Source organism: Lontra canadensis, unplaced genomic scaffold (genome assembly GCF_010015895.1).
Source record: "Lontra canadensis isolate GAN:19392208 unplaced genomic scaffold, GSC_riverotter_1.0 scaffold10, whole genome shotgun sequence".
Lineage (NCBI taxonomy): Eukaryota > Metazoa > Chordata > Mammalia > Carnivora > Mustelidae > Lontra > Lontra canadensis.
This window is the reverse complement of record NW_022631004.1, coordinates 17,454,312-17,598,490: the sequence shown is the minus strand read 5'-3', so window position 1 is coordinate 17,598,490 and position 144,179 is coordinate 17,454,312. Positions and strand designations below refer to the sequence as shown.

General features: G+C 40.1%; 2 protein-coding genes across 4 annotated transcripts; both read right to left on the bottom strand.

Moving 5' to 3' along the window:
* Nucleotides 1-50,622: 50,622 nt before the first annotated feature.
* On the bottom strand, nucleotides 50,623-66,889 carry LOC116866641 (L-threonine 3-dehydrogenase, mitochondrial). Of its 2 annotated transcripts, XM_032855742.1 has the most exons (9): nucleotides 66,861-66,889; nucleotides 59,243-59,441; nucleotides 56,926-56,968; nucleotides 56,630-56,700; nucleotides 54,979-55,128; nucleotides 54,705-54,877; nucleotides 53,548-53,638; nucleotides 51,700-51,969; nucleotides 50,623-51,118 (listed from the first exon to the last, which is right to left on the bottom strand). In XM_032855742.1, the coding sequence occupies exons 2-9, from the start codon at nucleotides 59,424-59,426 to the stop codon at nucleotides 50,979-50,981; spliced, it is 1,122 nt and encodes a 373-aa protein (XP_032711633.1). In that variant the 5' UTR covers nucleotides 59,427-59,441; nucleotides 66,861-66,889; the 3' UTR covers nucleotides 50,623-50,978. The 2 variants fall into 2 exon arrangements, with proteins under 2 accessions (XP_032711633.1, XP_032711629.1); XM_032855738.1 differs by lacking the exon at nucleotides 66,861-66,889 and having other exon boundaries at nucleotides 59,243-59,493.
* Nucleotides 66,890-80,263: 13,374 nt separating this feature from the next.
* MTMR9 (myotubularin related protein 9) lies at nucleotides 80,264-133,536 on the bottom strand. Of its 2 annotated transcripts, XM_032855736.1 has the most exons (11): nucleotides 133,408-133,536; nucleotides 132,644-133,165; nucleotides 122,653-122,761; nucleotides 118,810-118,935; nucleotides 108,374-108,547; nucleotides 106,149-106,366; nucleotides 105,138-105,299; nucleotides 101,377-101,518; nucleotides 99,396-99,616; nucleotides 89,974-90,125; nucleotides 80,264-83,454 (listed from the first exon to the last, which is right to left on the bottom strand). In XM_032855736.1, the coding sequence occupies exons 2-11, from the start codon at nucleotides 132,823-132,825 to the stop codon at nucleotides 83,291-83,293; spliced, it is 1,650 nt and encodes a 549-aa protein (XP_032711627.1). In that variant the 5' UTR covers nucleotides 132,826-133,165; nucleotides 133,408-133,536; the 3' UTR covers nucleotides 80,264-83,290. The 2 variants fall into 2 exon arrangements, with proteins under 2 accessions (XP_032711627.1, XP_032711628.1); XM_032855737.1 differs by lacking the exons at nucleotides 122,653-122,761; nucleotides 133,408-133,536 and having other exon boundaries at nucleotides 132,644-132,751.
* Nucleotides 133,537-144,179: the final 10,643 nt, after the last annotated feature.

Here is a 144,179-nt window from a genome sequence, read left to right as displayed (position 1 = left end):
GCTGGACGTCCTCAATCACAGATGTGCAGAACTACCAGACCTTTGTGGATGGGAATGCTGGGAGCCCAGACCTTAGAGGAGAAGACAGTCTCCACTTCAAGGGGCAAAGCAGAAAGCCAGGGGCAGCCTCAGAGAGGGATGAGTCTCAGGAAAGAACGGAGAGGAAAGACACAGACTTGCCATGATGAAATGGGGCTCAGAATTAAATCTTCCAAAATATAAAAGGGGCCTTGTACCGACCCCAAGCTGCTGAGGTGTTATGCATCCCATGCGGTCAGGTCAGAGGGTTCTGGCGATCAGAACACGGTCTTTTCCTAGTGCTAATGAAGAAGCAGGTCCAGAAGCTGAAGTGGCTGGCCAAGGTCACCACCCAGTTGGTACAAAGCTAGAAATGCATCCTGATCCTGGCTCTTCCCAACACCCTGTCTTCCCTGTAGCCTTCCCACCTCCTATCACCTTGCTGGAACCTCGCAGAGATCTGAGATAACAAACCTGTGAAGTTCTTCTGGAAACAAAAGATTTTTTCATTTTTGTCATGGAGACGCGTGTGTGTCACAGAAACCCTAAAGTGCCCTCTGCTGGAAAAACCGAGGAATCAAGTTCCGTGTGGATTTTTTTTTTCCCCCAGAGTTTCGGCAACACCAGTCACTTACACCCTGATACTTGCTGATTTTCTCGGCGTGTGTGCTGTTATTACCGTTCATGTTTGCTAAAAAAATTCAAAGCTCAGATGCTCTTTCCACCACTCAAAACCCAAAATATCTAGTTAGAACACTCTGTCACCATGTAATCAATCTCCTAATATTTTTTAATATCTAGTTTGTGCCAAGCACTATGCCAATTCCAGGAAACAAACACTTTGGTTTCTTTCACTCTATCTAAAGTGAAACTGAGCCTGTGTGGCTCAGTTGGTTAAGCGTCTGTCTTTGGTGGTCATGATCCCAGGGTCCTGGATCGAGTCCTGCATGGGGCTCCCTGTTCATGGACATCTGCTTCTCCCTCTACATGCCTCTCCTCCCTGCTTGTGCTCTCTCTCCCTCTCTCTGATGAATAAGTAAAATCATTAAAAATAGATAAATTGAAACTCATGTTTTATCTCAGTTCCAGAATGCAGTCCTTCACAAAGAAAATAAGCTAGCCGCTAATCTGAAAACAATATGGGAAGTTTTTAAATCTATTTTTTCATTTGGTGCTTTCCTTCTCACTTTTCCAAGCTACAGTTCCTAATTATTGGGACCATTTTCCCAATTACAGGTGTGAAGGGAGAAAGCTTTCCATTTTTCTATCACTTGTTCTCTCAAAATGCATAACTACTCCAGGTTATCCCCCCTCACTGGCTTCACCCAGTTTCAAAGCTCTAGCAGTCTTCCTCGGCCTCCAGCTACAATCTGGCTTTCTCCCCCAGAGAGACAACTTTCTAAGACAGTGACTCAAGCAATTCATTTTGCCCCTTCCATCTTTCTGCTGTCCCCCCCCACTCCATCTTTCTTCCCATGAGTTAGAAGCAAAATGATTAATTCACAAGCCCTTTCCCTTCCCTATTGTGTGTTTCCTCATGACTAATTGTGCTCTGTTAGATGTGTCTCAATTCATTTTGGTTTTATGGTCTTGCTTGCTTTATTTTGTTTTTTTAACCTTTAGGAGAAGATGCCTCTCAGATTTGCACCCCTTGCTCCAGATGGCCACCTTCCTCTCCAACAAACAGCATATTTTCACCTTAATTGGCCCTGGCAGCCGACCAAGATCTAAATTAGCATCACAGCGAAGTCCACGTGACACATTACGAACAAAGTTCCTTAAAACAAAGTGTGGGGGAGGGGCTTTCTGGAACTTACTCTTGACCCAAGTTCAAGAAATGATGCAATTTATATCTATCTTCTTTTTTCTCAGAACCTGAATGCAAAAATGATTGAAAGGAAGGTTTAAACAACCCAAACCATCCAAACGACCCCTATAACATCAGGCGTCGGGTATGCGATTGTCTCTTTCTAGACCAGCCCAAATTCCAAATGGATGTTGGTCACCAAATGTTAAATTGTTAAGTGTGAACTTCCTGATTTTAAGCAACAAAACTGTACAGTAACTCTTAACATCAGAATATTTCTGACCCACTCTCTAGACCAGTGATTAATGTATATTAAAATGTGTGTGTGTGATTTTATCTTTGCCCCTTCGTGCATTTGACCCTCTTTTCCTGTGCTTATCCTGACTCCACAGTAAGGCTGAAGTTTCCTCTTTATACTCCTAGCACCTAACTCAGTACCCAGAAGGGTCAGGGCCCTGAATAAATGAATAGGCTCAGAATGATTTTCTGAGTCTCACCTACCTCAAGTGTTTGCAGAACGTGGCTATCTGGATCCTGAGAAAGAACAGCATTGTCCGATGGTTACTATTGAGCTAATCCAGAAGACGGCCGGACAGTCACTTCCCCTGGCCTGAGTCTCTGACCCCCTCTGCTGTTGCTCCTTCCAACTGTCCATGAATAAGGCAAATCAAGACGCCTTCTAGGCACAGCCAACATCAAAGCATCCTTGGTATGAAGACATCACACCTGGCTCTCAGAAAAAATCAGGTTTAGGAAACATTAGACAGGGGAGCCTCGGTGGCTCGGTCAGTTGGGTGTCTGCCCTCAGCTCAGATCATGATCTTAGGGTCCTGGGATCAAGGCCTGCATGGGAATCCCTGCTTAGCGGGAAGCCTGCTTCTCCCTCTCTTTCTGTGTGTGCCTGTGCTCTCTCTCTCCCAAATAAATAAAATCTGTTTTGAAAACAGAAAACATTATTTTAGCACACATTAGAGATAACTGATAAAAAGAAGTCTTGAGCATACTGTGTCCTAGAGGAGCCAGAAGTTGTGAGAAGTAAACCAAATGAGCCTGTGCAAATTTGTCCTTCCCTAGACCTATCCATTTGAAAAATCCCAAAATAATTGGAAAATTAAGAAACATACTATTGAACAGTCCATGAGTCAAAGACAAAATCAGAAAATACATTAAGTCAAAAAAAAAAAGAAACTATTTTAAGCCACGCAAAATGGATACATGATATATCAAAATTTATGCTATTCCAGTTAATACAATCATTAGAGGGGAATTTGCTTTAAACATTTTTATTGGAAAGAAATAAAATTCCTAAATACATTTTCTAATTGTCTACCTTAAGAACTTAGAAAAAAGAACAAATTAAATGTGTTACAAGCAGAAAGAAAACAATAAATATTACATAAATCAATTAAATAGAAATGGAAAAACAATAGAGAAAATCAATGATACTATAAGTAAGTTAATTGAAAAGATCAATAAAATTAATAAACCTCTAGCTAAACTGATCAAGTAAAGAGAAAGAGAGAGAATACACACAAATTATCAATATCAGGAGTGAAAGAGAACAGTACCATAGATTCCTATGGAAGTGATAATAAGGGGACATCATGAAAAATCTTCTACCTAAATTTGACAACTTAGATGAGTGGAAAAACTCCTTGACACAAGATTATTGAAACTAACTAAAATAAAAACAGAAAATCTAAGTAACCTTATAGCCACTACAGAAATTGAATTCTTATTATATTTATTTATTTATTTATTTATTTGACAGACAGAGATCACAATTAGGCAGAGAGGCAGGCAGACAGAGAGAAAGGGAAGCAAGCTCCCCGCTGAGCAGAGAGCCCCATGCAGGGCTTGATCCCAGGACTCTGGGATCATGACCTGAGCTGAAGGCAGAGGCTTAAACCCACTGAGCCACCCAGGTGCCCCCAGAAACTGAATTCTTAATTGAAAGTCATTCCACAAAGAAAATTCCAGGCCTAATTGGACTCATCAGTGAATGCTATCAAATGCTTAGAAAGAAAAAGAAGATCACCTATGGAAACTCTGTCAGAAAATAAAGGAGAGCACACTTTCCTACCTATTGTATGAGATCCTCATTATTCTGATATCAAAACCAGACAAAAACACTACAAAAAAGAAAGAAAAGTACAGATTAATATCTCTCATGAAAAAAAAAAATACTAACAAATTCAATATAGCAATACACAGAAAATGAGATTTATCCCAGCTATTTAAGGCTGGTTAAGATTCAAAAACCACAGTTCACCATAACAAGATAAATTTTGTTTTAAAAATTATCTTCATAGATGTAGGGAAAAAATTTGAAGAGCTTCTACTTTTGTGGATGTTAAAAACTTGTAGCAAATTAAGAATAGAAGACTTCTTCAAACAGATAAGGAATTATGAAAAGCCTAGGGATAACCTCATACTTAATGGCAAAAGACTAAATACTTTCATCCTTCCTTTGGGAAGAGGCAAAAAATGCTCGCTCTCATGACTTCTCTTCATCAGGAAATTGAGAATTCTAGCCTATGTAACCAGGCAAGAAAAAGGAATATAAAGCAGAAAGCAGGGAAAGTAGAAGGTAAAATTGTCTTTAGCACAGACTGTGCGGTCATGTATACAGGGAACCCTAACAACCTGCAAAAAACTACTAGAACTAATAAATGAAATTTACGGTGTTGCAACTTACAAAGTCGATGTACAAAAATCAATTGTATTTCTATACATTAGCAACCAGAACTTGCTCCTTTTAAAATAAGCATTCCAAAACATGAATAATTAGGGAGAAATTTAACAAAACATGGCTAAGACTTGTAACTGAGACATATAAAACACTGTTGAGAGAAACCAAAGAGGCCCAAAATAAATGGAGACATATGCCATTTTAATGGATTAGAAAGCTCAATCTCCCTAACTAATCTGTAGATGTGATGCAGCTCCAAACAAAATTCCACCAAGGCTTTCTAGTGGAAACCAACAAGCTGATTTTAAAATTTACATGGAAATACAAAGGACCCACAAATGCCAAAATAAACTTGGAAAGAAGGACAAAGTTAGAGGCCCTGACTATCTGCTTTCAAGACACTGTGGAGTGACACTAAGACGGTGTAGTATCAGTGTAAGGATAGACACAGAGATCCATGGACGGAAGACAGAGTGCAGAAATAGATCCCCATGTATATTACTAATTGATATTCAACAATTTGCCAAGGCAATTCAGTAGAGGAAATTATAACTTTTTCAATAAATTGTACTGGAACACCTGGACACTTATATTTTTCATATAGAAAGAAAATGAATGCTAGCCTTCACAACATACATAAAAATGAGATAAAAATAGCATTTTCACTCATAATCATAAAAAAAGTGGAAACAATCTAAAATGTCCCTTAGTAAATGAATGGATAAAAAAATTGTGGTCGGGACGCCTGGGTGGCTCAGTTGGTTAAGCGGCTGCCTTCGGCTCAGGTCATGATCCCAGCGTCCTGGGATCGAGTCCCACATTGGGCTCCTTGCTCGGCGGGGAGCCTGCTTCTCCCTCTGCCTCTGCCTGCCTCTCTGTCTGCCTGTGCTCGCTCACTCTCTCTCCCTCTGTCTCTGACAAATAAATAAATAAATAAATAAATAAATAAATAAAATCTTTAAAAAAAAAAAAATTTGTGGTGACCGCCTGCGTGGCTCAGATGGTTAAGCATCCGACTCTTGGTTTCAGCTTGGGTCACGATCTCAGAGTCATGAGACCAAGCCCTGCGGTCAGTCTCCCAGTTAGGCATGGAGCCTGCTTGGGATTCTCCTCTGCCCCACCCCACCCTCTGCTCAAGCATGCACACTTTTTCTTGCAAAAAAAAAAAAAAAAAAAAAGTGAGATACAATAGAATACCACTTAACAATCAAAGGAATCAACCACTGATATGGTAACATAGATAAATCTGAAAAATATGCTGAGCAAAAGAAGTGAAACACAAAAGAGTACATGCTGCATAATTCCATTTACAAAAGGCAAATTCAGTTTACAGTGACAGAAAGCAGATCAGTGGTTACCTGGGGCAGAGGCAAGGATTGACTTGGGTTGAGACACAGGGTACTTTGGGGGTAACAGGAATATCCAGTATGTTGGATGTGGTTGTGTGCACATATACCTTTGTCCAACCTCGTCAAAATGGGGTGTGGACACATGATAAATTATTCCTCAGTACATTATAACTCAATAAAGTTCATTGAAAAAAAACCCCTAAGCAGTCTGGGGGAAAAGGAGGTTTTAAAAACACTAATAAATAATATATGAAAAGGAAAACCACAACTTTATGCAGTCCTAGAGGCAGGTGCCAGAAGGAAGGAGGTGTAAGGCAGGTAAGAGTCTGTGAAATGCCTTTCCCCTCCCTTGGTCCCAGGTGTCACTGAGGCACAAGGGACAGGATCCTGTCTGAGATCACCTATAGGTTCTGCTGACTTTATTTCTGTAGCAGTTGCTGGCTGAGCCCACACACAGTTACAGTCACCATCACCGGGAACCTTCCACAGCCACATTGGATCTGAGGATCCACGGCCAGACGTCTTCCCATACGATTCCTTTCAGAGCCTCACAACCCCTCTTCACTACAGTGTCATCTCTGTTACTACAGCAAAGGAGACTGAGGCTCAGAGAACTGAGTGACTTTCCCAAGATCACAGAGGAAACGACAGACCTCCGATTCAAGTCCAAGCACCAAGGAACTTTGTTTTCTGCATTCTCTGATGCCCCTTACCCTTGTGTCCCTGGGAAAAGTAACTCAGTTGTAATTAGTTGGACTCACCAGGAGCAATAACGTATCAATCACAGAAGGTAACAGAGCTGAGAAGTACATCTGGGATACAACATTCACCTTCTTGCTCCTGCCATTCCACGTGTATTTCTGCAAGAAGGGACTGACTATAATTCTGCTTGCTGCGCTCAACTAGGTTTTACTTAGCAGTTCAGTTCAACAAATATTCTGCAGGTGGGGCACCATTAGCAGTGGAGCATTGGGCAAGGAATAAGACGTGGTCTTTGCCTTCCAGGAACTCACTAGTCAGTACTAGACCCTCCTGACCAGCTTAGGCCTGTCTTCTCCCGTGGTTCTAACGCCAACTTTTACTTCCTACTGAAATCCCATGAGCTCACTCCCAGTGACTCCCAGAATGGGGAACATAAGAGTCCGTGTCCAGATTTTCTGTTTTCCAAGAAGGACCATGGTGTTCTCCAAATCCAAATGGAGGCAGGATCTGACGAGTACAAGAGCAGTGGTGGCCACAAAGGAAAGAGTAATTTAAATTAGAGTGTGCAGAATCCAGAACAGAGAGCGGCTCTGTACGGAGCTGTAAGCCCCGAGCCCCACACCATCAAGCTACTTGAGAATTGCTGATGTTACATTTGGGGTGTTTGTCAACGTAATTGCCAAATCTGGTAGGTCAAGGAAACAGTCCCCAGGTCTCCTTATGTTTTCCCCTACAAATCTTGTTTTTTAAGATTTTATTTATTTATTTGTTTGTTTGTTTATTTGAGAGAGAGTGTGTGTGAGAGAGCATGAGAGGGAAGAGGGTCAGAGGGAGAAGTGGACTCCCACAGAGCTGGGAGCCCAATGCGGGATTTGATCCTGGAACTGCAGGATCATGACCTGGGCCAAAGGCAGTTGCTTAACCAACTGAGGCACCCGGGTGCCCATCCCTTACAAATTTTAAAACACTTCTTTTACTTATGATCACATATACCTCAAATCACAAACGTTTCTCTGGGCAAGGAGGTGGCGTAGAGAGAGACACATTTGTGATAAGCACCATTCCTTCTATTTCTTCCCAGGCTTTAGAAGGAAGGGGAAGGGAAGCAGAGGTTGTTATTCCTGTTCTCCAGGATGAGATGTTCAGACACCAAGAGGAGTAACATGAGGACAGAATGGATACCCCCTGGTTTTGTGGGTCTCAACCCTTTTTAACATTTTGACATATTCATCTTTCTTTCTATAATGCTACATTACGCACATTTATTTGAAAAATTAAAGTGAAAAATTTATTACATCATGACATGTAAAATAGGGATGCCTGAGTGGCTCAGTTGATTAAGCATCCGCCTTCAGCTCGGATCATGATCTTCGGGTCCTGGAATCAAGCACCGCATTGGGATCCTTGCTCAGTGGGGAGTCTGCTTCTCCCTCTGCCTGCTGCTCCTCCCTGCTTGTGAGCTCACTCTCACTCCGCACCCCCCGACAAATAAATAAAAAACTAATAAAGTCTTTTTTAAATTATTAATTTTTAATTATTTAGTTTTAAATTTTATTTTATTATTTATTTTATTATTAATTTTTAATTTTTAAAAATTTAAAAAATAATCAAAAATGAATAACTTTGGGTGCATTTTCTTTATGTGAGACACGTATGGAGCAGAAAGCATGACACAAACCTGATTTTTGGCTTCCTCAGACACACATGGTTCCTACACAAATGGCTCCTTGCTCATGACACGCAAAATAACCTCTGTCTTCTCACCATCAATTTCAGCATACACCAACCCATTGAATCTTTTCTCCCGCTGAGTCCACCCGGTCAACACTGGGGTGCCCCCTAGTGGCAGAGTTTTGTATAACTTTCAAACACCAAAACTTAATTTTTAAAAGTCACTCCGTATTTAATCATGTTCTTTCGCCTGGATGTAAGGTCCGTGAAAGACATAATCTTTATCTTCTTAGCCACCTCAAGTATCCTTCACAGTTAAAACAGCGTCTAGCGCACAGTAGGTGTCCTGTAAGTATTCGCTGAATGACTGAAAGAGTGAGTAAGCCCTCCCGCCCACACCTGGCTATCCAGTGAGCCTGCTCTGTCAGGCTCTTTTGTGTGTCTTTGCTGGTATCCATGTGTGGTGTGTGGCTGAAGCCCCTCTCCCAACTTATCAACTGAAACTCAGCCCCAGCTTCTCCTCAAAGAAATGAGCTTCCCGTGCAGCTGCAGCCTGAATATATTTAACAGAAAGAATGATCATGTAAATCCTATGCAAATCAAATCAGCAAATATATTCTACTTCATATCTAAATAAACTGAATTCTATGGATACTGCAAACCACAATGGCTTATCAAGACATATAAATTATTATGAAAATAAATCATCAAATCATTCTAGTAGTTTCCAAATCACAGATTCATTTTTAGAACTTTTTACAGTAATTTTTTTTTTTATAACTACCTGCCAGATGATACCCTTGCCTGAGCCATAATTCAACTCAGAGACTCACATGAAATTCTTTCAGGAACTTCTGCATTAGGTTGATATTTGGTGGTGGCTTTTTGTCTTAATCAGTCCATTTCTCTTAGCATCAACAATTTAGTTTTTGGTTCTGAGTCTTCTCTTGACTTTTCCTGAAACTACTGGAAATTTTACTAAAGAACTTCTTAGCCCTTTTCATACTGTTTGATATTCCTACTTATTCAATATTTTTATTATCAACTAGGCCATAAAAATGCTTAGTGAAAAGTCATATTCAAGAATTGTCTTAATTTTGGGACGCCTGGGTGGCTCAGTGAGTTAAAGCCTCCGCTCAGGTCATGATCCCAGGGTCCTGGGATCGAGCCCTGCATCAGGTTCTCTGCTCAGCGGGGATACTGCTTCCTCCTCTCTCTCTGCCTCCCTCTCTGCCTACTTGTGATCTCTGCCAAATAAATAAGTAAAATCTTAAAAAAAAAAAAAAAAGAACTGGCTTAATTTTATCAACTTAGATTCATCAGCAGTTCACAGAGCTTTGTGACCATCAGTCAGCCACACTGAAAAGACTTAAAATTCATTATGACTTTTGTCATCAAAAATGCATTTACACATAATTTATTTTAAGATTAATAACCTTTCTCTTATAATTGATATTTTCTTTTATTTTAAAATGACATATTTCTTCACAATTTCTTCATTTATTATGTCTTCTGCTTCCTTTCTTATTCTCTCCATTGAGAATGACAGGTTAGTGATTTTATCAGTCATCAAAATAAACTATCAGCTTTGATACTGGAAATATGTTTCTTATATAGCTAAATGAATTTTGAGGTTTGTTAGAATATTATTTACTTAAGCCAAATCACTGATTAAAAGAATTTTTTTCCATACATGTAACCACTCCTATTTCACAGTTTCTATGCAAATGATTATTTGTACTTTTTTTTTTTTTTTTTTTTGGAGAGGTGGGAGAGGGGCAGAGGGAGTCTAAAGCAGACTCCATATCCAGTGTGGTACCAATGCAGAACTTGATCTCACAACCCTGAGATCATGACCTCAGCCGAAATCAAGAGTCAGATGCTTAAACTGACTGAGTCCCCCAGGCACTCCAACTATTTGTCGTCTTAATGTGATATGCAACCTGCTTTGCAAAGCTTGCAATTCAGGTTATCACTGAAGGTTATTGAATATTTCAATTATCCTCTCTGCTTGTTAGGAAATCTAAACATATTATCTGTAGATCCCCACATTGGAAAAGTTTTCTGCTCTGTAAGAACTATGTAATTTTCACATTTGGATCTAGAGTCCTCAACTATTTAAGCCAAAGAGGCCTTTCCTTCCATAAATTGTCTGATCACCAAGCAATATTCAAAAACCTGGGGGCAGGCCACTTATACCCATTGGCCTTGCAATAGGCATGGTGATAATTGGGCAAATGCTAGGTACCCATGCCTAGATCAACAAGTCCTGGGCCTGGCTGTGCCCAGATTCATCCTCACCCTTGCCCTGCTCTGCTATATATTAAGGGGGCATCCTGTAGCCTGCAAGCCCCCATCCATTAGCCCAATGGGAGACACTGGTGGGGACAGAAAGGTGGGAGGAGAAGAGAAGCTGCAATATTTCTTTCCCTCCCTGTCTGCCTTGGCTCCATCTCCACCAGCATCTACATGCTGTCAGCAGTCCCAAGTCCTGTGGGGCTCAGGTCTGCCCGGAGACCCGTGCCCCTGGCACTGATGACCCTCATCACTTCTTCCCTCTATCTCTCAGCCTAGAGATGGAATGCCTTCCTGCTGCTCCTAGTCTTGCATTGTCCCTGTTTGGTTTTTGAGGCCCTCCCTCATCTAGATACCCAACTCTCTGCATTAAAATCTCTTTTACTACACACAGGTTTTCCTGGTGAATCTTTGGTTAATGTGGTGTGATTTCAGAGTCAAATAATAGCATCCCCTTTAATGCCTCTCATGACTTGAGTCTGTCCATTTGCCATTTCTTTCCAACTCTGCTTTCAACAACATCCTGTTTGTGGTTGGAAAATGCCCATGAAGGGAGCATTGACACCATGGAAACCTGCAAACACTATATACCAAGCCCACCCTGCCCACCCCCCACTCCACCAAGAGGTTGTTGACCATTTACCAGCATACCACTAGCGGAACTCTGGATGAGTAGGGTAATGGACACTTGGCCCTTTAACTAGAGACAGGACTTCCTTGTGGATCTCGGTTTTTAGCTTTCCTCACCTAGTCTTTAATGAGAACTGACCCAGTATGAAGACCTCTGTACTGCTCTAGGGAGCCATGGCTAACCACTTTCTCCGAGATGAGGCAGGAATTTGCCTCCAGCACAAAATTTTAGGAGGCAACCGAAAACCCAGTAACCAAGATGACTGGTATTCTAATGCAACATTCTCAAAATTCGCTCAAAATTAATGCCCCCAAACCCTTGAAAAACAAAATGTCAAATTTTTAAGTAAAAATAGGATTGGACAGGGGTTAGTTTGGGCTGAGGTGAATAAGGTGAGTAATACAAGTCCAGGTTGAATCCTGTGTGGGTTAGATTTTGGTAGTTTGTTCATACGGGTTTTTTTTTTTTACATTAATTTGGATTTTTAAGAATTATATTTAGCAATGATTTCTTGGCTATGACACCAAAAACACAGTCAACAAATGAAAAATAGATAAATTGGAGCTCATCAAAATTAAAAAATTCTGTGCATCCAAATACACTATCAATGAAATTAAAAATGCATGCAGAATGGGAGAAAATACTCATGAATTACATACCTGATAAAGAATTAATAGCCATAATATATAAAAAGTTCCTAAAACTCAACAACAAACAATCCAATTACAAAACAAAAAAAAAAGAGCAAAAGACTTGCATACACTTTTCTCCAAGGAAGCTATAAAAATGGCCAAATAAACTCATGAAAAGATACTCAGCATCACTAATCATTAGAGAAATGAGAATCAAAAATACAATGAGATACCACCTCACACCCATTGATTGGGTTGACTATTACTAATAAAGAAATTTAAAAAAAAACAAGTTTGGAGGGGTGGAGAAATTGGAAATCATGCATTGTTAATGGGTATGCAACATGGTGCAGCTGTGGGGAAAATACTATGGAGGTTCCTCAAAAAATTAGAAATAGGGACACCTGGGTGACTCAGTTGGTTAAGTGTTCAACACTTAATTTTGGCTCAGGTCTTGATCTCAGGGTCGTGAGTCAAGACCCACAGTGGGCTCTGCGCTGAGCATGAAGCCTGCTTAATAGTCTCTCTTATTCTCCCTCTGCCCCTCATTCCCCCACTCACACTCTCTCAAAAAAAAAAAAATTAAAAATAGAACTATTTGATTCCACTTCTGGGTCTATAGCCAAGAGAATTGAAAGCAGGGACTCAAACAGGTATTTGTACACCCATGTTCATAGGGTTCAGCATTATTCACAATAGCCAAAATGTGAAAGCAACCCAAGTATCCACTGATGGATATAGAAATACAAAAGAATAGTCTATATAATGCGTATTATTCAACCTTAAATAGGAAGGACATTCTGACACAAGTTATGCCATGGATGAACCTTGAGGACATTATACTAAGTTAAATAAACCAGTCACAAAAAAGACAAATACTGTTTGATTTCACTTATGTAAGTTTTCTAGAACAGCCAAATTCATAAAGACATAAATTAGAATGGTGGTTTTTAGGGACTATGGGGGATGAGGAAGTGTTGGCGTTGGTGTTCATGGGACAGGGTTTCAGTTTGGGAAGATGAAAATAGTCTGCAGAAGGGTGCTCGTGAAGAGACTGTCTTTTTTCCACTGTATATTTTTTCCTGCTTTGCTGAAGATTAGTTGACCATAGAGTTGTGGGTCCATAGCTGTTCCACTGGTCTATGTGTTTGTTTTTGTGCCGGTACCATGTTGTCTTGGTGATCATAGCTTTGTAGTAAAGCTTGAAATCAGGCAATGTGATGCCCCCAGTTTTCTTTTTCTTTTTCAACATTTCCTTAGCAATTTGGGGTCTCTTCTGGTTCCATACAAATTTTAGGATTGTTTCTTCCCGCTCTTTGAAAAATGCCAGTGGGATTTTGATCGGGATGGCATTGAAAGTATAGATTGCTCTAGGCAGTATAGACATTTTAACAGTGTTTTTTCTTCCAATCCATGAGCATGGAATGCTTTTCTAGCTATGCATAGAAGAATGAAACTTGACCATTCTCTCACACCATACACAAAGATAAACTCGAAATGGATAAAAGAGCTCAATGTGAGGCAGGAATCTACCAAAGTCCTAGAGGAGAACATAAGCAGCAACCTCTTTGACATTGGCCACAGCAAATTCTTTCAAGACATGTCTCCAAAGGCAAAGGAAACAAAAGCAAAAAGGAACTTCTGGGACTTCATCAGGATCAAAAGCTTCTGCACAGTAAAGGAAACAGTCAAAAAAAACAAAGAGGCAACCCACAGAATGGGAGAAGATATTCGTAAATGACACTATGACAAAAGGCTAATATCCAAGATCTATAAAGAACTCCTCAACTAAACACACACAAAACAGATAATCACTTCAAAAAATAGGCAGAAGACTCTTCTCCAAAGAAGACATAGTAATGGCTAACAGACACATGAAAAAATGTTCATCATCATTAGCCATCAGGGAGATTCAAATCAAAACCACACTGAGATACCACCTTACATCAGTTAGAATGGCCAAAATCAACAAGACAGTAACAAGTGTTGGAGAGGTTGTGGAGAAAGGGGAACCCTCTTACACTGTTAGTGGGAATGCAAGTTGGTGCAGCCATTTTGGAAAACAATGTGATTTCTTAAGAAATTAGAAATAGAGCTACCCTATGACCCTGCAATTGCACTACTGGATATTTACCCCCAAAGATACAGATGTAGTGAAAAGAAGGGCCATCTGTACCCCAATGTTCATAGCAGCAATGGTCACAGTTGCCAAACTGTGGAAAGAGCCAAGATGCCCTTCAGCAGATGAATGGATAAAGAAGATATGGTCCATATATACAGTGGTGTATTATACCTCCACCAGAAAGGATGAATAGTCAACTTTTGTATCAACATGGATGGGACTGGAGGAGATTATGCTGAGTGAAATAAGTCAAGCAGAGAAAGTCAATTATCATATGGTTTCACTTACTTGTGGAGCATAAGGAATAACACAGAGGACATTGGGAAATGGAGAGAAGTGAGTTGGGGGAAATCGGAGGGGGAGACAAACCACGACAGACTGTGAACACTGAGAAACAAACTGAGGGTTTTGGAGGGGTGGGGGTAAGGATTGGATGAGTCTGGTGGTGGGTATTGTGGAGGGCACCTATTGCATGGAGCACTGGGTGTGGTGCATAAACAATGAATCTTGGAACACTGAAAAAATAAAATAAAATAAGAAGAGTGCGGTGATGGCCGCACAACACTGTGAAATGTACTTAAAGCCACCAAATCGTGCATTTAAAATTAGTTAAAACAGTAAATTTGACATAATATCTATTTTACCACAATTTACCACAATTTCTTAAATACTGCCTTAAAATATTATTCATCTTGATTACTTGATTATTCATCTTTTCGGCTCCTCCTCAAATTTTCCAGTTGTGGACAGTACCTTATTTGCCTCACTCTAGTCCCAGGCCTGCCCTGGAACACTTGTCAGGCAAATGTAAACAATTTTCTGGTTGTCTTATTAGTAGGATGACGCTTCTCCCCCACATGAGCGTGGCCCATGGTTGCTGGTAACCTTCCGCTCCCGAATCTGGCAGCTGGGGGATGAGGACTTGGTTTGGGGTGGGGGTGGGGAGTGGAGTGTGACGGATGGAGGATTTGGAATGCTGAGGGATGGACCGGTTTCTGGGAAGTCTTTGAGGCAGGATATAAGATGTCAAGGAGAGAGTAGGTTTATGGGAATTGGCCCGTTACAGGTAGCTGCAGGAGGGACACCTGGCTGGTTCAGTGGTTAGGCATTTGCCTTCGGCTCAGGTCATGATCCCAGGCTCCTGGGATTGATTCCCACATCAGGCTCCCTGCTCAGAGGGGAACCTGCTTTTCCCTCTGCCTCTGTTTCCTGCTCTGCCTATGTGTGCACTCTCTCTCTCTCTCTTTCTCTCTCTGTCAAATAAATAAATAAAATCTTTTGGAGTGTGGCTTCCCTCTCTGTCAAATAAATTAACAAAATCTCTGGAGTGTGATCAGCCTAGGATCAGAGTCTCCCCACTCTTTCAACCTTGTGACACACCAGGAAGACGAGAAAACACACACCACATGCTGGAACCCAGGAGGCAGTGTGACAATTGAGACAGCGTACTGACCCCGAGGGTCCCAGAGGATCACCAAGTGTCCCCAAGGGCTCCCAAGGGCCAGGGGTATCTGCACATTTGTGTTGTATTCACAGCACCCCAGTTAAAAAGCCTTTTTTTATGTCTAAAAAAAAAAGGTGTGAGGGTGGTGGGTAAGAATTTAGTATTTGATTTTCTTGGATTTGCATTTTTCAAGCTCTGGAAAGATGGAATAAAGTTTACCTAGGGGGGTGTGTGAACTGGGCAGGTGGAGAGCCAGGGTGGTTATGACCTTGTCACAGTATCCTTTATAAGTTCTAATTCTATGTAAACAGGTCTCAGAAATTCTCAGCTGCTTATGGAAAAGCAGAACTATCCCAATTGGTTATGTAATGGTCCCAAGACCTCAGAATGCCAACTCTTTCTGTCAGGGGTTTACCTTGACCTGCCATTGACCACTGCCTTGTTTTATATCTTATCTCACTTGAAACCCAGAATGGGCCCTCAGGCCAACGCCGCAGAGCACTTTCCTCTGGAAAGAGTCCCATTCCCTTGAGAGCAGTGGGGTCAGGGGGCAACGTGCCAACTCAACTGGGAACCTTCCCTTTGGGGGTGGTTCCATCATTCTCCTTGACTTTCCATCATCTCCCCACTGGACAGTTCACAGACCTGCTTACCAAGTCCCCCTTTATCCACTAGGAAAATTCCAGGGTCTCCCACCTCAAGTTTTACTGAGGGTTGACAGCACCTGGCGCTGTCAGGGGGCAATGAGAAGGTGAGGACGGACACCCCCTGGGCGTGCTCCCTCTTCACTCCAAAGTAACTGCTATTTACCTCTCCCCTCATCCTTCCCTGCACAGGGGAGAGAACCCAAAGGTCTGAATCCTATTCCGCCCTGCCCACCCTCACTCCTTCTGGAACCTGGCCCTCCAGTCCTGCCCTACGCCTACCCCAACCCCAACCCCCACCTCCCACACAGGAGCCCTGCCCATTTAGCACCACCCTCTAGTCAGACCCACGCGGGTGGGTTGAATTCTGGCTGGGCTCCTTCCCAGCTGTGTGTGACCCCAGGAGGGCTATTAACGTACCCGAGCCTGGGATTTCCCCCCTCTAAAATCCTTATAAAGTATAACACCTATAGGTATAATCTCCAAGGGAGTCCACGTTCCATACTCATCTCTGGGTCCCTGCATGGCGCTGCTACTTGGTGCCTACACAGGACTTGTCTTTATAATTATTCAACTACATTTTTATTTTATGCACTTTTCTGTATGCATGTTGTATTGTACAGTTTCCTCAAAAAAGTAATTTAAAAAAAGGTAAACCTGTAGAGGCTGCTTTTAGGCCACAGCCTTGAGCAATAGAATGGAGAAAGGGCCCAGAGTCACCACCTGGCTGAATACAGACAAAACATTATCCCAAGTGTTTGGTTCTATAGGTGATAAGAAGCAGTATCACCTGCCCTTGCATCAGAATTCCCAGGGTACTCTTAAAGACACCCATTCCTCAGCCCCACTGTGAAGAAACTGCGAAGAAGGAACGTCCAGAAAATTCTCATCCATCAGGCACCTACTATGTGTCAAGTGCTTCCACCCATCAGCCTATTTCATTCTTCCCCCAGTCCCATGAGGTTGATGGCTTGATCGGCCTCATTCTGCAGGTGAGAAACTGAGGCTCAGAGAAGATAACATAGGCGGGAACAGTGGAGTCAGGATTTGGAACCATGACAGTGTGGCTCCGTGGGCCCTGCTCCTCCCCCTTCCCACTCCCCTGGAGACCACACTTTTCCAGACTCACTAATTTAATATCTGGTAGAGCAGTGTTTCTCAAAAACATGGGCATACACTTGAATCACCTGGGAATGTGCTAATTCTGACTTGGCAGGCGTGAGGTGAGGCCCGAGAGTCTACATTTCTAACAAGCTCTCAGCCAATCATGTTCTGTACACCCTGCTGTGAGCAGCAACACAAGAAAAGAGGCAGAAGTGCACATTCCTGGGACCCAGGTAATCCGTGGAGTTTCTTTTTAAGTGTTTCCAGCTAAGGTGCTATAGACTGAATGCGTCCCCCAAAATTCATCTGTTGAAAACCTAACCCATAATGTGACAGTGTGAGGAGATGGGGCTGCTGGGAGGCAATTAGGTTATGAGGGTGGATCCACAAGAATGCGATTAGAGCCCTTATAAGGAGACCCCAGAGAGCTCCCTCACCCCATCTGCCATGTGAGAGCAGAACAAGATGACCATTGATGAACCAGGAGGAGGGCTCTCACCAGACACAACTTGCCTTAATCTTGTCACCTTGATCTTGGACGTCCAGGCTCCAGAACTGTGAGAAATAAATGTCTGCCGCTGAAGCCGCCATTTGATGGTATTCTGTCATAGCAACCCAATCAGACTAAGACATAAGGGAAACTAGATGACACCCCCTCAGCCTAGGGTGCCCTCGCCACACTGCCTCCATTCTGCCGGCATCAATCCGACACAAAGCCTCTGCCTGCCCTACAAGAGGATGTGAAACCTTGGACACTTCCCTACAAATGTGAGAGGTGACAGGGGGCAAGCTCATCTCAGGCCACATGCCAACTTCTCCCTCAGCTCTGCTATGTCCCAGAAGGTCATGCTTGAGAGCCATGGTCCCCTGGGAGGTGTGGTCAAGACCCTGCTCCAGAAGTTTCTCTCTCAGGGATCCCCTGCCCCAACTAGGTCTCTGGTGTCTTGGGGAATAAATGCTCTTTGGCACATTACCACTTCCTCAAGGAATTTGCAAAAATGAGGGCCCTTTGCAAATCCTTGTTCTTATTGTTGTTGTTGTTGTTTTAAAGATTTTATTTATTTATTTATTTATTTATTTGCCAGAGATCACAAGTAGGCAGAGAGGCAGGCAGAGAGAGAGAGAGGAGCAGGCTCCCTGCTGAGCAGAGATCCCGATGTGGGGCTCGATCCCAGGATCCTGGGATCATGACCTGAGCCAAAGGCAGAGGCTTTAATCCACTGAGCCACCCAGGTGCCCCCTTATTGTTGTTTTTAATGCAAATTCTCTCCCTACTTGGCCGGAAAAAGGGACCAAACACAGTATTTACTTGTCACTCCCAGGCTTTCTCCAACTAATTGTCCTGATCCTAAGGATTCAGGCGGACTCTTCTTTGAAGCACCTCTTGGGGTGTGGCTTCCCAGCTCAGCCTAGCATCAGTGTCTTCCCACTCTTTCCACCCTGTAGCACACCAGGAAGACAGGAATACACACGCCACCTGCTGGAGCCCAGAAGGCAGTGCCGCGGCTGAGACAGTGTGCTGGCCCCGAGGGTCCTGGAGTGTCCCCACGGGTCCCAAGGGCCAAGGGTGTCCGTATCTCTGCAAGTTTGTGTTGCATTCACAGCGCCCCAGCTGAGAAGCCCTGGACAGAGATTCTCTCCCTCCTTTGAGGGCACTGGTTTCCCACACATTCCACAGATGCCATCTGTCCTTGTAAGTGGATACTGCTCACATTGTAAGGGCTTTAAGGTGATCTGCGGGTGGATCTGAGTTCCAAGCTCTGTCCTCAGAACACAAGCCTGCCCTGTGTCACCAAGAGAGTGACTTGCCCGCTCTTATACCCACGCCCCTCCCCCAAGCATCATGGCTTCTGACAGGGAATAGTGAGTAAGCTCTCTGTCCCTCTCTCTCTACACCCTCCCCAACCAGAATTGTTCGTCACTCTGTTTCCTCCCCTGGCCCCCGACCTGACATCCTGGAGAATGTTCTCTGCACCTGCTCTGAGATGCCACACAGCAATGGGCAAGAGTGTCTGCCTCTGAATCATGACAGAGCCTGCTTCTAAGACTGCCCCACACAGTACAGGGCCTGCCCAAGGCCCCAGGGTGAATCTGTTCATGGGCACATTTGCAGGCACAGTCATCCACAAAAACAGCAGACTGGCTCAGGGTTTGCGTTGCCTTCAGACCAGAAGTGGGGTCCTGCCGGTTGCCTGCTCCCTCCATCTAACCCTGGCAAGCTGAGTGCCATCCCTTGCACCTGCCCTCATCCAGTCTGAGTTAGTGTCCCCCATTCCAAAATGGTGGTTTGGCCTCATTTCCCAACCTCAACCAGCATAACCACTCCCCTCCCTCTTATGAACTTAGTTTCACAAGGAAGGAGAAGTCAGGGGCCTCTCTGTCCTCTTAAGTTCTGGAGCTATGATTTTGCTGTAAGTCACTCCCGCAATAACTGGCCCATCCAGCCTGATGTGCTTTCCGGGATACATAGTCGACATGCCTCCAGATGCCGTTCTAGTCACAGCTTGCTTCTTTCTTCTGGCAGTGTGAGGCAGGAGCCCTGGCCGGGAATCCTTGCGACTCTCCATAGCGTCCCCAGGGAACCTGCACCAGCCAAAGGCCCCTGCGACACCCGCCCCACAGAGCAATGCTTGGCTAATTGCTGTCCTTCCTGCACCTGCGGCCTGCCCCAGGTGCCCCCTTACTTGACAACAGATCCATAATCCAGGGACATGGGTCAACCGCAGGTTCCAAGTGCCTACCTGGGGGCCTGGACTGCCTCCCTGCTCAGGTGTCAGAAGCACAGGGCCGGCCAGCGTTCCCATGGGGGAGGAGAAACGTCCCTGGGCCAAGAGTCCAAGAGCAGTGGATCTTACTTGACACCAGATCCAGGAGAGCCCTGGGCAGGAAAGAGTTTCTGCCATTACATCTGCTGTAGGACCTGGTCGGAGAAAAAATGAAAGAAGCCAAAGGACCTGCCAAGATGAAGGCCAAGCACACCTGCAGCCTTAATCACACTGTGGTCTTCAAACACGGCCCCACCCCCATCCTAGGAGCTGCCAGCAGCTTCCCGGGCCCCTGCGGTGTTGACTCTGGCAATAAGGGAGGGTGCTATGAGCGCACAAGGTTTGAGGGTCAGGGCAAGGGCAGAGCTACCGATAAGCTAAGTGGGGTTTGGGAATGGCTCCAGGCAGAGGCACATGTGCCACCACTTTGCTTTTCCCCCGCCGAGAGCTGGAGCTATGAAGGACTGCCCAGCTCAGGCCTGAGACCCTGGGCAGAGGGTAGGACAAGGGGGCCAGCCGTGCCCCCAAACAAGAGCTATCTGAATTTTCTTCCAAATGTACTAGTAAGGATCCCCTAAAGCCATGGTTCTTCACCTTCTGGGGTAGAACCTTTGAGAAGCTGATCAAAACTAACACCTTCTGCCTGAAAAAATGTTGCATCTGCTGCATGGCTGAGTTTGGTGTCTGGTCCCTCTGCGACCCGGTTGATCCACAGGCAGGATCAGAGGATGGGAAAGCTACTTGGAGGGTGGGGCGAGAAGCGGGCGGAGGTCACTGAGAGCCTGGAGAAGGGGGAGCAGGACTAGGACAAGTGTTAACTAAGGTTAAACCCTGAGGTGAGAGGAAAGATGGTGTTAAAGATCTGAGTGAATTTAAAGATCTGGTTGGCTTTATTCAACTGTTCTTCAAGTGGGCAGCATCCCTTCTAACAAACAGAAAGGTACTCTGAGGAGTTCAAAATGGAAGCCTTGTGTAGGCAGAAAGGTGGAAGATAAGCAAGTTAAGGAGCAAACGGAAAGAAAAGATTGTTTTAGGCAGGTTGCCTTCCTATAGGGGGAAGGGCAGAGGGTCTTATCAAGCAGATGACCTCACTTGTGCTGGTCAGGAAATTCTGGACTGTTGGGTTTAAAATTCCACTCCTGGGAGAGGCTAAAACTGCAGTTAGGTAAGCTATGAAGTCTTTCTTCTTAACAATGGGAAGCACTCTCTCTCCGGGATGGCTGCTGGAATAAAGAAAGGATGCCATATCCTAATCTGGTGGGGTTAGGTGTTAGTGAAGCATCTTCAGCTGGTCCTGACTTGATCACCTGTCCAGGGAAGAATCCTGCAGGAGACCAAGAACACAATTCATGGAAGGCTTTGGGAATAACATGGAAGTACCTCCTTCCTTCCTTTTCTCTTCGGGTCTTAGTAAATAATTTAACACAATCATGTTGAATTCTTTGTGTGGCTTTCAGGTTGCCAGACAACTTTCAAACTTGGCCATTGTAATGGGCAAACCATAAGGTGACCCCCATAATCTGTGTCTCCAGGGAGGATCCCTCTCCCCTCTGATGTAAGCAAGACCTTGCCTCTAACTACAATAGAAAGCAACCAAAGGTGATGGGATGTCACTACCTTAATTAGGTTACATTATGTACTACTCCAGCTTGCTAGGGGAACTACTCTGGAGACTGTCATTGCTAGATGGATCATTTCATTCATGTTGGGAAAGCTTATAATGGCAAGACACTTCCAGAAGCCTCTACAAGCTGGGAGTAGTTTCTGGGAGCTGAGGGTGACCTTTGGCAATAGTGTGCAAAACCCAGGGAGGACCCTTGGTGATATAATCTCAAGGAAATCTGCCAGCGACCTAAGTGAGCTTAGAAGCAGATTCTTTCCCAGTCAGGCTTCCAGATGAGAACCCAGCCCTGGACAACCCTTTGCAGCTTTGTGTGACCCAAAGCAGAGAACTGCTTAGCATCCGTTAGGATTTTTTCCTGGACTCTTGACCCACAAAAACTATGGGATAATAACTATGCATTGTTTTAAGCCATTAGGTTTGTTATGCAGCAATAGATAACTAGCATTGCCATAGGCCAAGAAAGTAGCTTAATGGCTTCTTGTCCCTGGATGGTGGTCACTAGAAATGTCCATGCTGGTGGACAAAAGCAGAGAGGTTCCAGGACATGGATAAGTGGTCTCTCATTGTGTCTCATGTGTCCCTTTGTTGGCTTGGAGTTTAACATTTATCAAGTCTTGGACATTATGCTTTTATTCTATGAATCCATTCTATATCTAAGCCTTATCCCTGAACACTGCCACTGTGAACCACCATCAAGACTTCAAGAGCCTGGATTTGCTTCATCTGCAAAAGAACCTAAGATAGAGATAAGAGATGTGAGATTAAAACTGATGGTTGCAAAAGCACAGCTGGCAAAACCTGTCCAGACTTCAGTGAAGTCTGAGTTGTCTCGATTGAGTAACCCTACTCATTTGGAGAGTTTTGGATTACTTGTGTCAACCTGAATTCTGGTTACCAAAACTTTCTCTGATTTGGCTGGTTTCCACTTAACTTTTGATTCATGTCATTAATTGTTACATAATCCTAACGTTTGTGTAATACTGAATGATATATTTTTTTCTTTTCTACTCAACTAACATGTATCAGGTGCCAACTGTGATGCCAAGGACCATGAGCATTGACAGATGATGAAAGGTGGCCCATGTTGCTTATGTGACTTGCTCACTTACAAGGTCACAAGTGATCTGGCAGAGGCTGGAATCCAGCTTTCTGGCTGCAGAATGTTTGAGTCCTAAGGTGATCTGCAGGAATATCCCCAACCCCTCTCTTATAAGGCTGCCCCTAATCTCTCAAAGAACATCCCTTCTTGCTCCTATTCAATTCAGTCCTTCAACACCTACCATCACAGACTCAGAGACAAATATTGGGCTGAAAGGACCACCTAAGAAACCTCTGAAGTCTAAAGATCAAGGCTTTCAAGAGGCTCTGAAGATGGCAAATGTGTTCCTACACATACCCTGTCTGGCTTTCAGGGCTACATGTAGGGATGGAAGACCCCATCTTTGGATGTCCTCAAGCTCTGTTGATCAAGAGCAAATCTTCCATGACAAGTTCCTGAAAGCAAAGACCCTGTGACTGACTTGGTTTATACAAGAGCCAGCCGAGGAGAACTAGGTCTCTGTGCTCGGCATCAGGGGAGGGCAGGATGATGATATTTCGGCCTTTGTATCCAGCCCCTGGCCAGAGCTCCTTAAACCCTTATAATTTCCTAAGTGATAAGAGGTATAGGAGCATCTTTTTGGTTATAGTATTTGATTTTTTGTCCTTTGCTCCTGAGACAGCTCTAGACTGATAAAGATGAAAGGCACAACTTTTGTTTTTCATTACACACCCCTTTCAGCACCATCTGTGTTTATGTGCATGAGGTGACTTTTGGAAAACCGCTCAAGATGGGACTGGTGGCCAAGGGAACTAGTCTGTGTTCAGAGAGTTGGAACCTTCAGCCCCACCCCAACTTCTAAGAAGGAGACAGGGGCTGGAGCTTGAATTAATCACCAAGCGTCAATGATTTAATTGATCATGCCTGCATAATGAAGCTTTCATTAAAAGAACCCTACCTGGAGGAGGTCAGAGAGCTTCCTGGTTGGTGAGCACATGGAGGTCCCAGAGGGTGGTGTGGCTGGAGGGGGCATGGGAGCTCTGTCATCCTTCTGCATACTTCGCTCTGTGCATCTCTTCCATTTGGCTGTTCCTTGAGTTGTATCCTTTATAATAAAGCAGTAATAGTAAGTAAAACACTTTCCTGAGTTTTGTGAGCTATTCTAGCAAATTATTAAATCCAAAGATGAGGTTGGGGGAAACCTTTGAGGTCTGGACTTGCACTTGACTTTGGAAGTGAGGGCAGGACGGTGGGAGTCTGCCCTAAGTCTGGGTAGTATTAGAATTGAATTAAATCATAGGATGCCCAGCTGGTGTCCACAGAGAACTGCAGAAGCATTTGGTGTCAGAAGTGTTGAGAGTAGTGGGAACAAGATTTCCCCTTGTTGGAGATTGTTTCTTTGAGGCAGACATTCCTCCACCATCATGACCCCAGCCAGGCCCAGCTTGCTCTCCTAGAGCTCAGTCTCAGGGGATGACCATACATGATGGTGGCATGGGACCCTGGAAGTTTGTTTGGGGTTGAGCCCCTAGGACTAATTCTCCCTTCCCTGCTCCTGAGGCTCCTTTCCTCCATCTGCTCAAGCTGCTCACCCTGCCTGGTCCCTAGCTCCTCTGTGTCCATCCCCAGCTCCTCCGTGACCTCCTGATACTGATCCACACTCGGGAGCACTCTCTCTTCTCTTTCCTGCCCGAGTACAGTGCTGGCAAGGACAGCGTCCTTTTTGGAGCTGCTCTCCTTAAGCTGTTCGTCAGGCTATTGCCTGAGCCCTGATCCCTTCTGGATGGCTCCTAGAGTGCCTTTGCACAGGTCCCAAATTCTGCGGACAGATCTGTAGGACTTCTCCAGGAAACTCTCTCCTTTTCCTGAATGTCCTCCTGCCTGTGTTATCTGATCCTGGCCCTTTATCACCGGCCTACTCACTGCCTGCCCCAGGCTGTCCCCTGTGCAGACACTCTAACTAGACTGAGGGATGGGTATTCCTAAGACCACATATTCACCTTCATGTGGTCTTCCTCAGTTGGTCTGCAGCCCAGGCTCAGAGCCATGCCGGCTGCAATGGGACGTGGGAGCAGGTTTCGCCACCTCTCTTAAAGGATCCTGGTATCTTGACTCTGGCAGCTTAAGTACAAGCCAGCCATTCCCAAGCAGTGGAGAGATAGAATCAGCACATGGCCAAGGATGAAAGCGCTCAGGGAGGCAGTAACTGGATGGACTTGTTCCCAGCGGGCGGAGGGCTGTACAGATGAGAGGTTGGCAACCTGTCTCTGAGGTGGGGTGGGAAGATGTATATCCAGACTGAGGCGTCTGGCTTGGAGGGACTAGTCTCCTGGGCTCGGAATGCATCCTTTTCATCCCAGCCGTAGCAGCTTCCTTGAGAGGCAAGCGTTTTGAAATGCCATTTTTGGATCTTGCCTGAGAATTTTACTGCTTTCACTTGGGGGCTGGTGAATGCCCAGGCTTCAGAAGAATGATCCCTTACTTACAGGCATCTGCCCTGTTGTAGGTACCGTGTTTTTGCAACACTATTTCATTTCTTTCGCACAGCAACCCTCTCAAGCAAGTACGATTTTGCGCAGTTGTCGCCTAGCATGCTTGTTTTCCTGGCATCTAGTTCAGTAATGTGTAAATGTGTTTTGGGTGCAGTGAGAACACTCAGCTATCGGAGAGCTCACAGCTAAGAGGAGGCAGACGTGTGAACAATTACAACACGGTGTTCTTGGGAAGATGGGCGCATGGTAGTCTGGGTCCTCTGAGCATCTGACCTTGAGATGCGATTAGAGGTGTAAGAGATGTCTTTGGCGGAGTGTCTGTGAGGAAAACAGGGTCTCTTGCTTGGTGGTCTCAAGGAATGCCCAAGAGCTTTGCAAGTCACTGGTTCAGGGGGGAAAATACTCTTTCCTTGAAAAAACAAGAACCAAGCACAGTTGTATTTCTCCGTCACTACTTCTCCAGTATAGCCTCAACCGTAATATTAATTTTTATAACTTTATGTGCCTTCGATTTCACAGAGAAAACTGGCTGGCGGCAGGGGGGAAAATGGGTGAGGGAGAATTGTTCATCTTACACAAGCATCTGAGCAGAATGGCAAAGCTCACAACCCCACATAATGTACTTCTAGAGACGCATGTGTCCCTTTTACAACTTAAAGTAGCAAAAATGAACTCAGTCATTAACAAGACCCCAAGATACCACCTCCCTAATACCATAAAAATAAGAAACAACAGCATGTAAAGTTAAGATTATGTCAGTATCAATGCTTTGGTATTTTACAGTATTTAGACATTATCTAGATACCCAATGATTATCACTAAACTAATTCAACAATATCAGTCCACCTTGGATATGATCTATCAGCTACACAAAGTTAATTAAAGTTGGAAGAAAAAATTTTTCAGAATAATGACTAAATTTAGTTGAACACCAATTTATATAGTTAATAATCCTATGAGTTAAGTTACATTAAGTGTTAGCTTATGTAATAAGTAAGCCTGGCAGGACACCTGGGTAACTCAGCTGGTTAAAGTTTGCCTTCAGCTCAGGTCCTGATGGGGATCGAACCCTGCCTGGAGCCCCATGTGGGGCTCCCTGCTCAATGGGGAGTCTGCTTCTCTTTCTGCCTCTGCCCCTACCCAACTTGTGCTCTCTCTTTGACAAATAAATAAAATAAAATCTAATAAATAAATAAATAAATAAGCCTGTCTACATTTGGGAAGAAAAAGGTTGTCAGAATAATGACTGAATTTAGTCGAACTCTGATTTACATAGTTACTAATCCTAATGTTAAGTAACATTAAGTGTGAGCTTATTTAATAAGTAAGCCTGGGACACCTGGGTTGCTCAGATGGTTAAGCATCTGCCTTCAGCCCAGGTGATGATACCCAAGTCCTGGGAGTGAGTCCCATATTGGGCTCCTTGCTCAGCAGGGAGTCTGCTTCTCCCTCTGCCTGCTGCTCCCTCTGCTTCTGCTCACTTGCTCGATTGCGCTCTCTCTGACAAATAAATAAATAAATCTTAAAAAAAAAATAAGTAAGTCTGTCCACAATTGGGAAAGATAAGGCAAATAAAGTAAAATAAAATATATGCTTATGTGACATACTGATAAATAAGACAAGTAATAGACTATTTTTTAAAGATTTTTTTAAAAATTTATTTATTTGACACAGAGAGAAAGATCACAAGTAGGCAGAGAGGCAGGCAGAGACAGAGAAGGGGAAGCAGGCTCCCTGCTGAGCAGACAGCCCGATGCGGGCCTCGATCCCAGGACCCCAAGATCATGACCTGAGCCTAAGGCAGAGGCTTAACCCACTGAGACACTCAGGCACCCCTATTTTTTAAATAAAAATGATTGAACTAGTCTCATTTGCCAAACATGAATTTCAACAGGGATTATTAACATGGACAAGCATGGATTCTAAAATGCTTCCGAATTGGTATCAGATATTCAATTCCTTTATTTGCAACAACAACAGGCAGAGAGAGCTTGTCGTTTTTTTGTTTGCTCCCACAATTTCAGCTACAGGTCAAGAACAAATCGCAGAATCACACAGAAGTCCGAGTTACCCGGTACAATGTGTTAAGGAGCTGTTCATCCCAACGGCCACAGAAGTCTTCACTGATTTGAGCTAAAAAGAGACAAACAGAAAAACTAAAAGAGACAAACAAACCATATTATCTGTTGTCTCTTACTCACTAGAGAACGGACTCAAAAAACTCACAAAAAGAAAATTCCTCACCGCTGCTGCCTAGGGACATTGCTTACAGGCTATGTGGGAACCAGAAATCAAAACAAAACACAAAATCCATACAGAGGGAAGAAGAAAACTAAAGAAACAAAGAATCAGCAAAGTTAAAGTGCTATTGTTGCTCGGATTTCTTCTTGAAATTTGGAGAAGAGTTGCCCAGGCTTCCTTCAGAAGAGAGGTACCCTCCCCTGGCAACACAGTTTACCTTGTTCTGTCACAGGGATCCATTGGACATCTAGGTGGATGACCTCCAATACTACTAAAAGATTTTTTTGGGAAAAAGATTAAATTATGACTCTCACACAAATATAAAATAAACAAAGCTTGTGTTTAACTGATTAGTAAATGAGGGAACCAGTAAGGTGTTACAGTTGACTCAAAGAAGAATTACACACACACACACACACACACACACACACAAACACACCCCACTGTGCACACACAATGAAGAAGGCCAAAATGAATTTAATAGATGCACAACTCACTCCTTGATGATGGGAATCAATTGTAACTTCACCAAATAAAATCCATTTGCCTTTCTACAGACAAGAATCATCTGCATGGCTTTCAGTTAACATACAGGGTGCTCAATAATACTACAATCATGAAAGGCACAGATAACCCGAAAGAGTGTGCTGACAATCTTTTTGTTCATTTCAAATTCTTTTGCAAATTGTCCTGACGGTAACAAGAGATCTATTGTGGACAAGCCAAGTTTGAGATGCCCTTTAGATGTCCAGTTGGAGATGTTAAAATTCCCCTAGATGGAACAAGTCTTTCCACAGCACAAAAGCTAAGTATTTCCTTTTGAGGTAAATGCTTTCGACCAACATCCCCCTGGCCCCCACCTCCCCACAAGACTATATGCTCCTTCCTATAAATCATATGTTAACTTTTTTTAAAAAGCTATTATTTAGCATCTACCACAATTGACTGTAACTGCCTTTTGACTTGTTCTTGATTCTCCCCAGTAGACTCTCAGCCACTTAAAAGACAACCTATTTCTTTTTTAAGTGTAGGACCCCCACCACCCAAGAGAAACCTTTGCCAGGGAAACAAGATAGATAGGGTTGCAACCACACTGTTCTACGGTTCTGAGATCTACCTAAGTGTTTGATAAAGAACTTGATAATCCAGTATTGACATCATGGTCCCGTGTGTGATATGGTGGAAGTCAGAGAAACCGGTTGGAGTTGACAAGGGAGCAGAAGGCTAGTGGAGGACAAAGCACAAGCTGACAACCTTCAAACCCTGCCCCCACTTCTGGGTGGTGATGAGGGAGCAGGAGGCTGGCTGAGGACAAAGCAAAAGCTGGCACCTTGCACCCCCTCTCCATCCGCTCCCCTCGGTAGTATGTGTGACATTCCTCAGGCACCCCTGACTGCCATAAACAAGAAACAAATAGTTAACTTGCAGAAATCACAATCCTACAACACAGGAGTCTCCCTTGGTTTACAAATGTCCTAGAGATCTACAGACAAAGAAGTTACCTTAGCAATAGCACAATTTCCAGAGGCAAATAACTCAGTTCCTCAAGCCCTAATGTCACCCTCCCCTCCATAAACAAAACTGAAGGAGGCTGAGGTAGAAGGAAATGTAAATATAGTTAAATCTCTTCTGAACCTAAATCTCACTAACAAAGACGCTTAATAGCAGGATTGTGACATCCCACCAGGAATCTCCCAACTATCTTGATGTGAATGGCTGGCCAAAAGACAACATTGATCAAGCCGCAAGGCCTCCGGTATCCCCAACCTTGTAGGCCCTCGTTAGCATATGAAAGCTCCGTTGAAACCTCCCTTCCCCTCACCTTCCCCCAACCGCAAGGTACATAACCTGCCATCCCTCACAACCCGGGGCAGCAGCTCTTCCTGCCCACAGGTCCTGTCCCTGTGCTAAATTTAATGAACCACCGTTTTGCACCAAAGATGTCTCAAGAATTCTTACTTGGTCATCGGCTCCAGACCTCAGCCCACTGAACCTCACCTAGGTTCTAGAACTTCATCAGTGGGACCTGTGTGACATTCATCCGGGAAGCTCCCAACTGTCTTAAGGCCCCCAGTATCCTGTGAATCTTCAACATATGAGAATCCTTCTGAAACCTCTCTCTCCCTCACCTCCCCAACTCCCAAGTATATAATCAGTCACCCCTCACAACCCCGGTACAGCAGCTCTTTCTGCCCACAGACCCCGTCCCCTGTGCTTTAAAAAAAACACCTTCTTGGTGTGCCTGGGTGGCTCATTCGATTAAGCATCTGCCTTTGGCACAGGTCATGATCACAAGGCCCTGGGATTGAGCCTCACATGGGGCTCCCTGCTCAGTGGGGCGCCTGCTTCTCCCTCTCCCTCTGCTTGTGCTCTCTCTCTCTCTCTCTGTGCATATGTGTCAAACAAATAAATAACATCTTTAAAAATAAATAAACAAATAAATAAATAAGACACCTTCTTGCACCAAAAATGTCTCAATTTCTTCCTGGCTGTCAGTTCCAGACCAAACCCCACCAAACCTTGATGTAGGAAAGACGCTAGGGTTCGAAGCCAAGGATCAAGAAAGAATTCTTGAGATGTCTTTGGTGCAAAAAAGTGATTTTATTAAGACAAGGGGACAGGACCCGTGGGCATAAAGAGTTACTGTGGAGTCATGAGAGGTGGTGGTTATATACCTACAAGTTGGGAGGGATTTAGAGATCCCATAAGTCTCTAAGGAATTTTGGAAAACAAGGTCTTCAGGACCTTAAGGGGACTAAGCTGTTGTTGGGAAAGGTTATTTATTACTGTCTAGTAAAACCGTAGTCATAAGACCCTTCAGATGTGTATTGGTGGGCCATAGGCTTGGAGATGATTGCCAATGTGTATCTTGGGGGCAGTTAGGGATAAAGGAAATTTCCAGAGAAATTTTTATATGCTAAAGTAGACTTATAGAGTCCTGGGGGAAGTGGGGGCTCAGGCTAGGATTGCCTTTTGCCCTTAGCAAAGTGTTAACATCGAGGCAGCTGAGTCCCTGGAGATATGTTACTCTGCCTGTTTCAAGGACTTGTCAGTGGGCTCTAGTTAGTAAGGAAATTTAATAATTTTCTCTTTTGGCTTTGTTTCTCACATCAACCTCACCTATATTCCAAAACCACATAATCCAAGTGATCCAAGAATATAATGAACTGGAACCACTCCAGTCATGAATGGATTAATTAACTAACTAAATTAACTAATTCGTTATTTGGGAACTCAGTGAAACATTGACTGAGAGGACTAAGGTCACAGAAGAAGTAGGAATGGGCAATGCAAGAAAAGATGCCTCAGGAAAAGGAGAACCCCATAGAGGTTGTGAAGCAAAAGAACAGGAAATGTTTGGGGAACCACAAACTGGTCGGCGTTACTTGAGCTGAAGGCCAGGGAGCAGGTGGGAGGAAATCAGGCTGGCTAGTAGACAGGAGAGGAAGCCTGCAGGGGCCCATAGTCCTGCATGAGAAGTTAGATTTTACACTGCAGGCAGTAAGCAGTTACCTGAAGAATTCTAGTCAAGAATTCTTACACTTACTATAAAGGCCTATTCAGCCAGACCAGTCCCACCCCGGTTGAATCGCCATTTTGCTGCTCAAGGATGCACGTAAATTGACTTTGGGTCAAAATATCATCCTGCCCACCACCCACGCTATCGAGGGCCTTCTCCGGACTCCACCAGACCAGTGGATAACAAGTGCCCGAGTGACAGGATATCAGGCCCTCCTCCTCAACGAACCAAAAGCGACCTTCCAGCCTGACGGTGCTAAATCCAGCCACGTTGCTACCAGAGGTGCTGGCTGAGCACCCACGCAACTGGGGGAAGGTCTTAACCCAGGTTGCAGGAATAAGGCCAGACCTCAGAGACATTCCCCTTCTGGGTGCAGAGATGACTCTGTTCACGGATGGGAGTAGTTACATTGTCAATGGAAAGAGGTACGCAGGGGCTGCGATGGTTTCCCCTGAGCAGGATCTCTGGACGACAGCCCTGCCACATGGAAGCTCGACGGAAAAGCAGAGCAGATCGCACTCACTGAGGCGCTACAGAGGGCCAAGGGTAAGACCGCCAACATCTATACAGGCGGTAGGCTGGGTAGAGGCTTTTTCTACCAAACATGAGATGGCAGGAGTGGTAGCCAAAAGGCTACTAGAGGTTTGGGTTACCTCTTGCGATCGGGTCAGACAACGGCCCTGCGTTTGTGAGTTCAGTCTCACAGGCATTGGCCAAGGCCGCGGGCACTAATTGGAAACTACATTGTGCCTACCAGCCCCAGAGCTCTGGGCAAGGAGAGAGAATGAACCGGACTCTCAAAGAGACCTTGGCAGAGCTAATTCTGGAGGCTGGTGGTGGATGGGTGGATCTCCTTCCCTTCGCTCTCCTGAGGGCGCGGATGTACACCCTGCTTAAACAAGGCATTGCAGTCTGTCTTGGAAGGAGCCACATCCTCGCCAACCCAGACACTTGGTTTGGATGCGCTGCTGCCAAGTGGGAAACTTGGAGCCTCACTGGAAGGGACCGTTTGCTGTCATCCCGACCACCCCCCACGGGTGAAAGTAGAAGGCATCGGGGCCTGGATTCACGCGGGTCATGTCAAACGAGCCAAGGATGAGGACGCCCCCCAGAGGGGGATGCCGCTGCCGATGGACCCTGCAGATCATGGACTAAAGCTAAGACGAGGAAATGAGTTCATTGCGTTCATAGTTGCTTCTATTGTTAAAGTATAGGTGGGAAATATAGACAATAAGGGCTTGATAAACTATTTCTAAAAGGAGGGGCTCTGCGTAGCCCTCAGAGAGGAATGCTGTTTCTGGGTAAACCACTCTGGAATCATTAAAACAGTCTGGCAGCTGTTAAAAAAGGGACGTAGAACTGGCTGAAAAGTCAAAGATTTGACTAACCTCCAAAGAAAAGGGAGGAATGTAAGGGCCTATTCAGCCAGAGCGGCCCCAACCCAGTTGAACTGCCATTTTGCTGTAAAACTTAAATTGACCTTGCCCCCGCCCCCCGGAACTTATTTAAAAGCAAGTCCCGGAAAACCAGTCCCAGGTAACAAAGTCCAAATACAAGGGTGGGTCAGGCCAGGTGGAGGTATCCAATCAGTGGGGACGCATACTGTCTCCTAGCTACGAAGGAGTATGGGGCCCCGCCCTTTGGGAGCCTTTTGGCGCCAACCCTAACCAAGGTGTGATAGGCTAAATCGAATGTCTACTAGGGTAAATTGTAATTCAGTTGGTCACGTAGCATCACTGTGGAGTTTCCTGTGTGTGTTACAATCTCATTGGCCACCTGTATGTGGCCCGGCCCAACCACATGGCCTGTGCTCTATAAAAGTTAGTCTGGAAAGCAGGGAGGGGTCGCCCTCTCTTGTAAGAGATGCAGCCTCGAACGTTCAGTTAGATTCTTGATGCTTGGCACGAAATAAAGCTTTGCTTGACCTTTGCTTTTTATCAGTCTTGCTCCTTTAATCACGGACCCATTGTTGGGGCATAACACTTACCAGTACAGAGCTTTGATTAGCAGGAGTGGAGTGACTGAGGTGATGAGAGAAAAGGAGTCAAGCTGAAGACAAAGCGGAAGCTTTCTTTGCACTTTCTTTCATGCCACCCTTCGATCCATGGATTATTTTTAAGTATGTTGTTTGGTTTCAAAGTGTTCAGATATTTTCCCGCTCTCTTTCCATTACAGATTTCTACTTTGCCTCCATTGTGGTTGGAGAACACATTCTACATGATTTCAGTCCATTTGAATATGTTGAGGTTTGCTTTATGGCCCAGAGTCATGAGCCCACTATGAAGGTGCACACATGCGGAGGGTCTTTCTGATGTGGGAAACAAAGGCAGGAGAAAAATTGTTAAATTTGCTTACTACCTAGAGCCCACTGACAAGTCCTCAAAACACGCAGAGTGACATTCTTTTAGGGACTAAGCTGCCTCCATGTTAATACTTTGCTAAGGGCAAAAGGCGTTCCTAGCCTGACTGCCCTCCCCTACTCCCCCAACCAGGATCCTGTAAGTCTACTTTAACATGTAAAAATTCCTTTGGAAGCTTCCTTTATCTCTAAGCCCTGCAAGATACATGTTGGCAATCATCCCTGAGCATATGGCCCACCAAAATACATCTGAAGGGTCTCATGACTAAGGTTTTATTACATAGTAATAAATGACCTTTTCCAACAATAGCTAGCCCTTCAAGGTCCTGGAAACCTTGCTTCCAAAATTCCTTAGGGACTTATGTTATCCCTAACCCCCTCCCAACCTGAAAGTATATAATGGGCCACTCCTCATGACCCCAGCACAGCTCCTTCTGCCCATAGGTCCTGTCCCCATGCTTTAATAAAATCACTTTTTGCACCAAAGATATCTCGAGAATTCTTTCTGGGCCATCAGCTTTATTCACTCATAAAGCAAAGTTAAATCACAATTATAAAGCAGGTTCAGGATTCCAAGCTCAATGACCGTTCCCCATGTGATTACACTTGGCTTCTTACACAGCACACAGAGCAGGACAACACACAACACACAAGGTAGCAGAAGGGGGTAGGAAGTTAATGAACTAAAAGCAATGTCACTTTATGAGTGAATAAAGGGGACATTGTGGAAAAGATGTAGGAAAGACAATGTTAGGGTTTGAAGCTGATGGCCAAGAAAGAATTCTTGAGACATCTTCAGTGCCAAAAGGTGACTTTATTAAAGCGCAGGGACAGGACCTGTGGGCAGAAAGAGCTCCACTGAGGTCATGAGGAGTGGCCCATTATATACTTTTTTAAAAAAATTTTTATTTATTTATTTGGCAGACAGGGATCACAAGTAGGCAGAGAGGCAGGCGGGGGGGGGGGGGGAAGCAGGCTCCCTGCTGAGCAGAGACCCCCCAATGTGGGGCTCGATCCCAGGACCCTGGGATCATGACCTGAGCCAAAGGCAGAGGCTTTAACCCACTGAGCCACCCAGGCGCCCCCCATTATATATTTTTTAAAAAATGTTTTATTTATTTATTTGAGAGAGAGAGAACATGAGTGGAGGGAGGGGCAGAGGGAGAGAGAGAAGCAGACTACTCATTGGGCGTGGAGCCCTATGCAGGGCCCAATCCCAGGACTCTGAGATCATGACCTGAGCTGAAGTTAGAAGTTAACTGACTGAGTCACCCAGGTGAGCCTATACTTTCAAGTAGGGAGGGTGCTAGGGATAGCAGAAGTCTCTAAGGAATTTTAGGAGCACAGTTTTCAGGACCTTGAAGGAGCTAACTGTTGTTGGGAAAAGGTTACTGTCTAGTAATACCTGAGTCATGAGACCCTACAGATGTATATCAGTGGGTCTTATGCTTGGGGGATGATTGCCAACAGGTATCTGGGGGGTAGAGATAAAGGAAATTTCCAAAAGAATTTCTATATTTAAAGTAGACTTACAGGATTCTGGGGGTTGGGCTAAGATTGCCTTTTGCCCTTAGCATAGTATCAACATCAAGGCAGTTGTGTCCCTAGAGGAATGTCACTCTGCCTGTTTCAAGCTAACACCCCACAACCCACCCACCACCACACCACCCCCCGCCCACCCCCTGCACTCCTCCACCCCTTCATGGGATATATGTGACATCCCTCAAGGGTTCTAAGTAGTAAGGAAATTTAATACTTTTTCTTCTGCCTTTGCTTTCCACATCATTTGTTGAATCAAATTCACTCTTTTCCTACAACCATAAAATCTATGAGGTTCAGAATTTTCCTTTTATCCCATTATCTGAACTTTTCTAATAAGTTTACCTTTAGAGCTTTAATAGGAGAAAAACAAACTTTTTCACAGAAAACAATGTGACACATATTTAAAGGAAAAAGAAAATAGAACATTCTTTGTTTCAATGATTGGAAGAATACTGACTTGCTTTTTTAAAATTTCCTTTTTTGACATCACATTAATTTTAACAAATTTCAAACGCAAGCATATGACTTCACCTTCCTCAAATCTAGGCCCATTTGTGATTTCCTTCTTTCATTATGATCTATAATATTGTATAATACTACCCCAGTTCTAAACAATGGAAATCAATTTTGGCTTATTTTAGCTGAAAAGAACTTAACAGAAGAATTTCCCCCCCAACCCCTCCCACACAAACACAGCCCCAGGTGGTTTCATTGGTGAATTATTCTAATATTTAAGAAAAAAAAGAGCAAAAACATTATACAAACTGTTTCAGAGATAGGAGAATATCAAAAAGCCCTCAATTCCTCTTATGAGGCCAACATAATTTTGACAACAAAACCTAATGAGGACATACAAAGAAGGAAAATTACAGACTAATGTCTCTCATCAACATAGATGCAAATATCCTAAACAAAATATTAACAAATCAAATCCAGCAATGTAGAAAAAACTAATGTCTCTAGGAATGCAGATTGATTTAACTTCCAAAAATTAATCTACAGAATCTGCCACATCAACAGAATAAAGGAGAAAAATCATGTGATTATTTTAATAGATGCAGAAAAAGCATTTGATAAAATTCGTAGCAAGAACACTTACAGCAAACCAGAAATGAAAGGGATTTTCTCTAATCTAAGAAAGGGTATCTATAAAAAGCCTACAGTAAATATACTGAATGGTGATATCTTGAAAGCCTTCCCGCTGAGATGGGAACATGCAAATATGCTTATGGGTATCACTTCCATTCAACCTCGTGCTCAAAGTACTAAAATGCAAGATTAAAAAAATGAATAGTGATTAGAAAGGAAGAAACAAAATGGTCAAGATTCCCAGGTGATATGATTTTTTTAAGATGCAAAAAATCCAAAAGAATCTATAAACTCTAAAAATTAATAAGAAATTTAGACAGGAGGCACCTGGGTGGCTCAGTGGGTTAAAGCCTCTGTCTTCGGCTCAGGTCGTGATCGCAGGTTCCTGGGATGAAGCCCTCATCTGGACTCTCTGCTCAGCAGGGAGCCTGCTTCCTCCTCTCTCTCTGCCTGCTTCTCTGCCTACTTGTGATCTCTGTCAAATAAATAAATAAAATCTTAAAAAAAATTTAGATAGGCCAAAAGGTACAAAAGAAGACAAAAATATATTTTAGAGGCACTGTGTAAAGAGCATTGAAAAAAATGAAGTACCTAGGAATAAATCTAACAAGATATATGTAAGACTTCTCTGTGTGCAAGAAAAGCAGAAATTGAGAAAAACTGTAGAAAATGCAAAGAAGTTGAGAGATGGGCCCTGTTCATGGACTTAAAGACTCAATTGTGAAGATGTCAGCTCTCCCTGAAATGAATCTATAGATGCAATGTAGTTAGTCCTAATAAAAATCCCGGCAGAGATTTTGAGGAAACTAACCAGATGTTTTTTTAAAAATCTATATAAATTCAAAGGACCAAGAATAGTCAAGGCACTTTCAATTTATTTATTTATCATCATTATTATTATTTTCTTTAGTAATCTCTACATCCAAAGTGGGACTCAAACTCACAACCTTGAGATCAAGAGTCACATGCTCTTTGGACTGAGCCAGTCAGGCACCCCTGGCCAAAGCACTTTTGAAGAAGAAACATAAGGTGAGAGAGGCTTTGTCTATCAGATATTCTTTCTCAAGAATTTTTATAAAATTAAGTAATTCAGATAGTGTGGCATTAGTGTAAGAATAGACAAACAGGCTAATGAAATAAAATGCAGAGTCCAGGAACAGATCCATACATGGACAGCCAAGTGATCGATGGGCATAATGACACTATTGCATAGTGGAGAAAGAGAGGTCTTTCTGGAACGTGGTGTTGGATCAAGTGGATATCCGCACAGAACCTCTCATTGTACACACATTAATTCCAGGTAGACTGTAAGTCTAAATATGAAGGGTGAAACCCTAAAGCTTTTAATAGATAACAGAGATTATCTTCATGACCCTAAGGTAGGTAAAGAATTTCTCAAAGAGGACATGAGAGCCCTATCCACATAAGGCATGTTTGAGGAACAAGAATTCATCGAATTAAGAACCTCTGCTAATCAAGAGGTTTCATCAAGAGTAAAAAGTCAACTCACAGAGTAGGAAAAGACATTTTTAAAACACATGTCCAACAAAAGTCTTACATTCAGAATATCTAAATAGCTCCTGACAATTACAAGAAAGACAAAGACAAGTCAATAGGAAAAAAAGTGGGCAAATCCCTTGAACAGACATTTTACAAAAGAGGATCTCCCAAAAGGCCAAGACGCATATGAAAAGGTATGTGACTGCATCAGGGATATGAAAGTTGAAATCACAGTGCAACAGCCGTACATAACAACTGGAATGGTTAAAATGTAAAGAGAAGAAAACACCAAATACTGACAAAAATAAGGAGTGCTTGCAATTCTCCAACTCTGCTGACAGGAATGTGAGTTCACACAAACACTGTTGGTGTAGAGAACACTGATACCCCCCACCCCTAACATCTGAATTGGTTTTTCATATGCACTCCTGATGTCCCAGCAATTTCACACACAGACATAGAACCATATAAATGCATGCATGTGTATTTAAAAAACACATATAAAAATGTTCATCGCATTATTCATAAGGGTCCCAAATTGGAAAGACCCCAAATGTCCATCTAAAGGCAAACAGATTGTGGTATATTCTTATAATGCAGCAATAATAATTTTAAGAAGAACAGTATGTTGAGTGAAAGCAGCTGGACACAAGTTTGAACATATTGGATGATATCGTTGATGTGAGGCTGAAAAACAGACGAAACTAACCTATGATAAATCTTAGAACAGGGATTTACCTTTGTGGGTGGGGACAGAAAGGAACCTTCTGGGGCACTGGAAATATTCTATATCTTGATTTGGGTGGTGGTTCCATTGGATGTGTGTGTGTAAAAATGTATTAAGCTCTAAGAAACTTAGCAAGAGTTCTTTAAAATTAAAAGCTGTAAAAGCTCTATAAAGACAACGTCAAGGGAATGAGATAACAAGCCACAGGCTAGGAGAAAATACTTGCGAGGCATCTGGTGGCTCTGACTCTTGATTTCAGCTCAGGTCATGATCTCAGAGCCGTGATCCTGAGCCCCATGTGGGACTCTTCAATGAACATGGAGTCTGCTTGACATTCTCTCTCTCCCTCTGCCCTCCCCACTCCACTCACACATGCGCTATCTAAAAAGAAAAGAAAAGATTTGTAAAAGACATATCTGGAAGAAGATTGTTATCTAAAATACACAAAGGACACTTAAAACTCATTAAGAACATGAAAACTCCATTTAAAAATGGGCAAAAACCTCAACAGTCACCTTACTAAAGATCTACAGATGGCAAATAAGCATATGCAAAAGATGTTTAACATCATATGTCATTGGGGAATTGAAAAGCAATATGACAGTGCCACTGCCCACCTATTAGAATGGCCAAATTTCTAGACACTAGCAACACCAAATGATGCCAAGGGTATGGAGCTAGAGTACCCTCATTCATTGCTGGTGGGGACTCAGAGTAGTACAGCCATTTGGGAAGACAGTCTGGCAGTGTCTTACAAAACTAAACATATTCTTACCATGTGATCCAGCAATCTCATGCCTTGGTATTTACCCAAAGGCGTTGAAAACTTAACATCCACACAAAACCTCCCCAAGGTTGTTTATAGCACCTGTACTCATAATTTCCAAAGCTTAGAAGCAACTAAGATGTCCTTCAGTAGGTGATTGGATAAACTGTGGTATATCTAGACAACGGAATATTATTTACCACGAAAAACAAAGGCACTATCAAGCTGTGAAAAGACATGGAAGAAATGTAAGTGTGTATTCCTGAGTGGAAGAAGCCATCTGCAAAGGCTACACACTGTATGATTCTAACTCTATGATGTTTCAGGAAAGCCCAAACTATGGAGACAACAGAAAACCAGTGATATCTGGGCCCACCCAGGGATTAAAAAAAAAAAAAAAATCAGTGTTTGTTAGGAGGGTGGGACAATTCAGTGGAAAACAGGGTTTTTAGGACAGTGAAACTATCCTGTATGGTACCATGATGCTGTATGCTTGTCATTATACATCTGTACAAACCCATAGAATGTACAATGCCAGGAGTGAACCTGAGTGTAAACTATGGATTTTGGGTCTTTATGACGTGTCAGTGTAGTAGGTTCATTGATTGTCCCAAATGTCCCACTCTGGGAGTGGACAGAGTTGATAGTAGGATGTCCTGCATGTTGGGGGCTGGGGTGTCTTGGGGAACTCTACTTTCCACTCCACTTTGTTGTGAATCGGTTAGTGCTCTAAGTAATAAATTCTATTAAAGTGATTAAAACAATGTTATTAAGCTCTGTGAAAAAAATTAGCCAAGCTCCTTGGCCTGTAGAATTTGTGCATTCTTGTGCATATATATCTCAGTAGAAATTAGACAAAGAAATAAGCACCATAATGAGAACTTACCAGTCATTGGCCAGAAAAATTGAAATTGAAGACCCTTGGGGCACCTGGGTGGCTCAGACATTAAACATCTGCCTTCAGCTTAGATCATGGTCCCAGGGTCCTGAGATCAAGTCCCATATCAGGCTCCCTGCTAAGCAGGAAGCCTGCTTCTCCCTCTCCCACCCCCCACTGCTTGTGTTCTCTTTCTCACTATTTCTTTCTCTGTCAAATAAATAAATAAATAAATATCTTAAAATAAAAAAAGAAAGAAAGAAAAAACTTGAAGACCCTGCGAACACTTAATGTTAGCAAGGATGTGCAGAACCCGGGAACTGTTCTGGGCACTGTTAGGTAGGGTACACCAAAGGTGAGCTTACATTATGACCTAGCATATGCTACAGACCCTAGGCCTACACTCAATAGAAATTCAAACTTAACATTCACCAACAGACACATAAAAGAAAGTTCATGGCACCCCTATTCATAATAGCTCCAAACTGGAAATAACCCAAATGTCCGTGAGAATTAAAATAGTTTGGGGGGGGGGGATGAATTAAACCACTAGTAGTTTTTTGTTGTTGTTTTTTTTTAAAGATTTATTTATTTATTTATTTGACAGACAGATCACAAGTAGGCAGAGAGGCAGGCAGAGAAAGAGAGGAGGAAGCAGGCTCCCTGCGGAGCAGAGAGCCCGATGTGTGGCTCGATCCCAGGATTCTGGGATCATGACCCGAGCTGAAGGCAGAGGCTTTAACCCACTGAGCCACCCAGGCGCCCCAAACCACTAGTAGTTTTAATGGTCTGTTTTTCTCTCTCTTGTTTCTTCACTGTTGTTATTATTATTGCTATAACAATAAAGGATTCCTGAGAGCTTGTCCTCTCCTCTCCCTTGGGTGCCCCCTTGTGAGGACTCATCCAATCAAACCCTGTCCCTGGATTTTTGAAGGAAAAAAAAACAAGTGCAAAGCACCGCAGTGGGTGGGGCTCCAGCGCCAGGCAGCCTGAGGGGTGGTCCCTGGACAGGGCAGGCCTGCCAGGAAATGTCTCCTAGGAGAGTCCTTCCTCCCACCCCCAGACCCACTTTTGTGTCCGCAGCATAAGGATAATTCCTGTTGGGCTCAGAAAGGAGGAATGGAGGACCCACTCCACTAGGACTCAGGGACAACACCCGAACGGGGTCGGGGTTGTGGGTGGTGCTACAAATCACTATATTCCTCAAAAGTTTGTTATCTTTGGGGAAAATTGATTTTTTTTTTTAAATGCTGATTTTGTCATACGCTGCAATACTATACAGCAGTGAAACAAACGTTGTCTTACACGATGGCATGGAGAGATCTCATGTGTATCATGTTGAACAAAAGATGCCAGGCACCAAAAAAAGGACTCTATGGTTTTATTTATGTTATTCTAAAGGAACAAAACCTATCTATAAGTGTTAGAATCAAGGGTGCCGTTACCTTTGCGACTAGATTGGTAGTGACAACAAAGGTGTTTGAGAGGGGTTCTGAGGACTCACATATTTTATATTCTGATTCTAGGTAGTAGTTGCATAGATTTACGTATCTCTAAAAGTGCATTCATCGGTACACATAAGATGTGTATACCACATTATGTTATACTCCGGTAAGAAATGTTTAAGAATTTTGGGATCTAGTAAGATTACACATGCACTTACCCTCACTAGAGTCGATGGCAACATGTGGCACACAAAAGTGAATAAAATAAAGGGAAACAAGATTGTAAATATGCACACATCTTTTAAGTAGAAAGGGGGAAAATAACCAAATAATATTTTTAAATTTCTGTGGGAATAGGAGAGGTAGAAGTGATAGATTTTTTTAAATATATTTTATTTATGTATTTGACATGAGAGTGAGCACAAGTAAGGGGAAAAGCAGGCAGATGGAGAAACAGGCTTCCCACTGAGCAGGGATCCCAATGCAGGACTCGATCCCAATGCAGGACTCGATCACAGGACTTGGGGATCATGACCTGAGCTGAAGGCAGATGCTGGACTAACTGAGCCACCCAGGCATTCCGGGATAGACTTTTTAATTTTTATGTTGTTATGTTATGTTATGTGTTATGTTATGTTGTGTTGTGTTGTGTTATGTTATGTTATGTTATGTTATGTTATGTTATGTTATTTCTTGGGGGATAGATTTTTTTTTAAATTATGAAGTCATTCTGGGTTTCCTGATACTTGCTGTGAAAAATGATAGCAAAACTGAAGCATTTACTAAAGTGACTATTAAAACATAAAATAAAGAGCATTATTTTTTTGTGCAAAGGAGTCTTTCCAGGGAAATGCAAATTGTCTTTACTGAAGGGAAGTGTTGAAAAAAGTTTCTGTACAATTATATAAACTACCTCGTGACCAGAATTCAACATTAACAGGGGCAGTTTTTTAAGTCTTTTATTAGAACAGATTCTTTAAAATCATTCCTTTCTCCCCTTCAAACAGAATCCCATCTGTTTCGAGACTGACAAAACATGTCAGCACAGCAGCTCATTTCCAGAATTTAGTAAACATCGCAAAATTAGTTTTAAGCATATAGCAGACATTTAGAGTATCTTCTTTCCCTAAATGACTACAGAACTTCAGGAGAAAACTAGAAATTTTCAAACATTGCCATATAGATGCTCTACCTATTTCACTAAGTAGAAATGGTTACTTAGCAATTATATACTCCCCAGCCAAATAATTTTGCTTTAATATGAATGTCCGAAATAATTTTAAGAAAACTACTTTTAAAAAATTAGCTGTTTTGACACTAGTTTATTTAAAAGAAAAACAGGAATGGAAATACTGACTCATCGTCACTACAACCTACTGTCTCCCCAGTGAAGTGTCATGCTCAGCAACAAGTCTAGTGCCCACCTTACTCGTCAGCCCCCTCAGCAATGTAAAAGGCAGGAAGCTGGCCACCCTTGGGCTTCCCTCTTCATGTCTTCAGCCCTTGTGGCAGCCAGAGCAGGGCGGGGGCTGCCCTTGGATACCACGGGTACAAAGGCAACCATATCTATCCATCGTAGCTATCTGTGCTAAGACTCACATTTTTTAAAAAAATTAATTTTATTTAAATTCAATTAATATATAGTGTATTATTAGTTTCAGAGGCAGAGTTCAGTGATTCATCAGTTGTATACAACACCCAGTGCCCTCCTTAATGCCCATCACCCAGTTACCCCTTCCTCCCACTCTCCTCCCCTCCAGCAACCCTTAGTGTGTTTCCTATGATTAAAAGTCTCTCATGGTTTGTCTCCTTCTCTGATTTCTACTTGTTTTATTTTTCCCTCCCTCCCCCTATGCTCCTTTGTTTAGTGTATTAAATTCCACATATGAATGAAATCATATGGTACTTTTCTCTCTCTCTCTGATGAACTTAAGTTGCTTGGCATTAATATCCTCTAGTTCCATCCACATCGTCACAAATGGCAAGATTTTTCTTTTCTTTTCTCTTTTCTTTTTTTTTTTATAATTTTATTTTTTTATAAACATATATATATATATATTTTTTCCCCCAGGGGTACAGGTCTGTGAATCTCTCTTTTCTTTTTGATAGCTGAGACTCACATTTTCTTCCATGCTTTAACGTCTTTGAAATCAGGCTATATCCTTTTTTTTTTTTCTTAAAGATTTTATTTGTTTATTTGACAGAGAGAGAGAGAGCATGAGCAGGGGGAGTGGCAGGGCAGGAAGGAGAAGCAGGCTCCCCACTGAGCAGGGAGCCCGATATGGGACTTGATCCTGGGACCCTGGGATCATGACCTGAGCCAAAGGCAGACCCTTAATCGACTGAGCAACCCAGGTGCCCCAGGCTGTATCTTATAACTGCTGTTGAGTAAGTGGCAATTTTCATAGTGTTGGCATTGCTTCCACAGGAACCTTGGTGTCAGCTTCCAAGCTCTTGGGCGCCAGTTGTAGGTGGATATACTGAGCTACATCCCTGAACCAGGTTCACAAGGACGCTGACGTGATATGATTGTAAAGCTGATTTACAGCACCAATGATTTTCGGTGTTTCTGAATTCTTTTAAGAAATGCCCTCTTTTTGGCACCGAGGGTAACACTGTATAGAAAAAAAAAAAAAAAAAAGACATCCAAGTCAATAGTGATTCAGAAAAGTCAGACCCTGAGTCTTAAGTATACCAAATATGCATTTGACTATTTCTCATTTTAGGTACACATGAGTGATAAAAATCTATGTCTGGTAAAGTTGAAAGAAGCTTTCCAGTAAGATATAAAATATTAATTCCAAGTAATGGAAAAGCCTGATTAACTGGAAAAGCTTTTTCTTAATGGAACATAAAAATGGTGTTACAAAAAATGGCATAGTCTATGACATTTTAAAATTATGTTTTTAATGATGTGTTTTCTCAGTGCCTTGAGTGTGAAAAAATTGGGAAAGCACAATCTTTGAGGGAGGAGGGCTTACTCTGGCCAATTCTTACACACTAGAAATTATCTTTAAACTTTTCTTAATAATCTATGTATTTTAGATTCCTGAAGTCAAATGAGAATTACATTTAAATAAAGAATGGGTCAAAATAAACATTTTTAATTGTCTCTTGTTAATAAATTCCTTAAATCTTTTTTCCTTAAGGATTTCAAACAAATATATCAATAGAGACTATATTACACGTGCCTCAACATAGGGCAAGTTTTTCTTCTACCAAGATCTAGTATCTTTATCACATTAGTTCAAATATTTCAATAAGGGTAAGATTCTCCAGCAAAAAATGTTTATATTCCCAAAACCTTTTAAAAGATTAAATGTTTAAAGAAATGTAAACCATATCTTGGTAAATAGTATGTACCAAGAGAAGGGATGTTGATGGTAGAGCAGAATTTCTAATTAATTTCATAGATTAATTCAACTCTTTCTCAATAGCAATTTGACTACGTGAAATTAAGAGGCAAATAAAGTGGTTTATAGACTTTGGCCTAGTAATTATATTTCCAGGTTTCTTTTTTTTAAATTTTTTTTTCATATTTCCATGTTTCTAAGAAAAGCAATTAAAATGTGGAATTGTTACATAATTATGATATTCTATTCAATGGATTATGCAGCTGTTTTTAAATGGTAAATATTAAAACTATATTTAAGTTACCTGTAACACATATGAAAAAAAAAACAACAGTGAATGGAAATGTTAAAAAAAAACAAACAAACAGCTAGTATGTTAGGTGATAAAAACTGATAGTGATCCTTTTCCAAAACTTTTGGAAATGTTGTCTTAGCACTACTTTTACAATTGAAAAGAGAAAAAAATGCTTGACCATCTGATACTATACCATATAAGCATGAGGGAAACTGTAGATATGCATTATATTGTTAATATCACTTACTGATTGGGTTTAGAGGAGAAAACAACTTTTTTCATTACATATCTTATTTGAATTCTTAATTTTACCTACTTTTAAAGATTTTATTTATTTGTTGGAGAGAAGGCATGAGTGGAGAATGGGGAGCAGCAGAGGGAGAAGGAGAGACAGGTTCCCCAAGCCGGGAGCTTGATGTGGGGCTTGATCCCAGGACTCTGGGATCATGATGTAAGCCAAAGGCAGATGCTTTACCAATTGAGCCACCCAGGTACCATTGAATTGTTAGTTCTATTTTAAAAAAATTTTATTCATTCATCTGAGAGAAGAGAAAGAGAGCATGAGCAGCAGGGATGGGCAGGGGGAGAGGGAGAAGCAGAATCCCTACTGAGTAGAGAGCCAGACACAGGACTTGATCCTAGGGCCCCAAGATCATGACCTGAGCTGAAGGCAGACCCTTAACCAACTGAGCCACCCAGGCACCCTTGAATCCTTAATATTTTTAAGTGAAAAGATTTAAAAGATTTTTTGATGATTCATGCCCTTGCCATAAAATACAGTAGCAAATCGGCAAACCTGGCTAACAGGAGTTAAAAGATACTATGAGCATCCACTCCCTTCTATAGGAAATGTCCAAAACAATGCAATAATATTCGTTGACCAGAGCCTGTTTCATGATTTTCAGTGGTATTCCCGACGGCAACCACAACAGTAGTCTATGGAAATCTTTAAGATATAAGACATTTGAGCAAAGTCTTCCTTTATATTCTTCCTTTTCTCATTTAAAATCAAAACCTATTTTTAGAGTGAAACCCCCACTTTTGTCTTTGAAGCAACTATTTAGATCATTTCCAAATTAACCATAAAAAAAGAAAAACAAACACAAAAAACCTCTTCTCCCAATAGGAAAGCTTTTTATAGCTGACACTGAGTCATCTCCTGGGACCCCAAGATGTGCCCCACATAGTGAATGTGTAAATAGAAAGGGCAACTATAATTCTAGTGTTAACTGGGGTGCAAAAATGCCAGTGAATAGGAATTCATATATTTTGAAGTATTCATTGTTCTTTTACACTTCTTTCAGTTTTCTCCTGGAAATGCGTGTGTAGATTTAGAAAGATATATTAAGGAAGCCATTCTGGAATGCCTGCACAGGGCCCCAGGTATGAGGTCATCCAAGGAATCTGGTCGAAACACTGGAACACTACGGTCTAAGGGACAGTGGGCCACTCAGCTCTGTTGCTTCTTCCCTTCCTATGGAAAGAATTAATTTCTGTTCCTTTAAGGTAATGAAGAATAAATTAAGAGACCTGAAGAATTGTTTTTCAAACCATGAAAAATAAGTGAGCTCCAACAACAATTACTACACAAATTTTCGTTAACATTTGTGATTTATAACTAAAAAGTGCCAATGAGCTAAATGTCTCCCAACTGACGGAAACAAAATATGGTATATTAGCGATGAAGCAGTGATATATGCGATGACAGGAACTTTAAATTTTATGCTAAATTAAGAAAGCCACTCAAAGAGACAAGATATTGTGATTCCACTTATGTGGGCTGCCCTGGACAGGCACATCCAAAGACCCAGAGAGTAAATTAGTGTTTGCCCAAAGTGGAGAGGGCTAACAGACCATTTCTTTGCAGGATGTTGAAACAGCCTACGATTCAGTGAGGGTTGCGCAACTCTATGAATATACTGAAAAAATCACTGAGCTAGAAATGAATGATGTCACCAAGATGCCAACACAGGTTTTTCCTGACTTTGTGCCCCTCTCATTAGAAAAACTAACAATTCTATGGGGCGCCTGGGTGGCTCAGTGGGCTAAAGGGTTAAAGCCTCTGCCTTCGGCTCAGGTCGTGATCCCATTGGGCTCTCTGCTCAGCAGGGAGCCTGTTTCCTCCTCTCTCTCTGCCTATCTCTGCCTACTTGTGATCTCTGTCTGTCAAATAAATAAAATCTTTAAAAAATTAAAAAAAAAAAAAGAAAAACTAACAATTCTAGGACAAGACTCCGTGGAGAGAATTCTAGAATACCAGGGTGAGGCTGAAGCATACCTCCCCCTACCTCATGCCACAGAGACCAAGATACGCTGTGTTAGAAGGCAAGAGGGGCAGCTACATGTCATGTGAATGCACTGTTGCTCCCCTAGGCCAGTGTAGCACCACACAAGCCTCTCCTGAACTTCTGATTCTTCCAACAGAAGGAGAACCCAAGGGTAATGACCAGCCGCCCCCCAGCATTGTGGGTCACAATCCTGACCACAGGGATTGCAGGGCTATCTGCAGGGCTCAGACACTGGGAATCTGTGACAGAAGGTTGGAGGGCCTTGCCACACGTGGGCACACCACACAATTCTTGGCAGACTGAGCACATACCCATAGTACCCAAGTAGTAATCCCAAGCAGTGGCACAGCTCACCTGCAGACCCAGGTTGGACATGCACTCAAAGGACCTTGGCAGGGTGTAGATCTGCCTGATCTAGATTCTCAAACAAGAAATTTTGCCAGCCTCAGATCCTGCCTTGCCCAGACCCAGGCAACGGGTTGAATCACAGCCTCACCCACTGTGGAGAGTGTCTTCCAGTCCCATCTGACTAGAAGGGCTGGCCACAACTTCTGGAAGCTGTGTGGCCCAGCAGGGCTTGAAGTGAGAGGCAGGTGGGCAGAGCTCATTGCCCTCAGAGCAAAGTACCGCTGAGGGAGCATTCCTATGCTATCCACAGGCAGGAAGATTGGTTCAGAGTCAAGTCTGAGGATTGTTCCTGGGCCCAACTGAAGAGCCTTGACTTGCATCTTGATAATGATTTATTTTTAGTTTTTTGATAGGACAGCTCAAGCTCAAGCAACAAGATAAAAAACATCACACTAAAAAGCTTCTGCCCAGCAAAAGAAACAATTAACAGAGTGAAAAGACAACCTACTGGATGGGAAAAAATATTTGCAAACCACACATCTGATGAGGGGGTGATATCTAAAATATATAAGGAATTCATACAACTCAACAGCAAAAAACCAAATTACCCAAATAAAAAATGGGCAAAAGACCTAAGTAGACATCTCTCCAAAGAAGATCCATCGATGGCCAACGCATACATGAAAAGATGCTCAATCACGCATCATCATGGAATTGCCAATCAAAACTACAATAAAGTATTACCTCACACCTGTTAGAATGGCCATCATCAAAAAGACAAGAGAAGGGGCGCCTGAGTGGCACACTTGGGTGACTGACTCTTGGTTTCAGCTCAGATCATGATCTCCGGGTTGTAAGATGGAGCCCCACATTGGGCTCTGCACTCATCGGGGTGTCTGCTTCCTCTCTGCATCCCCACAGGCTCATGCATTCTTGCTCTCAAATAGATGCATCTTTAAAAAAGAAAAAAAGAGCAAGAGAGAACAAATGCTGGCAAGGGCATGGAGAGAAGGGAGCCCTTGTACACTGTTGAGGAGATGGTAAACTGGTGTGGTCACTGTGGAAAGAATATGGAGGATTCTCAAAAATTAAAAATATAACTAACTACCCTGTGATCCAGCAATTCCACTTCTAGGAGTATATTCAAGAAAACCAAGAACACTAACTTGAGAAGACATTTGCCCTCCTGTATTCATAGCAGCATTATTTAGAAGAGGCGAGAAATGGAAACAATCTAACTATCCACTGACGGACCAATGAATAAAAAATTTATGGTGTATATTCACAATGGACTCTTACTAAGCCACGAAGAAAGGAGGAATCCTACTGTTTGCAACAACATGAATGGATCTTGAAGGCATTATGCTAAGTGAAATCAGATCAAGAGAGGGACAAATACTGTATGATGTCACTTACATGTGGGGGGCGGAAAAAGAACAGAAATCCCAACCTCACAGAAAAGATACCATAATTGTCATTTCCAGAGGTGGAGGATGGGGGAAGAGGGAATTGGAGGAAGGTGGTCAAAGGGTACAAACTTCCGTGATTAGAAACATTAAGTCCTAGGGATATGGCGTCCAGCACAATGAGTCCAGTTACCGCTTTAGGATGAGCTATAGGACAGCTGTTAAGAGAGTCCATCTTAAAAAAAAAAAAAAAAAAAAAGTCCATCTTAAGAGCTCTCATGACAAAGAGAACATTTTTTCCCCTTTATTCTTCTTTTCCTTGTTTTCTTTTTATTCTATTTCTAGGAGATGATGGATATTACCTAAACCTACTGTAGCAATCATTTCACAACTGAACAAATCACCATGCAATACACTGGGAACTTCTGCAGTGATGTACATCAATGATTTCTCAATAAAACTGGAAAAGAAAAACACCAAAACTTTGAATAGTATGTGAAATAAATCTCAGGAAAGTTGTAAAAAAAAAAAAAAAAAAACCAAAAACCTCAGTACTGGTTTTAGAAAATAATATACATAAATATAAGCATTACATTAAGTAGGAAAAAATGATAAAACTATTAAATCATTCAATTATTTAGAAGTTCTCCAGTTAGGGGTGCCTGGGTGGCTCAGTGGGTTAAGCCTCTGCCTTCAGCTTGGGTCATGATCTCAGGGTTCTGGGATGGAGCCCCGCATCGGCCTCTCTGCTCGGCGGGGAGCCTGCTTCCCCTTCTCTCTCTGCCTGCCTCTCTGCCTACTTGTGATCTCTCTCACTGTCAAATGAATAAAAAAAATCTTAAAAAAAAAAAAAAAGAAGTTCTCCAGTCAAAAGTTAAATAGATTTTTTTTTTTTTTTAATGTAGGTGCAATACCCAGCATGGAGCCCAGTGTGGGGTTTGAACTCGATGATCTTGAATCAAGACTTGGACTCTTAACCAACTGAGCCACCCAGGTGCCCCAAAAGTTAAATAGACTTTAAATCCAGTTAAACCTCCAAAAAAGGTCATGTTTCCACCCTGCAGTTAAAAATCCTAAACACAGAAGCCTGTCATTAATCACATAATAGAAATGCCTTTTGGTCCATGATTAACTTTGTCCGATATGCCCGTGAGCAGTTCTACTCTAATGATTTCACAGGTCTTCGGAGGTGGCTAGAAGAAAGTAAATCTCTATATACTTATATAGGAATTGCTTCAGAAGGGTTTAGAGCAGTTTTCCTGAAAGTTCAGTCTTAGAGTATATATTTTTAAAAAAAGGTTGTCGCAAGAAAAGTTCTCTTTAAAAAATTATGGACCTGTTCCATAGTATGAAACCTGTTCCAGTGGGCCGTGGCTGGAACAGAATAACCAGGTGGCGTTTGGAGATTCTCATCCCCATTTGTTGAGTCAACTTGAAAGGGAGGAGCCCAGACACCTGCATATTTATATAAGCTCTTCCAGGAGTCTGACATGGCCAGGGAAGAGAATTAACGTCCTGATAATCAAGACTCAGCTCACCAACAGGAAGATAATCCAAATAAGAGGTGCTCCCCATTACTAGCCAGATTGTTTTTGATATTCTTCATTTTCTATCTTTTTACAGAAAAGTAAATTAGATATATCTTTTTACAGAAAAGTAAATTAGAAGTAATACTTTTTGAAAAATGTTAAGATCTCTTGATCATTATGAACATGGGATTATACAGCAAACATTTATGTTCTGATGGGGCAGTATTTAAATTAGGAGATCATCTTTGATGGTCTTTAAAATGTAATCTTTGGTATCTAGTCACGAGAATAATGGAGTCTTAGGAGTGATATTTAAATTAAATTTAATTCAAGACAAACATCACATACATCCACCTTCCCCAAAATGCTTAATTCATCTGAATTAAGGAAATGGCAATTATTCTGACTGAAGTCTTCGTTCTGTGATATGTGTGTTTGGGCAAGTTTAGGCCAACAGCAAAGGTTTAGAAGTCCTACCACCAAGCCTACAGCATTTTGAAAATGCAAAAGCCAACTTGATTTTCCAATCCAGCAGTTCAATATGAGCTGCCAAAATCTCATCCAATTAGTCCTTCCATTCCAGATAATCTAGTTTCCTCGGGGTCGTTATGGCTTTCCTTGGACAGCGGTCCAGGACACGTGAGCTCTCCTTTCAAATTCCCTCAGTTAGCATGGGCAACTCTAGTATCAGAACCATGGAAGTTCAACATCGTTGTCACCAACTCTGGAAGATCAAATTCGTGTTTCCACCCCCAGTCCTTCCGAGCTTTGCTGTCATCAAAATTCATCGGCCAACTATCCGCTAGGAAAAGACATGGAAGAGAAGCTTAAATTACTCAGGCTGTGGACTTGCAAAAATATCTAGCACATTTTATATAAAGGCCTACCATACAAAATGCCACAAAAGAAATTCACCCTCCGAAATTCCTCCTCCAAGGAGACCAGAGTGGCCATTATGCACATACCCTCTTAGATCAGAAGATTCTATTACATGCCCATGATCAGGCACTGAGGATTGTGACTCACTATTAAAATCTCCCATGGACTTGTATGGCAGCAATCTTCTACTCCAGCAGTGCTCAAAGCCATAGTGGCAATCACAGCATCAGAAAACCCACGGACATTTTCTTATGCTGTTGTCTGGTTTTATGTTTCAACAATAAAATGGTGAAATGCTGACAAGCTATTTATTTGGAATAGGATGATTCCACCCCCTTTAGATATCAGTGCCCCAAACTGCAGCATCTGTTGTCTCAACAACAGCTTCTTCTTCAGAATGTGTCCAGAACCTCCTTATTCTCCATGCTTTATGTCCTCAAGGGACTCACAGTGCCAACTTAAGCTTCACTTGGATTTTGAGGGGAGTTACAATGATGTACCCACCAATGGCCTGTCGAACAGAATCCACGTTGTACGTGATCTGGAATTCTGGTATGTGCTTGAGAACCTCCTGGGCCAGGTCCTCAGGGGTGAAGCTCATGGCATTGACATTGTAGGTCCTCATGGAGAGGGACTCTGACGGGGCCTCCATGACTTCCAGAGTGGCCCTGAGGCAGTCATCAATATACATCATTGGGAGCCTCGTGCTGGGTTTCAGGTTGCACTCAAATTTGCCATTCTTTAGGGCATCGTGGAAGATCTGGACTGCATAATCTGAAAGAGAATCCTGTCTGTGAGTCGTCTTATAACAAAAGGATGAATGCGTTAGGTCAGTGGTTTTCAAACACCTTAGGCTCTTTATGCTCCTCAGCATCACCGAGGTTGAGGTCTTAGGAGTGTGGGTTACATCAATATCTACTATGCCAGAAAGTAATGGAGCATTTAAAAAAATACTGCTACACCTTAAAATGATAATAATAAACCCATCACGTAGTCATATGTATGATATTGTATATGAAGAAGAATGTATTTTCCAAACAAAAGAAGGCTTAGTGAAAAGAATGGCATTGTTTTACATTTTCACCATGTCTCATTGCCTGGCTCAGTAACAGAAAGGTGGAGTCTCCGGTTTCCTTGTGTGTTCAGCCCACTAGGCCGTCACACATCACACAGTCTCTGGAAAACTCCACAGTGCACTTGTAAAGGAGAATGAAAGGAAGGCAAATGACAGTTTCATATTGATACGGAAAGAGTTTTGACCTCTTGGACCCCTTGGAAAAAAACAAAGATCCTGAGGGATTCCCAGTGCATAATTGGAGAGTATTATATTAAGGTAAAAAGCTTTTTAAAAAGTACCCCCAACAAAAATCTCCTTTAAAATCCCTCAGATTTGGGGATGCCTGGGTGGCTCAGTTGGTTAAGCATCTATCTTCAGCTGAGGTCGGTCATAAGGGTCCTGGGATCAAGTCCCACATAGGGCTCTTTGCTCAGCGGGGAACCTGTTTCTCCCTCTGCCTGCCACTCCTCCTGCTTGTGCTCTCTCTCTCTTTCAAATAAATAAATAAATAAATAAATAAATAAAATTTAAAATCTCTCAGATTTTGCCAAGGTTTAGCTTTTTTTTTTTTTTTAAGATTTTATTCATTTATTTGTCAGAGAAAGAAAGAGCAAGCAAGCACAAGCAGGGAGAGCAGCAGGTAGAGGGAGAAGCAGGCCTCCCACTGAGCAAGAAGCCCAGCATGGTACTCGATCCCAGGACCTTAGGATCATAACCTGAGCATAAGGCAGATGCTTAACAGACTGAGCCACCCAGGTGTCCCAAGGTTTAGCTTTTATATTATATCTCAGAGCCCCTCATATGGGAAGGATTTCTAATATGGGAGTTACTGAACATAACACATGCTTGAGTTCAAACTCATAACAATAAAAATAACAACAATGACAACAACAACACTTACGCTCCTTTAACAACATGCAACGCATACATATAGTCCATTCTCACGGAGTTCTCTGCATTAAGAAACGAAGGCTGGATTCAAAGAAAGAGGCTATTTCCTATTGGGTGTTCTCCTACATTACAAATTCGACATGAAAAATTTGTTCTCGAGTATTACCTGTTTGATTCTAGCACTGGGGATGGCTAATCCCGGGCTGGATTTGCAACACCAGCATGAGCTGCACTTAACACGTTCAAGTCAATGGGATTCCATGAGCTTCTCAGATGCACTTGCCCGAGAGGGTGCAGAAACTTGGGGTCAGCACACAGTTAAAAAGATAGCTGGTCCCTTGCCGCTCTTCACTGCACGTAGAAAGCCTATCTTACTTAGGGCAAAACCGGAAAACAGCACTTACCAGTTGTTCCTCCTCCAGGCTGGGAGTCCGCCGAAATAATTCCAGGATATCTCAAGCATCGAAAATCTAACCCATACCGGTAATGGTAATACTACAAAAAAGAGAAAAGCAATTTTAAAACAAATGCTTTAAACCAGACAGAGCAATGCAAAGAAAAGAAGAGCTCTTTCTTGGGAGGTGGGGGATGGAGCAGAGTATCTTTCCATGCAGTTCTATTGAAATATTCCTAAAGGAAGCGAGACTAGAATTTCTGAGGGCCACTCACTTTTCTTTAACAAGTAACTCTTCTGCTTTCACGTTCAAAAAATCACTCTGGTGACATATCAACACGGTCAATAATAAATCAGCCTGAGCTGATTTTCAGTCTTTCTTTGGAAGAGAGTCACTGCTCGACACCCCCAAACAATCCTCCAGGAGCGTGTTCCTGTAGTGCAGAATGCCACAGAGCTCAGGGGAGGACTGCGGGGAGGAGGGCAATGCCTGATACCTCAGCTAAAGGAGCAGACGCCACTCACACTTGTCCTAGAGGTTTTTTTTTTTTAAGTTTTTAAATTTTATTTTATTTGAGAGAGAGAGAGAATGAAAGAGAGAGAGAGCACGAGCAGGGGGAGCAAGAGAGGGAGAAGCAGGCTCCCCACTGAGTAGGGAGCCCAATGTGGGATTTGATCCCAGGACCCTGGAATCATGACCTGAGCCAAAGGCAGAGGCTTCACCAACTGAGTCACCCAGGCTTCCGTTAGCACAGAGTTTTAAAGACAAAGAATATTTAAAAAAAAAAAAACAAAAAAACCCCAAAAAAACAAAACTCCTTTGACCTTCTCCGTAACACAATGTTCAAAAATCACCTCCCATTACTGCCAATACTGGGAGCCTGACAGAACAGAGCAGTACCAGTAAGAACAGCAAATGAAGAAGAGGGTGCCATCAAGGGGCCTCTGGGAAGTGCCGTGTGTTATACATGGCCAAGGGCTAAGGAGCTCTTCCAGAGCATTCAGTTCCTGCCACTTGGCAAACACAATCAGTTTGGGAGCACTTCTGGGGGCTGGGCTGGGGGTGGGGGTAGAGGTAAATGTCCCCTCCAAGGATGAATCAGCAAGAGTATGAGGCAAAGAGAACAGAAAAGGCAACGCTGAGTCATCTTGCCAAGCAAGGCTTACTTCTCCCATGAGCTCGGCGTGGACCTTGGACACCCCGTAGATGGTCCTGGGCCTCTGCACACAGAGATCGGGAGTTGGATTCCGTGGAGAAGTAGGTCCAAAAGCTCCGATTGTGCTAGGCACAAACAATCGCAAACTGTGCTCTGCGGCAACATCCAGGACGTTATGCAATCCTGCAGGGAACAGACATGACGACCACCGTCTCAAAAATCTTCTGCAGAAGAACTGGAAGAGCTGGCAAATCAGCCATCCTGGGCAAGACCCAGAAACTTACCGGTGATATTGACGGCCCTGGCCAAGGACACGTTCGCTTCCCCGACCGCACTGAGCAGAGCGCTATAATGAAACAACCAGGTGATGCGGTTGTTTACCACAATCTCCCGAAGATTCTTGTAATCCAGAATGTCAGAATAAATAAACGGGCCTACAAGGAACACAACAAAACCAGAGAAGCATAAGTTAGGGGTATAAAAAGCCAAGGGGACCTTCCCCCCACCCCAGTTGGCTCATGAATTCCATTAGGGTCAACTGGATGGCTGGATCATTGGACGCTGTGCAGCAGTTTGCTTACAGAAGAACAAACCCCAGCCACCCCCCAGGTAACAGTAGCTCACGTTCATGAAGGACTTAAACTTGCCACACGCTATCCAAGGCCTTTCTGTATACTTAGCTCTCATACAGCCTTTCAGGGAGATATATCTCACCGGGAGGGAAACTGAGGCACGGAGAAGAACTAGCCAGGATCAGAGTGAGTGGGAGAACCGGGGAGGAGGGCTGTCATAACCAGGTATCTGGCTCCCAAGTTGGTGCTGTTAATAGCCCCCCTACAGGCACAGTAATTTCACTCTGCCAAAAAGTTACCCATTTTAAAAAGGCTAGAGAAGTGGGTTTTTAAAAGAACATACAACTTGGTGTAGAAGAACCACAGGCATGAGCTAGGGAGAGCCAGGCTGGTTCGGTGGCAACTTCCCCCACTTACAGCAAAGTACCAGGAAGGACCTGGAGACTTTACAAACATGTTTCTAAGGTAGGAGAAAACTTGAGGACTTTGCAGTGTTTGTGTGTGTGCACAGCAGTTTAAGAACAAATTTATGTTGGGGCCCAACTCTTGATTTCACCTCAGGTCATGATCTTAGGGTTGTGAGATCAAGCCCCATGTTCAGCTCTGTGCTTAGCACGGAAAGTCTGACTCTGTTGGGATTCTCTCTCTCTCTCCCTCTTGCTAAAATAAATAAATAAATCATCATCATCTTTTTCTTCTTCTTTTTTTAAAGAGCAAATCTATGTTGAAATAGGAGGATTAATTTCTCCAAAGTTTTAAAGTTCTTTTTTCTCATTACAGAACTTGATTTTTGTTTTCCCTCCGAGCAAAGAAATTAAAGACTCAAAAAGGCAGGAATCAAAGTTTTTATTCCAAAGATACTATCCCAAATAACGCACAAAGATATCATCCCCAAACTTTACTTCAAGTTTGAAAGAGTTCTCTTGTTCTTGTAACTCTTAACAAGAAGTAGCATTAACTGCAAGACATTTCACAGAACTACGAAGGATCAAATTAGGAATGTGGGTTTTTTTTTTTTTTTAAAGAGACAGTGAGTTGGGGGGTGAGGCACAGAATGAAAGGGAGAGAGAGAATCCCAAGTCAGCTCCACGCCCAACATGGAGCCAGACGTGCGGCTCAATCTTACGACACTGATATCGTGACTGGGGCTGAAATCAGGAATTGGGCACTTAACCCACTGAGCCACCCAGGTGCCCCCAAATAGGGAATTTTTAAAAGTCACACAACTGAGCCTCAATAACACCTTTCTTTTCATCACAAGCCTGGTTATGAGCTGTTGTACACACTGATCCCATGAGCCGCCTCTCTAACTACATTTTGAAAATCAAAGATGAAACAAAAACAAGGCATCTTGATCTCTTACCACTGTGGAAGATGTGATCGGGGGGTTTCCTTATGTCAGACAAAATCACATTGTCCTTCCCAAATCGTTTCCTGTAGGGAAGAGCAAAACATGTGACTTGGTACATCTAGGATATAACTGGCCCAATGAAAATGTTCTTTCAAATAGGGCAAAGGACCAGTGGGGGAGACGATAAGCCACAGACCTGCTACATGTCTATGATATTAAGAACAAAATAAAATGATTACATGTTGCCAAAGACAAGCTGTACATACTAAAGAACTCAGATTTTCAATTTCAGCTTTTTGGGCTCTTACCTCAAAAAGTTAGCAAGCCCTACTCCAAGCTGGCCAAGACCCCCTAGATGAAGAAGAAAAAAGTGGAACTTTAATTCATATCTTACCAGTTCATTTATTCCCAGAACATAGTAACAGAATAAGACTGTAGGGTAATCTCAGCTAATTAAGGAAGGCCCCAGTCTGACCTGATAAAACTAAGTTACATCCTCCACACGAGAACAGAGATCGATGCAGGTAATATTAGTTGGAGAGACAAAACTCTTTCTAGCATTGGGTGGCTGACAGGAAGCAATGGCGCAAGAAGAGAAAAAAATCACAAGAAAGCGGGACAACCTCCTAGCTCCTTAAGGCAGGAATTCCCTCTCAGACCTGCCCTCATTATTTGATGGGCTCTGAAGCTTGAGTGCAACAGGAGCCAAAACACTCAAAAGCCAAACAGAAAATTTGAGATCAGCCTCTGGTAGGATTATCAAGAAGCCCATCCCCCATTAGGACTGGGCTGGGGTACAAGAAGGGAAAAGGGGGACAAACCAGGAAGTCATCCGAGAAAAGGGAAGACAACTGAATTGACAAGGAGCCATGAAGGAAACTAAAATTTTTTTTAATTTTTAAAAATTAAAATTAGAGCTTCCTAATTTAGAGGCTTAAAAATGCTGCTGAGTGAGGCACCTGAGTGGCTCAGTGGGATAAGCCTCTGCCTTCGGCTCAGGTCATGATCTCAGGGAGCCGCTTCCCTCTCTCTCTCTCTCTGCCTGCCCCTCTGCTTACTTGTGATCTCTGTCTGTCAAAAAATTTAATAAAATCAAAAAAAAAAAATGCCACTGAGAGGGATTCCTGGGTGGCTTAGTTGGTTAAGCGTCTGCCTTTGGCTAAAGTCATGATCCCAGGGTCCTGGGATCAAGCCCCACACCCCATTGGGCTGCCTGTTCAGCGGGGAGCTTGCTTCTTTCTCTCCTTTGTCCCACCCCCTGCTTGTGCACTCTCACGCGCGTGTGCGCGCTCTCTCTCTCTGACAAATAAATAAAATTAAAAAAAAAAATGCTGCTGATTGAAATGGGTGAGCTGGGGGCGCCTGGGTGGCTCAGTGGGTTAAGCCGCTGCCTTCGGGTCAGGTCATGATCTCAGGGTCCTGGGATCGAGCCCCGCATCGGGCTCTCTGCTCAGCGGGGAGCCTGCTTCCTCCTCTCTCTCTGCCTGCCTCTCTGTCTGCTTGTGATCTCTGTCTGTCAAATAAATAAATAAAATCTTTAAAAAAATAAAATAAAATAAAATTAAAAAAAAAAAAGAAATGGGTGAGCTGGAGGTTGTGAGTACAGCTGGGGGAATGAAACTGCAAATTTCATCTGAGAGAGGTAAACGAGGCAGGGAGATACAGAAAGTGGGATTTCCTGTAAGCGCTTGTTACCATGGGACTGGAACGAGACCCACTGACACCACCACCAGGTTCTAGAAGATGCTCTGTTGGTGGAGGAGGGAGGGAGCAAACCAGCACCAGCTAAGTGGAGCAAACCAGGGAGGACAGTATAGAGGGGAAGTGACTACACCTGAAGTCCATTTCCAGCCAGAGACAAGGAAGCGGAAGTGAAAGAAACACACACACTGTGAGGAATGTAAGAAGCCAAGGGGATGGTGGGAAGAAGGAAATAAAGTGTGTCCATCACATCAGAGGTGGGCTTGTGTTGGCTGGAAGGACCTGGAGTGCCAGGTGAAGCTTGGAGGGCATAGCATCAGGGGCTGGGTGGACGGGAGGTAAGGAGCAGAGGGAGCAAGTCTGGCGACGGTGAGATTAACGACATTCCAAGATGGGGGGGATGGGTTTCTTGGGCAGGCCCTAACATGTCTCTTCTGTCTCCCACACACAAACATGCAACAGCTGCAGGGCATGGATGAAGTGGAGTTTGGGTTGAGGAGGTCAGCCAAGAAAAGATGCACCTGAGGCACCACCCACACCTTAGCCCCTGAACATCTGCTCCCCTGGCAGCCCTCGCCCCCAGGCGATCTCAGCCACACAGCAGCTTCCTGGCCCCCTGTTTCCTAGAGCCAACCTTCAGACAATAAAAAATTATAACATAAAAAGAAAGCACTGGCAACAGTGACAGAATAAGGATTTTGGGCTTGCCATTCTGGAGGAAGCCAATCGTGGAAAAGGTTATTTCTGATGAATACACGTTAGCTGGTGGCATGGTAGCCCTTCCAAAGCCATCCAGAAACAGCACAGGAAAAAAAAAGAAGGAGAAGGAGGAGAAGGAGGAGGAGAAGGAGGAGGAGGAGAAGAAGAATCATCATCATCATCATCAAGTTGCAAATGTGGGAAAAAAAAAAAAAAAAGCCCAACCTGTAATTAGGACACGTGGCTGGTCTGTTCCAGAGAAGGAGGCAGAGTGAAAGTTGGTATCTGCTGGAATCTGCCGAGGGGAGGTGCCCAGAAACCGGAGCGGCGGGGCAGCTGTCCAGCAGCCACAGGCTGGGCTCCCCAGCATCTGGCCCACAACCTGCCGCAGCATCCTAGTGACCAGCATTTCCCTGCAAACACCCTGCAATAAAAAAGGAGCAGAGTTCATTACACAACCTTTTATGCTCCGACCCCTCTGATCACAAGCTCACGGGCACAACGCGGATTGGACTCCCGAACTGAACTAAAGAGACTGCTGAGTGGGCCAACGGGAAGCCTGTCAAGAGCCTCCTGTGCGAGCTGGGCTCTGTGAAAAGGGGATCAAACCCGGCGGGCAGACAAAAGCCGGGCAGAGATTTAGAACTGACACTGCACAATGCTGACATTGCCTGTATCTAACAGTTACCGTGGAGGGGAACGTGCATGGACCTGGAAACACCAAGTCAGTGCATCCCAACAAAGCCTTCACATCCTTACAGCTGGTCACAGTCTGTCCACGCACCATTGAAAGGCACAGACAGGTCCCAGATTAAGTAACTTAGTGCCTTTTCCATCTTGTGCAAACACTCAGATATTATCCTTAGAGTGAACAAAACTAGAAAAGCAGATGGTTAAGAGAAAAAGGTCCTCGGTGACATTCGGTAAGCTGTGACCCCTTTGTTTTGCTGCCCTCTCCTTTCAAAAGGATCATCTGGAAGAGTTGTTTTCTCCTTTCCTTCCAGACCATGAACATCTTAGTCCCCCTCCTCTTCCTCACCAGTTTTATTGGTTACGGACCATGACATCAGTTCTGGCCTTAAGAGGTCAAGACGGTCCAATTGCACAAGGCTTGCGACTGAGGTGCAAGCAGGGCTTTCACACACACATACCACCCCCTCAACCTCCTGCCCCAGCACCCAGGCAAGTGTGTCCCAAGAGTAAATCAGAGCCACACAGCGGGCTCTGATGCTTCCCACCCTCTAAAGTCAGGCCTCCTGCACTCTGCACATGGCCCTGTGGCTTCCACAGTAAGATTTGCAACAGAGCTGGCAGAGGAAACTTCAGAGCCAACTCTGGTGACCCACCCCCTTCCAACGAGATCACCAGATCTAACCATCTTATTTTTGTAAAGACCCTTTAAGATCTGAACTTAGCCTTCTCCCACATTCAACTCCGTACCTTGAGGAGAGAAGACTAATACACAGCATTCAAAGCCCCTACAGCCTTCCCTCCCAGCTAACTTTGCCAAACAAGCAGAAGAGAGCCTTCTGCTGGAGCGTCTCTGGCTTGCTGTGGGGGATCAGGCCTGGAAAAGAGGCCGCCACTCTGGACCACATCATAGGAAAGGCCCAAGTGTCCCTCATAAGACCTTTGGGGAAATCATCCTTTCAGCCATCATTGTCACCCAAGACCCAGGCAAGAACTCTGATTCTTTTTTAGGGGGCAAGGGTGGGGGAGGGGATGGAGTAAAGTGTAATTTTTTAATTGGAAAACAAGTACATAACTTGGAATGGATTTGACGCCAATTGTGCCATAAGCAAATTTTCTTTAAGTGGCTAAACAAAGTTTAAAAAGCAAGTAACAACAAAAGAAAATGTCCTAGTACAGGACCAGCAGTACCAAAAAAAATAACGTGTGAGTACATAGAGCATATACCCGTTGTGCAACAGTGCAACTCGGAACCACATATTGCTGACGGTCCATACTCCACGGAGGAGTTATGGCTCCTTGCTTCTACAACATGCTGACACTTCCTCTCAAAAACTGCTTAAAACAAAGGTACAACCCAGATCTTCCCTCATCTGACCAACTCCATCTCTGGCTGAGGTGTGCAGAAGGACTGAGATTTACCCAGAGGAAGCCATGTGCACCATGTAACTGGGTTGGCCTTCTCAAGGAGGGTTTCAGGACAACGACAGTAAGATAAGGGAAGAAAACAGGGAGGAATGAGGTCCTAATCACTATCCCTGCATGTTTCTGGACAGCAAGGCGGAAACCTTTTACAGATAAGTTACAAAGAAGAGGCAGATAAATAATTTGGTACAAGACACTGAACACATTCTGTACAACACCTGCACATTGCTGTCATCGTGAGTACAAACTCCTCATAGTTCACGTGCCTGTCACTGTGAAAATCTGCTTCCCTGCCCACTTCAACCTTGGCATCTGCTCACTTCTCTCTCAGGTCTGGCATCACATGGCGAAGGCCTGCACTCCTACAGCTGTGGCCATCTTTATCTAACACGCAGACGGCTCTCCAATTTCTTCCTCACTGTGTCTTTCGTTTTTCTTGCCATCATTGTCAGAAATTCCAGGCTGTCAATTGCTTTACCTCAAGACAGCCATCACACCTCAACACAGAACAAGTGTATCCCTTTAACACATGACATACTAAAAAGATAGGTCCTGAAGGGTCAAGACTTAATACTACTTAACATTTTTACTGTCATATAAAAGGCATTCTTAAGTAAATCTGGTAAACTTTTCAAAAAAGCTATCCTACATCAAATACTTTGGCACCAATCACTTTTGCTGCCAAGCAGTCACCAAAAAGATACTAATGATTAGTTTGGTGCTGACACCAGATGAACACAAACAAAATGACAAATCCAGCCACGACTGTAAATTTTCCCATTTGTAAGGCAGAATACACTTCTGTTAAGATACTAACACAGTCTTCATGTTTGCAGCTAAAATTTTAATCTGACAAGTTTCTCTATTATTAGAAGGTGACAGGACTAGGATTTCCTTCAATGCTTTTTCATCCAAACGAGACTTCACTGTGTTTCTCCAGCCACTGCAATTTGATAACCTATCCTGCTAGATGCTTCAATAGTTTTTTCACTGCTAGTTTGGAAAGCTATAACAAATCATTTTTGGCTTTTCAAGAGCTCATCATATCTACATTTAAGTCATTCAGTTTATTTTTCTTTAGAGGACTCTGGTTGTTCTCAAAAGAATGCTACTGGCACCGTAATATTATACAAAAACTTTCCACAGTGTAAGACACCAATGTAAATGTCTAACAACTATAAAACTGATGAAATCTGTCACATTTTTAGGTCTTATTTAGCTCTCTGGAGTAAATTCCTCCCTTTCATTATTCAGGAAACTCCGATAGATCATTTCATTTTTTTCAGCACTTATAGACATGGATGGTATAGCTCTGAGTAGAAAAATCAAGTTATCTAGTATCCCCCTGTTTAGCCAACAATACAAAAATAAATATCCTTTCACTTTAGAATAATTTTATATCATTTAAAAATTTAGAGAAGTTTTCAAATCAAGACTATGAAGTATAATGTTTTGACTTCTAGGACCCTACAAAATGTCTCTGGGAAGCCCAGGATTCCCCAGATTATAGTTTGAGAAGAGCTGTTCTAAAGTAAAATTTGCTTTGCCAACGTGGCTATTAAATTTATATAGGGAAATCATCAAAGATTCTCAGTCCCTCTTTAAAGATTCGATTATAGTCCACAGACTTTCTCTCCCAAGCACCTTCTTTACTTTAACTGCACAGGGATGAAGAAACAATTCAACAAACTCTTCCCCAGAGATAATGGAGTGCCTCCCTGACCCAGGACTCTCCAGGGTAGTTATTAGACCACTTCTCCCATCATTCTCTCGGCATTTACCTCTCCGCATGAACCACAGAACTCTAAGACAGCAGTGACATTATGAAGAGGGTGGGACTGATAGAGATGAGGACTCAGAGCTCAAGTACCTTTGGTCATTGTATGGATATGGTAGAGCTAAATAAGGAATCAAGGAGGTTAATACTGAGGTCTCTAATGTATGCTGCTGTAAGAATGGGCTCCCTGGGGAAGTAGGTCAGATGAGAAGACAGAGTTAGGTTTTGGAAACATTAGTCTTTTTTTTTTTTTTTTTCTTAAGATTTTATCTATTTGACAGAGAGCTCACAAATAGGCAGAGAGGCAGGCAGAGAGAGAGGAGGAAGCAGGCTCCCTGCTGAGCAGAGAGCCCGACGCAGGGCCCCATCCCAAGATCCAGGGATCATGACCCGAGCCAAAGGCAGAGGCTTAACCCACTGAGCCACGCAGGCGCCCCTGGAAACATTAGTCTTAGGTGCCAGGAGACACTATGGCTCTCTCTCTCTCTCGTGTTGCTCTTATGAGAAACTCCTACCAGTAACTGATGTATGTCAGTACTCACCAAACAGTGTGAAACAGACCAGAAGGAGCAAACAGGAAATCACAAGGGTTTGTCTACACCATACACACATATACTGAAACAGAATGCCCCTATTTGCAGAAAAAATTACTTTGGTTTCTTAGGGGAGAAACTTATTTCAACTGTGACTGCTCCAAAGATAAATAATTCTGTTTCGGGAATTTTTGTTTTCTTTAATGGAAAAACAAAAATGGATTTATTTTACTTTTAAATTTCACACCACAACATTTTACTGAAAATGAAGTGATTTTTAATCTATAAATAAAGGACTCTCTAAATGTCACTCTGGATGTTTTAAGACAGATTTGAATTCACAACACATCTTACACACAACAATTTCAATCAACCAGTCACTCCGAACACAATGGGGAGGCGTAACAAGTATGTGATGATTTCTTAATAGTCCAAGAGGATAAAGACCTTTTTCGAATATGGAAAGAAATTAGTCTTTCTACAGTATTAACTCCTAAAAGCCATTCTCCTTTATAGACAACAATATTCAACAATATTATTGTCAGTTTCATACACTTTTACTTTATAAAGAACTCCCAGAGAAAGAAATTTCTGGAAGCTTTCCCAGATATACACAGCTACATTTTCTGACCTGCTTACAACATCTGCAAAGTATGGCACATCCAGATCCAGATTCTTATGATCGAGGGGCTTCATAATTGCCTCCTCCATATACTCTTTGAGGTCGGCCAAATTCATAACCATCCCTGTAACAGGATCAATCTCTCCATGCACTGCCACCACAATTTTATAATTGTGCCCATGGCCTTGTGGATTGTTGCATTTCCCAAACAGTTTCGAATTTTCTTCATTACTCAGAGATTTGCTGTGGAGTCAGTGGTCATGCTGAAGGAGACAAGGCAGGACACTCGGACCCTGGCGGCCACCGCCCTCACCTCGCCTCCTCCTGTTTCAGGAATATTAAAAGAAACTCCAATTTGAAATATTTAAGGCCAACAAAATAGGCCTTTTCCCTGATGGCACACCATCAATTTCCCTTAATGTTCTCACTGGCTTGTGATCTCCCCAAAATCCAGGTCTATAATTCTTGCCATGGAGACAGTAAATAAGAATGTATTAATATCTCCGGCACTAAAGAACGAAAAGTAAAAGTATCCAGCACTGACAGATGAATGGATAAAAAAAAATGTGGTGTATACACACAACAGTATATTATTCAGCCTTGAAGAAGGATATCCTGCCACAGGCTACCACATGCCAAGTGAAATAAGCCAGTTACGAAAGGCCAAACACCACTCTTATGAGTTAGTTATATAAGGTATCCAAGGTGATGAAAATCATAGAAAAAGGAAGTAGAAAGGCACCTGCCAAGAGGTGGGGGATAACACAGAAGGTCTATCAGTGTTTCATTCATTGGCATACAGCTTCAGTTTTGTAAGATGAGAAAGTTTTACAGATCTGTTGCACAGTAACGTGAACATACTTAACACTACTGGAGTATTCAATTGAGTACACTTAAGTGTTAAAAATGGTTAACATGGTAAATTTTGCATTATGCGACTGCAACCACAATTTAAAATAAAACATGTAAACTCATGTTTTTAAAAAAAGTCTCCAGCCCCAGTGAATGGTCTGCACATACATATATTGCTGAGGAGCTAGAAAATTCACCCAACAGAGATCAGTGCTGTCTCCAGAAGCCTAATAGTCCAGTTGGTGCCTACCAAACCCTAGTCTCATTCAAACTCCCAAGCCCTTATCCCACTTAACTCTCCAACCTGTTCTTCCCCCTCTGCTCATAAACCTGCTGAAACCTGTTACTGTCCATCTCTTCTTCCAGTCTCAGGGGTCTCCAGGAGGGGTCGGTTGCTCTCAACCTTAATTCCCTACCCCTCAAAGTGGGGCTTCCTACCCTGCACTCTGTAAAACTGCTTTTAGGAAAGGGGTGCCATTTGCCTAGTTGAGGATTTCCTGGCACCAGACCCTCCCGCACTAAGCTGCTGATTCCCGCCCTCTGTTCACCGCCCCCATCCCGCCCCGCACCCCAAGCCCACGGGTTCTCCCACCTCTTAGTCTGCTTTAAGGACCAATAACCCTTACAAAACGCATTTGCAAGGCAGTCTTTCCTTTAAATCTTCCGGTTCATTAAATAATAAATGTGTACTCTTGGGGCGCCTGGGTGGCTCAGTGAGTTAAAGCCTCTGCCTTCGGCTCCGGTCATGAACTCAGGGTCCTGGGATCGAGCCCCACATCGGGCTCCCTGCTCACTGGGGAGCCTGCTTCCTCCTCTCTCTCTCTGCCTGCCTCTCTGCCTACTTGTGATCTCTGTCAAATAAATAAATAAATAATATTTAAAAAAAAATAAAAAATAAATAAATGTGTACTCTTAATAGAACTGGTCCAAGGAAAAATCAGGCACTTCCTAACTACGGAGCACGGGTGAAACGCCTGCTTTCCCGAACCCTCGCCGTATTCCTGAAGCTGGGACCTTTTCTCCCTTTTGCAGGATGAACTGCCCTGGCCAAGGTCAGGCAAGTACTAAACACCAAGAGAGGTAGGAAACCGGATTCGCTGAGTCTCAAACCCTCCTTCCACCACCGCCACACTTCTCCCTCAAGAGGTACGATCAAATACCCAAGAAGACCAACAGGAAGCATCCCCGTGGCCGCGCTGAGGGCACCTTCTCCGCACCACCATCCCCGCTCCAGCGCGGTTCCTCCCGGCCTCTCCTCACCGGGTAACTCGACAAGCCCAGGGGCCTCAGGTCACCGCCACTCTCTCGCTGCGTGAGTCTGAGTACGCTCCTCTGCCAAACCTCAAGGTTCCTCAGTCTTGGGGGACAATGATAGGACTGCCCACTAGATTGTTGAGAACATTTAATAGAGCAATCTATGAAGAGCACTTAGCAAACTGCTCAATGTAAAGACTCCACCAACGAGCTGGTCAAGTCTGGACTTACCGTGGTGATGATCCGAAAGACAGATAAAGTTTAGGGAATACCCCAGAGCTCTAAGTTGGAGATACAGAGGGTTTCAGAGGTCTGGATCTGCAGAGCGGGAGGAGGACGCCCGGGAGAGGGAACCCAAGAAGACACGGGGCCTGAGCCCGGCTCTCGGTGGAAAGGGTGTAGGGTCCCATCTTCTCCGGGAGATGACTGGGTAAACCGGTTTTAGGAGAACGGCCGCGCCTATCCTTATTCCTTGTTGGAGGGTGTCCTAGCAAAGTGGAAGGGGCCGGGTGTCGCCTCCTGTGGACCGAAGCAGCGCCCCCGACCCCGCGCCTCGCAGCTCCGTGGCGACGGCTGGAGACCGCGCTCACGCCGGGGCCAGGGGGGCCCGCGCCATCAGCCTCCGCTCCTAAACGGGGATCTGCTCCCGGGGACAGCGGCCGGGGGAACGTCCCGGAGCTCCGCACTTACCTTCCGACTGAGGCGCCCGGAGGTGCTGCGTGGCGCGGGAATGGGAGCTGGAGCAGCGCGCGGCCCGAGACCCCAGCGCGGCCAGCCGAAACCCGATCCCGCGCCCCGAGCGCGGCGCCTTTATCGTCTCTGCGACCGAACCCGCCCCTCCGCGCACCAATCCCTTTCTTGCGCCGGGGCCGCGGCTAAGGCGCCGGGTCACGAGGGGTCCGGGGTGGAGGCCCCCGGCTGTCTTGGCAACCCTTTCCCCGCAAGTCTAGGCCACCTCCTCTGACCGACAAAGTGGAGAACTAAGGAACGGCTGGGAGCGCCTGAGAGTCCCGCGCGCGCAGCGTGTCCCGCAGCCGCAGTGCCAGCCTTCCCGACTTCGCTTGGGCCGCGTCAAGGTGCGCGCCCCTCTGCAGGGAACTTCCACGACTCGGAAATCGGCCTCTCTGTAGCCCCCGAGAACCGGCTCTGTCTGGCGTTGAGCGGCTTCGCTGGGACCTGGGGATGAGGGCGGGACGCAGGAGAGGAATTTGGAAGGATTGGCTGAGGAAATGGCCCAGGAACCTGAGTCGGGAGACCTGGTACAGTCATTTCTTCTTGGTTTCCCACATGGGAAACATCATTGTCAAGTGAGATGACCCCCAAGGCCACGGATCAGCAGAGTCAGCATCCCGTGAGAACCTGTTAGACGTGAAAATCTGGGGCCTCATCCCAGACCTGTAGGTCAGGATCTCTATGGGCGGGGCCCCGCGAACTCTGTTTTAACAAGCCCTCCAGGTGATGCTCATGCGCGCGGAAGTTGGAGAAGCGCGGGTCTAAGGCCTGGATTCTCAGACTTTGCTGCCTGTTAGACTCACCTGGGAGTTTCAGGAAGGAATGAATCAGAATCTCGTTTGGGGGCTTGGAGGGGTTAATATTTGTTTAAAGCCCCTCAAGTGATCCCGATGTGCTGTCAAAGCTGAGAACCATAGATTACGGAAAGTCTGGGTACAAAGCAGTCCCCACCCCATCTACTGAATTAAGGTCTACATTTTAAAAGATCCCCAAGTGATTCTCAAGCACATCAGAATTTTGGAAAACGGCTCTAAGAAAGGTCTCCTCCAACATTTAGAATTTGTGATGTTAGATAGCATGTCGAATTTTCTGTTTAATACGCTCTTGGAAAGCTCCATGTCTTCAACATTTTCTCATACGACATGATCCTCATTATGGCTCTTTCTCTGGTGCACTTAAAGTTTAAAATCTTAAGTATAGACTTTTTAGCCTCCCAGGAGAACTTAGAGATTATGAGGGCACTGTACCCATTTCACAGTGGAAGAGGCGAAGCCCTTTCCAGAAAAGTGAAGACATTTGTTCAAGGCCGAGGGACAGAAACCTGGCCGAGGCACTGGGTCATGGCCCTAATACATCACATCATACCATGAAGAGTTATTTTTGTTGTTGTTTTCCTCAGACCTTGTGATGGCATCAGAGATCCTGAGCTTACTCTGAGAGGGATTGCAGGTAGGGATGTTGCTGAGTGGGACAACCCACTGGCATTGCTGCTGGTCTGGATGGGGGAGGAGATTTGGGGGGAGAGGTGTGGCTTAAGCTTTTGTTTCTGAGGACCCTGTATGAAGAAGGACTGATTTACAAGGGATTGAAAGGTGAGTGGTTTCTGGCTACCTATCATCCATTTCCTCTCTTTCTCAGGGAAACAGTCTGGTATTAATATCATCACCCCCTTTCCTTTCCAGCCAAGAACAGGCACTTCCACTGGATTTGAATCCTGGTCAGAGTGAGGGAGAGGCTGAAAGCAGGAGGACTGGTTCCCATCAGCTGAGGGCCTCTCTGAGAAGGTTAATGCTGCCTGGAGGCCACTGTCTACCGGTTTCCTGACTCTGGGACTGCCTTGGGTTCCTACCCTTTTCCAGGCTAGTTCTCCAGCTTTGCCAAGTCTGTGTCTTCCTCCTATCCTTTGGCTTAAGTCATCAAAGTAGGTTTCTGTTACCCTAACCTAGATTCTGATAATATTCAAATTTCCTTTCATTTTCAGGGCTGAGGTTTGGGCTCTCAGATCATAAAATCAAATAATAAAAAAGCAATATAAATATCCTCTAGTCTATATTGATGTAAATAATGAATAAATAAATAAATGAGGTAGAAAGGACTTTTTCTTACAGAAGAATTCCAACTAATCAATGTGGAAGAAATGAGGGACATAGACATTCTCCACAAGAACACCACAGCAATAATTGCTGCAGGGAACAAATTCTCTCTTCACTTTATTTATTTTGTTTTATTTATGTATGTATGTATTTATTTATTTATTTATTTATTTATTATGTATTTATTTATGAGAGCGGGAGCAGAGTGGGGGTGGGCACAGAGGGAGAGGAAGAAGTAGACTCTCCACTGAATAGTGAGCCCCATGCAGGGCTTGATCCCAGGACTCTGAGATCAAGACCCAAGTGGAAGGCAGATACCGTCCCAGCTGCTACCCAGGTGCCCCCTCTGCATTTAATTCAATCCCTCAATGTATTGAATGATACCAATTTAGTATTAGCCTTAGGGTAGTCTACTAAATCCACTAATTAAAATGCTAATCTCATTCAGAAACATCCTCAAAGACACCCAAAAATCATATTTAATCATGGCACCCTATGGCCTGCCAAGTTGACATAGACCATTAATCATCATAGTCTCCATAGTTTTGCCTTTTCCAAAATGCCATATAGCTGAAATCATATGGTATGTAGCCTTTTCACATTGGTGACTTTTACGTAATAATATGCATTTAAAATTTCCTCCATGTCTTTTCCTAACTCTTAAATAGTCTTCCATTGTTTTTTAGCCCTGAAAAGTATTCCATTATCTGGATATAACACAATTTATTTAACCATTCACCTACTGAAGAACATCTTGGTTGCTTCCAAACTTTCTCAGTTATGAATAAAACAGCAGTAAATATCCATGTGCTCCTTTATCAAAGATTAGTTGCCTATATTTGCGTAAGTGTATTACTGGGGTCTGTATTCTTTTCCATTGATATACATGTCTGTTTTTTTGTTTATTTTTTTTTACCAGTACTACACTGCCCTGATTACTATAGCCTTATACTAACTCTTGAAGTTGGGTAGCATCAGTCTTCTGATTTTGGTCTTCTCCTCCAATATTATGTTGGGTATTTTGGGTATTTTGCTTCTTTAGCCTCTCCATACAAATTTTAGAATCATTTTGTCAATAACCACAAGGTAACTTGCTGGGATTTTCCTTGGGATTTCATTCAATCTATATATCATTTTGGGAAGAACTAATATCCTGACAATACTGAATCTTCTTATCATTAACATGGAATCGATTTGGTTCTTTTATTTCTTTAGGCAGATCTTATAGTTTACCTAGAGGACTTGTACATATTTTGTTAGATTTATACCTATGTATTTCATTTTTGGAGGTGCTAATGTAAATGGTATTGTGTTTTAAATTTCATATTCCACTTGTTCATTGATGGTATATAGGAAAATGATTGACTTTTATATATAACCTTGTATCCTGCAACCTGGCTATTATCACTTATAATTTCCAATTTTTTTTTTTTTGGCCAATTCTTCTTGATTGTCCGCATAGATTATTATCTCAGCTGCAAAGATAGTTTTATATCTTCCTTTTCAATATGCATCCCTTTGGGGATACCCTTGCTTTGTTCCTGATCTTAGTGGGAATGTTTTTGTGTTTTTGTTTTTGTTTTTGTTTTACCAATAAGTATGATGGTAGTTGTAGGTTTTTTGTAGATGTTCTTTATCAAGTTGATGAAGTTCTTCTCTATTCTTAGTCTGCTTTGAGTTTTTATAATGAATTGGAGTTGATATTGGTGAAATGATTTTTTCTAAATCCATTAATTGGATGATGTGATTTTTTTCTTGTTTTGCCTGTGATGTGATGGATTACATCAATTAACTTTTGAATGTTGAATGAAACTTGCACACCCAGATCATGGTGTTTTTCAAATTTATTCTTCCCCTTTCTGCCTTTTATTGTAATCTACTCTTACAATTAAAATAATTACTGATAAAGAAGAAGTTACTTCTGCCATTTTGCTATTTGTTTTCTGTATGTCTTAGAGCTTTTTGTCCCTCACTTCCTCCATTACTGCTATCTTTTGTGTTTATTTCATTATTTGTAGTGACTTTAGATTTTCTCATTTTTTCCTTGTTTCCTCCTCCATAGATATTGTCTTTATGGTTACTATGAGCATCAGAAAAAGCAACCTAAAGTTATAATAATCTAATTTGAACTGATATCAACTTTATTTATTTATTTAAAGGGAAAGAGGACCTTTTATTTTTATTTTATCTTTTTTTTTTTTTTTAGAGAGCAGGAGAGTGTGAGCACAGGTAGGGGGGTAGGGTAGAGAGAATATTAAGCAGGCTCCATGCTCAACACAGATCCTGCATGGGGCTTGATCTCATGACCTTGAGATAATGACCTGTGTCGAAATCAAGGGTCAGATGCTTAACTGACTGAACTACCCAAAGGCCCCTGTCTCCCGTTCTTTGTTACTGATATCACAAATTACATCATTTTACATTGTGTGCCAAATAAGATAATTATTTTCTGTGTCTTTGTCTTTTAAATCTTGTGGAAAATTAAAGTGGAGATATAAACCAAAATGACAGTAATACTGGTTTTTATATTTGCCTACATCTTACATTTGCTGGAGATATTTATTTCTTGATTTGGGATTCCAGTATTGACTATAGTTCTTTCATTTCACATTGAATGACTTCTGTTAGTTCTTGTAGACCAGGTCTAGTGGTAACAAGCTCCCTGAACTTCTATTAATCTGGGATTATCTCAATTTCTTCATTGTTTTGGAAGGACGTTTTTCTGGGTATAGAGTTCTCAGTTGACAAGATTTTTTTCTTTTAATATTTTAAATGTGTCATCTGTCATCTGGCCTCCATGGATTCTGATGAAAGATCAATTGATAATGCCATTGATGATCTCTTACATGTTTTGATTCTCTCACTGCTTTCAAGATTTCCTCTGTGATTTAGTAGTCTGATAATGTATTTTACTGTGGGTCTCTTTGCATTTACACTACTTGGAAGTTATTGAGTTCCTTGGATTTGTAAATTCATGTATTTTTTTCAAACTTGAAAGTTTTCATTCCTTCATTCTTCAAATAATCTTTCTGCTCTTTTATCTCTTTTCTCTTTCTCCAACTCCTATATGTTGGTCCATTTGATGGTGTCCCATGGGACTCTTAGGCCTATCTCCTTTCTTCATTTGTTTTCTTCCTGCTCCACAGACTTATTTCAATTTACTGATTTTCAAGTTAGCTGATTCTTTCTTCTGCCTGATCAAATAATTTGTTGAACCCTCCTAGTGGACTTTATTTGTACTTCATTTCACTTGTACTTGCAGCTCAAGAATTTGGTTCCTTTTTATAATTTCTTTTTATTCAAATTTACATTATGTACATACACTTTCCTGATTTCCTTTAGCTCTTTGTCTGTGCTTTCTGTTAGCTCTTTAAAGCCTACTAAATGGCAGTTATTTTAAAGTCTTTTTTCTAGTTACTCCAATGTCTAAAATTTCTCAGGGAGACTATTTATTTAGTTAAATTTTGTAAAATTGGTTATTTTGTTATTTTTTATTTTTTAAAATATTTTATTTATTTATTTGACAGACAGAAATCACAAGTAGGCAGAGAGGCAGGTGGGTGGGGGGGAGCAAGCTTCCCACTGAGCAGAGAGCCCGATGCAGGGCTCGAGATCACCAGCACCTCGAGATCATGACCCGAGCCGAAGGCAGAGGCTTAACCCACTGAGACATGCAGGTTCCCCTAAAATTTGTTATTTTGAATGGATCATACTTTTCTTGTTTTTGTTTTGTTTTGTTTTGTTTTGTTTTGCATGCTTGTGATTTTTTTGTTGTTGAAAATTAGACATTTGAATATTATAATGTGGTAACACTGGAAATTAAATTCTTATGCTTTCACAGGGTTTGCTGGGGACTTTTTTTTTTTTTTTTAATTATTATTTAAGGTTGTCACAGACTACTTCTTTAGTTGATTTTCCAAACTAGTTTTGTCTGCATTGTATTCCTTGTCATGTGTGGTCACTCAGATCTCTGTTCCTTCAGCTCCTCTTAACTTAATGTTTTGGCAGTTTTCTTGGAATGCCAGGAGCTTAAAAAAAATAACATAACAAGGGAGCCTAAGTGGCTCCATCAGTTAAGTGTCTGCCTTCAGCTCAGATCATGATCTTGGGGTCCTGGGATGGAGCCCCATGTTGGGCTCCCTGCTCAGCAGGGAGTCTGCTTCTCCCTCTCTCTCTGCCCAGCCCAGTCACTCACGTGCTCTTTCAGAAAATAAAACCTTAAAACAAAAACAAAAACAAGCAAACAAAAAATACTTCTTCCAATCTTTGTAGATCAGTTCTGTGTTGTGGCCCTCCTTCAACTCTAGTCTTGCACTGAGCCTAGGGATCACCTGTGAGTAAAAACCTAGGATCTTCTTAACAATTTTTTCAACATGCATCTTAATTCAGGCATATATGTGGACTTCTAAAGTGTTCCATAAATACGAGTTCCTTTGAATGTCTTGATTTCTTAAAATTTCCCCAGGTTTACCTCCCAGGCCTTAAATATATTAACTATAGTTATATATCTTGACTATATTTTGCCCCAGGTATTTGCAGGTTGTTAGTTCTTCTTACAGTATTTTGGATGAAAGACCCACTGCCTTCCAGCCTGAGTTCTGAGTTAGGTAGAAGAAAGATGAACACATTCCATCAGTCCTCTAGGTATCCTCTAGACAGGTTACAACAGATTTAAGCAATGTATTTGATCAAAGTCTGCTCTGCTCTCTTCACAATGAGACACTAGAGGCCCACAATGATAACTCAGGCTGGCACTGTTTCAAGACTGTGCTGTAGAGGGATGGGACAATGGCAGGTAGAAAAAAATGCCACAAATTTTTCCTATAGTTTTCAAGTCACCTTTGAATTCATTCAGGATTTGCTTTGTTACTGCAAAACTTGAACTCTTCCAGAGTTCTGACAAACTTCGATCTAAAATTTGTTTTTTGACATTTCTGTGTGGAAATACAAGGTTAGATCTGCCTACTCCATCAATTTCTTAATATCCTTGTATATGCATTTTAAGGGACTTACTTTATTCTGAAATTGCACTAATTAAATATTTGTAAATTGGAAAGTAGGTATATTAAACTCACATTATTTCATTATACATTTAAAAAATAATAAAAAACATAATTTACCATCCTAACCATTTTAAGTGTACAGTTCAGTATTGTTAAGTATATTCACATTGTGAATTTCTACAGCAATGTGAATATACTTAACAATACTGGATATTTTGATCTTGCAAAACTGAAACTCTACTATTTAAAGAAAATAACTGAACAGTAACTTCCCATTTCCCCTTCCATCCAACCTATGGCAACCACCATTGTCCTTTCTGTTCTTACAGATTTGACTGCTTTAGACAACTTATACAAGTGAATCATAGAGCATTTGTCTTTTTGTAACTGGCTTATTCATTTAGCATGTCTTTAAGTTCCATACATGACATAGCATGTGACAGGAACTCCTTTTTAAGCACTGAATAAGGGGGATCCGGGTGGCTTTGTGAGTTAAGCATCTGCCTTTGGCTCAGTTCATAATTCTAGGGTCCTGAGATGGAACCCCACATCGGGCTCCCTACTCAGTGGGGAGCCTGCTTCTCTCTCTTCCTCTGCCTCTTCACCTTCTGTCTGCTCATGCTGTCTTTTAAATAAATAAATCTTTTAAAAAATGCTGAATAGTATTCCACTTTTGTATATACCACATTTTGTTTGTTTAATCCATTGATGAATATTTGGGTTATCTGGCTATTGTGAATATTGCTATAATAACCTTGGGTATCCAAATACTTCTTTAGATTCTTTTGGATATATAACCAGAAGTGGGACTGCTACATCAGATAATTCTATTTTTAATTTTTTGAGGAACTTCTATATTATTTTCCATAGTGGCTGTGCCATTTGACATTCCCACCAAACAGTACACAAGGATTTCAGGTTCTCTACATACTCAACACTTGTTATGTATTGTTTTTCTGAGAGTAGTCATCCTAATGGATGTGAGATATCTCATTGTGGTTTTGATTTGCATTTCTCCAATGATTAGTGATGTTTAATGTCTTTTCATGGGCTTTTTAGCCATTTTATACATCTTCTTTGGAGAATTATTTACTTAAATCCTTTGTCCATTTTTAAGTCCAGTAATTTTGTTGAGTTGTGGGAATTCTCTATATATTCTGGATATTAACCCCTCATTAGACATGATTGGCAAGTATTTTTCCCCACTGTGTACACTGCCATCTCATTCTGTTGTTTCCTTTGATGTGCAAAAGTTTTTAAGTTTAATGTAGTCTATTTCTTTTTTTGTTGCCTTTGTTTTTAGTGTCATATCCAAGAAGTCATTGCCAAATCCAATGTCATGAAGCTTTTCCCCAGTTTTAAGTGTATTATGTTTACATCTTTAATCCATTGCATTAATTTTTGTATATGGTATAAAGTAACTAAAAAAATTCTTTTGCATGTGCATATTATTTTCCTGGCAACATTTTTTGAAGAGAATGTCCTTTCCCTATCATATAGTCTTAGCACCCTTATTGAATATCATCTGACTATATATATGAGAGTTTATTTCTTGGTTCTCCATTCTGTTCCACTGATTTTTGTGTTTATGCAAGTACAACACTGTTTTGATTATAGTAGGTCTATAATACATTCAGCCATGATTAAAACATGATTTTAAGTTTTGAGTCACTTTAATTCTGCCTGGTGTATACAGCATAGAGTTGCATTTTACTTTATCACCCAATTTGGAGATTTTTTCTTTAAACAGATGAATCAAGGCCATTCACATTCACTGGTTGTCTGATGTTTGGTTCCAATTGTCCTTTGTTTTCTTATATTTACTGTGTGTATCACGATATGTTTACTGTATTTTTTTGTTGTTCCTTTGTAGTTTTTATTTCCTTGGGTAGAAAAAAAATAGGTTTTCTAGAGATACATATATAATACTATTCATAAAGGTAGCTCCATAGACACCTTTGTCCTCACCTTACATTCTATGGTTTGATTTGCTGGGTTTAAATGATACCCCTGACTCCTAACTATTACTTAAATGATAGCCAAGGAGCTTCTTTTACTTTGTCCCCTTTTTTCCTCTTATTTTAAAAATTTCATTATTTCTGCCAAAATGTATCCCTTCTACCCAATTTCTTCTATCCCTTGTATTAATCTTGGATCTACAATTACAGTATACTTAGCACCCTAATTTAGTTTTCCCAGTCATCTCTTAATTGGATGAAATTCATTCTTTCACAGATTTCCCAGGAAGTACTCTTGATTATAGCATTACCTGGGGTTCCTGCGTACTTAAAAACTTTGCTTTGACTCCTTAATTATAGGTTGGCTGAATATAAAATCCTTGGCTCATACTTTTGTATAATTTGAAAATGCTCTCCTCCTTATTTATCTTAGTATGTTGTGGAGAATTCTAACCTGATTTGACTTTTTTTCTAGACACCCTGAGGATTTTGTTTTCCTCTTTATATTTAGCATCTAATGCTTCTACTAGGATATGTCTTGAAATTGGCCAATCTGGATCCACTTCCACTCAGACATTCTTCATTTTTGGAAGCTCTTCCTGAATTATAGGTTTAAATATTAGTTCTGTCCCATTATTCTTCTTCGTAAGGAACTTCCAATTATTCATACATTGGCTCTTCTTTGTGTGGCCTCTATGTTGAACTCTTTCTCTGTGACTCTTTTCACTTATTTTAAAAATTTTCACTCTGGGCTTTCAAACTTTTCTTTCAGATCTTTCGTACACTTTCAGTTGAACCTGTTCTCCCTCAAGGACCTTGTAATTTCAAAGATGACTTTGTCTTTATTCCTCAGATTCTTTCCTGAGTTCATTCAACTCTTGTTTTCTCTCTTCCTGCTTTGTTTTTCATTCACTTCTGTTCTAAGTTTTGTAGTTTATCACATGAGGTGTTTTCTCATATCATATCTGGAGTTTTCCTTAAAAGTATTTATTCCTTTTGGAATGTGTGTCAGTTTTCTTCTGTTCAGTGTTTCATTTTGGGGGGTAATTTTCATCAGCGGAGATATTTTCTTTTTAATTTTACAGCTCTGTATGAATGTCAACTACTGTTTTCTGTTCACTTTGAGTTCTTAAAATTTTTTTTTTTAAGATTTTATTTTATTTATTTGACAGAGATCACAGTAGACAGAGGCAGGCAGAGAGAGAGAGAGAGAGAGAGAGAGAGAGAGAGAGAAGCAGGCTCCCCACTGAGCAGAGAGCCCGATGTGGGACTCGATCCCAGGATCCCGAGATCATGACCTGAGCCAAAAGCAGCGGCTTAACCCACTGAGCCACCCAGGTGTCCCGAGTTCTTAAAATTTTTGAAGTAAGTTCACACTTACAAAAACTTTGTAAGTTTTCTTCTGTAATTGAAGAATTTTCTTCTGTAAAATTCAAACAGACCAGTTATGTTGTAGAAGGTCCCCCAATTTAAGCTGGCCTGATGCATCCTTATAATTAGATCCAGGTTGTGCTTTCCTGGTTTGTTTTTTACAAAAATGCCACAAAAGGGGTGCCTGGGTGGCTCAGTTAAGCATCTGACTTTTGATTTTAAGTTGTGGTCTCAGGGTCCTGGGATCAAGCCCACATCAGGCTCTGTGCTCAGTGCAGTCTCTCATCCATCTCCCCCCTTATTCCCCCTCACTCACTCACTCTAATAAATGAATAAAATATTTAAAAAAACAAAACAAAAAATCCTAAAATGCCACAAAAGTGATACATTGCTCTTAGTAGTTATGATCCATGATGTTGGTTATATACCATAACTAGTAATGTTAATTGTGCTTGGATAAGGTGATATCTGCCTGGTTCCTTCACTGTAAAGTTACTGTTTTCCCCCTTTCTAACTAGCATTTTAAGGAAAGATACTTTGAGACTATATGCTTTCCCTTAAAAACTCACCTGCCAGTTATAGCACCCACAGATGATGACTGCCTAGATCAGTTATTACTGCAGTGGCTGCCAAATAATGACTTTCTAATTTTGTCATTCTTCTATGTTTCATAATTGGCTATCTAGTCTAACAGAGAGCTTTCCCTTTTCCTTCATTGATTTATTCATGGTGATATGAACTGAGTAAACAGAATGCATAAAACATACTCAAATCTTGAGAGATATCTTTGAAATATTTATGTAGAAAGGTCATGAGGTCTGTAGCTTAACCTTGAATATTTCGGCAAAATAATAGCAATAATACACACACACAATCAGGAGTGTCAAGTCAAATGTGATAAATATTAATTATTCAGTCAAGTTGAACAGTTTATGGGAGATCATTGTACTATTTTGCAACGTTTTTGTGGCTCTTTTTTCAAAATATAAGGTTTATATATAGCAGTTTTGAGATACTGCCAAAACCTTCAAAGATACTTGAAAAAAAAATTAAAGTCAGTCTATAGATTTAATTTACCAGCATTTGAATGTATTCAAATTTTATTACCACTGTCTATAGACATTTAACACTAGCATCTGTGCAACAGTCCTCTGAGACAGAGAGCACACCACACATATCTTATATACTAGGATAACAGTACCATGTTCAACAAGACTGTTTCATGATTAAGTAAACCAAGCTTGACAAAGCAGCCAACTCACCATGAGTGATTCCAGTTTCAGGACATAACTGAACTGATCACATAGGGAACATTACAAATAATATTAAAATGTTACAGAGACTTTAAAAAGTTTAGAATTCTTCCCTAAGACTATATATAGACAGGTTCACATAAAAGAAACCTGTCCATTACAGCACTCTGAGGTTTTAGCAAAGCATACGTTATACACATATTTGTCATACAGTGCAATTTTATTATGTAAGACATGAATAATAGTGCACTTAAATCCAAGAGTCACATTCAAATATATCAAGAATACAATCCAAATACCCAGCTATTGAAGACATATTCTTTTTTTGAATATTACTAAATTGTGCAAGTACATTTTTAGTGTAGATGGTAATAGATCTATAAGGATGCTAAACAACAGAACTCAGTGTATTTGTGTAGAATAATCCATGTCTCCAAAGATATGCGCATTTTAAAAGTGAAGCAAATGGAAAATGTCTTGGGCAGAGACACAGGCAGTGCTGCACAACTTTTTATTACAAATTACTAATACAGTTAATCTGTATACTCACAGATGGTTAAACAGAATGTTTCTAAACATCAGGAAGCTTTCATCAAGAATTAGTTTTCAGGACAATGTAGTGTCTACAGTGACCCCCACTATTTTTCACTAAATTAAGCATAAACTACAATTCCACAACAGATTTCAAAAATAGGACTTTCTTAAGGGGAATTCTGATAAGAAGTTCAAACTTTCCAAAACCTCATCCTACAGTTTCACAGGGTCTCATCTGAGCTATTGGTTTAAAGGAAGAAGATGCTGTGGACACAATATAAATAAAGACTCAGCGATGGTAGAAATAGTTTACTCAAGGAAAAACAAATCAGAAAACTGATACTATAAGGAAATTAGCATTTCATATTGTCTGAGAATAAATATTAATGGAGGAATTAGTCTTTAAATGTTTTTTGTTAAGATGGCAAATTACATAAAAATACTATCTGGTAATAACTTAGGATACCAGCTCTGGAGGGAGAAAAGATCTAACCCACATTAAAGAATAATAAATAACTAATCTATGTTGTCTTGAGGTATAATAAACCTGTATCAGATGTACTGAATGACTTCCTTCTCTGGTAAATTTTGAAGCTGCCAGGACAGGGAATCAAGTACTCTAAAATTTGCCCCTTTTTTGGTCCAGGAAATAACTTTCTGATAAAGGGTGCTCGTGATAGCCTCTTGTAGTTTTCACTCATTAAATCTGGATATGGATGAATACCACAATTTTGCCTCAGGTTGGGGTCTGATAATAAGTGAATCTGATGACCTGGTTAAGACTGACAATTAAAATAGCTGATTTCAAAACCAGATCAACTACAAGAGTTACATCTCTACTAAGCAGATTTTAACTTATTTTAATTAATTAATTAATTAGAGGGAGAGAGAGAGAAAGAGAGATAGCATGAGCAGCAGGGAGAGGGACAAGCAGGCTCCTGGTTGAGTAGGGAGCCCAACATGGGGCTCCATCCCAAGACCCTGGGATCATGACCTGAGCCACCCGGGCACCCTGCAGATTGTTTTTTTTTAAAGTACAGCAAAATGTTCCTTCTATTTTTCACTTCAAGAGACAAACTATTGATCAGACCTTTTCCATGATACTGATTTTTTAATTTAGTGTAAATACTGAGTGAATCAAAGACTAAATTTCATCCTTTAAAATGAAAAGCAATGACATATCACCTCTGTAAATGAGGCCACAGAATTCAAAGAAAGCTTTTAAATTACCTGTATGGGATCTGAAATGACTAACTGTTGTCTTCCAAAGTTTCCCCAAAAATCACTTTAAAATCTTGTTTTAAATGCCTAATTTCTCTTAGAAATAAAATATATTTATAGGTTGTTTTAATCTCACTAGATTTTATAGTTTCTGCTTGTTTTCTTCTCATTTAATAAAACCAGAATGAAAATTTTGACCAAGCAATTAATTAACTGAAAAGTCTTACCACCCAAAAAGTTTCAAAATCTTAATATAATCAACCAACTATGTTCTTGTGGTTTCTAAAAAAAATTGTTAATTTAAAATCTAAGGATCCCTGTATTGCCAATAGAAGACTATAGCAATCTTTTTTATTTTTAGAATATTCTCTGTAGGACCTACTTTTGCATCCCTAAAATGTAAACCAGCCTTTACTATAAATGAATACATAAGATGCTTAATATATATAAACTTGATTATATCTCACTTGATTATTATTGGCTCCTACGGGGTAATTCGTTTGCTCACTAATTCTGCCACACTCTCTTCATTCAAGTTTTTAAAGCCACATTTATCAAAGGTAATTCTCCAAACTTAATGTTTAACAAGTATCTTCTCATGAGTATATCCATTTTATGTGTTCTTCTCATCCAAGGAATGGGTAACTTCATAGTATTACTAAAATCCCTCTTTAAAGTATATTGATAACGCACCTTTGACACAGTTCTTGAGTTTGGGAAAACCCTAATATTTGCATTATTAATGTCCCCTTTGAAAATGCAGTGATATCAAAGTTCGTTTTTATGACCTATAAACAGAACGGAGGTTTGCACAATTCTGAATTATAAATTAATACTAAAATGCAAAACTTGTCCAAATAGCTTAAGATTGCTGCCTCAATAAAAGAAAAAGAAACACTATGCTATTACTGGACTCTGTCTCACACATAAAACATTCATCAGGAAGACAGGTTTAAATTGATGGTGTACAATTTCTCCAGGACCAAGCCTAATAAAAGCCCTCATCCATGGAAGCCCAATGGCCAACGTCACCAGTGGGAGTTATTTCTAAAGAATCACTAAAAACAACAACAACGAAACAAAACTCTGAATAGTTTTCCATATGGGTCCGTTAACGGAGAAGGGCTCCTTCATTCTATTTTTGAGACAAAAACAGGAGCAAACAAAAGGATCAGCAGCATGAACAAATGCAGCAAGCGATTTTAAGGGGTGATAAAAAAGCTAGAGTATTTCCTATTTTAAAATATTAATATAAACATGTCACACAACATGGAGATATCAATAGCAAGATCTCCTTTGCTCCTTGCTGTAGCCTTTTGTGAGGGCTTTAATGCCTCAAGACTCATAACTATAGCCAAGAAAATAAGTCAAGAGTAAATCTGAGCTTAGAGAAGAATGCAGGCCAATATACCAAAGGAGAGTTCTGATATGTGTTGTTGTTGTCCAAGCCTTTTGCTACCAATCCAAGAAAACAAAAAAGATGAAGTCTGGGCAACTGGAGAAGGAAAGTATTTGCTATTTTATAAGGTGTCTGAATGTGGCCATAGATTATGCTAAACTAGATATTTTTTGAATTATATTTTTAGCTCAATATATAGCTCTAAAGCAGGGTTCAGTTTTGGTGTGCTTTACACTGAAATGATTATAAACAGATGGGGTGGAAATGGTATTAAACATTTACTCTTCGACTATCCTTTTAATAGAAAACTAAAATTGATAGTATTTATTAAAATGAACAGTGCCACAAAACAGAAATGTATATAGAAAGCACTGAACCACAAACTTTCAGCGTATCAGGCATAAACTAGCATAGCATAAATATGGTCATAACATTGAAACATTTCAATCTGTTTCTGCAGTTTAAAACATAGCTGTGTCATGTTCATAAACTTTCACCTCCACTTTAATTAGATTTGCCTAACATAAAATGAACAAATCAGCAGAGTCAAGATAAATTCTCAAAAGGCTCAGGCCAACATGAAAGGTTTAAGCTTAGTATCAGTAAACTCTTAGAATACTTAAAAATAAAACATAATAAAACTTAACATATATAGATACATGAAACAGTGCAGTAAGAACTTCAGACAAGGGCAGTGCATTTCTGGTTTAAGGAAACCGTACTTGTAGCTTAATTATAACAAACTAACATCTATCCTAAATGATGGTTTAATGGGATATCCAGCACTTGATACACATTTAATATGTATGTTGAAAAACCAATTCAACAGTAATGATACTGTATCAGTAACAAAGACCTACTTTATTTCTATATTGCACATACTTTTACTGTCTACTGTTAAAAGTTACTTCTTAATGTAAATATCAGAGGATTATACTATAATCCTTGTAAAAATATTTACCTTGAATAAATATTCAGATTTTCCTTTTTTGACAAACCAGAATGAGAATGAATTCAGCTTTGTTAATCCAAAGCTATTTTAAAGAGAATGGCACAGGTGTTGGAAATAGCATGTTAATCACAAAATTCTTGGTTTATCAACCATTTCAGTTTTGAAAAATATTTCTGCATTTGGAGTGTTTAAAAGTCTGATCTTTTTTAAAACTAACAAATATTCCCTAAAGAGATTAATCATATCCTTAACTGGTCTGGAGCACTGTTTGGAAAGTAGACACAGAAAAAATTTTAGGATTAAATGGCATATAACACAAATGGCATTAAATAGGTCACCTGTTTCACATAAAATAAAATGACTAGCACCTCCTTTCTGCTCCCAAAGTAGAGAGGCCTAACAGGCCACATGAAACATGAGTAACTACAGTAAGTTTCATTCATAAAGTATTGAGAAATCCACTATATTAGAGGGTTCTCACATCTAAAGCCTTACGTTCAAGGCTTCAGTTCACTGTGTAAAAGTGAACTGAAGGGCCAAGGGAGAGAGAGGTGGGATTCAGGTCCTGGAAGGTCCTTATTTATGCAGGTTGTGGGGAGACTTTTCAGGGACTCTCCTGCATTCCATCCTCAGTTTCCAGTTCTGCCAACTGCCTCCTAAGTACATTTACTTTTGCCTGTAATTCCTTGTTATATTCAATGATGTTAACCATTTCTTCATATGCTTCATCCAAATACTTGGAGGATCTGTTCCAACGTAGGAAAATACCTATTGAATCCAGTAAAGGAAGACAGAAGGCAAAAAAATACATACAATGGATTAACATTATTCCATATATGATATATTCTTTTTTTTTTAACAATTCGCTTCTATATTTCATTATACTCTGAAATAGGCAAGCATCTTGAGGTACTGAAAGTGTAACTAAATACACTAAAACATCACTATTTCTTTGTACATAATTTTCATTCTTCAAACCCCCCACAAAATTATGAAATGAATTAAAACACTATTCTCTGATATATCCAGGATTATAAGTAAGCTGGTAACTTACAATGCCATAAATTTTCCAGTTCCACAATATAAATCTTTTTTTTTTTCAATTATAGAACTTTACTCAGACCTGTAGGACCTTATAAATGTATAAAATCACTTTCACTACAAAAGTGACACTTAAGGCAACAGCAGAACCATAAACATTGTTATTTAAAAACCTAAACTTCCCAACAAACAAAAGCTTAGGACCAGATGGCTTCACAGGTGAATTCTACCAAACATTTGGAGAAGAGTTAATACTTATTCTCTTCAAACTACTCCAAAAAGTTGAAGTAGAAGGAATGTTTCTAAACTCATTCCATGATGCCAGCATTACCCTGATACCAAAACCAAATAAACACAGCGAAAAAAAAGAAAATTGTAGCCCAATAACCCAGATGAAACTAGATGCAACAATCCTGAACAAAATATCAGCAAACTGAATTCAACAATACCTGAAAAGCACCATACACCATCAAGCAGGATTTATTCTAGGGATGCCACCATGGCTCAATACCCACAAATCAACACAATATACCACATTAACAAAACCAAGGATAAAACCAAGTGATCATCTCAACAGATGCAGACAAAGCATTTGATAAAATTCAATAGTCATTTATGATTAAAAACTCACAACAAACTGGGTATAAAGGCCATGTATGACAAACCAATAGCTAACACACACAACAGTGAAAAGCTGAAAGCTTTTCCTCCAGATCACAAATAAGATAAGGAGGCCTACTCTTACTAACACTTTTATTCAACACAGTATTGGAGATCCTGGCCCAGAAATCAGACAAGAAAAAGATATAAAAGGCTCTCAAATTGGAAAAAAAAAGTAAAACTGCCACTATCTACAGATGACATAATACTATATATAAAAAATCCTGAAGACTCCACCAAAAAACTATTGAAACTAGTAAATTCAGTAAAGTTGAAGGATATAAAATACACACAAACCCACATTTTTATATAGTAATAATGAACTACCAGAGAAATTAAGTTAAAAAAATTCCATTTATAGTTGCATAAAAAAACCTATGAATAGGAGGAAGATCTTTCACCAAAGAGGTAAAAGAACTAAGACACTGATATACTGAAGACAGCACAAATAAATGGGAAGATATACCATGCTCATGGACTGGAAAATATTGTTAAAATGCCCATACTACTCCAAGTATCTCCAGATTCAATGCAATCCCTATCAAAAGGCATTTTTCACAGAAATAGAACAAATAATCCTAAAATCTGTATGAAAACACATAAGACCCCAAATAGCCAAAGCAATCTTGAGAAAAGAACGAAGCTGGAGGTATCACCTTCCCTGATATATATTACAAAGCTACAGTGACCAAAACAATATGTTAACAGCACAAAAACAGACACATAGATCAACAAAACAGAAGAGAGTCCAGCAATAAGCACCTACTTACACAGTCAACTCTTCAATAAAGGAGGCAAGAATATACAGTGGAGAAAAGACGGTCTCTTCAATAAATGATGCTGGGAAAACTGGACAGCTACATGCAAAACAATGTACTGGACCACTTTCTTATATCATATCAAAAATAAACTCACAATGGATTCAAGATTTAAAGGTAAGAACAGAAGTGATAAAACTCCTAGAGGAAAGCATAGGCAGTATTTTTTTGACATAAGTTTTAGCAGGAATTTTTTGGATATGTCTCCTCAGGCAAAGTCTAACAAAGCCAAAAATGAACAAATGGGACATCTGACTAGAAAGCTTTTATTTATTTATTTATTTATTTATAAAAGATTTTATTTATTTATTTGACAGACAGAGACATTGAGAGAGGGAATACAAGCAGGCGGAGTGGGAGAGGGAGAAGCAGGCTTCCTGCTGAGCAGGGAGTCGGATGTAGGCCTTAAGCCAGGACCCCGGGCTCATGACCTGAGCCAAAGGCAGACTTAATGACTGAGCCACCCAGGTGCCCCAGACTAGAAAGGGAAAGCTTTTTTTTTTTTTAAATTTTTTTTTTTTAAGATTTTATTTATTTATTTGACAGAGAGAGAGAGAGAAAGAGAGAGACATAGCACAAGCAGGGGGAGCAACAGGCAGAGGGAGAGGGAGAAGCAGTCTCCCCACTGAGCAGGAAGCCCGAAGTGGGGCTGTCCCAGGATCCCGGGATCATGACCTAAGCCGAAGGCAGCTGCTTAACAAATGAGCCACCCAGGTGCCCCATGACTAAAAAGCTTTTAAACAATGAAGGAAACCATCAACAAAACAAAAGGCAACCTACTGAATGGTTATTTTCAAATGATATAACTGATAAAGGGTTACTATAAAATATATAAAGGAATCACTTAATTCAACATAAAAGAATCCAATTTAAAAAAAAGGTGTATGACTAGAATAGACATTTCTCCAAAAAAGACATATAGATGGCTAAGAGACACACAAAAAGATGCTCAAAATCACAAATTATCAGGGTAGAATGCAAATAAAAACCACAATGAGATATTAGCTCACACCTGTCAGAATGGCAAAAAGACAAGAAATAACAACCACTGGCAAGGATGCAGAGAAAAGGGAAACCTCATGCACTGTTGGTGGGAATGCAAAATTGTGTAGCCAATATGAAAAGCAGTATGGAGATTCCTCAGAATATTAAACATAAACTACTATATGATCTAGCATTTCGACTTCTGGGTATTTATCCAAAGAAAATGAAGACACAAATTCCAAAAGAATGCCACCCTTATGTTAACTGCAGCATTATTTATGATAGCCAAGGTATGGAAGCAACCTAAGTATCCACCAACAGATGAATGGGTAAAGAAGATGTGGTATATATACACCACAATGGAATACTATCCAGTCATAAAAAAGAATGACATCTTTCTATTTGCAACAACAATATGAGTCCAGATGGTATTACGCCAAGCGAAATAAGTCAGGTAGAGAATAATAAATACCACATGATTTCACTTAGATGTGGAATCGAAAAATGAAAACCAAAACAAACAAACAAAAGAAAATAGAACCACACTCACAGATACAGAGAACAATTTGATAGTTGCCACAGGGGAGGGAGATGGGGTGATGGACAAAATAGGAGAGGATTAAAAGGCACAAACTTCTAGTTATAAATAAAACATGGGGATGCAATATATTGGAGTTAATAACAGTGTAACAACTTTGTATGGTGACAGGCTGTAGCTAGACTTACCATGATGATCACTGTGTAATGTATGTAAATGTTGAATCACTATGTTGTACACCCGAAACTAATTATATGTCAACTACACTTCAATCAAGGAAAATAATAAAAACCTAAACTTCAGTGCTCTGTCTCTTAAGAGGTGCTCTTTTAATTCTACAGGCACGTCCTTCTTTTCCCAATAATTATCCTTTTATTACAGACTAAAAGGAAACATTTCCTCATCTGCACAGATCTACATTAACTGTGCCATCCCAACATCATGGGTTAATTTTCCCAATAATTATCCTTTTATTATAGACTAAAAGGAAACATTTCCTCATCTGCACACATCTATATTAACTGTGCCATCCCAACATCATGGGTTAAAGACATTCAAATAAGGAGGTACAAAAACTTTCCAGGCAGTAATATGTCAGTAGCTGGTAAGTTCATAAAGGTTTTACGATTCTTTACAAACACTTTCTATAAACCAATCTGCCAGAACCATAAAGTTACTCTCCATCAGAAAGGGAAAACAGAAACATAGCTTGAAGACTGGACTTCGTGAATTTTTCCATTATATGAGTCTGTGTTTGAAATCCTGTTCTACAATTCAGGAATGACTTAACACTAATGGTTACCTGTGATGTAAACATAAACAGAAGAGAGACATCTTAAGGTCAAAGAGTAATCTCGTTATACAACCCATATACCCACTATGAGAATATTTTACCTTGCACAGAATTTCTTCCATTTCTAAGCTGGGGCACTAAACACATACGGAAACTCTGTTCTTAATGGAATGGTAGGAATTCATTCATGTAACAAGATTTCCTCCAATCACTTCATCTCTAAACTCTCAATGAGGTTTGGTAAAAATTAGTTTAATCATCCCTTAGGCCATCCAACTCCAATTATGGCTTTTCTCCCAAGTAGCTAGTCTCTTACTTTATATATTAAACATGACAGTGGCTTCTAGGTAAACTGTCCCAGAAATCTTTAACAAAAAGTTTGGATGTAATGTCTCACTGAAGAGCTCACTGATCCTGCACAGGTGACTGTCTACAACAACTGAGAAAGTAGGCAAAGAGAAGTTCTGAGCAGCCAGAAATTTCCAAGCACTAAAGCTCAGACTCCAAGAATCTGGAGACTATCTGAGGCTGCTTTCTCACAGCTCTAACTTGGGAACACCTCAACAGATAAGATTAGAAGCATAAACCGAGGAGGAAGGAAGGCAGCTAATGACAGCTATGTCAAGAGGAATGAGAGGTGAGAGCGGACATCCAGACAAGTGACAGAGACCCAGTCTCAAACTGAGAGAGCAAAGCAATCTGAGGCCCTTTTACAGTTAAAGGGCAGTTTCCCACATATGAATTGCCCTTGTGGGCATAACATATTAAAACGTGGTATAATAACTGACATTTGTGGCAATTCAGTTCAATTACCAAACAGCTAGCATTCCTTGTGTGTAGGCTTTGTGCTGTTTAATACAAAGATGAGGGGTGCCTGGGTGGCTCAGTCAGTTAAGCCTCTGACTCTTGGTTGAGATCATGATCTTGGGGTCCTGGAATCAAGCGCTGTGCTGGGCTCAGTACAAGAGTGTGCTTGAGATTCTCTCTCTCCCTTTTCCTCTGTCCCTCCCCCTGCTCATGCTCTCTTTCCTCAAATAGATAAATGAATCTTTCAAAAATACAAAGATGAATAAAGATGTACTTATTACCTTCAAAATGATTAAAAAGAAATGGCATTTTGTAATCTTTGTTTAACGGATGGCTAATATATTTTAGATTTTGGTTAAATTTTTAAAAACAAGCTTTGGTATTTATGGAGATAAATTTCAGGAGTCTGAAAATTTAATGTAGGTTAAATACCTTCTTTAGAATGGACTGGAAAATTAAGTGTGAATTATTGTTCCCATGAACAATGAGATATGTACATCAGTGCATAGATAACATTATGTATGTTTATAGAACCTTACCAGAATAACTGGTTCATTAACGCTTCAATTGCATTTAGCAAAGTAAACTTTCCTAATGGCTATTTAATAAAGGAAACAGAAACCATCTGCTTGGAGCTTAAAATTTATTCCTATCCCAACTACCTACAAACTTTTTTACACATGTACTTTCCCTAATACCCATGAGAATGAGAATACCCAAAGGGGGAAAAAGATCCAAAAACAAGAAGTGTTGGCAAGGACGTGGAGAACTTGAAACCGTTGCGCACTGTTGGTGGAACTGTAAAATGGTGCAACTGTTATGGAAAATGGTATGGTGGTTCCTCAAAAATTAAACAGAATTATCATATGATCCAACAATTCCACTTCTGGGTACATAACCCAAAAAATCAAAAGCAGTGTCTTGAAGAGATATTTGTGCATCTGTGTGTCAACAGGTAGAAGCAACCCAAGTGCCCATCAGTAGTGTAAGAATGGGTAAAAAAAAAATGTGATAAACCCATATGATGGCAAACTATTCAACCTTAGACATTCTGACACAGGCTACAATATGGATGACTCTTGAGGACATCATGTTAAGTAAAAGAAGTCAGTCACAAAAAGACAAATACTGTATGATCTCGCTCATATGAGGTATCTAGAGTTGTCAAACTCATAGACACAGAAAGCAGAAAGGTAGTTACCAGGGGCAATGGGAAGTTGTTTAGTGAGTAGAGAGTTTCAAATTTGCAAGAAGAAAAGTTCTGGAGGCCTGTTTTGTAACAACAGGAATATACTTGACAAGAATGAACTGTATACCTAAACATGGTTAAGTTGGTAAATTTTAGTCACAATTAAAAATCGTCATGTATCTTCCTACCTAGGGAAAATGTCCACTATTAACAGCAGTATCCATCGAATAACCACTGTTTATTTCTGAAATGGGGGCTGAACAAAACAAGTGTGACTAGATAACACATGTGAAAGAGAGAACCATGTCCACACTGAGAAAAAAAGAGCAGTCACACACAGCTCTGAGTATCAGGTCCACTCACCATCTTCAAATATTAACAACAGCGGGTACTCAGAGGCAGTTCAGAGAGGATCCTTGACTATCAACAAAAAGTCTGCAAAAGATGCACAGCTTACCTTCCCATAGCTGAAGACTCTGTGGAGCGACTGAAGGCCAGATGACAAGATTGTTGGCTTCAAAGAGAGGATTGGCGAACTTACTCAGTTCACCAGGCCGATTGACCCAAGACCACAGAGACATCGTTTTCTGCTGCAGCTTCAACTTAGATCTGATTAAGGAAGAAAATTGCCATTAAAGCAATTACATGGTAACAATCATCATTAAATGCTCCTCCCCAGAGGACAGTTTCTTCTCTGTGTATATTAAAACTTTTAACTGATGAATAAAATGTTGTAGAATAACAATATTTGTCAGAAAATCCAACCAGCATTATAACTCTCAGTAATAAAACAAGGATAAAACCAGAATCTGGTCATGTTAGGCATAGTGTTAAACAATAACCCAGAGAACAGAATGTTACTATATACAACTCCTTTACTGTATCTGGAACTGTGTTTTATTTTTTAAAGATTTTATTTATTTAGTTGATAGAGAGCGAGAGCATGCATCAATACAAGCATGGGGAGAAGCAGAATCCCCTCTTAAGCAGGAAACCTCACATGGGGCTTGATCTCAGGACCCTGAGATCATGACCTGACCCAAAGGCAGACACTTAACTGAGCCACCCAGGCACCCCGGCACTGTATTTTAATTTAAAATAACTAAATATAAAAATAACTTTCTTTTTTTGTTTTGGAAAAGTCTAGAATGCAAAGAACAAAGATTAGAGACATATTAAAAATGGAGGTTGAGTCAAATCTCAAAGCCTAAAATGTTTTAGAGACTTAGCTTCTAGGACAAATAGATTACATGTACATAAAATGCAGATGAACTGTCAAAGAATAAAAATGAATATATCTTGATGTAAATACAGATACGATCTACATTTATATACAATGAACAGCCTTCATAAGAATAACCCTGGAGTGCCTGCGTGGCTCAGCTTGTTAAGCAAACTGCCTTCGGCTCAGGTCATGATCCCAGGGTCCTGGGATGGAGTCCCACGTTAGGCTCCCAGCTCCATGGTGAGTCTGTTTCTCCCTCTGACCTTCTCCCCTCTCATGCTCTCTCTCACTCTGTCTCTTTCTCTCTCAAATAAATAAATAAAATTAAAAAAACAAAACAAAACACCTGGAATTCTGTAACACTCTTTTATCATAGAATAAACTCACAGGGATGGAAAGTGAACTGGTACATTTTCAAAAAAAAAAAAATTTTTTTTTTAAGAAGAACTGAAAGATAATTTGTGGTAAACCTTACATCAACCAAAAAGAGAATATATTCAATTTTCACAGAGTTCTACTCAAGTTGAAATTTTGCTATAAAATTGGTTTTGTCTCAGGAATTACTAGATTATTAGTTCATTATGCACATCCTTTTTATGCTAGCAATAAAAAGAATCCACATAACCAAAGAACCCCCCATGTAGTACTGCAATTTAATTGCTAGGATAGCAAGTCCTATACTATGTCCCCAGGAACCAGGCATGGCGAGGATAGGAAACCACCATATCCACTGCTCCTGCAGTAAGTGGTTTGGCCCTGCCACCCAAGCCTATCACTAGCCAGTCACTGAAGTTTTCCCACCTGAGCCCACCCCATACAGCTTCAGAATCCTTCTCAATCAGCCCTACTGATAGGATCTACCAAATGGCAATCAGAATGTGAGATAAAATGCTACCGTGATCCCTTTATTAAAGGCTAGTTCTGGGGGTATAAGTAAACATAACATCAAAAAGCAGTCCATAGTCAAACATGTTATTTAAATGCTGAATTAAAGTTATAAATGTTGCTTTACTGAAGAGTGTCTTTAAGCCTTTAACAATTATTTCGTGACTTTTTGAGAGGGGACTACATTATACCACATTACCCAAATTTAACCAAGTAAACCACCAATTCTCCTCCTCCCCCATAAGAGTATAGTCCAGGGGTTAAGTTGAATATGTTTTAAGAAATGGCAGGATTAGGAATGCCTGGGTGGCTCAGCTGGTTAAGCATCTGACTTTTGATTTCAGCTCAGGTCATGATCTCAGGGTTGGGAGATCAAAATCCACATCAGGCTCTAATGCTAAATGCAGAGCCTGCTTAAGATTCTCACTCTTCCTCTCCCTCTGCCTCTCCCCATAGCTCCCGTGTGTGTGCACCCCGCCTCCCCCCATATTCTCTCTTAAAAAAAGAGAAAAGAAATGGCAGGATAAGATACTAGATTTCTAACACATTTAAGTGCCATGAAGCATTACCTTTGTGATGATTATTTGTATGTAATCTTTTTTTAAAATTTAGATTCAATTAGCAAACATATAGTACATCTTTAGTTTCAAATGTAGTGTTCAATAATTCATCAGTTGCCTATAACCCCCAGTACTCATCACATCTCTATATGTAATTTTCAATCTAAAAAACAAATAAACCAAAACCAAAATAACACAGCAAAGCCTTGACATGTACAATTTTGTTTTGTTCAGCATTTTAAAAGCATATCTGACCAAGAATCCTTTTTGGTGTAATATCTTTTAATTGCTTGGAATTAGTGAAATTGTTAATACGTTAAATTTTACATGCGGACTTGCAACTGCTAAAGGTTACCAATTATCTCTCCTTTTCTTAAGGATCAGATGACATAGAGCATGAAGTACTTGGTGTCACATTTAGTAGAATCAAAGTGCCAGCCAGAGTACTACTGTGGCTCTGGGTCAAAGTGCCATCAGTGGTTAGGTTCTAGGCTCGTGGCTAAGCAGGTGATAGAAAATTCAAGGAAGAATGAATGAATTTAAATGCCTATTATGTGACAAGTATTATGCTGGTTTTCATATATGTGTTATTCTATCCTCACTGTAACCCAGGGTCTCAGAGATTAAGTTTTGCCTGTAAAAGGAGCAAAAACAGATTCAGAGAAGTCATATGGCTAGTAAGTGCTATAGTGGAGATTCAAACTCAAATATTCTAATTTCAAGACCTGAATATTTTCCATGAAACTACATTGTAGAGAATGAGGAAGGAGCTGATCACAGTAAAAAGAAAGGTACCTAAAGTTTCTCAGAGCGTAGTTCAAAACGTTGCATGTAGGTGTGGAACTTCTGGAACAATAGGATTCGGATAGCTACATATCTCCTCCAAAAAGTAAAGAAAAGAGTGGCAAAAACAGTCAAAATAAATACTTTCACAACTCTGGAAATTAACAAAAGGCTTGTGACAATCTGAGGAACACTCCTTCAAGAAAAACTAACCTCTGAAAGAACAGTATTCCGACCATTTTAACTTGGCCAATGCCAACATCCTTTCCCCAGCTCTGCAGTATCACTGCAAACCAGCAGCCTTATTGCCAATAGAGGGGCAAACCAGCCTTGGAGCTCCTCAAATAATACTACCCTCAGAGCATCTCAATATTTCACAGTGTCTTCCAGCTCCCTGGTAAAGCCTCCTTTGTAGGGTGTTGTGGTTATTTGACTTGACTCACAGTTTTCTCAGAGGGAAAAGCCCTATTCCCCAGGATATTTGTCAAAAACACTTGGGGGGGAGGGGACAAAACAAAGGAACAAATAAACAATGAGCCAGAACTATTTAACCTCACAGTTGCTATGAACTAACTACCTGAGCATTGAAGTCATGTCTAACACACATATAGGGCGCCCCTCAGCAAAGGAGGTAAGAATTAGTCATTCAGAAAGTAGAGAATCTAACTTCCAGATTTGCCATATTATATTATCTAAAACATCAGTTTTCAAAAAAAGCAAATTACAACACACATAAAGAAACAGGAATGTGTGGCCAATACTCAGGGGGAAAAAAAGAAATTGTCCCTTGGGAGAGGCAGAACATATTGAACTTACTAGACAAAGACTTTACTTTATTTAGGATTTTTATTTATTTATTTGGGAGCAAGCAAGAGAGTGAGCACAAGTGGGGGGAGGGGCAGAAGGAGAGGGAGAAGCAGACTCCCTGCTAAGCAGAAAGCCCACGAGGGGGTGGTTCTCAGGATGCCAGGCCTCTGGGATCATGACCTGAGCTGAAGGCAGATACTGAACTGACTGAGCTACCCAGGTAATCCCACTAGACAAAGGCTAAATTAGCTATCATAAATGTGTTTGAAGAGCTAAAAAATAAAATGCCTGAAAAATTAAGGAAAGTAGGATAACAATGCTATACCAAATGGACAATGTCAGTAAAGAGGTAAAAGTTATAAAAAGAAATAAACAATTCCTGATTTTAAAGTATAAATGAAATGAAAAAAAATGACCACAGAAGTTCAACAACGGATTTAAGCTGGCAGAAGCACTAGTGAATTTGAAGACAGGTGAATTAAGATTATTAATTTCTGAAGAAAAGAAAGAAAAATTGAAGAAAATTGAAAAGAATCTCCAAAGCTATGGAATACCACCAAATATACCAACATGCACCATGGGAGTTCCAGAAGGAGAAGAGAAAAAGGCAGAAAAAATTGTTTGGAAAATAATGTCTGAAAACTTCTCAAATGTGATTCTACACACCTTGGACAAGCAAGGAACTCCAAGTAGGATAAATTCAGTGTCCACCTGAGACACATCAGTGTCAAAGTGTCAAAAGCCAAAGAAAAACAGTATTGTAAAAGCAACAAGAGAAAAATGACCCATTACATATAGGGGACTCTTAATGAAAATAATGGTTGACTTATCAGAAACCATGAGGCCAGAAGGCAGTGGTATGACATGTTCAGGGCACCTCGTGACAGAGTTGGTTAAGTGTCTAACTCTTGGTTCAGCTTAGGTGGTGATCTGCTGGTCATGAGATTAAGCCCTGTGGCAGGCTCTGTGCTCAGTGTGAGTCTGCTTAAGATTCTCTCTTTCCTTCTGCCTCTGCCCCTCCCCTCCACACACTCTCTCTCTAAAATAAACAATCTTAAAAAAAAAAAAAAGACTATTGATCAAGATGTCCATATCAGCAAAATTATACTTAAAAAATGAAGAAGACCGATGCCAGTAAAAATGACAGAGTCAGCAGCTCCAAATGCCCATCCCTCCAGAGAAACATTGAAAACACAAGTAGAAACTGTTAGAACCTACTTTGTTAGACTTCTGGGAAGTAGAAGTATATGGCACACAACCAAATAAAGAATCAAGGAAAAGGGAGCTTGAAAAACAATAAAAAAGATTAATATTTTTATTTGCTCTTGCCCTACTGTTTCCCTAGTTCACAGAGGTCTTGAAGATGGCAGCCCATGATCTTAGTATGGGACCCTGGTTCCTGGAGCCAGAGGGAATAGAGCAGTCCCCGTTCACAAAGAATTGTGTCTCTCTTCTAACTTGACCAAGGGCTACCTGAAACACTTGTCTTTGTTATGTCTAACTTCGAAATCACCATGGGCAGAAAAGTGATGGGCATTCCTAGAAAACATAAGGTGAATGGACAGCCTGTAGCCATCTGAGTGAAAAGGTTATGGATGAGGGGTACGACAGAGCCCCAAAAGCCCAAGGAAATAGCTTCTTTGGCAAATCAGTGTATTCAAAGTTGTCCATGTATAGTGAGGCTTTGAGAAAGCCATATGCATACCTAAGGCAGGGAACATGCTCAGAAAAGACCCAAGAAGATCCCAAGAAGATCCCAAGATTTTGGCTTTGGCTGATCCCTAGGCTCAGTGAGGGCCAGAAGTTAAGGATGAGGCCTGACTAAGCATTGAAGGAATATTCCAGCACAAAGCCCATCTGTAAAGACTGCAAAAGGATTTTTTCCCCTTTGTCTTGAGTGGTTTTCCCTATCACTTTTCCCCTCCCTCTTTTCCACTCTCTCTTTTGTCTCCAGGCATTCAAGGAAATCACTGTCAAACATTAGCTCCACACAAACAGAAAGAACAGATACTTCAGAAACTACACATGAAAGAAAAATACACTTTACAAAATGTTTAGAAAAGGTCTAAATAAACAAACAGTTACAGCTTACAGCAAGCAATAAATACAAACTCTGAGGATTGGGAAGAATCTGATTTCCAAAGAAATCACATTATAATATTATAATATTTTACATGTCTAGATTTAAAATTACAAATGATGCAAAAAAAAAACATAAGCAAACCTTAAAAATATGGCGCATTCTAGAATGATAGAAATTGTCCCTAAGAAAGCACTGACTTTGCTTTTCCTAGAAGACCTTAGATCAACAGTTTTAAATATGCTCAAAGAGCTAAAAAACAAAACAAAACAAAACCCCAAAAAACTAAGGACAAAGAACGAAAGAAAACCAGGAGAACAATGTCTCAAAACCTAGCCTTTCTCAAAAAACAGACAAAATTATAAAACAGTACCAAATAGAAATCCTGGAATTGAAAAGTACAGTATGTGAAATTAAAAAAAAAAACACACAAAAAAACAACTCACTAGATGGTTTTAATAACAGATCTAAGCAGGCACAAGAATAAGCAAATTTGAAGACAGCTCAACTTAATTTCCCCATTCTGAGGCGAACAAAAAAAGAATAAAGAAAAATGAACCAATAGAGCATAATGGGAATCCTCGAAAGAGAAGAGAGAAAGAATATATAAAGAATTAATGGTCAATTGGTCAATCATACCTCAATACCAACAGAAAAAAATGAACACAAAAAGAACCACATACACAAAAATATTAAGGGCTGAAAACTCCCCAAACTTGATAAAAGATATGAATCTACACATTTAAAAGTTCAACAGGCTCCAGGAAGGATAAAGGCAAAGAGATCTATAAGGAGACACATTACAGTCAAATTGACAAAAGCCAGAAAGAGAGAATCTTAAAAGCAGCAAGAGAGAAGCAACTCCTCATGTAGAAGGATCTTATATCATCCCTCTAAAAGAGATTTCTCATCAGAAACTATGGAGGTTAGAAGGGACAGCAATGACATATCTGAAGTGCTAAAAGGAAAAAAAACAAAAACAAAAACAAAACCATCTACCAAGAACTCTACAACCAGGACCACTATTCTTTAAAAATGAAGGAGAAATTAAGACATTCCCAGATAAATAAAATCTGAGGGAGTTCATTGCTAGAAGACTTGCTCTACAGGAGAAATGCAAAAAGGAATACTTCAAGCTAAAATGAAAGGACACTAGACAGTAACTCAAAGCCGTATGAAGGAATAACTCAGAAGAGATAACTATATATGAAGGTATAAAAGTTATTATTTTATTTTTGACTTGTAAGTCCTCTTTTTATTTCCTACGTAATTTAAAAGACAGATAAAAATAATAATAAACCCATGTCAGTGGGCAAATAAGAATATAATTATATGTAAGAATGTAATTTGTGATAACAACATATTGGGGAGTGGAGCTATGGAAGAGCAAAGTTTTGTATGCCATTGAAGCTGAGTTTGTATTCAATGTAGATAGTTATAAATTTGGGATATCAGTTGAAATCCACCTGGTAACTAGTAAAAAAAAAATTAATACACACAAAATAAGAAGGGAATCACGACAGGACACTATAAAATATCAAACATAAAGGAAGGCAAGTAATGGAGGAGATGAAGAACAAAAGAGGCATAAGACAAATAACATCTCAAACTGGCAGAAATAAGCCATTACTTTTCAGTAATCACTTTAAATATAAATGAAGTAAACTCTCCAATCGAAATGCAGAGGGTGGTAGAATGGACTAAAAAACATGATCCAACTGTATACTGTCTACAAAAGATTCACTTTTGATTCAAAGATGCAAACATTGAAAATAAAAGGATGAAAAAAGATTTTCCATACAAATAGTAACCAAGAGAGAGCTGGAATGGATATATTACATCAGATGAAATAAACTTTAGGACAAAAACTCTTATAAGAGACAAAGAAGGATATTTTAAACTGGAAAAAGAGTCAATCAATCAAGAAGATATAATAATTATAAACATATATGTACCTTGCACCAGAGCCACAAAATACAGGAAGCAAAAACCCACATAATGAAACAGAGAAACAGACAATTCTACAATATAGTTGAGGACTGCAATATCCCACTTCTGACAATGTACTGAACTAGACAATAGACCAATAAAGAAATACACTACTTGAACAAAATGTAAGACAAATATAGAACACTCTGCTCAATGAGATCACAGTACACATTCTTCTCAGGTGTCAATGAAACATTCTTCAGGATAGATATAGGTTAGGCCACAAAACAAACCTCAATAAGTTTTAAAAGACTGAAGTCATACAAGTATCTTCTCCAACTACGACAGCACGCAGTCAGAAATCAATAACAGAAAAAAAAAAACACAGATGAATGAAAATGAAAACACAGTATCTTAATACAACATATGGGGATTCCGTGGAAACAGTGCTCAGATGGTAATCTATAGCAGTAAAAATCTACATTAAAAAAGAACAAAGATGGGGCGCCTGGATGGCTCAGTCAATTATGCATCTGCCTTCGGATGAGGTCATGATCCCAGGGTCCAGGGATCAAGCCCTGCATAGGGCTCCCTCCTCAGCTGGATGTCTGCTTCTCCCTCTCCCACTGGCCCTCAACGCCCTGCCCCACCCCACCCCAGCTCGTGCTCTCTCTCACTCACTCTCTCCTATTCAACTATTTCTCTCTCTCAAATAATAAATACAAACTTAAAAAAAAAGGAACAAAGATCTCACATTAACAACTTTTAAATCAGTAACTTTATACCTTAAGGAACTGGAAAAAGAAGGGCAAATTAAACCAGTGCTAGCCGAAAGAAGGAAAAAAATAAGAGGAGAGAGTAGGTAGATGAAATAGAAAACAAGACAACAGAGACCATCAGTGAAACCAAAGTTGGTTCTCTGAAAAGACCAACAAAACTGTCCTTTAGCTAGAATGAGAAAGGAAAAAAGAGAAGAGGAAACCTTTTGACTATACCCAACTGAGATTACCAGTTAAGTACCTTTAAAGATCATTCTAATAGGAATCTTCTAAATAAACCTATAAACTTGACCTGTCTGGACTGTGAATCAAGGAGACTGTCACTTTGGGCCTGAGGACAGTTTGAAGGGATAACAGACAAAGTCTGGAGCAGGAACAGGAAAACCTGTATTATAGCCCTACTACTGGTGACCAACTGGCTGTGTGTCCCTGGTCAAATCAGTTAACTTTCTGGATATTCCCCTCCCAATCTATAAAACTGGATGGAAGGTGAAGTTGGATTATACGTTAAGGCTTCTTCCAGATGTAAAATTACCGTGATCTTATATGAAGAAATTAACATTTAAAATGGTTACCCAGTTTACTCAAAGCTTTTAAATCAGTGTATGGACTAATTTTAATTTAACAGAACAAAGTCTAGGGCATGTTCTTACCTAGCACTGAACAGGCTCCTAGTAAGAACATACTTCATGTAATTTAATTTATACTAACTGTAACCTCTACCATCTTTTAAGTAACATCAACGTAGGACCAAATTCTGGTCTCTTTCAGGAAGTAACCAAAACCACCACAAGCAGAATGGCCCCCATCCCATGTAAGCAGTGTACCCACCTTTCACTTTCATTGTTGCCCAGAAATGTTCCAAACTGTGAGGCATATGCATGCTCAAAGAGCATGATGAGGAAATTCTCATTAAATTCAAAAGAGCAAGGAAACTGACGAAGTATCTGCCACACACAGTCCAAGAAGAGAAGAAATACAGGTGACTCCCACTTCTGCTTACTAGTACAATAGGCTGACTGTGCACAGCGCTGCTGGAACGGGTGGCCAGCCTAAGACAGAGAAAATGGAAATGTGACAGTCATAGCCTAGTGAGAGCACATTATAGCACACTCTATTAACATGATTTCAAACAACTGCAACAAAACTCTTATTAGATGGAATATCATATAATCTGGATGGTTGCTGTTTAATGATTTCTTGGTTTAAAACAATTTTCAGCAACTGGGGAAAACAACAGGACTTCCAAATATTTAACAAGGCCATGCAGTTGAGGCATAACCATAAAATCTGCAATTATCCTTGGTGAACTCTATAAAATAAAATTGCATAGGTCTCTAATTTGTAGCAAAGTCAAAGAATATAAGGTCTTTAGGTACCAAACAAAAGACAGCTACCACCTTTTTTCTTTCCAAAGCATTGTAGATTATTGTAAGCTACATAAGTGTCACTACTGAATGGAAATAAATATGGGGCTATTACACACCAACTTTATAAGGTCACTCTTATTTTAATTACATATGGAAAAAAGTTATTGTCATGAAAAGATCTTTATAAGTACTTTTATATTAGAGATAAAATTGTTCCTAGTTGCCCTCTTCTCTCCAAAGGAACTGGAAGAGTCTGCCCTCTACTGACTAAAGGAAATTTAAGATCATTTGGCCCTCTGGTCCACCCAGAACCTGGTTACTGACCTTACCCCAAATCACACCCTTCTAGGTATTTCACACACTTGCTTTCCTTTGAGTCCTTATGCTACCTTATCTGACAAAGAAAAAGTCATGAACATTTACCAGTGGCTAATGGTGTTTTGATACCCATCAAAATGGTAATGTAAATCACATTCATTTATTCGTTTGCGCTACATCATGAGGAATGTTGCTGAAGCTATAGATTTTTACCAAATATTTGGGATGGACTTGAACAGAGATATAGGTTAGTTGTCAAGCAGGGTAGACAGACATGGTATACATAATAGCATTAACATATAATAAATCTAAATTTTTACTAGAAGGGCCAGAGATGATTTTTCTCCAGAGATAATTCTACTTTTAAGATCTATCTAAACATTTGTTCTTAATCACAACAATTTACTAAGTTACCCAGTGTATATACATTTTGTAAGTCAACCTCTGACTTGCAGGAGGATCTCAATCTATTTTACAAGGCCTTTTTTCAGTTGTCATTCAGCATTATGTAATGGCACTGCGTTATGTCCTAGGGGTAAAAGAGAAACCATCGGGGCATAGTTCCCCGACCTCAAAGGAGTCACTTTATTTGGGTCTCATTTAGGGAACAAGGTATGAAGACAATGGATTGATCTTTAGCTGTGAAGAAGGTTAAGGTCCCAAAAAAGACTTCATAAGCACAGCGACATTTAGCTGTATCTTAAATAAAGCAGGAGGATGTCACCTGGTGGGACAAGAGGATAGGGTGGAGCCGGAGGAGCAAAAGGCAGAAAGTTCTAGAGCATGTGCCTTATAATACAAGTCCTCATGCCCCCTTCTTGCTTTGTTCATATTTTTTATCTCTACACTAATTTACACTCTTTGTTATTTCCCCTGTAGGTAAACAAAGTACAATTAGTGAGAGTTTGTTAAGGGAATAAAATGCCAAGTGAGCAAAATAAGCAAAGAGAGGCACAAAAGTTGAGAAGCAGTAAAGATTATAAATGTTCACTGTGAGAAAGACAGTTAAACATACCATTTAAGCATTTTAATCAATCAAAATTTCATACATTCTTTCCACTCCTGCAAACTGGGATCACATCAATTATTAGCAGTTCCTGTGCGCACCGAACAGCTTTTCTTACCTGCAGCCACTCTCTTTCTATCAGGGCCTCAAAACCACGGATGGTCCTGCTTCTGGGTTCCAAGATGATCTGGGCCAGGGAGGTAACCTGAAGTGTGGAATCAGTTCCTTCTGTTCCATGAATCAATATGGATGCCCCTTCCCTGATAGGAAAATCCAGAGTACAAACGGGATACTCCCAACATGGTCAATCAACTCCGTTAAAAACAAACATTTATTGAGTACAGTATTTCAAACTCGTGCATTCTGCTCTGTCCAGTAGGATTTAGAGTTGAAATAAGGCACATGAAGAGAGCTTCTCTTAGGAAAGAAATACTATGGGTTTCAAATTTCACATGGCAAGATCCTTTTTAAGTTGTAACAACCTTCATAAAACATTTTAGTTGAATTTTTTCTCCTTTAACAAAATCCAAAAGCAGTCTTTTATCACACATAATAGGTGCTTATTTTTTCTGCCTTAATAGCTGATTAAAGCGCTTCTCATCAAACCTAGAAACATACACTTAAAAGTTATTTTTCTGTATCTCTCTGACCTTGATTCTACCTTTTCACCATTAGCTGACTATTAAGGATGCATTCATAAACTGTAATGTTACAGAGCTAGGAAATAAGACCCGAACCACACTTTCAGAAACATGAAAACAAGAAGAAACATAAAAAAAAAAAATGGCAAAAAACTGTCAATCTAGAAAGCCACTGGCAATGATATTACTATACCATGATACTTAGGAGGAGTCTGGGATACCCTTATTCTAAAGACTATGAAAGAAATATAAAAAACTAAATTAAGTACATCTCCCCTCCTCTTCTTCCAACTCTGATATTGAAATGACAGTGAAGGATATTTCAAGAAAAAGGAGAATAACCTCACCACTTTCTCAAAAGAATTTCAAGTTTGGGGACTATTATTAATTCTCTTCCCATATATCCTTTATGTAGCTATAACAAAAGGTAATTTTTTATGATTTCTTCTTTTATTATAAACATTTTCCCATGTCTCCACATCACCTTTAGAAGTACTGTATTAATGGTTATATAATATTTTATTAGGTGATCAACTAAAATTGGCTTAAATGTCTGAAGAGTTATTTAGGTCATTGCTAATTTTTGTTATACCATACTTAGCTTTTTGTCTTCTATGAAATTATCTGAGAGTACTTAATTTGAAAATAAGACTCCCCGCCATTCACCTATGGTTAGGTTAACAACCTCATTCTTAGGATGAAATCTCATGACTAGGTAGAAGGATAGGAGCAAATATTTAAGACTTCTGATGTATACATTCAATCAATACATCTTAGTTATCTGTGGCATATTTTACATTTAATTCAACTAATTTAATGTCTATTTTTACATTTTGAGTGACTGATTACAAAGGCAGATTTTTATGGAGATATAAATAATAAACCAGTATGTATCAGAAAAGGGACCCAAACCATGGCAAAATAAACCAAAACCTTCAAGTCGTACAAGAATGTGCAAGTCCCTATTTGTTTCTGGTGGCCAGCTGAATCTAAACAAAGGTGGAGCTAAATCCTGTTCTTCACCTTGCCTGGACCTGCAGCATCCCATTAGTATGGCTGCAAATTCAGACAACATGGTGACAAGTGTTCATTATCATTTACAGTTCATAAGAAAACAGAAGCCTCCGTATTCACCATGCAAGGGGAAATCTTTTTTTTTTTTTAATGAATATTGGCATTAATATTTATTATTAGAAGTTTTAATTAATGCTAAAAATTATCATTTTTTAAATTACATTTTATTCTCCATGTGAGTCACATCTATGCATAACCTGCTGGTTTAGACTGTAAGGAGTAATCATCTTGCCACAGTACAAGTTAATTTAATGGTGGGTTAAGTATACAGGAGAAATGCAATAGCTCCCAACATCTTGACCTTATACCAGGTCACGAAGTGGAAGTAAGTAGAATATTTTGATAGGAAAATCATCGAGATACCACCTTACACCAGTTAGAATGGCCAAAATTAGCAAGACAGGAAACAACATGTGTTGGAGAGGATGTGGAGAAAGGGGAACCCTCTTACACTGTTGGTGAGAATGCAAGTTGGTGCAGCCACTTTGGAGAACAGTGTGGAGATTCCTCAAGAAATTAAAAATAGAGCTTCCCTATGACCCTGCAATTGCACTACTGGGCATTTACCCCAAAGATACAGATGTAGTGAAAAGAAGGGCCATCTGTACCCCAATGTTTATAGCAGCAATGGCCATGGTCGCCAAACTATGGAAAGAACCAAGATGCCCTTCAACGGACGAATGGAGAAGGAAGACGTGGTCCATATACACTATGGAGTATTATGCCTCCATCAAAAAGGATGAATACCCAACTTTTGTAGCAACATGGACGGAACTGGAAGAGATTATGCTGAGTGAAATAAGTCAAGCAGAGAGAGTCAATTATCATAGGGTTTCACTTATTTGTGGAGCATAACAAATAGCATGGAGGACAAGGGGAGATGGAGAGGAGAAGGGAGTTGAGGGAAACTGGAAGAGGAGGTGAACCATGAGAGACTATGGACTCTGAAAAACAATCTGAGGGTTCTGAAGGGGTGGGGGGTGGGAGATTAGGGGAACCAGGTGGTGGGTATTGGAGAGGGCACGGATTGCATGGAGCACTGGGTGTGGTGCAAAAAAAATGAATACTGTTACGCTGAAAAAAAAAAATTTAGAAAAATCTTTTAAATACCTTCTTTAATGCTATCAAAATACCGAAGTAGCTTGCAGTTAACCCACTGCCCCAGATCCCATTTTCCATGGTTATTACATGGATGAAGTCTGTGTCTTTTCTGATGATTTTCCTATTAAGGGGAAATCTTTTTAACTTAGGTTATAAATAAACAAAACCCTTCAATACTAACATCTCATCATTCTCATCTCAACACCAAGAATCTCTACCCATTACTGGTTTTGTCATTAACTCATCACATAATCTTAAGCAACCTGTTCTATGATTAATTTCTCACTAACCATAAAAACATTACATACATACTTCCTTAATTTGGAAACATCAATAAAACAAATTATAGTCTCAAGGAAAAGTGCCACCCAACTATGTGTTAGTGATACTTATACCTACCTATTGTTTCAGAGGAATCCCCTTCTTAAAAAGGGCATTCTAAGCTTCTGCAACAACTTACACCAATCCTTTTGCCTCTGTGTTCAAGTCTTCTGCCTTAAGTCTCAAGGATTAGCAACCTTCAACTGAGTGAATAAACTAAAATCACTTCACATACTTCACATCACTGCCCTCAGGTATGCTCAACTTGAGATCCTGATGTAACTACACATATCAAGTCGTTTGTTAATAAGATACCTGAGAAATTAGAAAGAATCATTTTACTGTGTAAAAGAATTACATGTTTCTTTTCACTGATATTTCCAAAGTAAGACGACTGGTTTTGCCCTCTGAGCACAGTTTAAGAAAAGGAAAATTGGTAGATCCACAAGTCAAGGATTTTATAGAAAAAAATAGTTCCTTTAGTACTTAAAAAAAATCTGTATTATTGAAGATGTGTGATGTATGTGGTTCATTATTCGTCAATTAAATACCAGACTCTATGTACATATTTCATCGATAACTGAATGGCAATGACTATCATATGTAGTAATTTATACAATGATCTGAACATAAGGTATAGACTAGGCGCAAACTTTAACACAATATATAAACATAGTCTGGATAAAAGCAAAGTCTAGTTAGTAGTACGTGTCCCATTCCGGAACACTGAAATACACTTTACCTGTCGATACACTGAGCTGCTAGACAAGCAGTTGTAAGAATCTCTTTGATGTGAGTCAGCCAGTTCGAAGCCTCCAATCTACCGAGCCATCGGTCCATGTTATGTGTTTGGTCATTACAAGCTTCTACAAGTTTGATTAAGCTCTCCTGAAGAATGTGATACCTTTAAAAAACAAGAAAAAGTAAAAAAGAAAATGGAAAATACAATGATGAAGGAGAAACCAAGTCAAAACCCCAACCTCCAATATATCCAAGAGGCAAAGTAGCTCAAAACAGTACAAAAATATTTACCTAGTTATACAATAATTTCACAATTAAACATTGAAAAACTAATATTTAAAATGATTGCAAAGAAGCTTAACATGCCTGTCATGGTAAATCATTCCTCAGATGAACAGATTAAACCAGTTCATACAGCTGAATTATCTGACTAGGGAGCGGGCCAGAACACTGCATTTTGTGACAAGTCACGAGGCCACACGACTGACATCCACAATCCTGTTCCCACAGGTCCAACACTAGACACCGGTACCTTTGGCAGGGATGGCCAAGGCGAGCACAGATCCCTTGTTTTATTAGCTCCAACCCCACCCACCCATCCAGAAGCCCTTATAAACCTCTAGCTGTAAGCATAAACAAGAAATATAGGTAGAGGAAATAGTATGTGGGGGAGAGAAGTCTCTAGTCTTCTAACTTAGAAAACTATACTTACCTGTAGCATATCTGATCACTAAGTGTGGTGACCAGTGATCTACAAGTAGAGGAACAGAACTTGCAGTGATGAAATTGCAGAGTTTCATTTAGAGAAAGCATGCTATTTGACTAAAAGTCACTTTTGGGCACCCAAGATTAAGTTTCCTGCTTATCTCACAAAACATGACAGGATATCCCTCCAATTTCTGACTTTAGGTTAATGGGTAGGTTCCTTCGAGAACCTGTGATTTTTAACAGCTAATGGTTCACTCTAAGGCACTTCAAAAAAGAGTCCATTACCGTCTTTAGAGTCTTTTACCTCTCAATAGACTTATGAATCCGCCTCCACTGGGGATAATGAGCTTCTTGTTCAAAGCCGCCACCTTTGGCTCTAGCTTGCTGAGCGACATTTAAAGAGCGGGTGTCAATGATGTAACCTCGTTTTCCTGCCCTGAGGGTAGCATTTATCAGCTTTTCATCTTCTTTGCACCTTCTCCCATTTGTGCCAGTGAGTGGCTGACCACTTCGCATGATTACCTAGAAGCACAATGCAGTTTAAAATTGAAGAGTAGCTGCTTTGAAAGATTCTGAAAACGGAAATGAATTAGCTAGAGGAAGAGTTATCTAAAAAACTGTGTGACTCTTTGAAGATGAATTTGATCCTGAAACAAAGAAATATTTCTATATATTTGCAATAGTTAAAAACTGTAAAACAAAAATAAGCCCTGCACTTTAACAGATTTTCTTCTATCTCAAAAATAATTCCACATAATACAGTATAATTACTAAAAAGATCAAATATTACAATTCACTTAGTCAGTAAATTGTTTACTGGACAAGGCCTTGTAATAGAAGAATAATAGCCTATGTACTGACAAACTTTTGTTTCAACTACATAAAGAGGGTGGCAGGTTTTATCAAGAATTACAGGGATGCCTGGGCTCAGTTGGTTAAGCATCTGTCTTCTTTTAAAAAAAGAATTATAAAGAGAAAAGGCACCCATGGTAAGATAAAAAAGTTTATGCACTATTCTTCTTGTGGGAATCATTTTCATATCTTAAAAACTGTTTGTCTATTATTTATTCTCCTTTGGCCCTCTTTCATCATTTTCAGTATTTATTTATTTATTATTTATTTATTTATTTTTTTAAGATTTTATTTATTTATTTGACAGAGACAGACACAGTGAGAGAGGGAACACAAGCAGGGGGAGGGGCAGAGGAGAAGCAGGCTTCCTGCTGAGCAGGGAGCCCAATGCAGGGCTCGATCCCAGGACACTGGGATCATGACCTGAGCTGAAGGCAGACGCTCAACCAACTGAGCCACCCAGGCGCCCCTCCTTTTCAGTATTTAAAGACTTAGATGTTTCCAAAGATCATTAACTATATATTATAAAAGGTCTGGTTTTAAAACTTTTCTCAAATCAGTATTATATTGGTCTCTTCCCTGGTGAATGGTTTAGTTATTTCCACTTTACCCCATAATACATGCTGTTATCTTAACTACCTTGAAATTTAACAGGATGAAGAAAGATCATCCAGAAGATGACAACAGCTAACTCCCAGATGTCGACAGTTAATTCCCAGCTAACCATGTAAATGGACACATAGTATATTTAATATCAGTTTTTAAAATGCTTTGTAATGAACCCTGATTAACAGAAATACTACTGAGCAAATAGGATAGATGATCTGATGTCAAAGCAGCAAATTTTTAGCAATCTTTTTATCCTAAATATCCATACTTGATTTATTATCCAGGGAAAAAAGGTAAATGGAATATGACTATAACTTATCCACTAATTTACTATTGGCTTCGAAATGAGGAACAGAGTTACCGACTGAGAGAAAAGAAGAGAACAGAAACAGATTTAGAAAATATTTAGGGGGCGGCTGCATGGCTCAGTCGGTTAGGCATCCAACTCTTGATTTCGGCTCAGGTCATGATCTTAGGATCATGGGCCCCATATTGGGCTCCATGCTCTCACTTAGGATTCTCTCTCCACCTGCTCTACTCTAGCCCCACCCTTGTGCACTTTCTCTCTCAAAAAAGAAAAAAGAAAAAATATTTAGGAAACATACACATACATACAGCAAGTGCTTGCCTATTCAATTACTTCTCCTTTTTGGGAAAACAAAAATGTCCACTCAATTTACCTCTTATAGGGAAATTTAGCACAGATAATTAAATAAAGATAATTAATTAAAATCAAGTATCCTACCGCTGTTCTAGTTGGGGAAATTTATTTTTCTATCTAACAGCATTATTTTAAGTATCAAATGAACATTAGCTCCCTTTGTACTGAGTCCTGAAGATAAACCTATCTGGCCTTTCTAATTTTGAACAGCATCATGAACAAAATTCAAAATCATACCCTAATCAGAAAACATACTACTCCTGATTCCCTAAAGTTTAAAAGAAGGAAGTCCTAACAGGAGAGACTAATCACATCTATGAACACGTACATAGAAAAGGGAGTATTTCTAAGAAAAAATCTGCAAACTAAGGCTTTCAGTGGATCAAGGAGCAGTACCATACACTTACCATTCCATTTTTTTTATGGTAATAGCTGAGTACTGGGAAGCGTCCTCCATGCCGAAATGCAGCTACCTTTCGAAGAGCTTCATCATCAATGGATTTGGGAACTATGACAATTGGCGGGTAAGAAGGGCAGACAGCAAATTCCTTATTGACATAGCTTAACCTCCATTCACTGGTCTGAAAAACACAAAATACTTCAAAGCTAAGCAAGTATCTCAATGTCACAAAATAATCTGAAAATTTTAAAGGACCTTAGAGATCAACTTCCACACAACGAAGAAGCCATCTCTCAGGAATTTAATGTAAAGATACCTAACCTATACTTGAAGGAGTTCTATTCTTCAGAATCAGCTTCCTGCTATGCTAGGGATCCTCTGTTCCTAGAAAGTGCTTCCTTTTATTGAGCAAAATGAGGCTCCTGTCACTTCCTCTACTGTTTTTACTATGATTTCAGCACATGTTCCTATTTCACATGGCATCCTATTAGCTGACATCATCCCATTCATCCTTTTTGGGTACCTTTTATTTTATTTTATTTTTGGTACTCTTCAGTATAGCAACAGGAAGACTGTAATACTCTAGATAATGCTTAACCAGAACACATGAGAACAGAGCTACTACGTACATCAAATCTCCTGTTCTTTTCTATTATTTAAAAAAAGGAGGGGGGCCTGGGTGGCTCAGGTCATGATCCCAGGGTCCTGGAATGGAGCCCAGCATCTGGCTCTCTGCTCATCAGGGAGCCTGCTTCCCTTCCTCTCTGCCTGCCTCTCTGCCTACTTGTGATCTCTGTCAAATAAATAAATAAAATCTTTTTAAAAAAATAAATAAATAAAATAAAAAAAGGAAAACGTAGAAAGACCGGTAATATCTTTCTTAAGACAATAATGACTTAATACAGGGCGCCTGGGTGGCTCAGTGGGTTAAGCCGCTGCCTTCAGCTCAGGTCATGATCTCAGGGTCCTGGGATCGAGCCCCACATCCGGCTCTCTGCTCAGCGGGGAGCCTGCTTCCTCCTCTCTCTCTGCCTGCCTCTCTGCCTGCTTGTGATCTCTGTCTGTCAAATAAATAAATAAAATCTTTAAAAAAAAATAATGACTTAATACTTAAAAAAAAAGTTATACATAGGAATCAATGAACTCATTTCTAACTCACTACACTAAGTACTAAAAGTATACCATATAAAGTTATCCAATGACAACTTATTTCGAATATTAAAATAAAAACCACTTGAAGACTGTAAAAAGTTGTATATGCAAATTTTGATATATTCTGATAAATCAGAGCTGGCCATGGGTTGCAGTACCAAGAAGATAAAACATACTGGCCATTGGTTGCAGTACCAAGAAGATAAAATTGAAGGATGTTCAACATACTGTAGAGAAAGACATTTAAAAAAAAAAAAAACCCTTTTACATGATACAATATATTTTTAAATTAAACCATTTTTACTTTTCAGTCATTCTCTTTACCAATTTTAAAGACAGTTTCTAAAAGATTTATTATTTAATAAAAGGAATTTACCTGTTTCCTGCTTACCTCCATCTCATAATTCCCCCTTTCCCCAGAGGCAATCATTTTCAACTCTTTTAGCTTTAACTCGAGTTTACCTCCAAATTTCTAAATAATATGATTACATTGTTACTTCTTGATTTTCAAGATTAGGCATTACTTATTGATTTCCTACTCTGGAAAAAGGTATGATCGTCCACTGACCTGCAACACCACTTTCTGGCATATATTAAGTTTACATGCCTAGAGGGCTCTCTACTCTGTCCCACTGGTGTATTTGCAGTAAGTCCCATAGCTTTTAGAATAGACTTGATATTTAGTAGGCTAAGTCTATTCCTCCCTTTTTTTTTTCCCCTCTCCAAGACTAGCTGGGCTCCTCTGAGTTCTCTGCTCCTCTGTGTGGCTTTTATGAAATTTCATGTTAAAAACCACTGCAGTTTTAATAAGACTGCACTGACCCTACGGATTCATTTGAAGACAATTACATCTTTAAAATATTCAATCTCCTTATCCATGAGCATAGTGCCTCTCACCTTTCTAAAGCTTTCTTAATTTTTTCAATAAAGTTGTATAATTTTCTCAATAAAAGCATACTTTTATTTAGTATATTGCATACTTTTCTTTAGTATATTCCTAGAAACCTTTTATTTTTGTTGCGTTTTAGTTCTATGTTTTCAAAGTTGTGGTTGATGGAGAGAAATGCTTATTACAGTTGCAAGATTCTTTCAGCTTCCTGTGTACACAAGCATATAAGCAACAATGACAGTCTTGCTTCTTTCATTCCAATCCTTATACCTTTTATTTTTCCTTCTTGTTTTACTGAACAAGCAAGGAGTAGTGGCTGGTAGGCATCTTGTCTCACTCTTGAACTTAAAGGGAATAATAAAAGATTTGCTCTTTGTATGTTCTTATTTTGGGTAGCTTTATCAGATTTATCAGATAGCACTTATCAGATTATGTAAATTCCCTTCACCTGCATTTCTGATAAGAGCTTTTATCAAGCATAGATGTTTAGTTCTAGCCTACTGTTTTCTTCTATTTTCATTTTATTACACCATTTGTGTAATTTGTCTTTCCTCTCTAATTTTGTGATATTCCCTTTGCCTTACTTACTATTTATAGCTGTACTACAACACATCTAGTAAAGATTCTTTTTTATTGTCTTGCATGGTGTTTACCAGGATACTTTAAGAGCTTGTGACTTTCATTGATTCTGGAGAACTCTTGACCATTACCCATTTGAATAGTGCTCTCTATTATCTTTCTCCTGAACTCCCATTTAATAAATGCTGGATCTTTTCCCTTTATCATCCCTGCATGTATCTAACTTCTCTATCACCTCCCCCAACTTTCTTGTTTCTCTGCTCTGTACTCTGAGCAATTACTTCAGATCTATATTCCAGATCATTAATTTTGTTTCTCATCAGCTACTTAAACCTTACATTAAGTTTTTTCTCTTTTTAATCAACTTTCAGATTATTTGTATGAAAAATAAACTAGGTCCAGTTAGAATGCCCGGTTTCATGAGTCTTGATAGTTGTATACACCCATGAAACTACCACCACAATCCAGATAACAAATATTTCAATCATCTCCCACAAAATCCCATGTGTATTTCTTACAATTTGTATCTTCCCTTCCACATCCCAAACTAGGAAATCACTAATCTGCTTTCAGTCACTATTGGTGTTTACCTAAAAAATCTTTGCCTAATCCAAGGTCATAAAGGTTTTTTCCTATGCTGTCTTCGAGAAGTTTTATAGTTTTAGCTGTTATTTCATCCATGTATAGGTCTTCCTTACACCATACCACATTCTCTTGATTACTGGAGCTTTATATTAAGTTTTAAGATCAAGGAAAAGGTTGAGACGCCTGGGTGGCTCAGTTGGTTAAGCGGCTGCCTTCAGCTCGGGTCATGATCCCAGCATCCTGGGATCGAGTCCCATAGAGGGCTCCTTGCTCAACAGAGAGCCGCTTGTCTGTCTCAGCCTGCCACTCTGTCTGCATGTGTTCGCTCTGGCTCGCTCTCTCTCTGACAAATAAATAAAATCTTTGAAAAAAAAAATCAAGGAAAAGGGGCGCTTGGGTGGCTCAGTGGGTTAAATAAAGCCTCTGCCTTCAGCTCAGGTCATGGTCCCAGGGTCCTGGGATGGAGCCCCCTATCGGGCTCTCTGCTCGGCAGGGAGCCTGCTTCCCTTCCTCTCTCTCTGCCTACTTGTGATCTCTGTCTGTCAAATAAATAAATAAAATCTTTAAAAATAAATAAATAAATAAATAAAACGAAAGCAAGGAAAGTAAACCGTTTATTTTCTTAAAGGTGTTTTGGCTATTCTAGTAATTTTGCAAATCCATATACATTTTAGGATAGTTCTGTCAGTACCAACCCCAAGATAAAACAGCTATTGGAATTGATAGGCTTTTTATTGAATCTATATATCAATCTGGAGGCAACAGTCATCTTTTTAAAAAATTTTTACTTGTTTATTTGACAGAGAAGGAGAGCACAAGCAGTGGGGAGCAGCAGAGGGAGGGAGAGGGAGAAGCAGGCTCCCATTGCGCAAAGAGTGAGACATGGTGCTTGATCCCAGAACCCTGGGAACATGACTTGAGCTGAAGGCAGATGCTTAATTGACTGAGCCACCCAGGTGCCCCAGAGACAATTGTCATCTTAATGAGAGGTCAGCAAACAATAGCCTACAAGCCAAATCCAGCCTACTGCCCATTTTTGTAAGTAAAGTTTTATTGGAACCTAGCACTACCAATTCACTGATGTGTTCTCTATTGCTATTTTCATGCTACAACAGCAGAGTGATGTAGTTGTAACAGAGACTGCATGACCCACAAAGCCTAAAATATTTACTTTGTGGTCCGTTATGTAAGTCAGCCCACTAGTGATCTTAACCATACTGTCTTCTAATCCACAAACATGGTATATCTCTCCATTTATTTAGAGATTCTTTAACTTCTCTCTGAAATGTTTTGTGTTTTTCAGTGTAAAGAATCTGTACTTCTTTTGTTAAATTTATTCCCAACTATTTTATTCATTTTCAGATTGCTTGTTGCCAATACAATTAGTTTTGGTATATTAATATTGATCAACCTTGCTAAACTTGTTTATGAGTTCTAAGTATTTCATTGATTTATACTCTTCTTTTTATTATTTCATTCCTTCCAGTTACTTTGCTCTTTTTTCTCCATACCTTAAGTTGGTGATTTTAGACCTTTCTTCCTTTTTCAATCTAAGCATTTTAAAGCTCTAAGTTTCTCTTTAAACATTGCTTTAGCTGTATTCCACATATTTTATGTTGCATTTTTATTATCATTCAGTTCAAAATATTTTCTAATCTTTATGATTTCATTTCTGACTCCAAGGTTATTACAAGTATTTTGTTTAATTTATAAATATTCTGGGTATTCCTCACATTTATTTTGTTTGTCCCTTCGGTTTTTATTGTTTTTTTTTCTTTCCCACCAGTACTTTAGATTATTTAATTTTTTAGAATTGCATTTTAATATTTGTATTAAATTTTAAATTATGGCTCTTCCCATTTTTAAAAAAGTGATTGCTCTAGGATAGTGGTTCTCAACCAGGGGTGAATTTGCATGGAGGTAACTTTTGTCAATGTGTGGAGACAACCACAGGCAGGGGGAGGAGAATTCTATTGGCATCTGGTGGTGCCAAAGATGCTGCCAAACATCCTACAATGCACATGACAGATTCTCACAACAAGGAATGTAACTGTAAAAGTATATTTATCCAGTCAGCCACCCCACACCCAGTCACCTTTAACATTATAGTTTCCATATATGTCTACATACACTATAAACACCACAAAGGCAATGCTATAATCTTTAAATAGTCATGTATATTTAAAAAAATTTAAAAAAGCCTGTTATAGTTACGTAGGTATTTAGCATTTATTTGCAATATTCTTCAATAATTCTAAATATTCAAGTTTCCCTCATATTGTTTCCCTACAGGCCTCTTGGCAATAAATTCTTAGTTTCCTTTTATCTGAAAATGTTGTCTCACCTTCCTTCTTGAAAGATATTTCACCACATACAAAACTCAAGGTTGGCAGGTTTTGTTCCCTTCAGTACTTTATAGTTTTCTCTTCTGGTCCATGATTTCTGATGAACAGTCCACACTCATTTGATTGTTGTCTCTGTGTATGCAATGTTTCAATTTTAACTGGCAGCTTTCAAGAACTCTTTATTATTTCTCTTTGACAGGTTGACTACGAAGTGCTTTTGTATGTTTTCTGTGCATTTATCCTGTCTGGGGCTTGCTGAACTTTTTGAATTTATAGCAATCCTCAAATTTGGAAAGTTTTTGAACATAATTTTTTTAAAGTATATTTTCTACCTTATTCTCTCTACTCTCTCCTTCTGGTTCTCCAATTACATATATGTTAGACATTCTGATACTGTTACACAGGTCCCTGAGACTCTGCTTATTTTACTAAAACTTATCCTCTCCCTCTTCTTTCTACAAAGTTAGTTCTATTGCTCTAATTCCAAGTTCATTGGTTCTGTTTTTTGTCATCTCTTCTGCTTTTTAGTTCATTCAATGAATTTTTAATTTCAGATATAATTTTCACAAAGTTCTAAAAGTTCCATTTGATTCTTTTTATATTTTCTATCTCTCTGTTGGTATTTCCTACCTTTTCTTCGGTTTTTAAGCATATTTTCCTTTATGAGAAATTGGACAGTTTTTTTTTTTTTAAGATTTTATTTATTTATTTGACAGAGAGAGAGCACAAGTAGGCAGAGAGACAGGCAGAGAGAGAGGAGGAAGCAGGCTCCCGGGTGAGCAGAGAGCCCGATGTGGGGCTCGATCCCAGGACCCTGGGATCATGACCTGAGCCGAAAGCAGAGGCTTTAAGCCACTGAGCCAAGCAGAGGCTTTAACCCACTGAGCCACTCAGGCGCCCCAGAAATTGGACAGTTTTAAGAACTGATTTAAAGTCCTTCTGTGATGGGTGCCTGGGTGGCTCAGTCAGTTGGGCGTCTGCCTTCGGGTCAGGTCATGATCCTAGTGTCCTGGGATCAAGCCCTGACGTTGGGCTCCCTGCTCAGTGGGGAATTCTGCTTCGGCTTCTCCCTTTCCCTCTGCTCTCCATATCCAGCCCCACCCAGCGCCCCCTTGCACACACTGTATCAAACAAATAAAATCTTTAAAAAAAAAGTTCTTGTGTGATACTTTAAACATTTGAGTGAGTCATCTTGGGGTTGGTACTGCCAACTTTTTCCTTCAGAATGGGTCACAATATTTTAGCTCAATTTTAGATTGTATCCTGCAAATGCTGTGTTGTGGAAACTCCGCATTCCGTTATAGTCCTTTGAAGAGACTTAATGTTTTTTTTAGTAGGCAATTAACTTTGTTAGATTTGAATTGCAAACTCCGTTAACACCTGTGGTGCAAGGCAGCTCAGCTCTTGGTTCTGACGGATCTCAGTATGCTCCAAGCACACCTCATTCACAATCAGCCATAGGTTCAAGGTTGTATACCACAGAACCAAGGTTCTCCTTCTTTAGCTCTCTGATGCCCCAAGCCATTCACCTGGTTCCTCCTACTAGACAGAAAGTGGGCTTTCTATGGGAATGTTAGCTGTTCCATGTTATCAATGCCACAACTATGCTGACCTCAAGACAAAGTTCCCCAAATAGGAATTTCGTTCTGTCATTCACTTTCTCTGCATTTTGACCCCCTCCAAAATATGAAGTTTTCTGCTCAATTACCAGAGTTTTCAGGTGGCAGTTTTTTTGTGTTTTATTTATAGTTTGTCACTGATCTCTGCAGGAGGTCTTCTCAGATAGAGGAGTTATTCGATCATAAGCAGAATCTTATTACCTTTTTTATATGTAATTTCAAATAGATTGAAAGAGTACAGATATATCATGTATGACTATTTCAACGAAGTACCTGAAATAATCTTTCATGATATCCTAGAATAAAAGCATGCTTCAAGTAGGAGAAACTCTAGAGATCTTTTTGTTCAACACTTTCATTTTGTAGACATGGAAACTAAGTCCCAAAAAGTCAAGCTGCCAGTAACATATCTGGGATGCAACACAAGATATCCTGATAGCTAGTTTTAGTACTGTCAATACCACACGTCTCTTTTAGACATAATAATGAAGTAGGGACTGGCTAATATTTTAATTAAAAAGTTTTCAGATGAAAAAAAAACAAAAAACACACACAAAAAAAACCTTACTCAAAGAATACTGATTAAGTGACAGGGATGTAACCCGGCAGAGGACTTCTAACGATGTATAGAAACGATATATAGTAAAGAAGGCTTTACTACCCTTTTGACCCATCCTGAATAAATTCACACCTACATTCATTCACTCAACTAATATTTACCCTTTGCCTATCATGTGCTAGCAATACAATAGGAAACCAGAATGATAATGGTTCCAGCCCTTGTAAAGTTTATATCTAGCAGCTTATATTCTAGACCAGGAAAGAGACAACAAAAAATGAATAAGAAGTTTTGCATACTGCTGACTCTCTCCTACTTGAAACTCACTTGTCCCTTGGATTTTCCTCCATTCACCTCTTAAATGGTTCAATCCTTGTCATCCTTTTTACTTTAGATGCTTTCCTTAGGCAATCTCAGTCTCTCCTCATGGTTTCCAAAGAGTATTTGTTGATTACCCTCAGTTTTTCATTTTTAACAAGGACCTCTCAAATAAGCTCCAGACTCTCTCTTATATATATTCAATGATGTACCATACAGGCTCTTTGAACTGCCATCCCCCAAAATGAACTTAACTCATTCCCTTTAAACACATTTCTCTTTCTGTTTTTCTCTTCTCAATGGTATCATCCTAGATGCTACTGCCTGTTTTACCTTTCACCTCCAGTGAGTGGGTCACCAATGCCTTTTAATTCTACTTTTTGAATCTTTGTACACTATATCCAACCATCTTCTGTATATTTTTACAGTAGCTTTTTCAAGCAGTTTCTTAGCATTTTGCAACAGAATTGATTTTCAGTAACACAAATCTAATGTCATTCTCCTTGTGCCTTGTGGATACTTTTGTCAGCACTTATTTCATTGTACTTGATTAATTAAATAACTGTTAGACTTTCAACAAGTAGAAGGAAGGAACCATGCTTTGCTCATCTTTAATTTCCATCATCTAATAATAGTAACTAAATACCTCAAACAAGGCATTAAAGATGTTCTCATTAAATCTGTGGATTGTAAAATTTGCAGGAAAATACCAGAACTTCAAATATACAAACAACTTAAATAATTAGCTAAGCCAAAAAAGAAAATGCCTACTTGGAAAAGTATTGAACCTAAATAAAAATTAGTTAGTAAGTAAATACAATAACAAAAACATAGGGTAGATCCCTTAGTAACACATATGAGAAAATGTATAAATTTTAGTTTATTTCATTATTAACTTAATTCTCAAAAAAGCTAATACAACTTTAAGCTGCCTTAAAGCATCAGTAATAGTTCCAATCTATACCAAGTGGTATGGGTACTATATTTTAAGAGTATAAATGATAAAACTGAAGGCCCTGATGGGACAAGCAACCAGGACAGTGTACGGCCCTGAGGCCACCATTATTAGAAAAAGTTGAAGTAAATATTGATATTTAATCTGCAGGAAAGAAAACTTAATGGGGACATAAGAGTTCCTAATTTGAAGAAGAGTTCATAGTAGAGGAATGAGATAAATTAAATGACACAAGGTAATACCAGAAACATTGGCTCTACGCACAGGGAAACAGAGATCAGCTAAGAATTAGAGCTGACCCCAAATGGGACACCATTGTGTTTTTGCAAATTCTCCCACACTATGATTTCAAGCAGAGGCTAAATGACCACACCATGGATGTTTTTAGCATGGGGGATTTCTGCACAGAACAGGAGACTGATTTGAATGTTGACCTGAAGAATGTAGACTTAGACTGGTTCACTTATGGCACCTAACTCCAAGGTAAATCATGGGTAAGTCCTTTGTACAGATAGTGTTGGCTACCCAAACAAATCATCCAGAATTCTCCCTTCCTGATCACTACATGACTGCCATTTTCCACCTAGGAAATAATTAAGGATTCCTCTAAGCTAACTGTTGGTGGTAGGTGATTATAGCAAAAAAGTATCATGCATTTAAGAATGTTTACTCTGCAGTTTTTAATGCAATAAAAACACTAAATGTAAGTGTAAATACAGGTAGTTATCCGTGAACTACATAAACATGCCCATACAATAAAAAAGTGACCTTCTGTTCCTTTATTACTTTGCTGACATGTACATCTTTATTCTTTAAGTTACATAGTCCCCTGGTCCTTACTTCTTGACCACCACCCCCACCATACCAGGGCCCATTTACATAAGTGTGATGGAAGAAGAAAGAAGTAAAATTGTGAAGAATGAGAAAGAAAACCTGGTTCTAGTGACGTGGTCATAATAGCCCAAATTATAAAAACACAAAAATTATCCCCCGGAAAAAATTGATCTATGTTTCTCTAATGCTGTCTTAGGCACACAGCAGGTTCAACAGACTTTTTGGGATGTCTCAGAACCTAATTACTACATATAAAGTTGTTTCTATGGAGACGCTCTTAAAACAATCAACAATGAACTCAAAACAGGTCAAGACTATTTTCTTGAAGATCTTAATGTTTTACCAATATCATTTGCAAAACTAAAAAAAGTAACATCTGGATCCAGCCAAAATCCACTAGAAGAAAAATCCCTGGAGCTGCAGAACTGAAAACAAACTGTACAAATCTCTGAATGGCAGAAGCTTCAGTACTAACAGCTAACAGAAATTTCTTTCAGGCATGGATAAGCAAACAACACCTTACTAGTCGTCAAAAGGAAGGGATCATTTCACAAGTAAAGTACTGGGTTATTTCTCGTTACACATAAGTTGTCTCAAACGTTACTCACAGCAGAAGAGTAGAGTTCAAACTCTTGCTCAGGAAGGAAAGAATGCCAGCCATCTTCCATCACTTCAAACATGGGCCGATAAAAGAAAGGGTACATCAGAGTGATAGAGTCCAGTGTAGACAATGCCTAGAGCATAAAAAGGAAACAGAAGGAAGAGAAAGGAACTTACCGCAATTTGAAACATCTTCTAACTACCAAATCGGTATTAAATAAATACAGTCTAATAAGGATGCACACCCCATCTACTTCTCCAACATTGTATTTACCACTAGACACAATTATAGTTTACTGAAGCTGATTTCCATACTTTCAGCATCTAACAAGGTACTTGGCACATAGCATATGCTCAGTTAACATTTCGTGAATGAACACAAGAACAAAAAAAGTGTGCGCACCTATTCCAGAAGAAAAATTAATAACTTCTTTTGATACCACTTAACAAAGCCTAATAAAAAAGGTCCAAATATTTCTAGGGATCGGGAAAAAAACAGGATCTGGTTAGAAAAAAGGCCTTGGCTCAAAATTCAGATATCGAGTATATCAACATATGTACATTATTTAAAAATCAGTGTCTGTTAGTTACCATAAATAAAGATGTTACAGCTTGGTGGCCATGTATATTATCTTTATGTTACAGTGACCCATTCTCAAGCTGGGGCAATAACTCTGTGGTTCCCAAATGAGCCTATAATCATCTGAAACACTTGAATTCTGGATAACGCCACCAGGAAAACCTGACTAAATGTGAGGAACAGACAGATGGGACGTCCTCCATCACCTGGCAGTTTCAACCTTCTGACAGGGGACTTATAAAAAACACTTCTACGGTTGGGGAAAAAAGGTACCAAAATCAATTAGCATAATTCAAATTACAGTAATTATGGAGACACTTACCCAGAAGCCCAACATCATGCTAGTTCGCCAAAACTCTCAGAATAAAGCTACCTTCCTCTAGGTCACAGAAAGACCAGATTCACAAAGAATGGGCCCAAGACTTTAAAAGCAGATTAGACATGTAGTTTAGCAGTTTAACAAAACATCTTCATCCAATGTTATTCTTCCATCTGCCCATAAATCATGACACTCTTCCCCCAGAGCTCATAATACAGAAAATATGGAGAAGCATGGCTGTATAATCCACTATCCACTTCTATACAGTCTTTGGCTGCCAATCACACTAAACTGACCACTAAATTGCCAATCACACTAAACTATGTCACATGTGATCTAGGCCAGAGCTGCCGTTGTTCAGTACAAACATTACTGTTTCACTTTTTAAAAATTTTGTTCTTAAGATATTCTTTGCAATATTTTTTAAAAATTTCATCTCTACGGAGGTAAAACTGGCAAATAAAACTTAAGATATTCAAAATGATGATATGATACACTGTGAAAGGACACCCCCCTGGAGTTAATTAACATATCCATCTTCTCACATATTTGCTTTTTGTTGAAAACATTTAAGTTCTACTCTCTTAGAAAATTTCAATTATACAATAATATAGCTTTGTTGACTATAGTTACCATGCATTACATTTGATCCTAAGACATTATTCATCTTATAACTGTACGTTTGTAACTTTTACCAACCTCTCCTTATCTCCCTCAGCCCCTAGCAACCACTTTTCCACTCTCTGTTTCTCTAAGGTTTTTTTAGTATTTAGGATTCCACATATAAGCAGTAACATGCAATATTTGTCTTTCTCTTTCTGGTTTATTTCACTTAGCATAATGCCCTTCAGTTTCACCCTTGTTGTCACAAATATCAGGATTACTGTTTTCTATGGCTGAATAATATTCCATTGATATACAGATAAATATATTTTCTTTATCCATTCATCTGCTGACAGATACTTAAGCTATCTCCATATTTTGGTTATTATGAATAATGCTGCAATGATCAAGGGAGTAAAGATAGCTCTTTGAGATGATTTTGTTTTCTTTGAATATATATCCAGAAGTGGGGCTGCTGGGTCATACAGTAGTTGCACTTTTAATTTCTTGAGGAACCTCCATAGTGTTTTCCATAGTGGCTGGTACAACCACAATTTTAAATGCAAATCAACAGCCACTTTAGTAGGTAATAAGCACTCATATTCTGACTTGTGATCACATATTATGTCACTAGGACTTTTCCTTTAAACACATTAATGCTGAAAGAACTGAAAACATTTCAATTCCAAAAGATAGTGGAAACTACACAGAAAAAAGCTTCATTAGGCTTCCTGTTACATTTTAGAAAACTGAGCACTTGCCAGTTAGTCTTCCAATGGGATTCTATTTGTGGCAGCAGAATATATTAGGGTATATGGATTCTTGATTAGAAAGACTAGCTCAACTGTTTTATATAAGAAATTCACTTGTTACTACCAAGTTTTGTCAAGATGTATAGGGGAGGCGGGAAGGAACTGGATACCAGGAAAAGGCAAGAGACCAAGTTTACAACGTACATTTACTATGTTGTAAAATAATTAATAGATCATTCACTTTCTGAGGTCAAGAATTTCTACATATTCAGTTTCTAAAGTACTTCAGGTACTATATACAGCCAATTAAACAACTGATTAGTGTCAGATGCTAACAAAACTAAGTAAATGCAATCAGAAAGTGGGTAACAGGCTTTGCCCTATATTTCCTCTACCATTATCCTTCACCATAAGCAACTTCACTAACATCCACCAACCAGCTATATTGTAAGTTTTATATAAAAGGGGTAAGAAGAAAAACGTAGACTGATTAGTGAAAATCCAAACCCACAACAGGAAAAAAAAAAAAAAAAAAAGCTCAAATGAAATGAGTCAGTAGTATTCCCCTGCCCAAAGAGCAGGACAGTGTTTCAATTTAACAGCCTAGAAACCACAGAGTGTATTCCTTACCCATGTTCACAAATTTGGCCAAATCAACGTTACTACATCACTTCCAAATGACAAGATAAGCAAGACAAATAGTTCAGCTCATCTTCTCATTTCCTCTAAGTAAAATTTAGCAAAGGCAGAAAGTAAACCAGTTCCATGCCATTTTTCTCAGCACGACAGTTTTTATTTCTCTATTCTTGTTAAAAAAAGCAAACAAGATCCTAATTACAGATTTTTAAACCTTCCTGTCTCCTTTTAGTAGTTAAGCCGATAGCATTCGTTCTGGATACAAAGACCAGATTAGTCACTCAAAGACCAAAGGGGGGAAAAAGTGATGTGTCTATAATTGTCTAGAAATACTATAAACAAAAAGTTAATTGCTGTAATTTAGTGACAATGATTTAAAACAAGGCAATTTAAAATTTGAGTGTAAACCAAAATAGTTTGAATGGGTAAGAAAATGGTGTGAGCTCTTCCATTTAAATATTAAATTATCCAAGCAAAATATCTATTATTTGTTATCTGAACAGATACTCAATACTGTTGTTATGAATATAAAACAAACACACTCTGTCTTAAGCAAACATGACGTAGGGAAAATTAAGACTTACTAAAGACAAACAAAAGACTATAATCATTGGTGATAATCACCTGCTTTATAAAAGAAGTTACTTTTTAGAAAAACCTTATAATATATACACAGAGTGGAGTAGTATTGAGTCTTAAAAGAGAAGGAAATCCCGTCAAATGCTACAAGTGAACCTGGAGGAATAAGTCACACTAAAAACTATTAAAAGTCAATAAAATCTTATTACATTCCTATAACAATGAATCAGGGTGAGGCTTTTCCTGTCAATTTTCAATATGTGAGTCACAGAATATGACCAACTATCTACTAAAAAAACATAAGAGCCACACTGAGTCAGAATATAAGGTTCTTTTTTTATTACTATTTACTTTCATCAGATTTTGCCTCTGAAATATTTACCTCAATGGAACTGGCTATATTCAAACATTCTTCCATTCCAGGAATATCCAACTGAATTATTCGAAAATCTTTACATTTTATGATGATGGTACCCAGTGGTCCCACAAATCTGTAAAAAATTACAAATTATGCTTAAGAACATATATTTCTATCTTTAAACATATGACTATCTCCTTGAAAAGAGAATGTAGTTGTAATTACCATCTATATTCAACTTTCTTCTCCCAAATTAGTCTAATTAAGAAGAGTCAGGACTGTATATTAAAAAATGTGAGCCATAAATTATTTTAAATACATGTACTTAAAATTTTCTGAATTCATAAACTAATTAGTACTAGGCCAATTCATTTAATGAAGATTATTTGGGGCCTTACTTCAAAGAATAGAGAAAAAAAGATCTGTAATTAATATGTTAAATATTTATAGAGCATAGGAAAACACTTTCAGATTTTACTTACTTCCAAGCTTGTAGTAGTTGATTTTAAATATAAGTATCTCTTATTCAGTCTTTAAAAAACTATTAACTTACATTATATATTCTAAATGCCATATCTACTCATAACTTTTGTATCGGTAAATTTTGTACAAATATAATTTTACCTTGATTGCAATTTTTGTCTTCTTTTTATTACTGTTGTTTTGTTTTGTATTTGCTGACAGCTCTGAGTTTTCTTGTGCTTTGCCACTGGTTGGCCCCTTTCTTTTCCATTAATACTTCTGAGTATTCTCTAAACTAGGAATTCTTAGATTGACCAAATACTATTCATTTTACTTACATTTTGCCCAGTTTAGAAAGGCAATTCCTACAGCTACACTTCCTGAGCTCCATCTCAACTGTAAGCACCCCTATGCCTCACATAACTGCATTGTTAATTTGGACAGGCAAACATTATCAGCACGGGTCAAATCCTACTAAAGGTAATTCTACCAGACATCCACAACCTATCAACAATTTGGAATGCCTCTTATCAAATTTATTTGGAAAACTCACACTCTTGGCACTTCTACTTCCAGCAAAGGTATGACAGGAACCATATTTACCCTCCCACCTGAAACAACCAAAATAACTGGACAAAATATACGAAAGAACTATCTTCAAGACACTGGACATCAAGCAACAAAGAACAGATATCTCTGGGAGATGGGAAAAAAGGTGAATCCTACAATTACCCCAGTTTACAGTTTTGAGAGTTTCCAAGCTACAGAAGAGGGAACATGGGTGAAACTGACAGTCTGAGGAAAGCATCTATATTAGAAAGAAAGTTTCATATTTGTGACTTCAGATTCTACTACACTAAAAAAAGAGCAAGTCAAATTCAAAGAAGACATTAAATAAAGATCAGAACCAAAATTGATGAAGTAGAAAAAAGAAAATTATAGGGAATAATAAAAGCAATGATGATTGCTTGAAAATAATAAAAGCAATAAACCACTAGCCAAAGTGATCAGGAAAAAAAAAGTCAGTCTCAATTTACCAATATCAGAAATGAAAGATAAGAATCACTACAGACTGTATAGTATTAAAAAGATAAGGAAATACTAGGAACAACTTTATGCCAATAAATTCAACAAGGTAAATGACATGGACCAATTCCTCAGAAGACACAAACTCAAGAAGAACATAATTAGTTCTATAGCTATTAAATAAACTGCAATTTTCATGAAAATCTTCCCCACCAGAAAACCCTCCAGGCCTAAGTGGCTTACTGATGAATTCTATAAAACATTTTAGGAAAATATAATACCAATTCAAGACAAAGTCTTTCAGAAAGTTGAAGAAGAGACAATTATTTATCAACTCATTCCATGGGGACAGCATTACCCCAATATAAAAAACAAAGACATAAGAAAACTATAGACCAATATCCCTCAGGAACACAGATGCAAAATTTCTAATCAAAATATTAGCAGATTAAATCCAATTAATATATAAAAAGGGTAATACATCATGAACAGTTGGGGTTTATCATTTGAAAATCAAAGCAATTTATCGTATCGCTAAACCGAAAAAGTAAAACTATATAGATAAACATCACAATAGATACTGAAAAAGCATTTGGCAAAATTCAACATCTATTCCTGATCTTAAAAAACAAAAACAAAAAACCCCCACTCTCAGCAAACCAGGAACAGAAAGAAACATCTTCAACCTGATAATAGCATTTACCAAAAGAAAACAAAACCAAAAACAACAAAACAAACCTACCACTAATCAGACTTAATGGTGAAAGACTAAATACTTTTTCACTAGTATCAGGAATAACAGAGATGTTCACTCTCACTGCTTCCATTCAACATTGTACTGATAGTTAATAGCCAGTGTAATGAGGCAAGAAATAAATGGTACCCAAATTGGAAAAGAAGAAATAAAACTGTCTTTAGTGGCAGATGACATGACTGCCTATTTAGAAAAGCTAATGAAAAATACAAAAAAAACTACTGGAATTAAAAAGTGAGGTTAGTAAGGCTGCTGGATACAAATTCAGTACACAAAAATCAATAGTATTTCTATATACTATTGCAACAATTGTTTAAAATATTCAGGACTTGATTTTTATTTAGGATGACAGAGCTGACAGATCAAGAGACGACTGTCATTGGAAAGATAGTTTGTGATTCACAGTTCTCAAAAGGAGGGGGCACGCCATGTTATGCAGGGTGTCAGGAGGCAGATAGTGCAAGAGGAAAGCATGGGCCAGAACTTTTACTGTAAGTTTTCACAGAAAGGAATGGGAAAGGCAGCTGAGCAAGTTTAGGATTAGGTAGTTTGAATAATTCTGTCAGGCTCTGGGTTATACAGATGATTCCTAGTTGTGTGTACTTGGCCCTGGAATAATGCAGGAGAGGAGAAAATAGTAGTCCTGAGTGCAGAAGCCTGATATGAGGAGGCAGATAAGGTTCTGGACTCCAGACTGGCTGGTGTGCATACTAAAGGTGTGCTTGCAGGCAAGTTTCCAGCTATTTGGAGTAAATAGCTAACTCTGAGAGGGTATAGTCCCTCTCCAGGTCTGCAAGGCCTGAAGACTTCTATGGCAATAAATAATACAAAAGCAGTTAGACATTGAAATTTTAAAAATACCATTTGAAAGAGCATCCAAAAATGTGTAATAAATGGGGAAAGTGGGGGAAATCTGTCAAAAGTTGTCTGAAACCTGTAAGTGAAAACTAAAACATACTGTTGAAAGATATTAAACACCTAAATAAAATGAACGGAGAGATATACTTTGTTTATGGGACAGATGACTTAAAGATATCAGATGTCAATTTTGAACAAATTCATTTATCAACAGATTCAACACAATTCCAATAAAAATCATGTAGGCTTTATTTATTTACATATTTATTTTTAGAAATTAACAACCTGATTCTAAAATTCGTACAGAAATACAAATGACCTTAAATAGACAGAAAAATTTTTAATAAGAACATGCCTAGATAGCTAACACTACATAATTTCAACTTACTATGAAGCTACTGTAGGGGCACCTGGGTGGCTCAGTTAGTTAAGCACCTGACTCTTAATTTTGGCTCAGGTCATGATCTCAGTTTATGAAATCAAACCAAGTCAGGCTCTGTGCTCAGCGGGGTGTCTGCTTTTCTCCCTCTACCCGTCCCCACCTTCACGTGCACATGCGCACGTTCTCTCTCTCTCTCTAAAACAAATAAATATTTTTTAAAAACCTACTGTAATTAAGACTGTGGTAATGTAATAGCACCAAGATAAACATATCAATGGGACAGAAAAGAATCTAGAAATATATGGACAAAGGTGCAAAGACGATTTATTGAAGAAGAGGTAAAACAATCAGATATCCATATGCAATATACATACATACATATATGTGTACTATAAACCATATATAAAAACTAACTCAAAATGGATCATATACCTGAAGATAAAACCCAGAACTATAAAACTGCTGGGAGAAAATATGAGCAAAAATCTTTGTGACCTTAGGTTAGGCAAAGATTTCTAAGTTAAGACACCACAACCCCAATCTATAAAAAGAACTAATAAATTGGGCTTCTTCAGAATTTAAATTATTTACTCTTTGAAAGACACTGTTAAAGAGAATGAAAAGGCAAACCAAAGACTGACAGAATATATTTGCAAATCTTATTTGATAAAAGACTTGTATCTAGAATATATTTAAAAACAAAATAAAACAAGGGGCTCCTGGGTGGCTCAGTGGGTTAAGCCTCTGCCTTCAGCTCAGGTCATGATCCCAGGGTCCTGGGATTGAGCCCCGCATCCAGCTCTCTGCTCAGCAGGGAGGCTGCTTCCCCCTCTCTCTCTGCCTGCCTCTCTGCCTACTTATGATCTCTGTCTGTTAAATAAATAAATAAAATCTTTAAAACAAAACAAAACAAAACAAAAACCAAAATGCTCAAAACTCAATAAAGGAAAGTATTTTGGAAAGATAGTGGAGTAGGAAGCACCAAGAATCTGTCTCCCCATCTAGACAACAATTTCACTGGCATGATCTGCTTGATGTGACTATTGTGACTCTAGGGTCTATTAAGGCTTGCAGCAACCAGGGGGAAGACTTGAATGATAAATTCTGGATAAATTCAGCTCTTAGCAAACTAGCAGCTACACACCCTAACCATGTGATGGGCAGCTATGCACATGTTCCTGGAGCAGCCCGGGCACAGCCTGAGGAAGCCAAGCTGGGCAAAGACACTGTCTACTAAGCATCAGAGAAAAAAGATCCTGTCCTCCAGCTATCAGGGATCTGTGCTCTGACTGCTGATTACTGCTTCTGATCACAGCCATGCAAAGCCAGCAGCCATTATTGTTGTGCCTCTCTCTACTGTAAGTTTGTCCCCCAAAAGTAACTTCCAGGGAATTTAAAGGCCGGTCCTCTTTCCCCTCCCAATCCTCATTTCATATTTAACTTTTCTCCTTTCAAAAGACAGACATTAAAGATTAGGACATTCAAAAATAATTACATATATGAGGTAAATGCCCAGGGAAAAGCTCAGAAAAGAGCTACTAGATAACCTTAAATTTATACTTAACGCTGATCCCTGGCATAGAAAAAACTTATAACAACAATAATAATTATAAGTAAATAACTATTATTAGAAAACAAACAAAAACAGCAAACCCTGGAGAAGGGGAAGAATCTGATTTCCAGAGTCAGTCACCTTGTTATTAGATCAAATGTCCAGTGTTCAACAACAAAAAATCACATGGCATACAAATAAGAAAGTATGGGCCACTCAAAGGAAAAAAGTACATCAACTGAAACTTTCCCTGAAAAAGAAAATGGCAGATTTACTCGATAATGATTTTAAAACAATGGTCTTAAAGATGCTCAAAGAACTAAAGGAAGATGTGGAGAAAGTCCCACCATGGTCCCTATTTCTACCACATTCTTAGCAACATTTGGTATAATTGTCTTTTTAAGTTTTGCTAGTCTGATGATGTGAATAGTATCTCTTTGTTTTAATTTGTATTTCTCTAATTACTGATGAGTCTAAGTGTCTCTGTGTAGACTTATTATCAATTCAATTAAATATTTTTTCCTTTCTTGCATTTCTTGACCCACTTTTAAAATTGGGTTTGTTGGGGCGCCTGGGTGGCTCAGTGGGTTGAAGCCTCTGCCTTCGGCTCGGGTCATGATCCCAGGGTCCTGGGATCTAGCCCCGCGTCGGGCTCTCTGTTCAGTGGGGAGCCTGCTTCCCCTTCTCTCTCTCTGCCTGCCTCTGCCTACTTGTGATCTCTGTCTGTCAAATAAATAAATAAAATCTAAAAAAAAAAAAAAATTGGGTTTGTTGTCTTTCTCGTGTTGATTTGCACCAGTTCCTTGTATACTCTCTAGGTTTTAATTTAGACATTGAAGATGTCTTCTCTTAGTCTTTCAACCAATTGTTGACTTTTCTGTGGTGGTCTGTTGAGCAGAAGGCCTTAATTTTAATTCAGAATTCATTATTTTTTAATTTATTATTTGTGCGTTTTTTACTTTATTGTCCTTCCTTATCCCAAGATCACTAGGATATTATCTACGTTTTCTTCTATGTTAGCTTTATAGTTTTACCCTTCACTTTTAGGTCTTTAATTCATTTAGATTCTACATTTGTTTCAAGTGTTTTTTCCAGGTAGCAAGCCAGTTTTCTTAATACCATTTCCTAATACCATGCCTATACCATTCTTGACTGATCCATCATATTTTAAGTGGTTTCATACACGTATAGCTTTCTCTGTGTCCCATAGGTTTTGTGATGTGTTTGTTTCCATTTTTCTCTGTTTTCTAATTTACCATGTGATTTCTTCTTTGATCCCTACGTTGTTTAGTAGTGCATTATTAATTTCCATAGTTTTGTGAATTTTTCAGTTTTCCTTTTGTTTGTAGATTTCTAATTTTATCCCATTGTGTTCAGAGAAGATACTTTGTAAGATATCTATCTTTTTAAATCTGGGATTTTTATTTGTGGCCTAACATATAGTCTGTCCTAGAAAGTGTCTCATATGCTCTTGAGATGAATGTGTATTCTGTTGTTGTTGGGTAGCTAATGTGTATATGTTTGTTATATCTAGTTGGTTTATTGTGTTAAACGTCTATTTACTTATTTATCTTCAGTCGGCTTGTTCTAGCCATTATTGTGAATGGGTATTAAAGTTTCCAACTGTTATTGTAGAGTTGTTTTTTCCTTCAGTTCTGTCAGTTTTTGCTTCATATATTTTGATTGCCTGTAGTTAAGTGTGTAATTATTTATCATGGTTATATCTGCTTGCTGTGTTGAATCTTTTATTTGAATATAATGCCCTTCCTTGTCTCTTATAACCATTTCTTTGATTTAAAGTCTATTTTGTCTGATATTAGTATAGCACCTGCTGTCTTTGGTTACTGTTTGCATGAAATATTTTTTTTCCTATCTTTTCACTTTTAACCCATTTGTGTCTTTGGATCTTGAATATCTTGACTCAAGACAGCATATAGCTGGTTAATATGTTTTTATTCATTCTGCCAATCTCTGTCTTTTGACTGGACAGTTGCCCCGCTTATCCCTCCAACCAGCTTCTGTACACCCCTAGCCTCTGCCCTTGCTCACTGCCCTCCAGACACACTGGCCTCTTCGTTCTTCCCAGTACATGCCAGGCCCATTCCAGTCTTCACAATGGCTGTTCCCTCTGGCTGGAATGCTTTCTTCTGATATTCACATTGCTAGCTTCCCCTCTTCCTTCAGATGTCATTCATTTGTTCATTTATTTTTAAAGATTTTATTTATTTATTTGACAGACATGGAGTGAGTAAACAAAAGAGAGCACAGGCAAGGGGAGTGGCATGCAGAGGGAGAAGCAGGATCCCCACGGAGCAGGCTCCCCAATGTGGGGCTTGATCCCAGAACCCTGGGATCATGACCTGAGCGGAAGGCAGATGCTTCATTTGAGCCATCCAGGTGTCCTAGATATCATTCATTTAAATGTCACTTATCTTTTCTGAAATCCCTTCTAAGAACACTGCCTCCTGGCCTTCTCTATCCTCCCATCTTCCTCTATTTTCCCACCTGGCACCTACAACCTGATGTTGTTATTTACCTATTTGTCGATTTGACTATCTATCCCCTCCACTAGTACACAAGCTCTTTGACCTCCTTAGTCACCACTATACCTGCAGAGCCCAGATGGTGCTAAGCACATAGAAGACAGACGGAAGTATTTCTTGAGAGCAATAATTAAACTTTAAGCTGACCACCTATCTCATGCTCTTTCCATCACATCATGCTGCTTCTGGGAAAAAGAGACATATATACAGTTTGTCATTTCTCCCCTAAGATTAAAAGGTCATGTCTTACATACTTTTTTAAGCCCTACCAGGCTTAGCATATAGTAAATTCTGGGTAAGTATGAAATGAAAGCGTGAAAAGCAACCATGAAATAAGAAAAAGAGAAAAGGGAGTTGGTGGTATGGAGAAACTCTAATTTGTATTCTGTGGCATCACTGATCATTTGGGGGTTAATCCGTCTTATACTTGCTATGTGCCTATCTGCCCAAGTTAGGAGTTTTGAAAGAGATAAAAATTAACCAAATATAAGTCCTGGCTTCAAGGACCTAACATATATGTAAATATTAAAATACAAATTTTAATATATACTTATTAAAAAAGTATAATTAAAGAGTTACAGGATTTCAAGGTGAGGAGAATTACTTCTAGTTGTGGAAATTATCAGAAGAACCCACAAAAGAGAGGGCAGTTAAAATGGTTATACTACATATTGATAAATGAGTAGCAACTGGATGATAGCTTATGAACTAAAAGATAAGAACTATACTTCATTCATCCTGGTGTTCTACATGCCTTACAAAATGTTGAGAATATAATGACATTAAATACATCTTCAACAAACTTGGGAGGAACAAGGCATTCCAGGCAGAAGGAAGAGCATTGGTAAGATACAGACAGGAGAATGCAGGACATAGTGAGCAAAAATAAAAAAGTGAGGATTGGCTAATAGAAAGGGTTCATGAGGGGCTCCTGGGGGACTCAGTTAAGCGTCCGCCTTGGGCTCAAGCCAGGATCCTAGGACGATCCCCAGGTCCTGGGATCTGCCCAGTATCCGGCTCCTTGCTCAGTGGGGAGCCTACTTCTCTCTCTCCCTTCGCACCCCTCACCCCTACTTGTGCTCGCTTTCAAATAAATAAATAAAAATCCTAAAAAAGAAAAAAAAAAAAGATTCATGAAAGGGAATGGCAAACACTAAGGTGGAAAAAATAAGTTAGGGCCAGACATGGAGTAACATGAATGACATAGTAGAAAGTTTATACTCTATTCTGCAGGCCAGGAGAGACGAATGAACACTTTTACACAGGACAAGGTGATCTGAGGAGTCTAGTAGGAGCCCTCCCCCTGAAAAAATAAATAAATCTGTCATCAATTCATCCATACTGTTTCCAATGCTACCACTGGTAAATACTGTCGTTTAAGGCATAACCTCCTTAGGAATCTTCTTAATATCCAAATTCTCCTGAGACATAATTTTTAAGAAGCTGTTGTCATTCTTTTTTTTTTTTAAGATTTTATTTATTTACTTGACAGAGAGAGATCACAAGTAGGCAGAGAGGTAGACGAAGAGAGGGAAGCAGGCTCCCTGCTGAGCAGAGAGCCTGATGCGGGGCTCGATTCCAGGACCCTAAGACCATGACCTGAGCTGAAGGCAGAGGCTTAACCCACTGAGCCACCCAGATGCCCCTGTTGTCATTCATTTATACTTTAGCGTCAACTGGCTAATCAATTCACCTTCTCCTGGTTAGAGTTAAGTACACAGAGCCATTGGGGAAATAAGAATTTTGACTCAGAAGTATAACTTTTTGACTCTGAGACACCACCTTGGAAAGACAGTCTGGAGTGGGGGGCGGGGGTAAGAGGTTAACTATTAATACCTTTGTTTAAGAGCCAGTTCTGTTTTTGCCCCCCCTCCAAGTAGAACTTAGTAAGGATAAAGAGTCTCCCATAGTAGGAAGTATTTAATTGATGGTCCTGAAGGTAAGAAATAAGAAATATGATAAACCATTTTTGAAGGAAAGAAAAAGAAAAAGTTTTGTGGAATTTAGACACTACATACTAAGTTCTTTGAGTTTTCCTCAAAAGAGTCAAGGAAAGGCTTCACCTAAATCATTCAACCACTTTACGGAACTGTGGCGGGCAAGTAATAATCCAAGGAATATGATGGTGCAAGAACAAATGTTTTTTTAAAAAGGTTAAAAATTCACCCAAGTGATGTTATGTACCAATAATGATAATCAGCCTGATAATAACCATACTATAACCCTGGGAATTCCATCCGGATGTAATGGAAATCAAGCATCTCACTGGGATGGTTTTCTGCTTTCTAAAATTCATACCCTCAATCTAGGCCGGAGAAGGCTCATTTTGCTGGCGGGCTAGGCGATGGGGCGCAAGGAAAACACTGAACGCGTGGCCGCAGACGTCCACTTAAAAACCCCCGGGTTCCCGACGGAAAGGAGGTAGAATGGGCACTCACCGCTTGTCAATGGCGTCGATGTTTGAATGGAGGAGCCACAGCTCCTCCGTGTTGTCCTGCCGGGAGGACAGGATCAAGTGGTGACCAGTCAGACACAACGTCCCTTCGACGGCGGGATAGAAAGGCCGGTGCAGCACCACATTGTCCACCCGTGGGGTCTTAATTAGCTCCGCAAACTCCATGTTTCCCCGCGGCCGGAGCCACGGGACTCCGCGAGTCCCGGAGGTCCGAGGCGGTCACAGCGCCGCAGGGCTCGGGAGGAGGATGACCGGGCTCCCGGCAGGCCGGAGGGGTGGGGACGGGGCAGGGAGGCTGGGCCCCGCCCTAGGCTCGGGTGGGCGCGGCGAGGCCTGAGGTCATAGTCACTGGCCACGGGAAGAGGAGGGCTGGGGCTGGAGCAGGCCCCGGCGTCTCTCTCGAACTCCGGGTGCCCCCAGGCCCAGGTCTCGAGCGAAAAGAAAGCTCCGCGACAGGCCCAGTAGCCGCCGCGGCCACCTGGGGACCCGGCCTCGGCTGGGCAGGCTGAAGGGAGAAAGAGGAGGCCGCTTTAGGGCCAGTTTCCAACACCGAGCCGCTGGGGACTCCTGGCGGAAGTAGCGGCTGGGGGCCGGAGACTAAAGCAACTCCGGGCGGAAGCGGTGGAGCTCGAAACTCGGAAGACAGGGAAGTCAGAGCCGGAAGTCATTCTCCTTCCGGAAGAGGGTGCTTCAGGAAAAACAGACCTCCATGGTTTGTGCTCCTACGAGAAAAGAGCCCTTCATTACCATCATGCCCACCGCCGTACTTCCCACCGACTCCAAATAGTCGGTATCAGAAGAGGCCGGGGAAGATGGAACGACGAGTAGAGGTCCTTGTCTGCCTCCCTGCACTTGAGTAGTTATCCCCCCTCCAAGAGCTCTTCACAGCGTGGGGCTGTCGTAAATTGTGAGATGACAAGTGTGGGATCGAAAGAATGATTGTGACCGTAGAGAATCCTCCAGGTGTAAGGGAGAAACCCAGGGCTCAGCACTACAGTCCCAGAGAGCGCCGCGCCAAAGTTCTGTGACCTTGAGCAAGGAAAAGGAAAAGCATGCAAACCCCTATGAGAGAGACCTAGGAAGAAATAACGTACAGTGCACAGAAGAGGAAAAGATTAATCCTGTCTAGTGAGAAAGCTCAAGTGACTTGCTACAGCAATCTGTAGCAGAGATGGACTTCAATCTAAATCTGTGAAATCAAGGTATCAGGGCTTTGACACCACCACACAGCCTCCCCATTAGAAACAGTGCCACTGAACTCCCAGATGCCTAAATTATGTCAGAAATTTTCCTAAATAAGTTCCCTTTGCTTAGTGCTCTCCACTAAACTATTTTTCATTGTAAAATAGAGAATTAGAGGGGAAATGTGCAAGGATTTGAGTCCTGGTCTGCTGTCCTTCCATTAACCTGTGAAATCCCCACCATCTAGTCCAAAGTACAGCTAATAGGCCAAAGTCTGACAGCAATCAAAGACAAAGTAAAATTGTTTAAAAATCTCACCAGATCACCCACCAACGGTGTCCCTGCTTCTGCCCCTGCCCTTCCTAAAATATTCCCTTATTAAAACAAAAACGCTTTATGAGATCGTTACAGCAGAGAGTCTAGCTATATTTGTCTGCAAAAGAAAAAAGGAACCAACAGGGAAGGGAGACTGAGGGAATGGGTTTATAAAGCTATTTTTTAAATTGGAATCTTTGTTGTCCTTCACATTGTGGCTCATTATAACAATTGCCAATTGAGAATTTACTTCCAGAATAAAGAATCAGAGGAAGTTTTATGGAGAAGGAATCATTTGAAACAATGACTTTGAAGGATGAGCAAGATTTATATCCTGAGTGGAATGTAGCCAAGATGTCTTGTCTTAATTTAATGATGTCTACTAGAGGTAGGGGAAAATTCTCCAAAAATTCCATGACCGTTTCTTTAGTTTAACTGAAAATAAAACAGAACAAAAAGCCAATGAAAAAAAATATAGTGTCATTACATTTTAAAATGTTTACTATTCCATAAAGACATAAACTTTTTGTCCACAGGAGAAAATTGTCAATATCATGCTGGATTGCTATAAGGAAACACTAGAAATATTAGAAAATTACATCTGGGGCACCTGGGTGGCTCAGTCGTTAAGGTCTGTCTTAGGCCTCAGGTCGTGATCCCAGGGTCCTGGAATCAAGCCCCACATGGGGCTCCCTGCTCATCGGGAAACCTGCTTCTCTCTCTCCCATTCCCCCTGCTGTGTTCCCTCTCTTGCTGTGTCTCTGTCAAATAAATTAAATCTTTTTTTAAAAAAAGAAAATTACATCTACTCTGGGTTGAAGCTCAAAGCAAAGAAAGCCCCTGAGATCTGCAGAAAACAAATATTTGATAGCAAATAGAGGAAATACAGATTATGTGAATTTAGGAAGTACATGAACAGTAGATGGCAGTAGAGCTTAATAGGGTAGGCTTCCATTCTATTACATTAATTCAAGGAAGCTGTAGTTAAATTTATTATCCAAACTGCCTGCATGCAAGGGTATCTAGACGATTCAGATAAATAAAAGAAGATGAAAGAAGGTGATAGCATTTATTTCTTTTAAAGATTTATTTATTTTAGAGAGCACAAATGGGAGGAAGGAGAAGAGAAAGAACCCTCATGTAAACTCCCCATTGAGCATGGAGCTCAAGGTGAGGCTTGAGGCTCTATCTCAGGACTCCTGAGATCATGATTTGAGCCAAAGTCAAGAGCTGCCCATTCAACTGACTGAGTTCCCCAGATGCTGCAATGATGGTAATTATAATGCATGTAAAACTCTCAACACCTTACAGGTCTTATTATTTTAATCATTTTATGAGGTAATAAATGGCATTAATGTGTAATCATCTTGTTCTGTCAAATAGTCCCCTAGCATGAATTAAGTGCCTACTTGGTCATCAGCACCGTGGGGAATAGAAACAATAGGCCTGACACAGCCCTTGCCCTCAAAAAGTTAAGAGCTACTTTGGGAAGGCCAACACAACCAACACAACCAATGAACAAAAAATAAGAGAGTAAGTGCTAAATTTTGAAATACAGATTTACTTTCCTGACTCTGTGTTTCTCTACTATGCCTTGGGTAATTAGTAGAAATTGAGAGTTTGATGGTAGTTTGAAGAAAGCAGGTCAACAATTGCCAAAAACAGCAAGAACATCTAAGATGGAGAAGACGTTGCCCATATGTGCCATTGATGAGCAGTTGTTCTCCACGTGCTTGACTATAGCAGCTGAATCGAACTTGATTACCTCATGCCCGATTTTCTTGTGTTCTCCATTACTTCATCCTCAAAGCAAATCAATCACCAAATTTTTTATCTTATCTTCTAATAGTTCTTGAATTCCCCACTTCTCTCCATCCCCAAGGCCATTGCCATAGTTCAGGCCACCACCATCTCTCACTGTACTTAAGGGGGAAATCCTCTCAGTTGGTCTCATTTCTTCCAGTGGTGTTTCCCTCCAGACTCCTTTTCCATTTGGCAGCTAAAGCCCTTTGGACTGTTCTAAATTTCATTTTTTTTTTCTTGTAAGTCCCTTTGTGATCTAGCTCCTTAGGTGGTTATCAGTATCACAGATGTCATCTTTCCTGCTGTCTCTACCTGGTACCACAGCTCCCAACTCCCATTTCTAGCAGTTTGCACACCAGCTCTCCCTAAATAGCTCACAGTTTCCTTTTGAGATTTTGCACCCAGTTAGAACCTTGCTGTTGAGTGGAAGTGTAGAGCAGGGACCAGCATCATCAGCATTCCCTGGGAACTTTGTTAGAAATATTTCACTCCAGAGCTACTGAATCAGAATTGCACTTAAACAAGATTCCTAGATGATTTTTATGCACATGAAAGTTTGAGAAAGCACTGTTTTAAAGAATCTAGGTATTCTTTCTGCCTGGTATACATCTACCTCACTCCCAATACTTTGTCTCTTGACCTGCTTATTTCTATCATCCTTCAGATCTCCTCTGGGATATTACTGCCTCTAGGAAGCCTCTGCTGATTCCACAGCTCATGGGCTCCACAGCACTGTGTAATAATAATAATAATAGTTCTGGGATACCTGGGTGCTCAGTCAGTTAAGCAACCAGCTCTTGATTTCGACTTAGGTCATGATCTCAGAGTCCTGGGATTGAGCTCCCTGTTGCACTCCATGCTCAGCACAGAGTCTGCTTGTCCCCCTCCCTCTGCTCCTCCTCCCCCTTTCTCTCTCCCAAATAAATAAATAAAATCTTTAAAAATTAATAACAATAGTTGACACTTTTGAGTGCTTATTCTGTGTTCCAGATATTGTGCTAAATGCTTTGAATGCATTGGCCCTGTAGTCCTTGCACAGTTCTCTGAGATTAGTTAGTATTCTCCTTTTACCAATGAGAAAACTGAGGCTCAGGGATCTTAATAGCTTTTCTAAGGTCAGAGAGCAATAAGGGGTGGAAGCAGGATTCAGACCCAAGCTCAGAGTGCAGGCTCTGAGCTCTTCACCACCATGCTACATTGCCACCCTTGAGACCTGAGCCCACCTTGATTGTTCTCTCTAATCTTACCTCTTAAGAAACTATATTAAAATAGACTCCTTATGTGTCATAACATTCCACTAGACAATAACCTCCTTGAGAGCAAGGACCATTTCTTGATTGTAGTATTCCCAGCATCCAGCTTAGTGCATAGACATAGTGGCCACTCAATGTACATTTGTTGATAGACACCCTGTATTCTACTGAACACATTTCACCCTGGCCTCCTTTCCCACCACCTTAATCTGACTGACTTCAGATATTATTGCACATGTTTGTAACCACATTCTGATGAGAATAGGAGGAAGGTGATGCTATGTTATTCCCACCTTGCAGCTGAGGAAATTAAAACGGATGAATAACTTACCAGTAATGATGATCATCTCTTACATTTAGTCACTATATTACAATTCACAAAATATTTACAAATATGTTATCACATATGCCTTTCTCAATGACCTGGTTAAATAAGTAGGAGAGGTATTGTTCCCAGCTCAGAGAGGAAGAACTGAGGCTCAAGGGATGGTGATGTACTTTCAATGGCAAAACCAAGAAAAGAGGCAGAGACCCAAAGGCAACACTTCTGAGTCCAAAATTCGGACCCTTGTCATCACACTAATTTAAATTAGACTTAGTCTGCACTGCTTTTGTCTATTCAGATTCTGACCTATGGGTGTTAGGAAGAAGACAGCTACTGCTAAGTAAACAAAGGGGAGCTAAAGTTTCAAGACACAATCACACCAAAAAGAGAGCTCTGGGGACAGTGATTTGATCAATGAACCTGTATTCAGAAATATTGTAATAGCTACATTCCCTATGTATGGTTCACTGAGTCACTTAGTTTTTTAAAACAATTAGAACAGCAACCTAGCACTTGAGAAGATGACAAACTGGAAAAGCAAGTAAATGTTGCTATTGCACAGTCCAAGCATAACTGCTTACAACAAAATCCAACTGTTGGGAGCTAGAGCTGGAACACTAGGAGGGGGAATGTCTGAAGCATGGAGGGACTGCTTAGACATCCCTCTCTGCAATCTCAGGGCCTCTCCCAAGGTCTCCTCTGGACTTGATTTGATATTCCCGCTAGCACAGTGGCCTCAGGGCAGTCGGGCTGCATACAAAGCAGCTGGAGGTACAAAGAGCGAATATTTCCAAGGGCTAAGCAGAAGCTGCATTAACTTCTATGACTTACACTCGGATGTCACATAATGTCACTTCCACTGCACTCTCTTGATTTTAAACAGTCACCAAACACCACTCAGTTTGAAGGGGAGAGGACATAGATCCCACCTCTCAATAGAAACAATGACAAAGAATGTATGACATGGATACATTTGATAGTGGGAAACATATATGTATGAACTCAACCACCCCTGCAGACACTGGCAGTGGAAAGAGAAATAGAGAGAATATTCAGAAAGTCAACACATTCTTTTTGGCAAAGTGCTTCTCTGCTCATAGCCATAATGAAATGAACTAAGGATATGTAATTACATATAATTGGATATAATTAAAATAAAGAGTCACATCTAAAATAAAGGCATAATTAAGAAGTAGGAAAATTTACTAGGTGGGAATGTCAACAATGCTAATTCAGTGATTACTGTTGGAGTTTATTTTATCATCACAACCTAAGTCAGAGTCAGTGTCCAATGAAGTAAGGAAGCAACCTCAGTCTGCCCTCAGCTGTTTTATTCACAGCTCCCTAGCTTCCATTTTTTTTCTTTCCCCATGCTATTCACAGGAAGCTTTACATATAATTTTAAATTTGACATAATAGTTTTGTTTTCAGTCCTTTAATTTGTTCAATAGACTGTGACAACTGTTCAAGTGTCCCCTCTTGTGTCTCCCCTTACTTTTCTTCCTTTGGACTTCCTCCACTGTTCTTTCTTTTCCCATCCTATTCTGCTCTTCTCACCCCCCATCCATTTCTCTCAGAGACAACCACATGAAAAGGATAGATCACAAGTGTCACCCTACAGATGACTTATGTAATTATAGAAAGAAAAGCATATCTTTACAATGGAGAGATCTGGTGATCATCCCTATAGCCAAGTGATTGTCAATGCAAAATCCAGATATTCTAGGACTCCTGATGTGAGTCAATAACATCAACATCACCTGGGGTATGCACTAGCCAGACATGGTTAGCATGAGGAAACCATCAGACACATCCACAGAATGGGATATTCTACAAGGTAATTGGCTTGGATTCCCCTACAATGTCAGTGCCATGGAAAACCAAAACAGAAGCAAAAGGCAAGTGGACCATTCTGATTTGAAGAAACTAAAGGGATGTAATAACCAAATGCAGGGCAAGAAACTTGATTAAATCCCTGATCAGAAAAAAAAATATTATGAAAGACATTTTAAGGGAGGTGTGAACTTGGATCACATACTAGATGATGAGTAAATGTTAATTTTTTTCAGATGGGATAATAATGTGCTTGTGTAGGAGGAAACTGACTTTTTTCTCAAGAGATGCACACTGAAAGATTTAAAGATGAAGTGTCACAATGTCTGCAGCTTTCAAATGTTTCAGAAAAATATATATTGATTATATATGTGTGTACATATGCATATATCTGTGTATACACACAGAACACAAATGTGCATAGAGAATACATACATACAGCATGAAAGTGGCAAATTATTGATAATTGGTTAATTTGGGTGAAGAGTTTAAGGATGTGTGGTGCATCAATCTTCCAACTTCTCTGTATTTGGATAGTTTTTCAAAATTAGGACTGAAAGAATCAAAATAGAAAGGACCTGCAGCAGCATGATGGTCATCAATGCAAGTTCTGGTGACTAAACACAACAGCGGACTTGGAGCTGTGGTTTAGCATTATATGTAGTCTGGAGTGGCCTGGATGGGTAATTCAGTATTAACACAGCCCTGACACAGAGAAGAAAAACTGCAGACCTTCTGAGAAAGTTTAGACTCTGGAAGATCATCAAAGACCACCGAAAGACTGGCCACCAGTGACTACTGCTGCGAACCTTGTTTTATCATAAGGGGTTACTGGAAGGAGCTCAAATATGAGTTGCTAAATCACATTCAAAATTTGAAGTCCATGCAATTTGTAATCTTGTCAGCAGACAGAAATTATCTACACGTGAAAATTTCAAATCCTGAAATTACCCCTTCTGACCACAGTTTCCTTTTCCTGACCTTCCCTGTACGCTAACCCTGCCCTGCTTGGGTAGACTCTGCATCCCTACTAGCCTTCTTTAACTCACTTCCCTCTGTGTTCAAGCCTCATGCACCAGTCAGTAGCTTCTGTGACACTCTCTAGCACTCACTCCTTCATCTTCATGAAGGCAAGGAATGGGTGCTGATCTTTGTAGTCCCCCCAGAGTTGAGCACTGTGATGAATACATATTTGATAAATATATCTACATGAAATGGAATCATCTAATCCAAACTTCTCATTTTACCAATGGGGAAATATAATGAGGCTCAGATCCAAAACAACTTACCTAAAATCACACAACTAGTGAGCGGCAGACTGGGAAGGGAAACCCATATCCTTGTCACTTTCTGAGCAGAGATCTTTCTTCTGCCAATGATTCCTTCCCCATCATTTACTAAGTCTAGTTCAGTTTTTAATTTTTGAGATAGGATGGATGGGGAACCGGTCAAAGAATGAAAAGCCAATTTGTCTCAAATACTAGCTAATGATCCAGGGCATGTCTCTTGGTCTGGCCTCTGCTCTCCACTTCCTCCACCTGCTCATCCTCAGGGGCATGGAGGTAGATGTGACTAGATATCAGGAAAGATGGGGTAGTTCCCTCCTCTGCTGCTTTTCTGCTGCATTTTTAATCATTTCCTCCCTAGTGAAAAGTCTCTGGTCCCTTGATTCACTTTCACTTTTTCTCCTTGGTTTCAGGGTGCGTGCGTGTGTGCGTGTGTGCGTGTGTGCGCGCGTGTGCGTGCGTGTGTGTGTGTGTGTGTGTGTGTGTATCCCTCAGGATTTTGTTTCTAAGGAAACAAAAGTTGTTTTTCACAACTTTCAATTTGAGAACATCCCCTATACCAAGACTTAAGAGCACATTCTGTCATCATCAGTGTCAAAGATTTAAAAAGCCAGACAGGAGTAAAAGCGGTCGGGACAGATTGTAATCAACAATACACTATTGCAGTAGTGTACGTATGTAACACCAAAGATTAAGGAATAATTGACAAATCCAGATGGCTCTGGTGTCCTTCACTCCTCCATCATGGTTCTCCATGCAACATGATTCTCATATCTGTCTTATGTTTGGGTCACAGCTTATTAGTTTGTCCTCACATCTTCCCACCCTGGCAGTAGCCTTATCCCGTACACAAACTTCCATGTCTGTCCACCAGGGGAGAAGCAAATCTATGAAGGAACCTGGGGAATACTGTGGAATTAGCAGAGGTTGGACCCCTGGGTCCATGTTACTTTACCAGAGGCCATTCCCCAGGGACACCAGTTGCCAGTGGCACAGAAATGCTGTTGTGTGTGTCAGGTGGCGATCCAGAATTCTTCCAGGGGAAGTCAACTCATAGAAAGAATGTGGAGCCCTGCCTCAGCATTTATCAACTGTGTCACCCAGGCAATTAACTGAATCTCTCTAAGCTTCAGTTTTCCTACCTATAAAATGAAAAATAACCAACCTCCCGGCTATCAAGAAGATTAAATAAAATTATATAATTATTTAAGTACATAAAGTGCGCAGGACAGCCTATGTTCTTGGCATCCCATATAACTAATCTCTGGTAGGAATAAAGTCATAAAGTTGAAAACAGGGCATTGCTGTTTGCAGTTCTGTTGGGAGCCTTCTCTTTGACTCCTAGGACTGTTCTCCTTCATTTTGACTATGTTTGTGATTATAAGAAATACAGATTCCATCTGTTCTTAGGAGGATTGCCAATGGAACTATAAGGCCTGCCAAAGAAATTCTACCAATCACAGCCTATCCATCTTTCAGATGTCTAGGATGGCCATTAAAATGTCCCCAAATGATGCCATTCTCAGTTTCTTTCCCAGATGCAGGTGAGAAGTCCAGCTTCTGAATTTGAGTGGGCTATTGGAAGACAGGCTATAGACAGAGATAACTCAGGTCCTTTCCAAATTTTTAAAAAAGATTTTATTTATTTATTTGACAGACAGAGATGGCAAGTAGGCAGAGAGGTAGGCAGGGAAAGAGAGGGGGAAGCAGGCTTCCTGCTGAGCAGAGAGCCCATTGTGGGGCTCAATCCCGGGACCCTGAGATCACAACCTGAGCAGAAGACAGAGGCTTTAACTCACTAAGCCACCCAGGCGCCCCCCCCTTTCCAAATTCTTAGAACACCTTGAGAAGATATAAATGATTGCCAAACATCCCCCTAGGCCGATTCTTGAGGCAAGAGGGGTGACTTCTATTTAGAGAATTGTGCACAATTGTAGTTCTGCACAATTTAAGTAAAAAAGATTATAAGAAAAACATTTAGACTCGATCTCAAAGATAGCCTTAAAAAGGCATACCTGGGTGGTGTTAACTAACCTTACTGTAGTCCTCATTTTATAGTATATACTTTCATCAAGTCATCGCAACGTACACCTTAAACTTACATATATTGTATGTCATTAATGACTCCATAAAGCTGGGGTAGGAAAGCCATCTTCTTATTAGATAACATCTCTGAAGTTGCTATGATCCTGGGATGCCCAGCCAAGCACATATATGGAACATGGAGGGAGAGCGAAGAATTATTGTAATAGTGACTGTAAGAACTATCAAGAATGTGTGGTTCTTGGAATGACTGTAAGTTAGGACTATGAAAACACAATGACAAATGCTCTCTGAAGACCATCCAGGTGGAGATAAGTAAACAGGGAAACTTCTGAGTAGAGAGGCAGAAAATAAGAAAAGGGATATCTAGGCTTCACTGCAGGAAAAGGTAAAAATAGAATATTAGAACTTCTATCACAGAGATATAACTTAATTATAATAATATTTAGGATGTAATAAAGTACAGTGTCCCCGAAAAGGACAGAGAGCAAAGTTTTCTATTCCAATCAAAGGGTAGGAAGAGATCCAAAGTTGGATATTTTACTCTTTAAACAGAAGATAGTCTTCATTTTAGTGTTCTCTTGTTTCTGAAAAGGCTGTGCCTTCTCTAGAACAAAAACCACCTTTACGTTCTTTTCAATGGCTTGTTTATTTAGTATATTTGATATATCAAATAATTAAGATGGTTCTTCAAGGTTAATTGCAACAGGATTTATCCTGCATTCTAAGTTTCTTTATTTAGATGAGATTGAATATTCAATATTTACTCTCTTGTCAGCAGCCTCAGATTACTTTTATGTGGACCCAAACTCAATCTAAAATTTTTGGATCTATCCACCATCCTAATTGCCCATTTTTACGCAGGTCCCACCTTCCTGGAGGAATCAGGTGTAAAACAATGAAGAGCAAATAGAAGTTTTTCTCAATAGGACAGCTCATCAGGAAAAAGCTAGCGTATAAGAACAGAGGAAGTCCAGTGAGCAAAGCACTATTTAAAAAAAAAGAATAACTGCCATTTCAACCTTCTGCATCAATAGGAATGAGGACTAGGATGGGTAGCAGACAGTAACCAAAGGAATAAAGGCAATCTGTGTATTACCTGATACTGCTTTTGTGTATCATTTTGTCCCTAAAGGTGAACTCATCAAAGTGCCTCCCATATACTCACTCAGTGGCCAATTTTCTATTGTACCTTTCCTTTCAGGCTGTTTGAGTCTACAGAAGTGCAATTTAGCCCTACCTTGAACTAATCACAAAAATAAGTTCTAGCTGAAGTAAAATTCTTTTTTAAAAGATTTTATTTATTTATTGTCAGAGAGAGAGAGAGAGCGTGCGCAAGCAGAGGGAGTGGCAGGCCACGGAAGAAGCAGGGTCCCCACTGAGCAAGAAGCTTGACGAGGGATTCAATCCCAGGACCCTAGAATCATGACCTGAGCCGAAGGAAGATGATTAACTGACTGAGGCACCCAGGCATCCCAC

Excerpts from the sequence above, each read along its gene's own strand:
- LOC116866641 (XM_032855738.1), bottom strand. The coding sequence starts at position 59,468 with ATGAACTCTGCTCCTTTTTTATTGCAGGGTGTTTGCAGGGAAATGCTG. Across the intron at positions 54,878-54,978 it reads CAGGGCCGTCAATATCACCG|GATTGCATAACGTCCTGGAT; the intron begins GTAAGTTTCTGG and ends TGTTCCCTGCAG. Across the intron at positions 53,639-54,704 it reads ACGCCGAGCTCATGGGAGAA|TATTACCATTACCGGTATGG; the intron begins GTAAGCCTTGCT and ends TCTTTTTTGTAG.
- MTMR9 (XM_032855736.1), bottom strand. The coding sequence starts at position 132,825 with ATGGAGTTTGCGGAGCTAATTAAGACCCCACGGGTGGACAATGTGGTG. Across the intron at positions 118,936-122,652 it reads ATATAGCCAGTTCCATTGAG|GCATTGTCTACACTGGACTC; the intron begins GTAAATATTTCA and ends TTTATGCTCTAG. Across the intron at positions 90,126-99,395 it reads GGCAACAATGAAAGTGAAAG|ATCTAAGTTGAAGCTGCAGC; the intron begins GTGGGTACACTG and ends TTCCTTAATCAG.